This window comes from Papilio machaon, chromosome 13 (genome assembly GCF_912999745.1).
Source record: "Papilio machaon chromosome 13, ilPapMach1.1, whole genome shotgun sequence".
NCBI classification, from domain to species: Eukaryota; Metazoa; Arthropoda; class Insecta; order Lepidoptera; family Papilionidae; genus Papilio; species Papilio machaon.
The window spans coordinates 8181769-8320158 of record NC_059998.1 but is presented as its reverse complement, the minus strand read 5'-3'; the positions used below and the strand labels follow the sequence as shown (position 1 = coordinate 8320158).

Genomic DNA, 138390 nt, shown 5'->3' with positions numbered 1-138390 from the left:
CGCCATCCGGGACAGCACCTCTCCGCGGATGGCCCAGTCATACCCGATGTTCCATAGCAGGGGCCCTAGCACGGACCCCTGTGGAACACCGGAGGCCATCCGCCTTTCCTCTCTGCCGGTTCTCCCCATGTAGGACACTACCCGCCCTTGCAGGTAGTGTCCTACGACTCTCCGCAGGTAGAGGGGCACTCCGTGGTACCGGAGCGCCTCCTCTATTACCGCAAAGGGGAGGGAGCCGAAGGCATTGGCGATGTCTAATGACACCGCCATGGCTCCCTGCCCCTTTTGGGCCGCTTCGTCGGTGAACTTCTTCAGGGCGGCCAGGGCGTCCAAGGTGGATCGTCCTGACCGGAACCCGAATTGGTTCACCGAAAGCTGCGGCCCATCCCTCGCTAGATGCTGGATGATCCGGGCAGCTATAACTCGCTCTAGCAGCTTCCCGGCCTCATCCAGCATCACCAGCGGGCGGTATCCCGACGGAGAGTCCGCGGGGCGGCCTTCTTTCCTTATAAGGACCAGCCGCCCCTCCTTCCACACCTCAGGGAAGTGCCCCGCTGCCAGACAATCGTTGAAGAGGCAGCGTAGGCGGTCCCCGAGGTGCCTCAGTGCGATGGGGACGTGGAACCTTTTTTTTTTTTTTTTTTTACGAGGAGAAACCCGTTTATGAGCCGTCCACCCGCTCGGGGGGGAGCGGGCAGGTGTGTCGGACTCAGCCGCTCCCCCGGCCCGTATATGACCGGAGGGGCTACTACCGACCAAAACTCCTCGAAACCGCCATCCCGCCAGTGCCGGGGGTAAGGTGACAGTTACCCTTATCCTTGTCCCCGGCGGGCGTTTGTCCTTTAGCAAGACACATCTCTCGTGACGCATTTTATGGCCACATCAACCATCTCCGAGTGGGCGACGGAGAACTATCGCCCTACTCCTACCGGGTCCCCCAACCCGGCGCCGACCAACACGTCTTTGATGATAAGACTACTAAGACGCCTGGGCAAAAGCCCGGCGTCGGCGCATCGGTCGGCGGCGGCGCACGGGATCCTCCTCCGGATCATCCTCCCGGCGTCGCTCGTCCACTTCCTTCTTTTCCATCACCGCCTCGCAAAAGGCGGCGACGGCGCTCCATCCAGATTCACTACCGACCATCGCAGATACAACGGCCGGCAGCGAGATGTCATCTCCGATGTTGTTCACAAGCACGGCTCGCTCCTCCGCCCATGCTGTGCAGTATGTCAGGGTGTGTGCCGCGTCGTCCTCTGCAGCGCCACAGAATCGGCACTGTGGAGTGCGCTCCCGTCTGGCCACGTTGCACAGGTACCTCCCGAAGCAGCCATGCCCCGAGAGGATCTGCACTAGGCGATATGAGAGTGCACCCCATCGTCTCGTCAACCAATCTTTGAGAACGGGGCGAATCGCCGCTATGGTACGGTGACCCGCTCCCGGCTGGCTCAGCTGTTCGAGCCAGCAGCGCTGGATTGAATCCTTTGCGCTCTTTCGCCATTCTCCAATTTCTTCCCTACTTGGGACCTCTCCCCGACTTTTGGCGTCGGCGGACTTCCAGTAGACCTCCGCCAACGCCGACGCCTCCAGCTCCCATGGGGGAGTCCCGGCCAGCACGCATGCCGCCTCCAGTGATACGGTGCGGTATGCTCGTGCGGCTCGAAGCGCCACTACTCTCTGCGATCTGCGCAATTGGGCTTTGTTGCGGCGCTCGAGGGCATCCGCCCAAATAGGGGCCCCGTACAACGCCATCGATCTAACAATTCCGGCATAGAGACGCCGGCAACTCGCGCTCGGTCCGCCCAGATTAGGCAATAACCTGCTCAGGGCGAACGAAGTGCGCGCGAGCTTTGGTGCCATCTGCCGGAAATGTTCTTGGAAGTTCCACCGGCTGTCGAGTACAACTCCGAGATATTTCATTGTAGACCCGACGCCGATGGAAACTCCGCCCACAATCAGATGAGCGCCTGGCGGTGGCGCTCGGCGAGGCCCGTGGAAACACAGGGCTTCGGACTTCTCCAGGGCCACCGTCAGGCCCAGACTTCTAATCCTGCCCACTACTTGGGCTACTCCGGCAGTAGCTAGCACACTCGCTTCCCGATAGCTACTGCCCCTTGCCAACACCAGTGTATCATCCGCGTAGCAGACGACGCTAACGCCACGGAGAGTTGGGCCACGAAGGACCCAGTCGTAACCGACGTTCCACAGTAGTGGCCCTAAAACGGAACCCTGTGGAACGCCGCACGACACTCTTCTTTGTCCTAATCCGGTGGTTGTGGGATATACCACTGTCCTGTCCGATAGGTAGGCCTTAATCGTCTCACGCAAGTACAACGGGACCCCATGAAAACATAGGGCCTCCATTATACAAGCGTGAGGCAGCGTGTTAAAAGCGTTGGCGATATCTAAAGATACCGCCAAGACGACGCCGCCCTTAAGGACCTCCTCTTCGGCGACGGCCCTCACCCGTGCAATAGCATCGATGGTAGAGCGGCCGCGCCGGAAACCATACTGGCAGTCTGCCAAATTTGGCCCTACTCGGTCGAGGTGTTCTGTGAGGCGGGTCGCAATAACGCGCTCAAAAAGCTTACCCGCCTCCCCGAGCAGGACGATTGGGCGATACGCCGAGGGAGAATCTGCCGGTCTTCCTGCCTTCGCAATAAGTACGAGTTTCCCCGTCTTCCATTCGTCTGGGAAAATATTCTCTCTAAGGCACCGGGTGAGAAGATCTCGGAACCTACTATCTAGACCATTCTTGAGCGCCAGGACCCATATGCGTCCGGGGATCCCATCGGGGCCTGGGGCGGTGTTTTTGGCCTGAAGCCGAGACACAGCCGCCCACAGTTCCCTCTCTTCCACTTCCGGGACTTCCCCGTCCGCATCACGATTTGACGTCGCTGGCGCAAACACCATTTTGGGTGCAACGAAATCCTCCCTCATGGAGGGGAACAAGGTCTCCACCACTCTGTTCAGGACCTCCGGATCCATGCTCGCCGTTAGGGGTGGGGCCCAGGGCCTGAGCTTGCTCATTACGAGCCGATATGGTCGACCCCAGGGGTCGACTTCTAACGACGCCAGCAGCTCCTGCCAGGCCTCCTCCTTCGCAACAGCGATGGCCACCCTGAGGGCCTTTTTCGCGTCCTGGTAGGCGGTGTAGAGGCGCCTCTCCTCTTCCTCGGTGTGCCCGCTTCGTCTACGGCGACGACGATATCTTGAGTATTGCCGCCTTGCTGACACGCAGGACACACGAAGACGACCAAGATCTTCCGACCACCAATACACCGCCGTCCGAGCCGGCGGCCGCACCACGCGGGGCATCGCGACGTCACAAATGTGCGTGACCGCTTCGTGGAGCCACCGCGACTCGGACTCTACTTCCGTCACGTTCGGTGTTGGGTTCCAGCTTGCGACCAGAGACGCCTGGATCGCCGCTTCCCCGTCAAGTTTTTTGAGGGCCCACCTCGGGCCGATCTCCGACGACGACGCAACACGCCCGGGACCGGAACCGCCAGGGAGGGGGGAGACGTCAAACCGAATATACCTGTGGTCAGACAAAGTCTCCACACCCTCCAGGACTGCCCAGTCCCGGACGGTTCGTGCCAGGTCCGTACTGGCGAAGGACACGTCTACAATTGAGCCACCCTGCATCCGCACGCATGTTTCCGTGTTCCCTACGTTCAGGACGACCAGCCCATTCGAGGCAAGCCACTCCTCCACCAATTCTCCCCTCGCATCCGTGGTAGGGCACCCCCAGATCGTAGACTTAGCGTTCAGATCGCCGGCCACGACGATCCGGTTTGGGCGGCACCAGGCCAGGACCGAGTCCATTTCCACGAGAAACGCTTCGAAATCAGAGAGAGGCCGGTTTGGCGAGAAATATGCCGCGACCACCATCACCTCGCCGCACAACGCCGCAACGACTCCTCGACCTTTCCGAGACCTCCTTATAACGACGTCGCTTGACACCGCGATTGCCGCCAGCCCGTCGTCATCGCCCACCCAGTTGTTTCTCGTGGGAATGAAGTAGGGCTCAGTCACCACCGTAACATCTATCGACCACTGCACCATGCTTTGGATCAATAAATCCTGAGCTCTGGCGCAGTGGTTGATGTTGGCTTGCATGTATTTAGTAGCCGTCGTCGTCATTATTTTGTAGTACTTTCGGTCTCCATCTCTACTTCACCGCTCGGTGGTGGTTGTGCCTGTTGCGGGCTGGCTCTGCTCGCAACAAATACCCTGCTGAACATCCTTTTCTTGGGGGCCGAGCATAACTTGCTCCCCAAGCGATGATTTGATGCTTTCCCAGCCTCCGCACACAGTGTGCAGTGGGGGGCAGCATGACACTCTGCGGAGCGGTGTCCCAACTGGCCGCACCGGTAGCACTGAAGCCCCCGGTCGACCTCCGCAGTACACCGCGCCTTGACATGGCCAGAGTGAAGGCACTTGAAGCACCTTAGCTCCCTTCGTTCAAGGAGCTTCACCCTGGCCGAGACCCATCCGACGAGGAGCTTCCCCTCAACCACCCTCTTGGCGGCCTCAACGGGGCAGGAAACCCACACGGCAAATAGACCGGACCTCTCCTGGCGGAGTGTGCCTACTTTAATGCAGTTGGCCGCGCATCCACCTTTGGCCGCAACCGCAGCTGTCACCTCTTCCTTAGTTACGGAATCGTCAAGTCCCGCTACTATCAACTCCGACATTTTCGTTGGACGGGAGACGGTGATGTCGCCTCCGTTCCCGAAGACCTCGCGAAGCCTCTCCGCGAGGAGGTCTGCCTTTGGCGCGCTAGTGGCACCGGGGATTTCGATGATGGACGCCCCGGTTGCCGCCCGCTTGAAGCGGACGCTCTCTATTTCCAAATCCTTGAGGTTAACTTTTTGTTTCGCCTCCGCCAGAGCCTTGGCGTATGTGACCCCTTTCTCCACAGCCGTGGGATGTAAGGTCACCACGACTGCCGAGGTCTTGGGGGCCCGCAGCTTAGGTGAGGACTTGATCTTTTCCTGCCCCTTTTTCTTCGTCGGGGGCGCCGATCTGGTGGTAGTCGGCGCCTTTTCTCTCAGGCCCCTCTTAACCACCGACGCCATGGTCTCCTTCATGGAAGCGGGCGCCGGCGGGAGGGGACGTCCCGTCTCTGGTTTTTTGGCCTTGTTCTTCTTTTTATTGGCCTTCCTTATCGTCTTCGCCTTTTGGCCCGGATGGGCGGGTTGGGCCGCGGCAGAAGAGGAAGCGGCGGCCGGCGCCGATGTAGAGGTCGGCGCCTTCTTCTTTCCTTTTGCGCCAACCTTGATCCAGCCCGATTGGACTGTTTCAGGAAGGCGCACTTCAGGCAATTCCGCCTGGGTCATCTCCGGTGTTTGGCGTGGACGGCTTGCCGGGGGTGGTCTGGCTTCCGCCTCGCGTCTGTCATGAGCCAGTGCCGGTCTTAGGCGAGGCTCCGGATTCAGGCGCGGCTCTAGCCCGTCTATTCGAGCGTTGAGCCGGTCCGAGAGCCTGCTCAGGATTCGGTTCTCCAGTTCCTCCTCTGGTGATTGCGAGCATGTCGCTGTGGCGGGTTTAGGTGTCGTCCCCGCCTGCGACACGCACGCCTTCAATTCCGCCACTTCCTTCTTTAGTGCGGCCATTTCCGCCTGTAGGCGGGAGTTGGCCGCTCGCAACAGTCTCGTCTCCTCATTAACGTTCCGTGACGTCAGACATTTTGCCGCCGCCCGGATCTGCGCTACCGCCTCCTTAAGAGCTTTCTTCGATGTGCCTTTCAGATTGTTTGATTTTTCGCAGACGGCCGCCACGGCCGCTGCGCCAAGCTCTATTTGACCGCCTAATTCTGCGGAGCCCAACTCGCCTTCATCGTCCGGTTCAGATGCGGAGGTCTCTGAAAGTCGGACCCCCGCTCTGGTCGACCGTAGCCCCATCGTGAGCTCGGCGACATCTTTCTCCGCCTCCCACTCTAGTTGGCGACGGGTGGCCTCTGCCAGCTCCTGTTTCGCCTTGGCGAGCCCAACGTATTCACCAGTTGTCGGTGGCCGTCCTCGGCCTTTCCTTGTACCTGCCACTTTGGGCGAGGGTCCCGTCTCTGTGTCGCCTGGTGCGGCGACTGTATCCCGGTGTCGTTTCCGTCCAAGACTCCCCCATTGTCCAGGGTGCCGGTCTGCACGGTTCTCCGGTGCCTCAACCTCCATGTCGGAGTCCGACGTATCACTGAGTGCCGGTAGGCGCTGTCGAGGGGCGTTAGACGCCGCGATCGGAACGCGCTCCAGCCGCACTCTCACCTCCTTTAATTCGGCGCCATCCAGTGATGGGCGCCTCGTTACTTCTGAGTCCAAATCTCTTGCTATCAGTTCCATAATCCTAGCCTGGGTCGTCGTTGTTGTCGTATTTGAAAGGCAGTCCTTGCCCCCCCCAGAGTACGAGGGGCAGCCCGCGGCCGAAGCCACGGGGAGGGATTCTCCCCCGGCGGTGCCGGAGGTACCCTCCTGGGGTAGTTGTGTTTTGGGAGATGCCATCATTTACTTTTACTTTTTCCAGTGTTGTCGGACACCGGAAACCGCCTTTGGTACAGGGTGAGGTCCCGCACGGCCTTGAAGGCCGTCATCCTCCGACCGAAGTCCGCTGCAGTTTATAGTGCTGCCGCACTCCGATGTTTGCACGACCTGGCCTGATTTGGCCTTACGGAAGACTCAAACCGACCCTGCCGCGCCGAGGGCCTTGAAGGCCCTCCATCCTACGACCCCTCAGGGTCCACTGGTGTTTCCCGCGGGCCTGTCCGGTATGGGAGGCCCTGTCCGGCGTAGCCCCGCGGAAGAACACCCCACCACTCCGCACGGCGGCACCTCGGTGCACGTCGCGCCCCGCACCGCCCTGAAGGCGTGCCCTCCTCCGGGTGATTTTTTAGAGAGGTTTTCTTCCTCGCAGCCCCACGCTCAGTGCGTAGGGCCCCCGGTCCGCTAAGTGCGGATTACGGTTTACTTGGCGTCCACCGATCATAAAGACCGGTGGGCGGCCAAGTGTGGTGTTGCCACCGGGTGATTTTTTAGAGAGGTTTTCTTCCTCGCAGCCCCACGCTCAATGCGCAGGGCCCCCGGTCCGCTCAGTGCGGATTACGGTTTACTTGGCGTCCACTGATCATAAAGACCAGTGGGGGCCAAGTGTGGTGTCGCCACCGGGTAATTTTTTATAGAGGTTTTCTTCCTCGCGGCCCCACGCTCAGTGCGCAGAGCCCCCGTTTCCGCTCAGTGCGGACTTACGGTCTACTTGGCGTCCACCGATCATAAAGACCAGTGGGCGGCCAAGTGTGGTGTCACCACCGGGTAATTTTTTATAGAGGTTTTCTTCCTCGCGGCCCCACGCTCAGTGCGCAGAGCCCCCGTTTCCGCTCAGTGCGGACTTACGGTTTACTTGGCGTCCACCGATCATAAAGACCAGTGGGCGACCAAGTGTGGTGTCACCACCGGGTGATTTTTATAGAGGTTTTCTTCCTCGCGGCCCCACGCTCAGTGCGCAGAGCCCCCGTTTCCGCTCAGTGCGGACTTACGGGTTTTGGTGTTTGGTTCGCGGGGCGAAAAAAGCCCTACCCCAGCAATATGCCGGGGCGTTCCCCTATCCACCACCCGGGGACGCGCCACGTCGGAGTTCACCTCTCCGCCCACTCGGACAACCGAGCAGGTCCGTGGGGACGTGGAACCTTTTTTTTTTTTTTTTTTTTTTTTTTTTTTTTTTTTTTTTTTTTTTTTACGAGGAGAAACCCGTTTATGAGCCGTCTACCCGCTCGGGGGAGGGAGCGGGCAGGTGTGTCGGACTCAGCCGCTCCCCCGGCCCGTATATGACCGGAGGGGCTACTACCGACCAAAACTCCTCGAAACCGCCATCCCGCTTGTGCCGGGGCTAAGGTGACAGTTTCCCTTATCCTTGTCCCGGCAGAGCGTTTGTCCTTTTAGGACCCATCTCTCGTGGCGCACATGGCCACATTAATCACCTCCGAGTGGGCGACGGAGAACTGCCGCCCTACTCCTACCGGGTCCCCCAACCCGGCACCGACCAACACGTCTTTGTGAAATAAAACTATTAAGACGCCTGGGCAAAAGCCCGGCGTCGGCGCATCGGTCGGCGGCGGCGCACGGGATCCTCCTCCGGATCATCCTCCCGGCGCCGCTCGTCCTCTTCCTTTTTCTTCATCACCGCCTCGCAAAAGGCGGCGACGGCACTCCATCCGGGTTCACTGCCGACCATCGCAGAAACGACGGCCGGCAGCGAGATGTCAACTCCTATTTGGTGCACAAGCACGGCTCTCTCCTCAGCCCATGCTGTGCAGAACGTCAATGTGTGATCCGCGTCGTCTTCCGCGGCATCACAGAATCGGCACTGCGGAGTGCGCTCCCGTCTGGCCACGTTGCACAGGTACCTCCCGAAGCAGCCATGCCCCGAAAGGACCTGCACTAGGCGATATGAGAGTGCACCCCATCGTCTCGTCAACCATTCTTTTATGACGGGGCGAATCGCCGCTATGGTGCGGTGACCCGCTCCCGGCTGGCTCAGCTGTTCGAGCCAGCAGCGCTGGACTGAATCCTTAGCGCTCTTTCGCCATTCTCCAATTTCTTCTCCACTTGGGATCTCTCCCCGACTTTTGACGTCGGCGGACTTCCAATAGACCTCCGCCAACGCCGACGCCTCCAGCTCCCATGGGGGAGTCCCAGCTAGAACGCATGCTGCCTCCAGCGACACGGTGCGGTATGCTCGAGCCGCTCGGAGCGCCACTACCCTCTGCGATCTGCGCAGTTGGGCTTTATTGCGGCGCTCGAGGGCATCCGCCCAGATAGGGGCTCCGTACAACGCCATCGATCTAACAATTCCGGCATAGAGACGCCGGCAACTCGCGCTCGGTCCGCCCAGATTAGGCAATAACCTGCTCAGGGCGAACGAAGTGCGCGCGAGCTTCGGAGCCATCTGCCGGAAATGTTCTTGGAAGTTCCACCGGCTGTCGAGTACAACTCCCAGATACTTCATTGTGGACCCGACGCCGATGGAAACTCCGCCCACAATTAGATGAGCGCCTGGCGGTGGCGCTCGGCGAGGCCCGTGGAAACACAGGGCTTCGGACTTCTCCAAGGCCACCGTCAGGCCCAGACTTCTAATCCTGCCCACTACTTGGGCTACTCCGGCAGTAGCTAACACACTCGCTTCCCGATAGCTACTGCCCCTTGCCAACACCAGTGTGTCGTCCGCGTAACAGACGACGCTAACGCCACGGAGAGTCGGGCCGCGAAGGACCCAGTCGTAACCGACGTTCCACAGTAATGGCCCTAAAACGGAACCCTGTGGGACGCCGCACGACACTCTTCTCTGTCCCAATCCGGTAGTTGTGGGATATACCACTGTCCTGTCCGATAGGTAGGCCTTAATCGTCTCACGCAAGTACAACGGGACCCCATGAAAACAAAGGGCCTCCATTATACAAGCGTGAGGCAGCGTGTTAAAAGCGTTGGCGATATCTAAAGATACCGCCAAGACGACGCCGCCCTTAAGGACCTCCTCTTCGGCGACGGCCCTCACCCGTGCAATAGCATCGATAGTAGAGCGGCCGCGCCGGAAACCATACTGGCAGTCTGCCAAATTTGGCCCTACTCGGTCGAGGTGTTCTGTGAGGCGGGTCGCAATAACGCGCTCAAAAAGCTTACCCGCCTCCCCGAGCAGGACGATTGGACGATACGCCGAGGGAGAATCTGCCGGTCTTCCTGCCTTCGCAATAAGTACGAGTTTCCCCGTCTTCCATTCGCTTGGGAAAATATTCTCTCTGAGGCACCGAGTGAGAAGATCTCGGAACCTGCTATCTAACCCGTTCTTGAGCGCCAGGACCCATATGCGTCCGGGGATCCCATCGGGGCCTGGGGCGGTGTTTTTGGCCTGAAGCCGAGACACAGCCGCCCACAGTTCCCTCTCTTCCACTTCCGGGACTTCCCCGTCCGCATCATGATTTGACGTTCCTGGCGCAAACACCATTTTAGGTGCAACGAAATCCTCCCTCATGGAGGGGAACAAGGACTCCACTACTCTGTTTAGGACTTCCGGGTCTAAGCTCGCCGTTAGGGGTGGGGCCCAGGGCCTGAGCTTGCTCATTACGAGCCGATATGGCCTACCCCAGGGGTCAACATCCAGCGACGCCAGCAGCTCCTGCCAAGCCCCCTCCTTCGCCTCCGCAATGGCCACCCTGAGGGCCTTTTTCGCGTCCTGGTAGGCGGTGTAGAGGCGTCTCTCCTCATCCTCCGTGTGCCCGCTTCGTCTACGGCGACGACGATACCGAGAGTACTGCCGCCTTGCTGACACGCAGGACACACGAAGACGACCAAGATCTTCCGACCACCAATACACCGCCGTCCGAGCCGGCGGCCGCACCACGCGGGGCATCGCGACGTCGCAAATGTGCGTGACCGCTTCATGGAGCCACCGCGACTCGGACTCTACTTCCGTCACGTTCGGTGTTGGGTTCCAGCTTGCGACCAGAGACGCCTGGATCGCCGCTTCCCCGTCAAGTTTTTTGAGGGCCCACCTCGGGCCGATCTCCGACGACGACGCAACACGCCCGGGACCGGAACCGCCAGGGAGGGGGGAGACGTCAAACCGAATATACCTGTGGTCGGACAAAGTCTCCACACCCTCCAGGACTGCCCAGTCCCGGACGGTTCGTGCCAGGTCCGCGCTGGCGAAGGACACGTCCACAATGGAGCCACCCTGCATCCGCACGCATGTGTCCGTGTTTCCCACATTAAGAACGACCAGACCATTCGAGGCGAGCCACTCCTCCACCAGTTCTCCTCTCGCGTCCGTGGCAGGGCATCCCCAGACCGTGGACTTTGCGTTAAGATCGCCAGCCGCAACGATCCGGTTTGGACGGCACCAGGCCAGGACCGAGTCCATTTCCCCTAGGAATGCCTCGAATTCGGATAGTGGCCGGTTTGGCGAGAAATATACCGCGACCACCATCACATCGCCGCACAACGCCGCAACGACTCCTCGACCTTTCCGAGACCTCCTTATTGCGACGTCGCTTGACACCACTATTGCCGCCAGCCCGTCGTCATCGCCCACCCAGTTATTTCTCGTGGGAATGAAGTAAGGCTCAGTCACCACCGTAACATCTATCGACCACTGCACCATGCTTTGGATCAATAAATCCTGAGCTCTGGCGCAGTGGTTGATGTTGGCTTGCAGGTATTTATTATTAGCCGTCGTCGTCATTTTGTGGTGTTTTCTGTCTCCATCTCTACTTCTTCACCGCTCGGTGGTGATTGTGCCTGTTGCGGGCTGGCTCTGCTCGCAACAAATACCCTCCTAAGCATCCTTTTCTTGGGGGCCGAGCATATCTTGCTCCCCAAGAGATGGTTGGCTGCCTTCCCGGCCTCCGCACATAGTGTGCAGTGGGGGGCAGCATGACACTCTGCGGCGCGGTGTCCCAACTGGCCGCACCGGTAGCATTGAAGCCCCCGGTCGACCTCCGCGGTACACCGCGCCTTGACATGGCCAGAGTGAAGGCACCTGAAGCACCTCAGCTCCCTGCGTTCAAGGAGCTTCACCCTGGCCGAGACCCATCCGACGAGAAGTTTCCCTTCAACCACCCTCTTGGCGGCTTCAACAGGGCATGAAACCCACACGGCGAATAGGCCGGACCTCTCCTGGCGGAGTGTGCCAACTTTGATACAGTTTGCCGCGCATCCACCTTTGGCCGCGACCGCGGCTGTCACTTCTTCTTTTGTGACGGAATCGTCTAGTCCCGCCACTATTAGCTCCGACATTTTAGTTGGACGGGAGACGGTGATGTCGCCTCCGTTCCCGAAGACCTCGCGAAGCCTCTCCGCGAGGAGGTCTGCCTTTGGCGCGCTAGTGGCACCGGGGATTTCAATGATGGACGCCCCGGTTGCCGCCCGCTTGAAGCGGACGCTCTCAATTTCTAAATCCTTCAGGTTCACCTTTTGTTTCGCCTCAGCGAGAGCCTTGGCGTATGTGACCCCCTTCTCCACAGCCGTGGGATGTAAGGTCACCACGACTGCCGAGGTCTTGGGGGCCCGCAACTTAGGCGAGGACTTGGCCTTCTCCTGCCCCTTCTTCTTCGTCGTGGGCGCCGATCTGGTGGTAGTCGGCGCCTTATCTCTCAGGCCCCTCTTAACCACCGACGCCATGGTCTCCTTCATGGAAGCAGGCGCCTGCGGGAGGGGGCGTCCCGTCTCTTGGTTTTTGGCCTTGCCCTTCTTTTTAGCGGCCTTCTTTTTCGTCTTCGCCTTTTGGCCCGGATGGGCGGGTTGGGCCGCAGCAGAAGAAGAAGCGGCGGCGGCCGGCGCTGAAGAAGAGGTCGGCGCCTTCTTTTTTCCTTTGGCGCCGACCTTGATCCAGCCCGATTGGACCGGATCCGGGCGACGCTCGTCAGGCAGTTCTGCCTGGGTCTCAGCCGGTGTGTGGCGTGGACGGTTTGCCGGGGGTGGTGGTCTGGCTTCCGCCTCGCGTCTGTCATGAGCCAGTGCCGGTCTTAGGCGAGGCTCCGGATTCAGGCGCGGCTCTAGCCCGTCTATTCGAGCGTTGAGCCGGTCCGAGAGCCTACTCAGGATTCGGTTCTCCAGTTCCTCCTCTGGTGATTGCGAGCATGTCGCTGTGGCGGGTTTAGGTGTCGCCCCCGCCTGCGACATGCACGCCTTCAATTCCGCCACTTCCTTCTTTAGTGCGGCCATCTCCGCCTGTAGGCGGGTGTTGACCGCTCGCAGGAGTCTAGTCTCTTCGTTAATGTTCCGCGACGTTAGACGTTTTGTCGCCGCCCGGATCTGCGCAACCGCCTCCTTAAGAGCTTTTTTAGAAGTCCCTTTTAGATTATTTGATTTGTCGCAGACGGCCGCCACTGCCGCTGCGCCAAGCTCAATTTGTCCGCCAAGTTCCACCGAGCCCAGCTCATCTTCGTCATCTATTTCAGATGCGGAGGTCTCTGAGAGTCGGACCCCCGCTCTGGTCGACCGTAGCCCCATCGTAAGCTCGGCGACGTCCTTCTCCGCTTCCAGTTCGAGTTGGCGGCGGGTGGCCTCTGCCAGCTCCCGCTTCGCCTGGGCGAGCCCGACGTACTCTCCAGTTGTAGGCGGCCGTCCACGGCCCTTCCTTGTTCCTGCCACTTTGGGCGAGGGTCCCACCTCTGTATCGCCTGATGCGGCGGCTAGATGTCGCTTTCGACCAAGACTCCCCCATTGTCCAGGGTGCCGGTCTGCACGGTTCTCCGGTGCCTCAATCTCCATGTCGGAGTCCGACGTGTCACTGAGTGCCGGTAGGCGCTGTCGAGGGGCGTTAGACGCCGCGATCGGAACGCGCTCCAGCCGCACTCTCACCTCCTTTAGTTCGGCGCCATCCAGTGATGGGCGCCTCGTCACTTCTGAGTCCAAATCTCTTGCTATCAGTTCCATAATCCTAGCCTGGGTCGTCGTTGTGTTTGTATTTGAAAGGCAGTCCTTGCCCCCCCCAGAGTACGAGGGGCAGCCCGCAGCCGAAGCCACGGGGAGGGATTCTCCCCCGGCGGTGCCGGAGGTACCCTCCTGGGGTAGTTGTGTTTTGGGAGATGCCATCATTTACTTTTACTTTTTCCAGTGTTGTCGGACACCGGAAACCGCCTTTGGTACAGGGTGAGGTCCCGCACGGCCTTGAAAGCCGTCATCCTCCGACCGAAGTCCGCTGCAGTTTATAGTGCTGCCGCACTCCGATGTTTGCACGACCTGGCCTGATTTGGCCTTACGGAAGACTCAAACCGACCCTGCCGCGCCGAGGGCCTTGAAGGCCCTCCATCCTACGACCCCTCAGGGTCCACTGGTGTTTCCCGCGGGCCTGTCCGGTATGGGAGGCCCTGTCCGGCGTAGCCCCGCGGAAGAACACCCCACCACTCCGCACGGCGGCACCTCGGTGCACGTCGCGCCCCGCACCGCCCTGAAGGCGTGCCCTCCTCCGGGTGATTTTTTAGAGAGGTTTTCTTCCTCGCAGCCCCACGCTCAGTGCGTAGGGCCCCCGGTCCGCTCAGTGCGGATTACGGTTTACTTGGCGTCCACCGATCATAAAGACCGGTGGGCGGCCAAGTGTGGTGTTGCCACCGGGTGATTTTTTAGAGAGGTTTTCTTCCTCGCAGCCCCACGCTCAGTGCGCAGGGCCCCCGGTCCGCTCAGTGCGGATTACGGTTTGCTTGGCGTCCACCGATCATAAAGACCGGTGGGCGACCAAGTGTGGTGTTGCCACCGGGTAATTTTTTAGAGAGGTTTTCTTCCTCGCAGCCCCACGCTCAGTGCGCAGGGCCCCCGGTCCGCTCAGTGCGGATTACGGTTTACTTGGCGTCCACCGATCATAAAGACCAGTGGGCGGCCAAGTGGTGTCACCACCGGGTAATTTTTTATAGAGGTTTTCTTCCTCGCGGCCCTACGCTCAGTGCGCAGAGCCCCCGTTTCCGCTCAGTGCGGACTTACGGTCTACTTGGCGTCCACCGATCATAAAGACCAGTGGGCGGCCAAGTGTGGTGTCACCACCGGGTAATTTTTTATAGAGGTTTTCTTCCTCGCGGCCCTACGCTCAGTGCGCAGAGCCCCCGTTTCCGCTCAGTGCGGACTTACGGTCTACTTGGCGTCCACCGATCATAAAGACCAGTGGGCGGCCAAGTGTGGTGTCACCACCGGGTAATTTTTTATAGAGGTTTTCTTCCTCGCGGCCCCACGCTCAGTGCGCAGAGCCCCCGTTTCCGCTGAGTGCGGACTTGCGGGTTTGTTGGTGTTTGGTTCGCGGGGCGAAAAAAGCCCTACCCCAGCAATATGCCGGGGCGTTCCCCTATCCACCACCCGGGGACGCGCCACGTCGGAGTACTCCTCTCCGCCCACTCGGACAACCGAGCAGGTCCGTGGGGGACGTGGAACCTAACCTAACCTAACCTAACCTAACCTAACCTAACCTAACCTAACCTAACCTAACCTAACCTAACCTAACCTTTTTTTTTTTTTTTTTTTTTTTTTTTTTTTTTTTTTTTTTACGTTGGGAAAATGCATTTCCGCATCCCCCCCATTTTCGGGAGGGTATGTGGGACTCGCCGGCCAAGAAGTGGCCGGAATACCCACTAAAAACCCAACGACGTTCCGCCACGCGCCTGGTGACCGGGTCACGGGAACACTTGCGCAATCTTCCGCGACCCGGTCAGCGCCGTCCGACAAAGCAGACCCTCCTTTGTGGGGACCTGGGGTCCCTGAACTTCATGTAAGGCGCACCGGGAACATTACAGTGCGCCTTCCACCACGAGATCAATTGTGACGCTCGGCGGGCGATGGCTGACTCAGGTCCACCGCCCGGAGCTCTGCGACTATGGGGGCATGCGACGGTCTTGGGCACGCTGCCTGCGCCCGGCCCTGCGGCGGCGGAGAGGATTACCGACTGCATCGTCCTCCCGCCGCCGCTCAGCCGCCTCCTTTTGCGTCATCACCTCCTCGCAAAAGGAGGCGACGGCTCGCCACGAACTGTCGCTGCTCGCCATGGCATTAGCGACGGCGGGCAGCGAGAGGTCAGTCCCTATTGCCGCCACGAGTGCGGCCCGCTGGGTCGACCAATGAGTGCATGACTCCAGCGTATGTTGCGCTGTGTCTTCCACGTGGCCGCACTCGTGACACTCCTCGGTGGGCTCTCGTCTCGCCACCCTGCACAGATACCTGCCGAAGCAACCGTGCCCCGACAGGATCTGCACCAGGTGGAAAGAGAGAGCTCCGTGCTTCCGGCCCGTCCATAGCTCGAGGACGGGCCGGACCGCCTCAATTGTGCGGTGGCCGGCAGACGGCGTTAACAGCCGCTCCTGCCACTGAACGACAAGTTCGGCCTCTGCCGCCTGCCGCCACGTACGTTCCTGCACCGGGGGAGGGGGTTCTCCCCGGAGACGGGCATCCGCTCGCCGCCAGTAAACACCGGCGAGCACTTCGGCGTCCAAATCCCAGGGCGGCGTCCCCGCCAACACACAGGCCGCCTCACACGATATGGTGCGATATCCTCGGATCACTCTGACCGCCATGATTCTCTGGGGCCCACGTAAAAGGGCCCTAGTACGGGCGGTCAGAGCGTCCGACCAAATAGGCGCTCCGTAGAGCGCCATGGATCGCACCACGCCTGTGTAAAGGCGGCGACACCGCGAGCTCGGTCCGCCCAAGTTCGGCAGGAGCCTACTGAGGGCTCTAGCCGCTCCCACGAGCTTTGGGACGAGACGCCGAAAGTGCTCCTCGAAGTTCCATCGGCTGTCGAGAACAAGACCTAAGTATTTCATTGTGCTCCCGACGCCGATGGAAACTCCGCCAACCACGACTCCGGACTGGGCTGGAGGCGCTCTTCGAGGCCCATGAAAGTATAGGGCCTCAGATTTGTGTAAGGCTACCTCCAATCCCAGTCCTCGGATTCTGGCCACTATTTGGGCCACGCCGGCTGTTGCTCTGCTTCGAGCCTCCCTGTCCGTGCTGCCACAGGCCGTCACGAGGGTGTCGTCGGCGTAGCATACGACGTTAACACCCCTCGGGACGGCCCCGCGCAGGACCCAGTCGTACCCGATGTTCCACAGGAGGGGCCCAAGAACCGACCCCTGTGGAACACCGCACGACATCTCTCTCTCTGACCAGCCACCGCTGGTAGGGTACCCGACCGATCGCTCGGAGAGGTAGGCCGCCACGATCCTCCGAAGGTACCGGGGGACCGTGTGGTACCTCAGCGCCTCCTTGATGCAGCTCCAGGGCAAGGTGTTGAAGGCGTTCGAGATGTCAATAGATATCGCCACCAACACCTCCCCCCGGGATACCGCACTGTCCGCAAGGGCCTTCACCCGCGCTATTGCGTCGATGGTGGATTTGCCCCTGCGGAAGCCATACTGATTGGCGCTGAGGTGCGGCCCCACCGTCTCCAAGTGGTGGACGAGGCGAGCAGCGATCACACGCTCAAAAAGTTTACTCACCTCGTCCAGCAACACGATCGGTCGGTACGCCGACGGCTCGTTTGCCGGGCGTCCATCCTTCCTGAGCAGGACCAGCTTTCCCTTCTTCCATTCTCCCGGAAACTGACCCTGCTCGAGACAGGCGCAGAACAAAGCCCGAACCCATTGTTCGAGCGGCCCTAGTGCCAGCGCCCAGGCGCGACCGGGGATGCCATCAGGGCCTGGGGCGGTATTTTTCGCGCGCATGCGCATCACCGCCGCCCCGAGCTCGGCCTCCGTGACCGGTGGCGCGCCTAGGCTCTCTTCTCCCTCTACAGTTGGAGGCGCCATGCAGGGCGCCTCGTGTTCGGCTCTTTGCGGAAACAGCGCCGCGACCACCGACTCCACGACGAGAGGCTGAAGACTCCGGGTAATGGGAGGACCCCTGGACCGAAGCTTATTCCGAACCATCTTATAGGGCCTCCCGAACGGATCTCTATCTAGAGTCCCCAGCATCTCGTCGTTGGCCCTGTCTTTGGCCACACCGATGGCCGTCCGCAGAGCCTTTACCGCCTCCCTGTAGAGGGAGTAGAGTCCCTCTTCTTCGGCCAGGTTGTGCCTTCTTCGACGACGGCAGCGGGTGTATTGGCGCCGCGCCGCCACACATGAGCGGCGCAGTGAGGCGACCTCCGCACACCACCAATACGCCGCTTGCCTCGAGGGGGCGGAACGCACTCTCGGCATGGCGCCGTCGCAAATGCGCGTCATGGCAGCACCGAGGCGCTCCGCCTCCTGTACGGCGTCGGTGACGTTGTCCTCACGCGGTGCGGAGAACCACGCCTCAACAAGGGCAACCTCAACAAGGAAGTCGCGGTCCATGCGTGGGAGCGACCAGCGGGGACCATCCCCCCGCAAGGGTCGGCTTGGGCCCGTGGGGTTGGCCGGAGTCGTGGAGACAACGAACCTTATGTAAAGATGGTCCGACAGTGTCTCCACGTTCTCCAGCACCTCCCAGCCCCGAATACGTCGTGCCAGAGCGGCACCGGCAAAAGTGACGTCTACTATTGAGCCGCCCTGGCGCCGAACGCACGTATTAACCGACCCCTGGTTCAGGACCGTGAGTCCGGTCGCCGTCGCCCACTCCTCCAGCTCTTGTCCGCGCGGATCCGTCGCCGGGCACCCCCAAGCCGTTGACTTGGCGTTGAGGTCTCCGGCGACGAGCACGCGGGCGGAGTGACTTCTGCCTATGAGAACGCCGACTTCTTCTATAAACTCTTCAAAGTCGGCGAGGCTCCGGTTCGGCGAGAAGTACACCCCGACCACCATGATGTCGCCGACAAGAGCGGAAACGTATCCCCGGCCTCGGACAACGTCAGCGAAGGCCGGAGATCCCACCATGGACCGGGACGTCAAAGCCACGACACCATCTATGTCCCCCACCCAATCATCCCCTGACGGGACGCGGTAGGGCTCGGCTACCACTGCGATGTGGATCCCCCACTCCGCCATACTCTGGAACAATAAGTCTTGAGCTCTGGCGGAGTGGTTGATATTAGCCTGGAGGAGATTCAGGTCCATTCTTAACCCTCGACCATTGGAACCTCCTCAGCCACTGGCGCTACCGCCTGGGGCGAGGAAGAAGACTGTCCGGCCACCTGGCTCGAACTGCCTGTTCCTCCCTTCTTTTTCCCCTTGGGTGGGGAGACGCAGGCTCTGCTGCCCGCGCGGTGGTCTGCCGGCCTGCCAGCGGCAGTGCAAACCGCGCAGCACAGTGCCGCGGAGCACTCGCGGGCCTTGTGGCCCGGTTGACCGCAACGGTAACACAAAGCGCTGCGATCAACCTCTACGCTGCATTGGCCCACCGTGTGCCCACGTTCGTGACACTTAAAGCACATAAGGGGCCGGGCGTCCAGAAGCTGAATCTGCGCGGACACCCAGCCCACGAGCAGCCTTCCGCCCTCTACAATTTTTTTCGCAGCTGCGACGGGACAGGTAACAATGATTGACCCAAGTCCGTCGCGGCCGGCGTTTATTCCTCCAGCCCGCACTTGTTCCGCTGGACATACTCCTGCCGCCGCAACAGCGGCGACCACCTCGGCACTGGTAACGGAGTCGTCCAGACCCGTAACCCGTAGACTAGCCATTTTCATGGGCCTGGAGACCCGGACGACTTCGCTACCTAAGACCTCCCGCAGCTTTTGAGCCAGGGAGTCCGCCTTTTCACCACTGGAGGCCCCTGGGAATTCGAAAAGGCGGCCTCCATTGGCTGCCTTTCGAAGTCGGACCCCCTGGCCACCGAATTCCGCCACGTCAATTTTTTCTTTTGCCGCGGCAATCACCTTCGCATAGGTCGCACCCTTCTCTTCCGCCCCCGGTTGCAACGTCAGGACGACTGCTGACGACTGGGGTGCTTGGAGCTTACGGGCGCGACTCTTTGCGTCGGGCCGCTTTTTAGGCCCCACCTTAATCCACGGGAACTCAATAAGCTGCGGCGGCTGCGGCGGCTGCTGATGCCCCTGTGGAGGACTACTTTTTGTCTTCTTCTTCTTCTTCTTTTTCTTTTTTCTCTTCTCCCCCTCCGAAAGCGGGGTAGAAGAAGTGCCTCCTTTTGTAGCCCGCGCTTGGGCTTGGGACGGACGAATTTGTGCGGACGCCGCAGGGCGCTGCGTGGACGAACCGGGCGCCTGCCGCGGAAGCCCGCTGGCGCCAGGTTTGGCTGGCGGCGCTGGGGGCGCCTTGCCCTGTACTCGTGGAGCTGGCATCGGTGCTGATACCGGTGCTGGCCCCGAAAGCGCCGCCGCGTAAGAGCGTCCGCTGTTTCTCTTATCGGCTGCCAGCGGCGGCCGCAATCTTCTCTCCGGGAGGAGCCTGTCTTCAAACGAGGCCAGGCGGGCATTTAACATCCCGCCCACCTGGACCATCACCGTCCGACAGATCTCCTCTAGTTGGGAGGGCCCTGTAGGGGCGGCCTCCGCGGTCATGTCCGTGGCTGTGGGGGCGGGACCTTGTGTCCGCCCTCTCTGCATTTCCTCCCGTAGCTCTGCCAGCTCCTTGCGGAGGCTGGCCATCTCGGCTCTTAGGCGGGCGTTGTCCGCCTGCAAATGCCGCGTCTCTTCCGTGACTGTGCGGGCCCCGAGGACTTCCACGGCTTCCTTAATAGATGCCGCGGCGTCCTTAAGGGTCCGCACGAATGTACCCTTCAGGTTGGAGGACTTGGTGGCTACCTTGGTGATGACCTCCAAGTCCTCCTTTACTTGTTCCTGCAGCTGGGCTGCCCCCCTCTCTTCCATCCTCTGCTTGGGCTCCGGGAACAACTTAGCCCGGGTCTCCCGCCGAAAGCGGGCGATATTTGCCTCCCTGGCGAGGTCTTCCTCAGCCCGCTGCCTAGCTGCTTTCGCCTGGGCCCTCTTTTCTGTACGAGGCCCTATGCAAACTGATGCCTCCGACCTTTCCTCATCAGACCAGCCTGCCATATCTACTTCACTGGGGCGCTTTTGCCCGCGACCCTCACTCCAGAACCTACCGAGATCGTCCCGGTTCAATACCTCTAGGGACCCAACACGACTAGCAGCGGACGCCATGCTCGCCGCCGCGTCCGAGTCGGACTCCGAAACCCTCCTGTCGGCCTGAGGCCCTACCGGTATCGGGGTGCGCGTAAGCACAACCCTCAACTCCTTCGTCAACTCCTTCATCACGTTCCCCTCCTCATTACTTTTGTTTTCTTTTATATCCATACTTGTTCCCACGATTATGGGACGATATACACTCCACCACCGGGTGACGCCCGTTCCGGATAATGGGGCTTCTTACTACAGAGGTCGCCAGGTATCTGTAGGTTTTAACGACTTTACTGTCGGGTTTTTATAGAGTTTTCCTTTCTCGCGCGCCGGCCGGCTAAGGCAAGCGCTCCGCTCCTAGTGGCCCCGCATACTCATAGCGCCGCTTCTACGAGGTCGTTGCGGTATTCCCCTTAACAAACAAAAAATAACCAAAAAATATAAAAGACCAAAACGAAAAAATGCAAGAAAAAACAAACAAAAAAGAAAAAAGCCCCCCCAAAGCCACTAGGTCTACGGAAATCTAGGGAGGTCGGCGTACCCTCCCTAGTTGCGGACGGATGCCCCCCCCACCCCTCCCCGACGGCAGGTTAGTGCACGCCGGGGCCGCCCTCCCCAATTTTCCGCGGGCCTGCCCGGTATGGGTGGCCCTATCCGGTGTAGCCCCGCGGAAAAAACCCCCCCACCCTACCTAAACCCCACCCCCCCCTGAGGGTAATTTTTTATAGAGGTTTTCTTCCTCGCGGCCCCACGATAAGCGCAGGGCCCCCGTTTCCGCTCAGTGCGGACTTACGGGTTTGTTGGCGTTTGGTTCGCGGGGCCGAAGCCCTACCCCGGCAGAAGGCCGGGGCGTTCCCCTATCCACCACCCGGGGACGCGCCACGTCGGAGTTCACCTCTCCGCCCACTCGGACAACCGAGCAGGTCCGTGGAACCTAACCTAACCTAACCTAACCTAACCTAACCTTTTTTTTTTTTTTTTTTTTTTATAGTCAGGAAATGCGTTTACGCACGCCTACGCCGGGCTGTGCAATGGCGTAGGGAGTGTGGGACTCGCCGGCCACAGAAGGTGACCGGAATACCCACTAAAACCTGACTGCCCTCTAACGCATTATGGCGGGCGCCACGGGAACGCTTTAGCTTTCTTCCGTGGCCCCGCCTGCGTTATCGCCCTGAAGGGGCCTCCCTCTCACGCATGGTTTGTGGGGAGAAGTACGGCGGCGAAACCCCGCCTCCTTCTCCCCACTCTCCTGCGTCTGAGCGGGGGCGCGAGGGGATTATCCTCGCGCTCTCGCTCCCTTTCCTCCTTCTGCGAAATTACAATTTCGCAGAAGGAGGAAACCGCCTCCCATGACCCCTCACTGCCCAGCATGGCGCAAATTACGCCTGGGAGTGAGAGGTCATCACCGATCGCCGCTACCAGAGTGCGGCGCTCTTCGGACCACGCTGTACATACCTGAAGGGTGTGTTGCGCGGTGTCCTCATCAGCGCCGCACTCGTGGCACGACGTCGTCTCCTCTCTTCTTATACGGCACAGGTACCGCCCGAAGCACCCGTGTCCTGTCAGCACCTGTGAAAGTTTGTAATTCAATGCGCCGTGGCGCCTCCCACACCAGTCCGAGAGCCGTGAGCGTATGGCCTCTATGGTGCGGGCGCCGTATTTGGCGTCCGCTAGGCCAGCAGCCCACAGCTCTATGGTCATTCGCTTTCTCTCCGCCCGGGACCGGGCGAGCTCCTCTGGAGCCGGGGCTTCGCCCCGAGCTCTCTGCTCGGCCCGCTCCCGGTACGCTTCGGCCAGCACACCCGCTTCTATCTCCCACGGGGGAGTGCCGGCCAAAGCGCAGGCCGCTGCGTGGCTCACCGTGCGGTAGGCCATGCATGCGCGCACCGCAACGATGCGCTGCGGCCTGCGGAGGAGGGCCCTGTTTGGCGCGTCCAGGGCTTCTGCCCATATCGGCGCGCCGTACAGGGCCATACTGCGAATGACCATGGCGTACAAGCGTCTGACCTGTACGCCCGGACCTCTCAAGTTCGGGAGGAGCCTGGCGAGGGCAGAAGCCGCGCCGACGAGTCGGGGGGTTAGCGTCCGGAAGTGATCTCCGAAACGCCAACCCCCATCGAGGATAAGGCCAAGATATTTGATCCGGGCCTTAACCTCGACCTCGTCCCCGTTGATCCGGAGGGTCGCTCCTGCGGGCACTCTCCACCTCGGCCCTTTGAAGCAGAGGGCCTCGGTTTTGTGGAGTGCCACGCGGAGTCCGAGCGCCTCGATCCTCCGGACCAACAGGGTGGCCCCGGCTTCCGCCCTCCTCTTAACTTTTCTCCAGGTGGTGTCCCGGACGGCTATCATCGTGTCATCTGCGTAGCAAATGACAGCCATCCGGGGCAGCACCTCCCCGCGGATGGCCCAATCAAAGCCGATGTTCCACAGCAGGGGTCCTAGGACGGACCCCTGAGGAACACCGGAGGCCATCCGCCGCTCCTCTCTTCCCTCCCTCCCCATGTAGGACACTACCCGCTCTCGCAGGTAGTGTCCCACAATCCTCCGGAGATAGAGGGGCAGTTCGTGAAACCGAAGTGCCTCCTCTATTACTCCGAAGGGGAGGGAGCCGAAGGCGTTGGCGATGTCAAGTGACACCGCCACCGCCCCCTGTCCCCTCTCGGCCGCATCCTTCGAGAACCTTTTCAGGGCGGTCAGGGCGTCCAGGGTGGATCGCCCGGACCGGAACCCGAACTGGTTCTCGGAGAGCTGCGGCCCTTCCGTCTCCAGATGCTGGATGATTCGGGAAGCCAATACTCTTTCGAGTAACTTCCCAGCCTCATCCAGCATCACGAGCGGCCGGTGACCAGAAGGAGAGTCGACGGGGTGACCCTCCTTCCTCAGCAACACCAGCCGCCCCTCCTTCCACACCCCGGGGAAACGCCCCTCCGCCAGACAGTCGTTAAACAGTCTGCGGAGGCGTTCCCCGAGGTGTTCCAGCGCAATGTGCAGGACCTTTCCAGGCACTCCGTCTGGCCCCGGGGCCTTGCGGGTCCCCCTGAGCCGGCCCGCCGCCCTGGCCATTTCCTCCTTCGTTATCGGGGGTGGGGCGAGGGCGGCGGACCGGTTCAGCGGTTCGTCGTCGTCCGCCGGCATGTCTCTTGTCATGCGCGGTGGTACAAAAGAAGGGCTATCCGGGAACAGCCCTTCGACCACCGCGCTAAGGACCGCCGGCTCCATCGTTTCCGTGGGGGGCGCCACCTTCAGCTTCGCCCGCACCATGCGGTATGGGCGCCCCCACGGGTCTGCGTTTAAGGTCGCCAAGAACTCCGCATAGGCAGAGTCCTTGGCGGCCTTGATCGCGCTGGAGAACGCCTTCTTTGCCGAGCTCAGCTCGGCGTGAAGGCGTTCTAGCTCCTCCTCTGTTCGGTTCCGCCGTCTGCGGCACCGGGTGAATGCACGTCGGGCTGCGTTACTGGCGGAGCGCAGGGCGGCTAGGTCCTGCGTCCACCAGTACACGCCTTCCCGGGGCGCGAAGCCACGTCGCGCCCTGGGCATTCCGGCGTTGCAGACGGCGGTCAGATCTCGACGAAATCTCGCCGCCCTCTCGTCGACCCCCACCGTTTGGGGGGGTTCCTCCGCCCATGCCCGGACGATGGCGGCTTCTTCCGCCAGGTCAGGGTCGAGGCGTGAGAGCTGCCACTTTGGGAAGCCCTCAACGCCTCGTCGTCCTGCCGCTGCCGTCCGGGCCTGTGACCCCTGGGGCGCGGTGGAGACCCTGAACCGGATGTACAAATGATCGGACAGGGTCTCCACCTCCTCGAGGACACGCCAACACGATATGCGTGCACCGATGCCGGGGGTCGCGAACGTGACGTCCACGACTGATCCCCCTTGTCGGCGCACGCACGTGTTGGCGTTGCCTTGGTTCTCCGGAACTAAGCCGATCATGACGGCCCAGTCCCGGAGAAGCGCCCCTTTCAGGTCAGTGATGGAGGACCCCCACGCTGCGCACTTAGCGTTGAGGTCCCCCATCACGATGACCTGGGCCGGTGATGCTCGCTGCACAACCGGCTCCAGGCCATCCAGGAACCTCTCGAATTGTCGGAGGTTCCTGTTTGGGGAGAAGTAGACTCCTATGAGTACTACTTCTCCCCAGTTCACCGCCACGTAGCCCGCTCCTCGCTCCCTGAGGGAGAGGGGTCGCGGGCTCGAAGGCGGCGCCACAATGGCGACTGATCCCTCTGTGTCCCCGAACCAACTGGGTTGGGGGGGGACAAAGTAGGGTTCAGCCACGACCGCAACAGCAATTCTCCACTCTGCCAGGCACTGCATGAGCAAGTCCTGTGCCCTGGCAGAGTGGTTGGTGTTCGTCTGTAGTAGGTCGAAATGCAGGTGTCTTGGCATTAAGATACCTGCATTTCTTCCTCCTCAGCCATACGGCTGCCGTGCGGTTGGGGCTGAGTGCGAGGCACTCTGCTCGACGACGGGGCTTTGCCCTTCACCGACGGGGGTGTGCACTTGGCACCCCCCATCACATGTGAGTGTGGGCGCCCCGTCGTTGCACACACGGTGCATTTGCAGGGGGCCTCGCACTCTGCCGACTTGTGTCCTTCACTGCCGCAGCGGAAGCAGAGACGCCCGTTCTCTGTCTCCGCTGGGCATAGAGCGCGAGTGTGGCCCAGCATCATGCATTTATAGCAACGCAATGGCTGGGCCTCCACTGCTTTGACGGTGGCCATCGTCCATCCGATGGCCACTCGTCCCGCCTTCACGACTGCCTTAGCGGCAGTCGCTGGGCACTTGACCAGGGCGGAGCCTCCGCCCCAGAAACTCGGCCTGATATTGCCTACTTTCATGGAGGTGGGGGGACACCCGCCGACCGATGCCAGTTGGGCCGCCACTTCCTCAGTGGTCACCGTGTCATCCAGACCGGTGATCCTGAGGACGGCCATTTTGGTTGGGCGGGTGATGTCCGCCCAGCTGCCTACTGCCTCCACCAGGGCGGCGGCAAGGCGGTCAGCAGTTTCCTCGGGGGAGGTCCCCCCGACCTCCATCAGTTTGGAGCCGGTCATGCTCGTTCGGATCTTGACCGACTCCAAACCGAATTCCCTCAGGGATATCGAGGACCTGGCCTTTGCCAGGACCTCGGTGTACTTCGCGTCAGTCGTGGCCCCTTCCGCATTGGTCATGGTGGCCCCTTTCTTGAGGGTCACCACTATGGCCGCGGTTTTTGGGGCCACGATTTTAACGGCCTTTGGTGGGGCCGGGGCGATCTGCCGGGTTGTTCCGGCTGAGGGGGGGGAATAAGCAGCGACAGCGGCATTTCCCCTCTTCTTCCGCCGGACAACCTCGGACCAGGAGTTGCCCACAGTCCCCGACTGGGCTTCCCCCTCTCCACTTGTTCCAGCAGTTGGGGGGGGAGGGGTCGCGTCTGCCTGTCCTGCCCCCTGTTTTCCCTTGGAGGGAGGAGGTGGCGGGGGGGCAGTCGGCCGCTTTGCAGCGCCCTTCTTCGGTGCCTTCTTTACCGCCCTAGGTGTGGGCGCCGGGGATGGCTGGGCTTCCCCATCCACCTCCATGGCGCCCTCCACGATCCCCGACCGGGACTTGTGACGGGGCGGCGGCGGCTGCCGTTGGTCGGCACGCAGGGGGGGCCTCATGACGGGCTCCGGAGGAAGGCGCATCTCCAGGTCTTGTAGGCGGGCATTGATCATCCCGCCTACCGACTGCAGGAGTTGCCCCTTCATTTCCTCCATAGCATATCTTAGCACCTCCTCAAAGTTGGGCTGCTGTGGCCCTGTGGCCTCTTTCGGGGCTGCAGCGGACTTCCGCTGCGACTCCACGTACGCCTGCTTGAAGGCACGCAGCTCGTTGCGGACAATATCCAGCTCCCTTGAAAGGCGAGCATTGTCCGCGCGGAGCCTGCGCTGCTCTTCATCTGGCGTTATATCGCGGAGGCCCTCAACCGCTTCAACAACGCATTTAGTGGCCCGGTTAATTTGGCCCCACACGGTACCCTTTAGGTGGCTACTCTTCTTGATTTCTTCCTTTATTTTCTCCACGCTTTTGAGAGCCTCCTCGGCGAGGGCCTCGACCGTGCCCCTGGATAGGGCGTCGGGGGTCCCGTCGTCAGAGGCTTTTGCTGAAGCCACTACGGGGCTCGTCTTCCTCCCGGATGGACGGTAAGTTGGGTCGGGGTCCTCCCCCTCACTATCCCCCCCATCAGCTACGTAGTCTTTAGCTTCCTTGAGGAAGCTGTAAACCCCTACCGGGCGCCTAACGCGGCCCCTAACCTAACCTAACCTAACCTAACCTTTTTTTTTTTTTTTTTTTTTTTTTTTTTTATAGTCTGGAAATGCATTTACGCACCCCCTACGCCGGGCTGTGCAATGGCGTAGGGGAGTGTGGGACTCGCCGGCCGCAGAAGATAAAGACAAGGCGACCGGAATACCCACTAAAACCAGACTGCCCTCTCACGCGTTACGGCGGGGCCACGGGAAACGCGTTAGCTTACTTCCGTGACCCCGCCTGCGTTTGGCCGCTACGGGCCCTCAAAATTTAAGGCGTGGGGAGAAGGGCAGAAGCGGCGAATTGCCGCCTCCTTCTCCCCACTCTTCTCTGCCGGAGCGGGGGCGCTAGGGGGTCCCCTTCGCGCTCCCGCTCTCTCTCCTCCTTCTGCGACATGACCAGTTCGCAGAAGGAGGAGACCGCGTTCCAAGACCTCTCACTTCCCAACATGGCGCGCACGACGCCGGGAAGTGAGAGGTCGCCGCCAATCGCCGCCACCAAGGTGCGGCGCTCTTCTCTCCAGGCGCAGCACACTTCGAGTGTGTGCTGCGCCGTGTCCTCGCTGGCGCCGCACCCGTGGCAGCGCATCGTCACCTCCCGTCTGATCCGACACAGGTACCGTCCAAAGCAACCATGCCCGGACAGCACCTGTGTCAGACGGAAGGTGAGGGAGCCGTGGCTCCTCCCACACCATTCCGGGAGCAGTGGGCGTATGGCCTCTATAGTGCGCACGCCATATTTGGCGTGCGCTAGGCTTCTCGCCCACCGCTCCACGGTCGTCACTCTCCTCGCCTCCCGGGCGCGGGAGACCTCCTCTGGGGCCGGGGCTTCGCCCCGGGCTCTTTGTCTGGCCCGCGCCCAGTAGGCTTCGGCCAGCACTCCCGCCTCGATTTCCCACGGAGGGGTGCCGGCCAAAACGCAGGCCGCCGCGTGGCCTACCGTTCGGTAGGCCCGGCACGCACGCGCCGCAACAATGCGTTGCGGCCTGCGGAGGAGGGCCCTGTTCGGTGCATTTAGGGCGCGAGCCCATATCGGTGCACCGTACAGGGCCATACTTTTGACGACCGTGGTGTACAGCATCCTCGCATGTACACCCGGACCGCTGAGGTTAGGGAGGAGCCTCGCCAGGGCTGAGGCCGCGCCCACAAGCCGGGGGGTCAGCGCTCGGAAGTGGTCACCGAAGCGCCAACCCCCGTCGAGGACAAGACCCAAATATTTTATCCGGGCCTTGACCCCGACTTCCTCTCCGTTGACCCGGAGGGTGGCCCCCGCAGGTACCCTCCACCGAGGCCCTTTAAAACAGAGGGCCTCGGTCTTACTGAGGGCCACTCGGAGGCCTAATGCCTCAATCCTCCGGGTCAACAATGTGGCTCCGGCCTCAGCCCTTCTCACCAATCGGCTCCAGGTGGTGTCCCGGACGGCTACCAGCGTGTCATCTGCGTAGCAGATGACCGCCATCCGGGACAGCACCTCTCCGCGGATGGCCCAGTCATACCCGATGTTCCATAGCAGGGGCCCTAGCACGGACCCCTGTGGAACACCGGAGGCCATCCGCCTCTCCTCTCGACCGGCTCTCCCCATGTAGGACACTACCCGCCCTTGCAGGTAGTGTCCTACGACTCTCCGCAGGTAGAGGGGCACTCCGTGGTACCGGAGCGCCTCCTCTATTACCGCAAAGGGGAGGGAGCCGAAGGCATTGGCGATGTCTAATGACACCGCCATGGCTCCCTGCCCCTTTTGGGCCGCTTCGTCGGTGAACTTCTTCAGGGCGGCCAGGGCGTCCAAGGTGGATCGTCCTGACCGGAACCCGAATTGGTTCACCGAAAGCTGCGGCCCGTCCCTCTCTAGATGCTGGATGATCCGGGCAGCTATAACTCGCTCTAGTAACTTCCCGGCCTCATCCAGCATCACTAGTGGGCGGTATCCCGACGGAGAGTCCGCGGGGCGGCCTTCTTTCCTGATGAGGACCAGCCGCCCCTCCTTCCACACCTCAGGGAAGTGCCCCGCTGCCAGGCAATCCTCGAAGAGGCAGCGTAGGCGGTCCCCGAGGTGCTTCAGCGCGATGGGGAGAACCTTCCCCGGGACCCCATCCGGTCCCGGGGCCTTCCGCGGGCCTTGGAGCCGGCGGGCCGCCCCTATCATTTCCTCCTCGGTTATCGGAGGAGGATTAGGGACGGCGGCGTCGTCCTCGTCATCATCCCTCTGCTGCGACATGCGCGGTGGCTCGAATGGGGGGCTGTCTGGAAATAGCCCCTCTACCACCGCGCTGAGGACGGCCGGCTCCATGGCCTCCGTGGGGGGCGCCGTTTTGAATTTGGCCCGTACCATCCGGTACGGGCGCCCCCAGACCTAACCTAACCTAACCTAACCTAACCTAACCTAACCTAACCTAACCTAACCTAACCTAACCTAACCTAACCTAACCTAACCTAACCTAACCTAACCTAACCTAACCTAACCTAACCTAACCTAACCTAACCTACCTACCTACCTACCTACCTACCTACCTACCTACCTACCTACCTACCTACCTACCTACCTACCTACCTACCTACCTACCTACCTACCTACCTACCTACCTACCTACCTACCTACCTACCTACCTACCTACCTACCTACCTACCTACCTACCTACCTACCTACCTACCTACCTACCTACCTACCTACCTACCTACCTACCTACCTACCTACCTACCTACCTACCTACCTACCTACCTACCTACCTACCTACCTACCTACCTACCTACCTACCTACCTACCTACCTACCTACCTACCTACCTACCTACCTACCTACCTACCTACCTACCTACCTACCTACCTACCTACCTACCTACCTACCTACCTACCTACCTACCTACCTACCTACCTACCTACCTACCTACCTACCTACCTACCTACCTACCTACCTACCTACCTACCTACCTACCTACCTACCTACCTACCTACCTACCTACCTACCTACCTACCTACCTACCTACCTACCTACCTACCTACCTACCTACCTACCTACCTACCTACCTACCTACCTACCTACCTACCTACCTACCTACCTACCTACCTACCTACCTACCTACCTACCTACCTACCTACCTACCTACCTACCTACCTACCTACCTACCTACCTACCTACCTACCTACCTACCTACCTACCTACCTACCTACCTACCTACCTACCTACCTACCTACCTACCTACCTACCTACCTACCTACCTACCTACCTACCTACCTACCTACCTACCTACCTACCTACCTACCTACCTACCTACCTACCTACCTACCTACCTACCTACCTACCTACCTACCTACCTACCTACCTACCTACCTACCTACCTACCTACCTACCTACCTACCTACCTACCTACCTACCTACCTACCTACCTACCTACCTACCTACCTACCTACCTACCTACCTACCTACCTACCTACCTACCTACCTACCTACCTACCTACCTACCTACCTACCTACCTACCTACCTACCTACCTACCTACCTACCTACCTACCTACCTACCTACCTACCTACCTACCTACCTACCTACCTACCTACCTACCTACCTACCTACCTACCTACCTACCTACCTACCTACCTACCTACCTACCTACCTACCTACCTACCTACCTACCTACCTACCTACCTACCTACCTACCTACCTACCTACCTACCTACCTACCTACCTACCTACCTACCTACCTACCTACCTACCTACCTACCTACCTACCTACCTACCTACCTACCTACCTACCTACCTACCTACCTACCTACCTACCTACCTACCTACCTACCTACCTACCTACCTACCTACCTACCTACCTACCTACCTACCTACCTACCTACCTACCTACCTACCTACCTACCTACCTACCTTTGAATTCAACAAGATTTCGTCGACCCCAATCCGAAACTTCACCCAGTAGGGTCTCCAGTTCAGATACAAGTTTGGTCCGGTTCTCATCGGCAGTAGCCCGAGAAACATTGGCACGGGCCGTGTACAGTGCGTCACACGTGCTATCGTCTGCACAACAATGAATGTTGAATTGCAGCATGTCATTGATATGCAGCAGAAACAATGTGGGTGACAGTACACAGCCCTGTGGGACACCAGCGTTGATTGGTTTCGGGTCAGAGCACGCACCGTCAACAACGACCTTGATGCTCCGACCCTCCAAGAAGCTAGAAATCCAGGCGCATAGTTTCTCGGGCAGCCCGTAGGAAGGCAACTTCGCAAGAAGTGCTTTGTGCCACACCCGATCAAAGGCTTTGGCCACGTCCAAACTAACCGCCAGGGCCTCCCCCTTGCCCTCGATAGCCTCCGACCATCGATGCGTGAGGTACACGAGAAGATCACCAGCTGAGCGACGCTGACGGAACCCATACTGCCGATCGCTAATCAGCTGATGCTCCTCAAGGTACCTCATAAGCTGGCAATTGACGGTCGTTTCCATGACTTTTGAGAACAAAGGGGTAATGGCAATCGGCCTGTAGTTGGACGGATCCGAGCTATCGCCTTTCTTTGGGATCGGGTGGATTATGGCAGTCTTCCATGAATTCGGGACGATGCCTAAGGAGTAGAGGAACCGGAACAGGCGCGTTGAAACCGGTGCCAACTCAGGAGCGCAAGTCTTAAGCACGATGGGAGGAATTCCGTCAGGCCCACTCGACTTGTGGACGTCCAGAGCATGCAGCACTTTACGTACTGATCTCTGGCGAAACTGGATTTCGGACATGAAGGTGTCACCGCACGGGATATTCGGCGGTGAGCTACCTTTATCCTCCAGAGTCGAGTTCGACGCAAAAAGAGAGCCTAGAAGATCGGCCTTCTCTTTTGCGGTGTGGGCCAACGAGTCATCCCCCCTGCGCAAAGATGGTAAAGATGGCTTACAAAAATTCCCCTGGACAGCCTTGGCGAGAGACCAGAACGCACGAGTTCCCGAAGGAAGTTTCACCAGTCTCTCGCCAATGCTAGCCACGTGTTCCGACTTTGCCTTGGCAATAACTCTTTTGATGTTTAGCACATTTAAAGAGCTATAGCCTACGTAAGCGCTGAAGGCTAATATGTCCCTAATTTTCATGTCCCGCATTTTGAAGCTAGACTCAAAATCTACTAGTCTTCTAGATACTTAAAAAAAAAAAAAAAACAGTTGAATTGATAACCTCCTTCTTTTTGAAGTCGGCTAATAAAACATCATGCACCAGTTATGTTATTTAATATTAAGTACTTATCTAGTATCACAAACTCCGAATCAACATTTTTTTTTCCTACACCAGTGTTTCAGTTGCATTATTATTGACACAAGCACTGGCTTAGGGCACGGCCGCATTCTCTACAGCGGTGCAGCATCTCGCACGCCGCGTCTGCGCAGCGCTCCGGGCGCGAGAGTGAAGGCGGGCAGCCCGGCTGCCAGTCCGGCCAGTCGGCGCGGGTCCAGCGGCAGCCCGCCGCCCGCCCGCTCCCACCTCGGTTCCTCCGTTTGTACGTGTCGTTCGGTCGATGTCGATTTCCCTGCGTATATGTAAGAGAGTGTTTATATAAAGGTAGTATGCTAACTACATTCGTTAACGCAATGAAGACTTCACAATAATGAAGAAAGGATCTTAACCTAACGACAAACCAAAGAAGATACACTCACTGTTTACTTCAGTAGAAAAATCAGTGGAAGGGTGTCGGGGCGGTGGTGGCGAGGCGGAACCGGGCAGAGGCGCCGCGCCCACCAGCGCCGCGCACACTGCGCCTCCCGCCGCGCCGCCAGCCGCGCCCCGCGCCCTCCAGCGCGTCGGCATTAGGCTGGCGCGCACGTTGCGCTCCGGCCGCACCAATATAATGTATACCTGTGAAACTTTACATGGAACACTTACCCTAGACTTAGGAGCTCGTCTCGGAGTCACACGGCTCGGATGTTAATGCGTACGCCTGTTTTAGTACCATGGAAGATGGGACGGTTGATTCTCAAGCGAAGTAAATTTCAGCCGGCGCGATGGCTCTAATTATAGAGCATGCCGTGCACGTGTTGGATATAATCCGACCTGCCACTCATCATTCATCATCATCATTAACCGTAGGTTAGGTTATGTGGGTCCCGGCGGTGGACAGAAGTACCTTCGGCGCAAAGAGGCAGGCGAGCGTGACGCTGGCGCTGAGCGAGATGGTGAGGGCCAGGCTGGTGACGCGCATCGGTACGCGGTTCGCCGTGCCCAAGTGCAGCGGTACGAACGCGAACCAGATCACGCACGTCGTGTACATCGCGAAACCTGCACACCAGCGATGCGATCCGAGCTTTTGAAGATGTTTCGATTGAATCGATCTTTTGATTGAGTTGGAATTATAAAAAAAAAAAATAGACCTAACACTAGTGTTATGTGTATATATGTTACAGAAGAGGTAAACAGTGGGTCATTCATGGAAATACGTGGAGCAGTATCGGCTCACCGATGTGTTTGCTCTCGTTGAAGGCCTCGGGGATGTTGCGCGTGAGCACGGCGTGCACGGTGCACACGGCGATGAGCAGCACGGGGTAGAGGAAGGCGAGCGCGTAGGACGCGTCCACGTAGGAGTCGCACACGAGCAGGTTGTGCGCGCGCGTGGGGTAGTGGTGCACCGCGCGCGCCGGCGCCGCCGCCTGCCACACCGACACCAACGCCACCTGCCAGCGACGCCGCGAACGGCCGATGCCTCAAAGGAGAAGTCGCGGTGTTGCGGGAGAGCGGAAGGTGCGGGCGAGTACCTGCACGGAGACGAGGAGGGCGCAGATGAGGAGCTGCGAGCGCGGCGAGATGAGCGGCGGGCGGCGCGCGGAGCGGCGCGGGGCGGAGAAGATGCGAGCGATGCGGTTGGTGTTGGTGAGCAGCGCCGCGTACACCACAGTGAAGCACAGCGCGCTGCCGAACCTGCCGCCGACGACACCACCTTTTATTCCTTTGCTTTTTTTTACACAATTAATAGGCCAGTTGATTAAAACATTTTCGTGAAACTTACTGAAGTACGTACTTTTAGTTTCAGTACTTACTTAAATTATTTTATGTATGCTGGTTTGCATATATGTATAATAAATTCAATTATGGTGGCCTTGTGCCTAAAGGTTAGTGTTAGTGATTATTACGAAATGTTAGTTGCGGAAGTTGGTTCGGTTCAAATGACTATACCTCTATAAAGGGAAAATGTGCGCGAACGTGGAAAAGAACTCTGAATCTTTATTTATCAATTTTAATACTTTCGATGGCACACACGGCAGCGCGTAGAGTATATGATATGACAAACAATAGAGACCGCTGCAGCGCGCACACGCCGTCGGTGGGGCGCAGCGCGAACGCGAACGGGAGCAGGTAGCACATGAGGATGCCGGCCAGCAGCACCAGGCTCAGCTCGCGGCCGCTGGCGCGCACCACCGGCGTGTCGCCTCGTAGCGCCCACAGCGCACCCACCGCCCTGCGCACACAACCTCACAGGCTTACTCCACGCCACACCGTTGAAAACTAAATATGTACATTCAAAGGCAACGTTATAATCGTGATATGCGACGACACCTTTGTCTGTATAAGTTTCTTCATTGACATGTGGGAATTGGGCAACTTGTTGCTTACTATTGTTTTCCTTTTCGGAACGTCTAATAGGAGAATGAAAAAAAAAAAAATTGTAAGATAGTCCGGGTACGACGGGGTGCGTCGGAATGGTGCGGGGTGGACACGTACGCGGTGAGTAGCGCGCCCAGCGCGGAGCAGACCAGCGCTGTGGCGAGCGCGGGGTGCGCGGGGCGCAGGGCGCGCGCGGGCACGGGCGAGCAGTGTGTGCGCGCCGCGTCCGGCAACGTGCCCAGCGGGCACTGCGCGCACGCCGTCTCCGACACCGGCGACCGGATCTGACGATGACAAATCATAAATTCTAATGAACCGCATATTGCGTACGGGTCCTTAGTTATTTATAGTTGTACAAATGAGTGCGTCGGGAGACTCGCCTCGTACTGCGAGCAGTTGTAGCAGTGCCAGCAGCAGGAGTCGCCGGCCGCGTACCGCCTGGCCTGGCCCTGCGCGCACTCCGCGCTGCACACCGATGCCGCCCTCGACTGGATCTCTGCTCGGAAGGGATATCTTATGCATTAAGTTGTGCTAATCTAATAATAAAAAAAATCCAAGAGTGACTTAAGTATTCGGCATCGTCACACCGCTAAGTCGAGCGATGACAACTATTTACCGTCCAAATCGAGATGCAGATCGCCGTCGAGGTACTGCCCAACCTTGAGCCATCGATAGCCGCCGCGCGCCGTCCACCGGTAGTGCAGGATGTCGTAGCGCGCGGGGCCGTCGCCGTTCACATCGAAGTGGAACTCATCACCGCTTAACCCTTACATTTGTAGAAGAAACTGACTTATTGACGATCAACACGCAGCCCGGAGATTTTTTTAAAAGTTCAACCAAATGCATACAAATAAAAAAGTAGGAAAAATAAGGAATCATCACTAGCATCAACGATTATAATTTTTTTAAGAAATAACTATGACTAAGTTTACCCGTGAAGCGCACCCGGCGCAGGTAGCGCAGCAGCAGCGGGCCGCTGAGGGGGCGCATGCGCGCGCACAGCCCGGGCCGGCCTCCGCACAGCGCGCGGTGCATGTCGCGCACGGCGTGCACGAAAGCGAACACCGCGTCCGCCACAAACTGCAGCCGGCCCTCTAGCGGCGTGTCGGCTGGCAGTCGCTCGGCGCCCGAGCAGCGCCGCTCGGCCCGCGAAGCGAACGACGTGCGCGGCGCCCCGGGGTAGCGGCACCCAAACTGCTCTTCCCAGAATTCTATAACCAAGATTTTTTTTTGTAGCGGAGTATTCTAGAACTATAAAGGAAAATCACACGTGGAGAAATGATGTTGAGACAGAAACCGAAACACATGTGAGCCCAGGTCGCTCTCGTATAAGTTTGTATAAGTCGTAAAAATTTTACGTCGAGGTATCGTCTCAACTGTGGCATTACCTACAAACCAGGGATTCCTTGGATTGTTTTCTACGGTGAGATTGAGGAAGTATTCACGAAAACCGCGCACGGGCTTGGCCTGCAGCTGCACGCCGATGGCACCCTCGACGGCGCGCTCGTTGCCAGCGGCGAGCAGTTCGCCCCCGGCCCAGCAGTCGGAACCTAGCCATCTGAAGGAGTCGCCCGCGCCGTTCCGCCGCACGGCTGCCATCAGGCCCGCCACCTCGCGCTCGCACGCGAACACGATCACACCTGCTCAGAGGCCAGACATCACAAGTGCCACACTGGCGGGTACATCAGCGTGCGCGTGCCGAGCTGGTACGCACCGCGCGCGCGTGGCCGCGCCAGCAGCCGCTGAACAAGGGCGTCGTAGGTGCTGTCGTGCGGCGCGCCCGACTCCCTCATGAGCCGCTCCTTCACAGCTATGCAGATGCTGTTTCTTGCCAACATTGTCTCTAAATCCTCGAAGGCCTAAGACGACGACGAATCTTAAACTTTATTCAAATATAATATTGTTAGGACTGTTGAGGGTAGCCACACAAAAAAAAGGTTTTATAAGGAAGCGTGCGCTGCTGCTCGAGGCAGTCTCTTTCCATCCGTCATTGCGGAACGTCTGAAATTTTGTTTATTTACGTTCGGTTTAAGTTTATACTACAGCGAGGTTTATTATGAAGTAGAGTTAAATTCATTATTTCGCTGTTAGTTTAATTCTTTTAAAATACTTTTGCATCAAATATCTTATTATATACTTATTTCCTTGGATGGACTTTGTTATTTTAATCGTAAAATAATTATACGTACATGTAATACACGAATGCTCAGACATGCAGGACATTAGATGACCGGCATGTACATTTACCTTGGTTCCGTAATTGGATTCTTCGTAGATGATGGAGACGTAGCGCCACTCGAGTTTCTTGGCGATCTCGACCATCGCACGCACCTGATGCGAGTCCGAGGGGATGGTGCGCATAAAATATTCAAAACGAGCCTTGTTCGACAGCTCGGGGGACGTCGAGAAGAACGACACCTAGGAAAATTTTACAAAGGAACATTTACACTGTCGAAATTATTTCAGGTGGAAAAGATGCGACCTCCTCACCTGAGGGATTTTGAAAAGCCGAAGAAGATTGGCGACTTGTACGGAGGTAACGCTGGAAGCTGCGCCCACAACGCCCGCGATGACCTGGCGCCCGCCCGCACCCGTGTCGCCCGCTGCACCCGCCGACGTATTACAGGCGCGCTGCTCGGCGTTGATGTTTCCGATGGAACCTGCGCCGGCATCTCTTAAACGTTGATTATTGCAGATTCATATTTAAAGTTTATGAGGGCTGTTCGACGCTCCATTACAATTATAATAATAAATTCGAAAAACCTTAAAACGCGTTGTTCGCACCAATGCGCCTGTTATTGAGGAGTAGCAATTTTCTAAGTAATTATTGGGTATGCGCTGGCTACTTTGTGAGGAGCAACGGTTTAACTTAAAGTCACCTTCATAATGCAATTTTTGCAATTTTAATTTTCTATGGATTTAGTAGTCGAAATATTCGAGGGTATCACAAGAAGTAACAGTGGCCGTTACCTTTGATAAAGTCCAGCGCCATCTCGAGGCCGCGCGTATCGGTGTCACAGTCGTCGAGCACGAGCGCACCAAGGCGCACGCCGGGCGCTGGCGGACCGGCCGCTGCCAGCGCGAACATCATGGCCTCCAGCACCTGCACGCCGCGTAACCGCAAAGCTCCGCAACCCGCTCCTCCAGCGCCGATCGCGTCGCGATCGTGCACCTGCCGATGCCGCCACTACTGCTATCTATGTATGTACATGTACTCATAACGATGCTGTCGCCTCCTGCCTATCTTTAGCCGTTAAGTTCGTTGATGATATAAAAGTTTTTATGTTTAGCAACAGAATGGAATGACGCTTTCATGGACGAAAACGAAAAAGGGGTATGGAGCCTTTGTTTATGAAGATTTCAATAAAATGTTTGCTCTTTCGGTGGATTACGGCGACCGTAATAGCCGCTACCGTAATGTGTTATTTGCTCTTCTAAGCGAGAAAATACAGTTCTTCTTTGACGATTACTTTTGTACCTTACTTATAGATTTCTCTAAGAGGGAGGCTCAGAAATCACACGTGATTTTGTTACTTAGTACTAAAGCCGCGACACCGCGACAACAAGAGCGGGAGACGTTTTGAGGCTATGAGATCTGATTCATACGACTTACGACTTTTTTACAATAGGCAAAGAAGAGAGACAGCTCACCGTAACGAGGCCGCCGAGCACGAGGTCGCCGGGCAGCACGGTGGCGCGCTGACCAGCCCACACCGGCCCTTGCTCTGCTCTCGCACCACCTAGCCTTGTCTTCCTCTTCTTTGGGGTTTTTCTAGACTTAATCTTCATGTTACCTTTAGATGCAATAGTAGAAGAGTCCATTTTGAAATCATCTTCGCGAGATAATCTAGTTTTTTCGACTGATTTCCTAGAGGCAGGTGCGGCAGATGTATAAAAAACTTTGGAGTCGAAGAGAATAGGAGATGAACTATTACGAATGTTTTTTAATTTCTTTTGCCCCAAAATACTGGCAGCTTGCGGTGCTGCACTTGGTTGTCGACCAACAGGTTGTTTCGTCTTTTTCAGCTTCTTAGATAAGTCAAATGGTCCAATGAGTGGCCTGCTCTCCCTGATCGCCCTCGCGTGGCACTCTAACGAGTACTCGCTGACCGTTGTGTTCAGTGACCCCGTGCCGCCACCAGTCGTAAGAGAGCAAAAAGGAAAAACGATTACGACCAGGAGTCTGGACATCGAGCCTGTTCGCGACATGGTCTACAGCTACACCAAAGGGTGGTTTCGTGTGATACTACTCCTCGCTAAATTTCTTGTTATTTTATGTGTTATGTTTATTTATTTAGTTGAGTAAAAGTTTTTTTTAAACCATCGTAATATCAACCCATCGCAAAAGATGTTTAGTATGAATTGAATAAATGTTTTCATATCGCTAAAACGAAATAAGTTTATCTGTTATCGCGCGTCGTGGCACCTCATTAAAAACGTGCCGCTTGACGCCGCCGGCGGCCCACACTGACGACTGCCGGCTGGCTGCCACCGCGTCTGCCGCGCGCCCCCGCCCTAGTTCCGATGCCGTCGGCCGGCGCGAAACGGCATGAAGCGGATACACCGCGCAGTGTGACTTCAGAATCATGTTTTTGTTTGCTTTTAGTAGGATCTAACCTTTTGGGGAAAATTGGCCAAGACCTATTTTGCCTAGACCTAGTCCATCGTTCCAGTTTTCATGGCGCGGCTACGACTGTTGTGGGTACAATAATGGTACCGTACGGCTAGCAGCTTATTGAAAAAAAGGCTCAAAGATCTAGAAAACATGGCATGGCTTTTCAATCTGCAAGTGATCAATTAACCTGTTTTTTTTTATATTTGCAGATTTTCTTGTTAATATTTGACAGCGAGTTTGGTAATCTGTACTCCATTAGTCCATTAGCGATTTGCAACTTGCGCAGTACTTTCATGTAATAAATCGTTAATTTGTTTCAAACTTCGTTTATTACATAAGAGTAAATAAGTAAATAAGAGATTGAGACTCAGCAAAATGTCCAAAAAATTCACAGTAACAAAGTTATCGCAGTTAGCAGTTCGCTCGAATCTTTTTCCGTAGAAAACTTTCACCGAAAAATTCAAAGGCCTTTTTGTAAAAGTTATTTGTAAGAGTTAACTGAACCGGCTCCCTCGAGTTATGTACAAAGAGGCAGCCATTGCCTCATTACGAGTTTTATTGTTTTCCAATGAAGCGCAACAGAGGTAGTGTGAGTGTGTCAGTGTCAGTGTCAGGGCGGCACTCCAAGGATAATATTGTTATTTCTTTATAATTTCTTTATAACAAAAGTATACCACATTCGTGACATTAATGGATGATATGCATAGAATATCTTATTCCCGTCCATAGCGGAAAGATTTCAAACACAAACCGCACATTTTACGCTCACTTACTCATAATTTACAAAATATTTTCTGTAGCGTATAACCACCACGTATTGAATTACACATTCCTCTTTCTGCTTAATTTAGGCGTTCAATCAAAACACAAGACAAGAGATGCGAGTCGTATGTATCTATACATATACACACATACATAGAATTTATACAGTTTATCAAACACGTAGGTAACGAAACATCTATAAAAGATTCGGTAAACATGTCATCTCACAGATTTAAGTTTATCTCACACTAACACCTATTAGGGTATTTCAATATTATGTTTGAGAATGAGGAAATGGAGGAAATTTCATCAATTTTCAAAGCGCACGTGCTGTGTGTGTTTTCTACTTATCTCAAACTTTCACATACAAATACAAATACAAATATACTTTATTGTGCACTATCATGGAGTTACAAAAAAAGAAAGTACAACAGGATTTTCACAAAAGGCGGTCTTATCGCTAAGCAGCGATCTCTGCCAGACAACCTTTGGGTACATATTGGGCACATTGTAAAAAATTCATAAGTAACATTCAAATTAATTGCACATAAACATTAACACAAACACGAAGTACTGAGACTAGACAAACTAACATTTGATAAGCGAAGTCGCTGATGGAAAAGTCAAAAATGTATGAAGTGACACTAACTTTCAAAATGTCACGTACTCGTGCATGTCATGTAATTTTCATATACTCGTACATTTTGATACATTCGATTAGTCGATTCTACTAGCGATAGCGAATCGAATATTGTCTATATCCGCTTGTCAATTAAATGTGACAGGCGCGAGATTTCTGTTATATTCTTCGAATAAATAATCGTCAGCATTTGTTCTCCCCTGAGATAGTTCAGATGTAGCACCTAAAAACATGCAGACAGGAAAGATGCAGAAATAGTATTAATTTGTTACAGTTTTAAGAAATTATATGTAACAACGCCTGAAAAAGGCAAAAATGTACAAATAAATAAATACATTGTTTAAAATTATTCTTCAGTGTAATTAATTATTTATAAGAGAGTTACGCTCAACGCTACACGCAAATTGCTTCGTGTAAGTGGGCGTCGTTTCTCGTGTAATGTAAGTAATCCAATAAGGGTCTTTCACACGCCGAAGAGATTTAGGTCGCATCAGATTACGAAGAGCTTTTCTGGGTGCCCCAATATTTTTTATACGCTTCTATTAAAGTTTCACGTCCCGGAGTGAAACTTTCATAACCGTAACTATGTCTAAGAAATCTCAGATATAAAATGTCACTTATTTACCTTGGCCGACACCGACAGTGAAATAACAATAATTATACAATATAGTCATGTTACAAGAAAGAAGAGAACTTTCTTTATAGTTTAGAGGGTTTTCATGACTTTTTTTGTTACTTTTTAGTGCATTTTATTAGAGATTGTTTTTTCTAAATGTATAAAGTTTACAAATTCAATAAAAAGTTTCACGAGGACTCAAATAGTTTTAGGTTTGAGTGGATACAAATCAGAGCAGTAGTCGCTCGAGTGAATACAAAAAGAGGTGCGCCGGTGACGCGTCTCGCTCTTTGTCACGAGAAAGGTGACAATTTCCATTGTTTGACATCAATTGCTCAGTGATTACAAGGGGAGAGGGCGCCGTCGCGTCGTCGAGTGGAGCTGCTTCCGGGCGAAATGTTGGAGTTATGACGTTTGAACTTAATGAAGAATTTTGCTCGAGCATTATGTATATAAATGATGTTTAAAATCGTACTTGATTAAGATTATTTTATTCAAATTCAAATTCAAATTCATTTATTACATATTTTTACAAAAATCATACAATTTTCACAAAAATATATACCATGCAGAAACACATAGATTTATCATAAGTCAACCACACAAAAATTCCTCTACGCTATAGATACCACTTCCAAGCAATAGATTATACAATCCCCGTTTAAATTGTCTGGCATTTAACATCTTTAGGTCATTTGGTACCTTGTTATAAATTTGTATACACATAAACAAACAGCTATTAGTATATTTATTTATTATTGTTTTATTTATTATTGTTTAGAAAACGTTAACACCTGGAACAACAACGAGGCCATTGGACTTATTGAAATTATATGTTTTCATTGCGTTCACAAACGTCACTTTGATTTAATTTATTTACATATTTTTGTGTAATAATAATTTGTGTTTAATAATAATTTGCTTATATATACGCCAACCGACTGCGGTTCCTTTGATGTTTAATTTATTATATTTATCCGAGTTATTGCAAGGAATGTTATATGATGTACCGCTCTTCAAATCACTAAATAGCGAGGAATAAAATGTTGTTAGAGCTCAGTTCGTTGCTTGAGCTTTCAATAATGCAAGTACTTAATATTATATAATTAAATGTAAACTAGGAGCATCAGTGGCTCAGGGGTTAACTGCAGGTACTGTGTTCGAATACCGCCATGTGTTTTTCGAATCTCGACTTACCGTGAATGAAAAAACATCTGCAAATATCTGCGAAAAAATTCAAAGTTATGTGTGAAGTCAACCAACCCGCACTAGGCCAGCATGGTTGACTATGGCCTATACATTCCTATATTAGGGTAGTCTCCGAACTTGTTGGAGGTTGGAGGACCTTTCTAAATGCGATCGAATCGAAACGGTAAAAAATGAAGTCGAGTGAGGCGAGCACAAAGCGCTCAAAAAAATGATAATTCCTTTCTTCTTCTTCAAAAAAGGTGGTAAATGGCAGTGCTTTGGCCGTGAGAAAAACAAAATGGTGCGCACTCAGGCGATTGTTTCAGTCACTATTGTGCAGAAGTCCTTTGTATCCGTCGCTTATTGTTATGAGTTAGAGCCTTTAAGAAGGCGTACAATATAAACTCCCTTCGAAACAATACAACGCTCCCCGATTACCTCACAATACATAATACAATATAATATAGTAATAATGAAATGTTTTATAATATTCAAATCCACTCGAAGTGGAAATCCAGCATCCGTGTGTAAATACGTCGCAACGATTAAGACAGGATTTTAGGATCGAAGTGTACTGCTTCAATTATCTCTTAGTAAAATGCCGTAACACAATTTTATTATTATTAATGCTCAGTGAAGAGTTTCTGTATTAATTTGAAATGTAAAAGTTTTTAGTTTTCTCGGCAATCTTGTGAAAAGGTCGCGGCGGCTACGTGACTCATAAAGTAAAGCCGGCCGAAGTCTAGCTGAGAGTTTTGAACAGGGGGCAGGGTCAGCGCTGGAGCCGTGACAACTATAGCTACATTCTGTATGTTTGTATGCAACGACTGCGGTTGCGGTTGGTTTAGGAGTTCCTGTCTATCCGGTGTACTGATCAGTCTAATCAGGTCAGGCCTTGCGGTAGCCATTTATGTAGACGTCAAAAATAATAGAATCACTTTTGGCCCTGCTCCGACTACTGTCCATTAAGTGATAGAACAAAACAAAAGTAAAATTAACATATAAATTGATCAAATTAAAATCCTTCTTAACAATACTGCCATTTGCGTTCAAACAATGGATTTATTTTTCTTGCAAAAACACAACCTTTCTTAATTTCTACCAATGAGGAAGCAAGAGTAAGCCTATTATAACAATAACAACGTATAAGGAAAATACTTAATATTTGATGCATAAAAAGTAATTGTCTTCAATAAAAGATATCGATAACAACAACAGTATGTGAAGCGAGAGAGACGGGCGGCGGCAGCTTGTTACACACACGAGTACACAACTAGGAATAGGTACAAATTTTGTAGGGCAAAGACTTATATGTATGCAGAATAAATAAAAAAAATAAATGATGTATTATCATTATTGTTCCCGAGCATCTAACATTTTTGCCTAAAGTTGGCAAATTAATATATTATGTACAAGTGTATACCCATGATTCCTTTCCCTGCTCCTTCTCGCATGAGGTCTCAGCAGTGACAGCTGACAGCACGTCGCAGCTATCACACAAACTTAATTATGGTCTATTAATCTTTCGTCAGAACTAGGTTTGTCACTTCGGTCACCTAACATAAGTTGAGTCGGCAAGTCATTCACTACCGTCTCTAGAAATATAAAATTGTGTATTTTGCTATAGCTTCGTTTGCCAGAGTAACAGATCTGGCGCGGCGCCAGGCTCGTCTCCCCGGCTGGTGTCCGCTGCGCCGTGCGCGTATCGCTATTCGAATATTGGATTTCTTCATGGAAATTAACAAGATCTTCGAAGTAAATGATAATTACGATTACAGAAACTAACGTTTAAAAAATTGCAGTAAAAATTTAGATTGTTTCGTTGATTTCTGGAGATAGGAAATGTAAGTACGAGTAGAATATAATATCAGGAATACATCCAACGCTACTCCTAGTAGAATAATTGTATTCAGTTACTGCAGTCGTGTGAGCCGAGTTGTAGTTTTTTACGAATCAATCTCGCGGAATTGTTTTCAACGTAATTATTTTCGACGTGTAGAAATAATAAAAAAAATTAACATTCTATTGCCAATACAAGCGCTCATTCGCCGCAATATTTATGGTCGATCTTTTATTACCATATAAATTTAAAAACACAACCTTTATGTTATGTACCTTGTATTTAATAAAGAAAAACGCAAAGCCTGTTTTACTTAAACATGTTGAGGGAAGGATTATAGTTATAGTATATATAGGTATTATGTTCTGTATATATTTCTGTACAACGGTATCTCAGAACGCTATACGTTTATATAACAGATGAACCAATTTGTGAAGATACCGAGTGGCGCGGTTCCTCCACTTGAAGTTCAATTTACATATAAAATAACACGAAGACAAGATTGGACATTAGCGATACATCTTTAGGGATTTAGTAAGAGAAGTCTGAGTGAGAGTGAGTGGGTCGCACAACACTCGGAGTGGTTCGGTGGGGGGCGAAACTCCGCCATCCCGTGCCCCGCGCTCTCAACTTGCGACGCCCTAAAATTGCTCCCGACCTAGATATTTAAATAAATTCCCTAATTTCATAAGACCGTTCCATAGCGATTAAAATATTACCTTCGCTTCGTAAACAATTATACTTCAATTTAATTTAGAGTAATTACAAGTTTCTTTCTGTTTTTGTCATGTCGTAATAGAAATGTCGCTATGATTTTGCCGTGGAAATAAAACATCTCTCGTCTGTCACTGGCAGCGCACGAGACCTCTTATTTATTTGATTTTATGTAGTAAGTAGAAACTGTGCCTGCGAATTTGTCATGCTTCAATATAAAAATATTTTTTCAATATGCAAAATCTATAAAAAATTTATAAGCGTGTCATGGAACTACTCCTGTTTTCTCGCTTCATGCATATAACATATATACTTAGCGTAGCTCGACGTAGCTTGGCGTAACAAGGTGTAGCTTAGCTTTCATTTATTACATCTCACTGCCTACATTTATCCTACTTAAAGAAAATTCATAATACTTCTATCTTCTATTTAAATAATAATTTGGATAACGATAAAATATTATGTATTACATATTATAAAGAAAAGATGTTTAATTTTTTCACTTGCGTTTAAGACATTTTGCTAAGTATGATTGTAAAGGTGGAATGTATGAGTGACGTCTATATTTAAGGCAGGAATACACGTGACTGTTGCTGGAACAGTTGCATAATAGTTGCTTACACACGCCTCCTAGTTTCAGATGTATACGCATACTGGCATACCTGTAGCTACTATGCAAGTAGATAGCACAACATTTGATCTTGTACATGTTACTGGCATGCAACATGAGGAAGGGACTACCGGTATCGCGAGTTAGCTTTTGTATACACCATGCAAATAACTGGCATGCAAAAAAACAACTTGCATGCCAGTTTAACTTGAATATCTATCAATATTGCGCCAGTAGCTTGGATATGTCGTTAACAAGCATCAAATGTTCTATTTTACAGGCACGTGTATTCCCGCCTTTATTTCTTTTCGTTTATCTTGAATGCTTAGTAAGCATTTCCATTCAACTTGAAAGATAAAAGCTTTTGTATATAACTGTATTGTATATTGTATTGTATATTGTATTGTATTTTATATTGTATACAAATGTATCTCGAGAGCGAGAGCTGATAGTAGGTACATGAATTGTGTTCGCTCGCGGCTCGCGGCTTGTTATTTCTACTTCAGCTAATCATTTCTCTGTATTCTCTTACTAAATTTTTCTCATTATATTTTCTTTGTGTATTTTGTTTGACAAAAAGTAATTGTTAAAGGTTTCTTTTCGTTGAAAATTTATGAAATTTAACGAATTAGAAATAATTTACTTTTATTTTAGAACTAATTTTCTCTCTTCGTTTTTCTTTATTCTAATTGCTTTTATTTTGTTGAAGTCATTTTAATTTTACGTAATAATAAACTTGAAAAAGTGTAAATGATTTTGTTTAAATTTATACGTCTTCTAAACCGTACGCAATAATAATTTCAGTTTTTTTTTAATTTAAGGTATTCCTTTGATCCTAATGTTGGTACAAATCAAATGTGAATGGCAGAAGCGAAGTCATCATTTTTTAATAAAATTCTGAGAAGACAGTTATCAAATTTGTATATATGCATGTGAAGTTATTGTTCTGAGTGCTAATGTTGTAAGTGAGCTTTAAGTGCCACAACACTTGCACAACATAATATTGACGTCCCATTCATTCTCTTAGGGCGACACGGATAGCAACATGATGGTCCATAGTTTACCACAGGTGTTACGTTAATGTTAACATCTACACGTCAACAATCGCTAACGTGTATGCCCTCCTTTAGTCTTCTTGAGACGGTAGACATGGATCAACGCTACGAAACATAATTTCAGTAAGGGTATAAGCTTACATTCCATCCTTTTTAAAATTGCAAATTACAAAAGGTTTTCTTTATCCGCTTGTTTCAAAGTAACTTGTAACATGAAGTTACAGAGTAATCCAACTCGGGTCGTTCCCAACACACTAATTACTGAGTACGAGTTAATTAAAATAATTTAACGCGCCGCCGCCGCCGCCATCAGAGAGCAGTGGAGTTAGAAACGGCAGTTTATTAATTGAAATTGATACGTGAAATAATTGAGTGTCATAAAGTAAATATAAGTAAGGGTATAACGTAAATGTAATCTTAGTTTTTAGATCACTATTTGACTCGCTAGATCTGATGTCCGTAACCTTAACCATCGGTGCATCAGATAAATATATTGCCATCTCTTTCATTTCCCTTGGAAAAAGTGAAACAAGTCGTGGCGGCGGCGCGCGGTTAATCGATATGTTATGGCGCGGAAGAAATCATGCGGCAGATCACTTTGGCGTCGCAGACGGGTTCAAGGGAATTTTCCGCCTTTGTTTTTTTTATGTTTAGATGATCAGATAGCCATAGACTGCTGCTATTACAGACTTACGGCTTTTGATGAATTTTTCTTTTCTCGCTGTATAGAAATGTGGGTTTTCACACGGAGCGCGCGGCGCGGACGGCTCTCGAGTGTGCCCACATGTTGCGACACAAGGGGAATTTTTAAGGATTACTTTTTAGCTTAAAGTGATGAAGTACTTAAAGTGAAAAAAACAAGTAAATAACGATAAAAAACGGTTTTGTTTGTCGAGGTAGGTACTGCTTTTTTTCTCCGAAACCTATTTCATTTACAACGACCTTACGAAGTCAGCGATCTCTTTATTTCCGAGCTGAAAATATAAAATCATTAAAGTACTCAGCTGGGCTTATTGCTGCGTTTCAAAATTAAATGAGACGTTAGACAAAGGCACGGGAAATTAGAAGGAAAGGTAATAATGTAGGCCTCGCAGCTAGCTACAGCGGACACAAAATCATATCTTATTTTGTTGCCAAAGCTTGATGATGATGAGTCGACAAATGATATTAATTCCATGGATATAAGAATAAAAAATACCAAATTTTACATCAGACCGTTTTGTGTCGTGTTTATGGTTTTGAGTCAAACATGACACTTGTCACATCTGGTCTGGACAGTTAATGACAGCTAGTTTTATTGGTCACATGTTACCTACATTAAAAATGTCTCATAAGCCGCCCTTATTTCCCAAAAAAACGTAAGTTATTTGTCGACACATACATGACATGTTTAACTCGTTACGTCCTAATAGCTTTTTACTTAGTATGTGACTAAAGGTTAGCCGTCCGCTTAAAGTAGGTGGTCAGTCTATTCCTTAACAGATAGAACATTATCAATCTACTACCGATACAAGGTAAGATGTAGTGTAGGTATTGTAGGAGAGCGCTTAAAGAGAACTTGACACATGAAGTTGTGTGTGTGAGCAGAGAGGCGTGCGGCGACGTCCGGCCGCTGCTGGCGGAAGTGTTCCGCGCCGCGCCACCGCCGCCGCCCGACGACGCACGAGACCGGAGCGCACACGAGAATGACGCCGAATTGAAAATCGTCCAACAAGTCTGCATAGATGTTTTGTTATAGTTATTAACGCGTGTGATCTCACACATTGTTTGCTCTTACGTAACTTTTTATTTTTCTTAAATTTGGGTGACTTGATCAATGAACTAATGATCAAAGTAACGATGAAAACTACTACAAAACGCAGGGACAACAATCACAACCAAGAATAACACAGACAACACCGAACCGAAATCCTCAAAGCCCGCTACCTGCGGGGAGCTAAATGTAGCGAGACAAGGTACTCAGCATCGTGTTCATACAAACAAGGTCTCGCCACAGCGCCATCTGTTAGGGCGCAGCAGAAACGGCGCCAACACAGAAATTGTTATCTTTTGAAACGATTTGAATTATAATTGGTCAGGGGCGAATTTATAGACTCAGCAGCTCTGCTCTATATCAGCCCCATATCATACACCTATTTCTCAATTCTCAACATCTACAAATCACAGCTTTAAAATGAATGTATCTGAGTAGACAAGGAATTTAACAAACATGTTTTACTTTCAGTTACCAGAAAAATCATTAGACATAGCAGAAATAAGAATTCGTGAGGATAAATTGAAAAATGAGTACGGCAAACAGATGGCACACAGGCCGCGCGGCGCAGGCTACGAGCTCTCGTACTGCGGCGAGCCGTCGCCGATGCTCTGCGCACAGACACAAGAGGATGCCGAGTTTGGGATCATACGGAGACAAGATTTGATGCCGACAATTTTAGAAAATGCTGATCGTAAGTTTTCTTATATTTTAAACATTTGTTTTTACTAATTAATTCTTATTCTCCCTTTCTTCTCTTTTAACTTCTCTGAAACACTTGCTATATTCGTATATACTCACTTGCTCTGTTGCAATTTCCAAGTTTACCTGGCGAGCAGCTACATATTTTAGAACTTAATTTTAGAACTGCAATGTCGTTGGCTATTGAGGAACACTTCGAGCGATACAAGCGCCACTGCTAACCAGTCCGAAGATTTAAATTTACCACAAGACGATGTCGTCTTGTCTCCCAAAGATTTTTCAGTCCAATCCATAAGGTATCATCTCTTAATATTTTATTAACATTGGTCAATTTTTTTGCACTATTTGTAACAATTGATAAGTTATTATTTATGTGTATATATTTAGATGGCTGTTTAAATAAAGCATAGATATTATTATGAACTGGCTTAAAAAAATTAATCTCATGCTGGTTAAGCGTGTCGCGTGTTTGACGAGAGCCGACCCTGTGCAGGTGCGAGGAGACGGCGGGCCCCCAGCAGGCGGCGCCGCGCCCACCGCACCTCCCGCGGCCGTTGCGCCCCCCGCACTCGCCACCCTGCTGCGTCGTCTGCGAGCCCGCAACACTCTACTTTGTGAACTTTACCGTGGGACACGATTATGTGGTAATCATTTGGTGATGACTCCTGTCCTGTGCCTGCTATACGGCATGTGTCTGTATATGTTCATGTACGACAACAAAGAATTTTGACAAGTTCATTCAAAGTTACAAATTTTACATCCATTACCATAGTAGGCATAAATCAGGGACGGATTTACAGACTCGACTTTCTCAGGCCATTTAGAGACTGCCGTCATTTCCTAATTCGCCTTGTTATATTCCGATGTAATTCTATTATAAGCAATTATTTGCTTACCTATTTTTATGAGAAATATAGTTGTTTAGTGATTAAAATAAAAACTATCAAACAATATTATTTTTATTGCTATATTGTATAGAGTGTAGTTTCATGACACTGGTGAATTTTAGTAGAGATGTAAGCGCGTGTGTAGCGCGTGTACGGCGTGTATACAGCATATATTGTGTGTGAGTAGAAAAGCGTGCGCGTGGTGAACACGTCGCGGCATGCGATACGGCTAGCGCTGCGGCCGCCCACGCGCCCCGTCCTGCGTCTTGAGCTGCCAGTGGGGCTCGCCCGCGGCCTCGCGCTTTCCTCGGGCGCCGCGCTAGACCTGAGAGTGCATTTCAAGCCCAGGTTAACTCACTCTATTATCTAAACATTAGTCACAATTTACATATTTATTATTACCTTACCATCAGTTAATACCGTATTCCTACATTTAAATATCGCATGTTCAACTTTACAAAATATATTTTACTAGTGGAAAGTGTCCTTTGCCCAAAATGTTTACTTCTGTTTACGTTATAGTGATTAATAAAACTGTTTTATATGTTTTGGAACAATTTTTCGGACGTGGAAAATTAATCCTTTCAAAAGTAATGCACTCTCGCTGAGTTGTAGCAGTGAGAAGTGAGCTAGGAGCGTACTGTACACCGACAGAGACGTGCGCGCGTTCCGCGATGAGGTGTTGGTACGGGTATCCCGCGGCGCGCCCGCGGCCGTGCTCGTGCTCTGCTACCTGGAGCCGCCCCTGCTCGACGGTTGGACCTCACTGCATAACAATCATTACTTTACTTAATGATACAAATTACACTAGAAGAATTGTGAAGTATATGTGGTTCAATACTTTTTCGGACCATTAAACCTAAAAGTCCAAGAAAAACACGAATATAAACTAAGAATAACTTTACGATGTTACTATAACATAGTTAATGCACATGGTCGATGTACAGTGATCGTTCCGCGGGCAAACGGGGGCGGTGTGTGGGGCGGCTTGGGCGCACACGTTGCGCCGCCGGCGCGCAGCCCTGTGCTGGACCTGGGCGCGCGGCTGGCGGGCGTGCCGCACCGCGTGCCGTTGCGTCTGGCCTGCGCCGTGCACCATGCAGCCTTTTACGTCATGACAGAGGACGCCTGGTGCTCCTTCACCCTCGACGTTAGTTCAACATTCATTTGCGGCAGTCCTTCCGGTTAAAAAAATTATATAACTGTAAAAGTAACATTGTTTCCAGGAGGAAGCGATACGTACGGGCTACGTGGTGGCGGGCGCGTTCAGTGTGGGCCCGGTGTACTGGGAGGGCGGCGTGCGGTGTGGTCTGGTGGCTCACCGTGCGCCCACGCCGGGTCTGCGCTCGGCTGCGCTGCGCCTGCTCAGCTCCACGGCTGTCGTGCGCCCGCTCACCATTGTTGCCGACTCCATCATGTTTAGAACCGACCACATCACGCTTCGAGTATAAAATACCAACATTTATTATATCGTACCTAAACAGGGTGTTTATAAAAGTCTTAATTAGATGTGTGATTAAACTCTTAGAAATTAATTAATAAAATAAACGATAACACTCTGAACCTTTGTAGAATCTCGTATAAAAGCTGAAGCAATGACCGCAGGCTCCGGAGAAGGAGTACGACATCTTGCTAGAGGGGGACCCGGCGTGCCCCTACCACGTGCATCTCGGCAGGGCCTTCCCCGAGCGCCCGCTCGCTGCCACCGTGCACCTGCTCAACCACAGGTTGCTGCTTGCGCCCGATTCTTAATATATTTTTGCTTTGATTTAGTGTTTTGCTACGTTTCGTTTACCAATATTATTCAGCTAGAATTTCTAAATAGTCTATAAGACAGATAGAAGGAGAATCATTAATCATTGGTTTTTGCTAATACTTATGCTGAATAACTTTCTGCAGCGCAGTACCGTACTCGTACTACTGGAGTGTCCGGCCCTGGGACAAGACATTACTCTTGGCAGAGAAACGACATTCTGAAGTTTTCTCTGAAGTCTCTGAGGTAACTCTGTCCCCTCTGATGTATTAATGCGATGCTCCGTGTTCCTATACTCTTTAGTACTGATTGCTTAGGCTTAAAAGGCTTGAAGCGTTACCAACCGCTTGCCGCGGCTTGCCGGTGGCACCCGCCACGCCACGCCGGTGTAAATTAGAGGTAGAAATAGATTTAACAACTATTGAGGTGACTCTCTAAGACTCCCTCTGGGGTGTTTTCCATTGGGCCAATCGGTTGACCGAGCAATAGATCAAACATAATAATAAGTAAATCGGGCAAAAATTTTATTGAAAATTTAAAAGCCTTCTTAAAATCCAACTCCAAAATTTTGCAAGAAAAGGAACGTAAAATTCCAGACATGGCAGCCGTTTCGAAATTGCATTCAGTTATTTTATCAAAATTGTAAGATAAAATGAATTGATATAGTAAAATAAGGGTAGGTAATGATATGCAGTTAATTGAAAATCAGCATTTTGTCAAAAATATTTTAAAATTTACGAGTTTGAACGTTAAGAAAGAAGGTTTATCTAATAACCTAAAATCAAAACATAAAATTTCGGATTAACAAAAAATTTTATTTCATTAAATAAATCGTTATATTTAATTTATTGATTATAATTAGAATGTACAATTATTCAATATGACTGTTCATAAAACAAAAGGATGAATTCGGTCAAATGGAAATAAAAATGTCCAAGGGTCGATTGGTCGAGATATCGACTGGCCCGATGGCATACATCTCTCTAACTCTAAGACATGCAAGGAGAAGTGTTTGTGTGCAGAGAGATTTGACGTCCCTGCACTCCGAGTCCGTGAGCGCGATCCGCGTGGAGCCGGTGCGAGGTGTGGTGGGCGCGCGCTGTTCGGGTGCCGTGCACGTGTGTGCGCCGCGCGCCGGCGCCGACTGCGGCTTGCACCGCCTCGTGCTCATGTCGGTACCGCACACATACACATACACACCCACATTTACTAGTCATCATCATCATCAGCTCACTATACGTCCCCACCGAGGGGCTCGGCGTCTACCCTTATTTAGCGGTGAGGAGGCCAAAGTCAACCACGCTCGCCCAGTTAGGGTTGGTTGACTTCACACACATCTTTGAGAACGTCGGATAAATGTACATATGTAAATCAAAAACCGAAAAAACACACTGGAAGAATTTCGAACCCAGTACCTGCAGATTACAAATCAAGTGCTTGAGCCCTGAGCCACCGACGCTCTATAACGCTTTACGCTCACTTACTAGTACGATTTTTTTAATACATGGTTGCTATAATATATTATTATGTTGTAGGCTCATTTTGACAGACATCCCTCGGGAGAGCTTGGGTCCTGAATATGACAACATCATACTCAGCACCAAAACAGTCGAGGAAGAAGAAATTCCTGGTCTTTGCGAGGTAAAATTTGTTTTAAATTGTCTAAAAGAATACAGCGGTGGATGCGTATATACTATATACATATTCGTTTGATCCTTTCCCTGGATCGAGGCAGGACTAAATATGACTATGATAGAGGATAATAGCTCCTAAGACTGAATTGAATTGTCTACCTGTCACACACTAATCTCAAAAATTAATGATGTTGAATGATAAACTAATTAGTTAAATTAGTGAATGACAACAATGCCTATCATTGCCTGTCAAATATCATTGCCGTAGAAAGACTGCTGTTTGCAGTTAGCAGACAGTTGCTTTCATCTGACGGAAGCCACGGCGATCCGTTGCAATATTTGTAACGTCGGTGCGTATTGCCGGCATGGCATGTTCAGTAATAAATACGTCAAACATTTGCGAGGCGGCAGGCGTGGTCGCGGGAGGTGTGCGAGGTGCTGGTGACGCAGCTGGAGGTGTGGTGGGAGGTGGTGCCACTGCGCTACGTGCTGCACCCGCCCGTGCTGCACCTCACTCACACCAGAAGGTTGATCGGATTCTACATGCCGCAAGCTAAATAATCTTTTAATTATACCTACGGTCTCTTACCTACCTCTTTATCTTAAGAAAAAGAGCTTGTACATGTTTTACAAAATCATTATAAGATCCGTCAACGTATGGGGAGGCGTGGAGCCAATGTACGAGTGGATGAATGGATGAAAAGGAGTGCATATGGCAGATAGGCAAAACGTGAACACGGATTTTTAGGGTGAGCTCGGTGGAGCTGCAGGTGGAGGTGACACAGTTGCACGCGGGCGGCGAGGCGCGTGTGGAGTGGCGCGGCGACGTTCAGCCGCTGTCGCCGCTTGCGCCGCTGCAGGCCGGCCGCTCCGTGCGCCATCGCCTGCGCGTGCCGCTGGCCGCCGCGCACGACGAGGCCAACCCTAATGTCTTTCAGTTGGTTAATTTTAATTTTAAAAATAGAATAAAAAGAATGCGCGTGCACGTGTGAGTCTGCGTTTGACGTGGTCAGGCTGGAGTCGCCGGAGGGCGAGTGGCGCACGTGGTGCGTGGTGACGTCCCGCTGCGCCTTGCCTCGCCCCGCGCTGCTGCCCGCCTGCCGCCGGCTGACCACCGCGCCACCGGCCGCGCCGCTCGCCGCCGCGCTCACCGTCTGCAATAACACTCAAAGCACGGTATCGATTAACCGCATAACAGCATTAGTTTATTTCTAGTAAAATAAGGTTTGAAAAAATCGTATTATAGTTAACACGGACTTCAACAGTAGAGGGAATAGGCACTTTGTATACTAGCGCCCGCAATATTTGGCCACATCAAATCATAGGGTGGAATCGTGGTTCAGAGTTTATCCATTAAAAATGTGTTAAATTTTTTAGATAACTTGGCGTGTGAACATTTACCCGTGGTGGTGCCCCGGGGGCGCGCGATGCAATGCGGGGAAGGAAGGGGGCGCGGGGGGCGCGGGCGAGCAGTGCGCTGCGTGCACCAGCAGCTGCTGCGTATGCGGCACGCTGGCCCCCGCGGCCGGCGAGCTGCAGAACGCGCTCAGCGAGACGGTCACCTACCGCTGCCACGGACCTGCTGTTAGTTATCTTTAGTTCATTTAATTGTCAAATGTTAATATTAATATTGATGTTAATATTTATGTACTTATGTTTAGAATTTTTGGACCCCCCGGGCTATTCTACATTTGGAAGCGTAATGTTCTAAAACAAATTACATTCAGAAGGCGACTATTGAGATTTGTTTGTCCCACATAAATTCACTTTTGTCAGCTGGAAGGCAACGTAATGAACATCGCGCAGCTGCGGGCGGGACAGGGGGGCGATGGGCGCGGAGGGCCGGTGCGCTCCGCCCTGCTGGCGCATCGCGCGCTGCGACCACGGCTACTGCTGCGCGCGCTGCGCTGCGGTTGCCCGCATCCCTGCCAGTGTCAGTACAACTGTCGCCTCTATGTGTACGATCGAGTATCGAGGAAGTATGACGTTGATCTCTGCAGGCGAGGTGTGCCCGGCGGCCGGCGACGCTGGGCACTGTGCGGTGCTGCGGCCGCGCCGCGCGCTTCTAGCAGACCGGAGCGAGAGCCACCTACTGCGCTGCGTCAACCTGACGCCGGTGCCCACCGCGCTGTGCTGGGAGACGGACAAACGTACGATACCAACATTTTATGCATAGGTTGTATAAGAGTTGTTTTGAAGTTCTACTTTCATTGCATCGACTAATGAATGAAAGCTATTAAACTGCGAGAGGTGTTATTTTTACAAATAAAAAAAATTTTTTTTTTGGGAATTTTGTCTAAAGTTTTTCCACAGGTAAGACCATATTTATAGCGCCTGAGCGTCAGACATTCATTTTCAGAATGTAACGACGTACTGAAGGTAACGTTTTCTCCGGCGGAGAGCGAGATAGATGCCTTTGCCACGGTCGTGATACAGGTTTGCATTCAACATTGTTTGTTACTGAAGTTGGCGATTTGTCAGAGTAAAGTTTTAATGTGTAGCTCTTGGTGTCGGTCAATGTGCAGGACAGAACCGACGTGATGATGTTCTATGACACTAGATGTGTGTATGAAGCGAGGAGTGTGTCAGATGTATGTCTCGTTGTGTCCGGAGCGTGCGAGCTGACAGTGTGCCGGGGCGGGTGCAGGTGACGCTGTGCGCGGCGGCGGCGAGCGCGCGGCGTGTGCGGGTGTACCGCGCGGTGGTGCGTCACGCAGCCGCGCCTCTCTACCTGCTGCTCGACACCGCCGTTGACGTAAGTTCTTCTTGATCGAACATCAATTATTGACAAAGTCAATGTATTTAAGTAACATATGTATATTAGATAGATAGATGGATCGATTGATGTTAGTTGTAAGATACCTGAACTTCTTAATGCCTAAACGGATCTGGATGAAATTTGACACATAGTGTAATAACTTTTTCAGGGACGAAAAGTTGGCCTCGACATCCCTATGGGTGATGATATTGGATCTATGGCTACCGTCCCTAGGAGTGAAGTAAGCAAACCTAATTCATAACAACGCCGTATACTATTTACCTGTCTGTGATAACAGTGATGGTATGTACATACATACATACATACGATATCGGGTCGCAAGTGAGGAACCGGTTTCGGCGACACTGAGACTCAGCTATAAACACCAATCTCTCGCTAATGGTGATGTTCTATTTCATTTTCAGTGCGGCGTCACACCGTGGGGCTGCGACTTTAAAACCCCGCCCTCACCGGAGGAGATATTTACTGATTTTGAACAAAGTCGTACAAAAGTGAACGGTAAACATTATATTTTTTCCATTTTTACACGATCGATATGCTCCGTCTCCGAGAGCGGACCTCGCTCGATCGCCGGTTTCAATCGCTGGACTGGAATAATGTAAGCTGGCCCTAATGCCCGCCTTACTGTGGGTTTCTGAGAGACTTAAAACATGTTATTTTTGTTATTTCTGCTTTGGATGACGATTTGTCTCACAGAGATTATGGTCTCAGAAACCAGCGGTTAGTAATCAAAACAAACATCTTAGTAATATTAACAAGTTCCAGCAAAAGTTGGTTCACTTTTGTTCGCATACAAACGTCTAAGCGATGTCGTGTGGTGTGGCAGCGGCAGGTGGCGGCGGCGAGCTGTGTGTCTGCAGCGCGCTGCCCGCGGCACCGCGCCTCGCCCCGCCCTGTCTGCAGTTCAAAGGCGTGGCGGTCGGCACTGGTCCGTTCTTAATACTGATGTTATTAAATGAACAAATCTGCCACACGACAAACGAAAAACATAATAAAATCAAGACATAGTGATCGACTAGCATTTTCGCTTCATGTTCATTTTCACGTGGACTTATGTTATATTGCCCGTTGGTCTTCTTCAAATTTTACTAATATTATTAATGTGAAAGTCTAGATGGATGGATGAATGTTTGTCAGAAGTTATTTTCAGAAAGGCGAAACGGATCTTGATGAAATTTCGCATAGATGTTGAATATAGTCTGGAAGAACACATAGGGTACTAATTTAGTAAAAATCAGCGCAAAATAACCTCCCCGTCCAAATTCCGTCAAAATCAGTCCAGCCGTTCCAGATATCACCTGGAACAAATGCAGACAGACGAAATTTTTAAAAATCGTTTTATCGTTATCAGTTACGCAAATACATCATGTGTCCGAAATATAATTTTATATTTTCCGACATCAGATCCTTGACGTAATATATTGTGGTGTGTGTGTCTGTGTGCAGTACAGTGGCGGCAGGTGGCGCTGCACAACTCGGGAGGACTGCCATTACGCTGGAGCGCGCACGTCCGCCGCTGGCCGCACACGCGTACTCCCGCGCTGCTGCTCGGTACACCGCTGCTCTATTCCCATTCTATGTGAATGTTAGACTGTAATAATACTAGGTGTCTAGATAGACGTGAAGTTTGGCAATTGCAGGGCAGTGTGCGGAGGAAACGGAAGCGACGGGCGTGCGTGTGCAGTGCGTGCCAGCGGGCGGGGTGCTGCAGCCGGGCGGCGCGGTGCGGTTGGCCCTGGGCGTGCGCGCGCACATCTGGGGCCTGTACCGCGACCAGCTGTTCCTGCAGGTATCTACCTAGCCACTCAAGCATAGCGCCATCAAACTGCCGACTACAGCAATTGTATCCGGCGTACAGAAGGTACGCTACGGCGGATAAAATTGATCTAGGCGGCGGGTCCGTAGGCAGCATAGAAGCCATTCCCACTGCACTTTTCTTGTATTGCAACAGATGGAGCGGATGGAACCGGTGGTGGTAGACGTGTGGGCGCAGGCGGTGGGCGCGCCGCTGGAATTCGCATTGCGACCGCCCGGGCGAGCTGTCGGACAGCGTGCCGAGCCGCCCGTCATGTGGTTATGTTCTAATCGTGATGTTTAAATTTTGGGCCGGTTTATTAACCAACTTGATTAGGTTCTTTTTGTCATTCAGAGACGACGATTGTCATCATTCTTTAAATAACTTATCAAAGAGTTTGTGTATGAATTTTACTTATTCGACTGCATGTTCTAAAGAAAACAAAATAAAAATTTATTACCAAAAAAACAATGTTAAGGTGCAGTAATGTGTGTGTCAGGATGTCGCGTTCGGACCCGGCGCGTCGGCTGCTGCTGGCTAACACCGCGCGCTGCGGCCTGCGCGTGCGCACGCTGCTGCTCAAAGACCACGGTACTGCAATGTTATTGCTCGAGCGTCTTGCTATTAATTATATTTAAATATACCTAACAAAAGTATAATGTCGCAGAATGCGCTCGGGACGCACTTCCTCTGCGCGTGTATTTGCGCTTCTACGACGTGCAGCGGCAGGAGATCCCGCTGCAGGACCGCGAGGGATACATCTGTAATTGTCACTGACAATGTGTCATGTTTATTCAAAGCAGAAATAAATAACGATCAGTTCGCGGACGAGGAGGTGTTATTAGATAGTAACCACATTTAAACCCCACCTTCTCTTTTATGATCTTGTCTAAGCAATATAGAATATAATTGAAAGAAATGAAAGAGGAAACAAGTTAATGTGTTGTATTGTTTTGAATTTTACCTCCTAATCTAATCGTCTCGCTTTTTAGTGACATTTAAAAAAGACTCTACGTGTCAAGATCTATCCGAAGACAATATAGGTACCGGAATTGAATTAATTATATCTGAAGATTACGGACTGCAAGTTCAAACAATTTTTGAGGTAATTTGCGTCGTCTATATACACGTATGATACAACAAATCATTCCTTAGCCCGTGGAATTCTAATTTGAATTATTAAATGTGTAATTGATAGACAATTTTTGTTCAAATTTAATGTAAAAAATTAAACGCATCACCTTTTAGCTAGACTGTCATAACATGCAGGTGGAGCCGCGAGAGTTCGACATCCCGGCCGGGGGGCGCGCGTCGCCAGCCGTGCGCGTGCGAGCGCCCCCCGCACCCGCCGACACCCGCGCCGCCGCCAGCGTGCTGCTGCTCAGCTCGCCGCTGCAGCGCTGCGGGTACCCGTAACATAACACTCATGTTGACTTCACATACTCCGACATTCGTATACATACTAAGTTCTAATATATAAGCTAAATATAATAGTATTATAAGTAAAAGTAATTGGGTTTATTTGCTGTCGTCAGTGAGGGCTGGTACAGGCCCGACCCCCCGCCGCAGGTGGCGCGGCTACATCTGGACGGACACGCGCGCCTGCAGCTGTCGCGTGATTGCCTACGGGCGCAGCTGAGCGCGCTGCGCCTGCCCCCCGGCGGCGTCACCAGGTCACAAGCACCCCCGCACCCGCCGCAGCTATCGACGAGCTTGTTTTAAATCACATATTTGACGTTGTAGAGTTCACAAGTACTTGCAAGCCCTGAACGTGGGCGAGGCGGCGCTGGCGCTGAGGGCCGTCACCGAAGCCCCCTGGAGCGTGACCGTGAGGCAGGAGGTGGAGGATGCGTGCACGGCGGGCTGCGGGGAGGGATCGCAGTGCTTGCTGTTGGACCTGCCTCCACGGACATCAGTCCAAGTGAAGTTTTAATTATTTGTGTAGAACTTTGGAAAACACTACGGGTGTACGAATAATTAGAACTTACGAGTTATTCGCTTCGAATCGAATAATAATAATTTATATTATTAATTTTTTTCGAATTCACGAATTCTTATGTTGAGCAAATCGAGTAATTTGAATTCAGAGTTTGTTGTTATCGAAATTGAAATGTAAATTAAACATATTATTACAATTAACATATATTTATTTTATTTATACAAAGAGATAGAAATATAATAATATGTAGTTATACATAGAGGAGACATAGACACTTTACTTGCGACAATTTCTACTTATACCGTAGCTTGTATCGTATGTACCTTATATATGTATATGTTACAAAATTATCAAAACCACATATCACCTTAATTTTAATCGTTTTTTAATCAAAATTAATTATTCGTACACCGCCGCGCCGTTAGAAAACACATTAATATTTTGCGAGTTTTTTGTTAGTTACCGAAGTTTCCGGCGGACATCTGCAATAAACAACGAGATTTACGTGAGGTGATATATAGGTAATTCGGGGACCCGTTGGCTTCCTTATTTCACTAACAAAGTACTTTTGTTTGCTTCCCTAACGCGTCTCAGTTGTGCTGTGAGTTGGCGCTGCAAACGGCGGCGGTGTGGCCGGGGGAGAGGGAGGTGGACGGAAAGGGGGAGGGCGTGGAGGAAGGTGCGAAAGATGGCGGAGGGCCGGAGCAATACGCCGGCAGCCTGAGAGCCGACACCGAAGTTAAGTTCTACGATGCAGATGAAGTGTTGCTGGCGGTACGGGTCCTTACTGTTATAAGTTTTGAAGACGTGTGTCATCGCTATGCGTGTGTCGAGTGTCGATATGTGGTGTGTGTATCAGCGGGTGTCGCTGTGCGCCGCCGTGGAGGTGCCGGCGCTGCGCGCGCTCCCCCGGCACTGTGACTTCGGCTTCGTAGCGCTCGACGAGTGCAGGAAGACATACTTCACCGTATCTCACACCAGCAGTAAGACTAAGCTACGCATAGCATATTGTTACCATATGTCGCCATGATTTTTATTTAACAATGTGACCTGTAATACGGCAGCGGTGTGCGCGCTGGAGGCGGCGGTGCAGTGCGAGGGCGCACAGTTCGCGGCGTGGCCGGCGCGTCTCTCGCTGGTCCCGCACGCATCCGCGCGCGTCTACGTGCAGTACGCGGCCGGGTAATATCCCCACCCCCCCACACACGGACAATTGCCACCATCAACTTAGAAAAGTCAATTTTACAGTAAAGATGATAAAAGAGAAATTGTAACTTTTACAACACCAGAGCTCTCTTGCATGCGTGTGCGCAGGCAGGGCGCGGCGGGGCCGGGGCCGGGGCCGGGGCCGGGGGCGGGGGCGGAGGCGCTGGGCGCGGTGTGGGTGCGCGCGGCGGGCGCGGCGGGGCGCTGGTGCTGCGCGCGCGTCACTCTGCGCGCGGCGTGCACGCGAGATCGCGCGCGCGCTCTGCCCGTTCACGACCACACCGACGATGACCACCTGCGGCTTGCATAAATATCTATCTTTATGTACTTGTATAATAATAGGCACATTACAATATAATAAATAATACGTTTTATATTCAACATTAATATTATTTATATTTTATTTTAAAATATCACCTTATTTAGATTTGCAGTCATTACAGGAAGTCAGATAATGTAACAACAAATAGCGGACGGCGAGACATCTATTGAGTAATTCCTCGCTTTTCAGAACTTGTGAAAATTACAACAACATGCTTTAAAATTTTCAGCATGTTGTAATCAACAAATCATAGGTGGCGTGGATTTCATATGGCCAACCTATGATTTAAAATACACTGTTCAAATTTGGTTTACGAGCTCATTTAGTTTACTGCATGTGTGATTATTTTATAACAATATGGAATGGAAAAACATCCCCTTTCTGTGCATCTCCTCTTCTCTCAATTGTAGGTAGGCAACTCATCTGCCATCGCGGTCTATGGGCAGTTGTCGCTTCTCTGTTTTGGCGAACTCAGACAACTGCTTGCTAGTTTGTCCCACTTAATATGATAAAAAATAATGCTTTACTGCAACTTTATTTATTTCATCAACAGCCGACTGTACGTCCCCACTGAGAGGCTCAGAGCCTACTCTACGTCTTTTTTATAAGAGAAGGGGGCAAACGAGCAGCCAAGTTAGGGGTAACGAGGCCGTAGGCAAACCAACACTGGCCCAGTGCGGGTTGGTTTGGTCAATTTCTTTGCAGATATGTGTATGTTGCATCACGATGTTTTCCTTCATCGTAAGAACGTCGGATAAATGTACATATGTAAATCGAAAAACGAACACACTGTTACATGGTGGCATTTGAACCCGGAACCTGCAGATTACAAGTCGAGTGTTTAACTCCTGAGTCACCGACGAAAATTGATCAAACAAATGAAATAAGTAAAATAATATATGTGTATGTCAAGATAAGACATAATAGACCATAGTGAATGTAGGTGTAGGTAATAGAGAAGTGACAAAGAAGTGTTGGTTGGAACGAGTTTCAGGTTCCATCAAATGGAAATTTTTAACGAACATCTTACTGTGTATATGTGCAAAGTGCGAGGACGCGGGCAATCTTGAAAGATAACATACACATAGCAATATTCTTGTGAATACAGAAGTTTTCTCTTTATATGTTGTTACATAAGAAAGAGTTAAAATATAATACACGTACACAAAGCGACGTAAATCTTTCAATTTGATTGTAGTTGACTTCACGTTTTGTCAATTATCCAATAAATATTTCTAACTCTCCTTCGATACAACTTTTATTATTTTTGTCGCAGCGAAGCGCTTGAGCGGGATTTCGACATTTAAATGGACTCGACAGAGAAGTATTGATGATGATGTGGGTCTTATTACAATAGTTTCGTTGTGCCAATATGTTAAACAATAGCAAATACACAAGGCCACTTTCCCTTTAAAATTAATCTTCAATCTTTACATAAAATAATGTAAAAAAAAATTTTCTTTTTAAATTGGGCTTCTACAAATATTACAAAGAAGTCGTGTAGATGAATGTTTTAATGATATATCAGAACAGCTGCAAAGAAGCAGCCACCTCCCACAACTCGTGATATGTAGCTAAGTCCCACCTTTGCGAGGACATTTTAGTTAAGAAATGTTTAAATATTCTCGTTCGGAAGAAAAACCACTATTCATTGTGGTAATGTTACTGTTAGAGTTGGCAAAAAAGTAATATGCGTGACAATAACGAGACGACAGTGTGGGGCGAATGGCCATACATTGGCAGTCTCCTGCGGTCCTCGCGGAGGCGCTGTGTGCAGCCAAATCACTGAACAATTATCTCCATCTAACAGAAATTTGAACAATTCGTTGAATTGTTGTCGAGGAATTCTTGAATATATTTTCTCTGGTATAGATTGTAACGAAATGGCTATATTTTATACCGGAAATTTCTGTTTAGACATGCAAACAGTAAGCGAGCTTTGTAAATTTAAAGTTCTCCGCTGTAAAAATGTCGGAAATGGTGTTTGTGTGGCATAAAGTTACGGAGGTGGGACGCTGTCGAGCTCATACGGACTTGCTGCACTCAACGGGACGAGCGCTGTTTAGTTGGATTGAAACAAAGTGAGATTGGCAGCTGATTTCTTGATAACGAAAGCGTTTGTTGGCGAAGTGCGATGTATCTTTATGTTGTACTGAACTGAACTCTGAACTGGTCTATGGGCACACAATACAAACCTGTCATTGGTATCCATAATGCATTAAACAGAAATGTTAAATTTAGAGATATGTTTGCTGTTAGTGTACTGCAAGTTCAATAACTTGGAAGATTTACGACGACCGATTGTGTCTACCTCGGCGCCATATTCTAGCTTTATCCTGTTGATTTATAGGAAACATTGTTTATGTCACAATAATATGTTAAACATTATTTGTTATCTGGGCGTATTTCCTACGTACTTCCTATTTCGTTTTAAAATTTTATCCTTAAATGTAATTTTTTCCACATTACACAATCGATTATTATTAAAACGGGGACTACTATATTGTTAACGCTAACGTCATGGTACAATGTAACGCTGACGTGACAGCGCTGTATCCGGTGTTCAGTAGCCGCGCCATGTGCAGTTGCCATCACTGACTGGCACCACTGCGGTAGTGGTGCCAGTCTTTCAGTCTGTGCAGCGCACGCATACATTCACAACTTGTTCGTTGTCTCAGATAAAAATTAATGTAATGTAAATGGATTCTGTAATCTCTACACCAAATGGAAAATTCCGTCAAAGACAGCCTCTTTGGAAAATTTACTTGTCTCAGTAAATACAATTAATTTCTGGCTTATCATTTAAAAGTTTAAGATGAAAAAAATATTTAACAGACTGGTAATTGTAAAGTTACCACATTATTTCACTACCATGACACCTGTCACATGTTTTTTACCCGCTTTGACAAAACAAGGAAAACAAAATTGTCACAGTAGACGCATAGTTTAACGTATAATACACGCAAAGTTTTATTAAAGCTTCAGAACTAAGTCGTCCTGAATTTCAGAAGCCAATATCTTCTCTTTATCATTACAAACATGTGGAAGATGCCAGTGTTTTTAAGGTGTATTTTTATAAACGACACAACCTCACGTCTGTAACTCAGTCGGTAGACAGAGATCAGATGAGACTTTATTTGGTGTGGCCCTGGCACACCGTTTTCTCTCAACCACATTATGTATTACCACAAATTATAAAATTTTACAACAAAACATTAAATTTACAAAACGTTCACATAAACCTTACATACTCCCATACAAACTTTCATCTTATTGCAGTTTTGTCACCCTTCTATTTTTACCCCGATTGATAGGTTCCACCTTACATAAATTTTTAGATTTCATTATCCATTTGTCTCTTTGCTTATGAACTTATGTACTGTCGTGAATAACTTTTGTTCTTTGTCATTTCTTTTCGTCCTGGTTTCTGTTCCTCTGCTGAACAGGAACATAATTGTTGGATACAATAATTGTAGCTCAGCACAGTACTTGATACAGAGAAACATGTCCGGGTTCATCTGCACTGGAATGAAGTCTGTTAGTATTAGCAGCTCGGCAGACTCTACGAGTCAGTCGTAGCTCAAATATCACAAAAAGCACACTCGCAAAAATGTCACTCTCCTGCCAGTCAGCCAAAAATTAACTGTTGATTTTTATTTTGGCTTTGCAAGAATTAGGTTCGATCATCGATATTCTTAATTCTGCGTATGTGAGTTTGTACGCGTATTTACGCCAATACCATTGTGACCTCGTGCAGCCTTGAACAATTGATCAAGAATGCGTTGCGCTGTAACTTGATGCGCTTTTCTTCGTTTTTTTCATGAAGTATGTTTTATAATTTGTATAAATCTGTCCTAAGTATATAAAGTATGTAAAGAAAAAAGATTCTTCGATCGAAGACAAATGATAATATATTTTTAATTGTTAGTACTTCAACTATGAAAAATCTTAGAATAAATATGCAAACATTAGCAAAGACAAACGTAGACTCGAATCTAAAATTAGTTTCTAAGTAAACGTTATTAAACACAAATTTATCTTTATATACAATCACTTGTTTACTTCTGGATCACTCGGCATTATTGCTTGACATATTGTTACGTCAATGAAATGTAAAAAATGTTTTCAGCATTGTCAACTTTAGTCTCTTTAAAATAACGCTGATTTTAGTTTGATTTTTTTACTGTCGTACTTATTTATTTACATATGTAATGCTACTTTTGCAGTGAAATACAATAGTTATATTATTCCCTAAGGCGTTTCTGTAGTGTGAGGTCGAACTATATGTATACCAAAAATGGTTACCGAAAATAATTGCAAAGGAAAGTTTGGGACGATCTCCGAACGCCTCGGCAACAAATGTAAAGTATAATGTTACTGTGTTGTTATACTGTGTCATCACACTGTTGTACTTAGCGTAAGACCTTCCAATCGAACTCACCGTAACTATGAATGTATTGTCTATTGCGATAGTATAAGTACTTTGTCAATCAACTTCACCTCTCATAATTATTGTTGTACTCACTTACATAGTTCAGAATGTGCGGAGTCGCGGTGGCAGGTAACATTTCTGTTCATACAAACCTGTACATGCAGTGACGGCTCTAATGCATTATTTTTCCAACAAACATGTACATATATGCTCTTAAATAATATCATTATGACAATTCTGGTTTTCCTCTTTGTTTCAAGCATGGAATAATGAGATGTTGCGCCCAACTATAAATTACTGATTGGTCAAGTTTCTGTGCATCGTCATTTGTCTAGTTAATATGTTTTTTTTACTTGTCCTTTCATATTTTTCTATAAGTTTGTTTTTTCTTATTTAAAGTGAAATGTACGTCACAAAATCCATCGTCATTCATTTCAACCTGCACATTTGTATCATTTGAAAGAGCTTAATTTAAAATCAGTTTCCATTGTCCGACCATATAACGACATACATAGACGACGGATCAGTTGGCAGTTTTGTTAGCTTCTTTAAAGACAAGTCGCTGACAAAATTGGTATAACGCGCAGTGGCTCATTACGGCGGCACGTGACCAACTTGAGTAGTGGTTGCTCGGAATAAGACCTTCGATAGCGCACCTTTTGAAGATAACGTAAACTCGACGGAGACGCAGCGTCTGCGACACTCGTTCAGTACCGCGCTAACACACACATATACAAAAATGACTGTACTGCTCACATCAGTAGTCCCATTAGAACCTTGTCCTGGGAAAAAAATTAAGAAAAATAGAACCATTGATTTTCTAGTTTTCTATTTGGCTTAAGTCCTGTTTACAAATGTTGTCTCAATTTGAGAGCTTTTTAGTTTGAACGCTAATGTAAAACGAAGAATCATGCAAACTCTGTATTTTAATCAGCTTTAGCGGTGTAAGTAAATTACCAAGTGGAACAACTAACGCCTATTAATAATAATGGAGGTATTGAAGGATGTAACATAAAATTGTTTGTTTGCAGGCTACGGGTTCGGCGTGCGGCACCTGCAGAGCGTGTGCATGTGCCTGTGCATGATCTCGTTGTTCATAGCGCGCGGCAGCATGGCCGTCGCCGTGCTCGCCATGACCGATCACTCGCGCATCAACAGCACCGACATCACGGTAACTCGGTGCAATCTTTACATGCAATCCCTCATTACATTTCATAGTACATGCATGTCATTAGTTAGATTTATTGTTCATAAAGCTATTTTCACACGATGTGCATTTCGATTTCAATAACTGCTTAAATCTTTACTTCTAGTATATTGATTTGATATTATGTAACTGAGAGATTGGCTCACAAACCAATCATAAAACGAAGCGGAAGTATAAAGCAGTGACTCATCACATTATTTCCTGTAAACAGACATCTCGAATTAAAAACTGTTAAGTCACATTCGGACTCATGACTGTCTCCAGAAATCATGTGACATCTCACTATGTAAATAAAAGATAACAACAATTATGTTCTATTCCTAAAATAGATTGTGATGGTTGATTGTGATGGACAATAGTTTAAGTCTACTGACTTATTGCGTGGTTTGTGAATTGTGGAGTCGTGGCTTCCAAGTAATTATTTCGTAGAGAATGATATGCCTTTGCAACAATTTCCAACTACCCGATCACAAATATCAGCAAGAGTTTTAGTTAATATGTTAAAATATTACAATATGTTTTGTTGCGACACTACTACAAGGCTGGCAACGCATTTACGATTCCACTGGTATTGCAGATGCGTCGATGAACACCTTATGTTCCCGGTGCTCGTTTGCCCCCTTCACTTATAAAAAAAATACTAAATGATCGATTTATTTTCGCGATAAAATTTACGAAAGCAAATTAATAATTTGATAATTTATAGATATACGAATGGGACAAGAACATACAGGGGCTGATCCTGTCGTCATTCTTCTGGGGCTACACGCTGATGCAGATCCCGGCAGGGCTGTTGGCAAAGCGCTACGGGGGCAAGCCCGTGTTGCTGGTGGCGCTGCTCGCCAACGGCGTCATTTGCGGCCTGCTGCCCGTGCTCTCCTATGTCGTAAGTCTACTGTATTGAAATAAATTTGCCTACGACATAAGAAGTGGACAAAATCTTTAATCACGCAAATCAAGAATAGCATTGCTTTACTCCTCTTCAACCCTGCGTTTACTCGCCATTAATTCGTCCGCCGCACAGTGCAAGCTAAAATCAACGTTGTGCTAACAAATTGATATCTTTTGATCGATGATGTGAAGGCGACGAGGAATGGTTGCCGCGGCGATTGCGAGGCGAGGTGGTGCGGGGTCGACGCTTAGCTGACGAGTTGGCGTTAATCCTTATTGCTGAAATCTTGTTGTTGCTTAATCTTGTTGTTGAAAAAAATGCCAAATTTGAAGTAAATATTGAACTACTGGCTGGAGAAAATCGTAATAATCCATGTGTGCATGCGTCGGCGCTGTGCAGGGCGGGTGGCCGGTGGTATGCGCGTGCCGTGTGTTGATGGGCCTTACGCAGGCGTGCCTGTTCCCCGCTTCTCACACGCTGCTCGGCCGCTGGCTGCCCGCGCAGGAGCGCACCACGCTAACCGGCATTATCTACGGCGGTAGGTAACACTTACTTTATTGTCATTCCATCATTATCATCATCATCGATATCAGCCATAGTTCGTTCATTGCTGGTCGTAGGCCTACTCCGTCACACACTTTTGCTCCATTCCTTCGGCGTAAGTACTTCCCTCGGGAAAGATGGAATTAAAGAGTTTCTGGAGAACCTTGAGTGTCGGTTCTACGGCTTCCCTCAATAGCTCTACTGTAACCCTTATTGTCTTATTGTCATTATAATATTGAAATCACCAAAGTGCTGATTTTTTTGCTAGTTGCTAGCCATCACTTTGGCCGTGTGATTAGGCACATAGTCCGGCTCCGACTCCGGCTCATAAGGACTATAATTATCCCCATAGAGTGCGCAGCAGTTAACAAACTCATAAAGACTTCAGTAGACGACACTTATTTAGCATATTCTAAGGATATGATATCGCAGTATTTCGTTTTTCAGGCACACAACTGGGAACAATCATAGCGATGCCGCTCTCGGGTCTGCTCGCGGAGACAGCTATCGGGTGGAAGCTGATATTTTACTCGATATCAGGGCTCATGTTCACGTCGGCCGTCGTGTGGTACTTCTTCTCGGCAAGTACGCCTGGCGAGCACCGCTTCATGACGGAGCTGGAGCGTCAATACATCGAACGGGGGCTGAACACTTGCGGGGGAAAGGTTATTCGTAAAAAGTCAACTTGTCATTACTATACGATTGTCACTACTAAAGGCAAATAGCAAGTACATACAACGTACAAAATACAAGACTTACATTGTATGCGATGCAATATTGGCAAAGTTATAAGCCACATCTACAATTTCAATTTCAATTGCATCGAACATAAATTATTAGGAAGGCGGGCGGCGGCGACGGCGAGCTGCAAACCGCTCTTAATTGAAAACGGAATGCAGTCCGGTCGGGGGCGGCTGCGGGCTGCGCTCTGTGCGGCTTCGAGCGGCCTCCGCACGCCGGCGCCATGTCTCTATTTTCCAATTAGCTAGGCGGAAAGTTACGGATCACTGCTCCTCTTGCTTTGTGATCTTTGTTAGTGGCTATATAGGATTGGCAAAAAAAAAATATTTGCCTTCTTTACAGCGCAGAAGAAATTTATTTAGCACATCTTTATTATCTCATAAAATTTAAAAGTTTATACAGAAATGGTCCAAAGTTTATTGTATGGAAACAACGTCTATTAAAGTCCTAGGAATTTATTAGTTTATCTAAAAGTTGTTCTAAATCTAGTTGTGTATCTCAAGTCACTTTTTTCAACTAATACGTTTTTTTTCCATCAACACATTGATTTACACTTGTCGGTTATTAAATATATGATAGCTTGGTAATTATTCATGAAAATAACCGTTTGCGTGTGTGTGCAGGTTCTGCGCACGCCGTGGCGTCACATCCTGCGCTCGCGCGGCCTCTGGGCGATCGCCATCACACATATCGGCTTCTCCTGCAGCTACGTGCTGTTCTTCGTCGACATGCCCACTTACTTGGAGAAAGGATTACACATATCTCTAAAGAATGTAAGTATATGTCAGTAATTTGATGAAACCAGGAGATGTAAGAGAGGTGTGATATTGTTATCTTGATCGCAATCTACGAGCTTCGCTTTTGTGACCAAACCTAAATTATATATTACCATTGCCAAGAATGTAAAAAAAATTACTTCCAATTAAATTAAGTTAAGTTAAACCTTCATGTCAATGGGAGTAATTTCTTAATTTATTTATTTGTTATTAGAGCGCGTCGCTATCGGCACTGCCGTACGCGGGCATGTGGCTAGGTAACATCGTGTCCGCCTCTGTATCGGAGAAGATATTCAACCGCGGCCTGCTCTCCGTCGGCACCTGCAGGAAGCTCTTCAATTCTGTCGGTGAGTCCTCAATTGCTAACGCTGATACAGTAATTGGTGAAAACTAAAGGATCTCATGTGCAGAGTAAAAAAAAGACGGAAGAGTTGAACAGCAGTCAGGGTGCACATTCAAGTGACAAAACTAAAGTACGACTACTAAATATACTTAATATAATTTTTATAAATTACTTATGTACTATATTATTAATATTATGTTTTCACAATATTCCCAGCCTGCTTCGGCATGGCCGTGGGTCTCGCGGGACTGTCCTTCATCGGCAAGGAGCACGAGAACATGGCTATCGCAGTGCTGGTTGCCACTCTCACGCTCTACGGTTTCTCCTCTGCTGGGTTCATGGTAATCTATTGGATTATACTACGACAAGTAATGTACTTGTTAAATGTTGTTTGATTTAAAATAAGTTTATGCACATTGTATGATCAGATGAGCCACCTGGACATGTCGCCGAACTTCGCGGGCGTGATGCTCTCTCTGACCAACTTTATCGCAAACTTTGGCAGCGTGGGGACTCCGCTACTTACCAGCTTTATTTTAAATAACGATCCCGTAAGTATTTTTTGCACATTTTCCGATGTATTATTTAAGTATCACCTACGTAGATTAATATTTAACATATCTCTTTTTGCGGTGCCTAGATAAAGTGTTCATCCGCGTCCATCTACATACGAGTATAGTGCTCCGAGTGAATATTTTAGATTTGTAAATAAATTTTCCATAAGAAACTAGTTTACATTAGTAGCTTTTTTTTTCTTTCAGATGGATTTAAGCCGATGGCGCATATGTTTCCTAATAATATCATCTTTGCTAATCGTCACCAACATTATGTACATGATATTCGCGTCGGCAAAGTGCCAGCCGTGGGACGACCCCGACTTTGAAGATAAGAAGTCTGCTGACCCAGGTATTTTCACATAATTTACAAAAAATACTGCATTAATAAAACTGTTGCTTGGTAAAAGTTCAATTACAATATTAATTTATATTTTTCACAGAGGAGGTAACGCCAGCTTTAACAAGCTCTGCCATACTAAAAGCAGAAGAGGCAAAGAACCACTAACGACACTGCTTTACCAAAAGCGTGCAAAAGACATTGGAAACTCACAAAGGAACGACGGACCTACTACAGAAAGATACTTCAATAGCAAATACAGCGGAAAAGATGAACCACGATCTCGCACTACAAGAATTTGTATATCATATAATATGTATGTGACCTACCTACCTAGGGAATCATATGATTATATCAAATGATTTGAACTTAATATAAGGTATACTAGGCTTGTATTTTTACGCATGTTCAAATAAATTTTTAAAATCAATTGTAGTTGTCATTTGCAAAAGATAATTTTTTATCAGAACGTCCTTCCTGCGTCTATGTACTGGATCCAAAAACATTCCATGAGGAAAGTCAGACAAAGTTCTGGTTTAGATAATCTCGAACCGAGGTTTGGTGAAGTAGAAATTAAAGAGTAAACATACGAAAATATTAAAATAAGAACAAGAGACGCCGTAATTGGCAACTTCATAGGGTTAGTAGTTTAGCGTAGGGGACCATTAAAAGATTAATCATCCTATTAATCTTGTGTTGAAGAAGTTGAAAACATTCCAAAACGCACGAACGCAAAGCATAAAAAATTAACGACCAAAAAGCATGTTCAGCTATTTGAAATTCTTACCTTTTCCATAACATTTTCTGTAACAATAAGGTTTTGTCATTGTGAAACTCGACAAGGTCTAATGTTGTTGACAACAACAGCGATGCCTTAAATAGTGTCTTAACAAACGCCACGTATTTAGATGAGAAGATTGACATTGCAAATACAACAAATGTACATTAGGATAACATAATTGTAAAACGACTGTCTCGACGATAACTGATGATAACGCTCAGACAAATGACGGCGACAGTCATTTGCTTTTCATTATAAAAATACCGATATAGCGCCTGAGAAGCAGACTGTGATACGTTGATTGTTGCGTTGTGTTGTGTTGCAATGTAAACAAAAAATGGACGTGGAGTTTTTGAAATACAAATTCCGAGATGGCTACAACGGAGTTATCACTCAAACGAGTAAGTTAGAAGAACACAATTTAATTTCAAAGAAGTATTTCAATAAAAAAATAAACTGGTACCTAGTACTTGCAATCTATCATATTAGACACATGAGTAGGCGTTGCAATCAAATGTAATTAATGGTTGCCATTGCAGAGCAATTCTTATTTTTCCATTGATTCCGAACATGTACTCTATACCGTTAATAGATCATGGAGAAATTAAAAATAATACTAGTTTGGAATGAATTGCTTGCTTTGGTATACGTAGCAGTCTTACTTTTGCCGCGGCAAAAGCAACTCCTTTGTTTACACAAAGGCGTTATCGCAGCCGGACATCGGACGAGGCCGTAGCTACCAGTAAACTACAAACCTCTCTACATAATGCTACTCGTCTTATTTATTGCAAATCGTTAACCCAAACCTTTGTTCTGTGTTCCTATATCGTAAAACATAAGATATATATTTAATGTTTGTTCATGAACTAGGTAATAGTTTTTGACTCCATATTTCAATGGCCGTCCGAGACAAATGTTCAGAAATTTTAGTCATATATGTCACCGATTTGGTCCAGGATGCCAAAATGTATTCTCGTACTCGCACATTCTTCAATTAGTTTAGTAGACATATTCTGTGAAGGCTTAGGCTTTGTCCTTAGAGGAGGCCAGTTAATGATGATGATGAAGAATCAAACTGTATTATGTTTCAAATCTTCGTCGATTGCAATCGGTATTCCATTCACAAACAAATCGTTTCCATGCAGAGTGGCAGGTGGGCGTACGGCACGTGCAAATTACCTACATGGTTTTGTGCGCGGCGGCACTGGGCGCCCTGCGGGCTAGCGCCGGCGTCGCGCTGCTCGCCCTAACTGACGCCTCGAGACAGAACAACTCCTACGTTCAAGTATATTGTTATATTAAGACCAAGTTGATATTATTAAACGTAATATAACGTATCAAGTGTGTGTATGTTCGTGTGTGTGTTGGTGCAGGCGTGGGATGTGGGCGATCGCGGCGCAGCGCTGTGGGCGTTCTTCAGCGGGCACGCGCTGGCGCTGCTGCCCGCCGAGCTGTACCTGCCGCGCCTCGGAGACAAGTTCGTTGTCACCGCTGTGCTTCTCATCAACGGGAGCCTAAACGCTGCTATGCCTACCATTGTTAACAGGGTAAACTAACAACAAGTTTTGGAACTTGGTCACGTAGGATCCAATAACCCTAGTTATTGATTTCCTGCTTCAACTGTAAAAAATATGTTTTGTGCCTAGTAAAAATGTATTATTATAATTTTTGTAAATTAAACTGCTTATATTACATTATCTACCGAAGACTGTGTGCTGTAGACTGGAAATAAAAATATTTCCTTTTCCCGTCTTATGACTTTTTCTTATTTCTGACAGCTAATAAGGATAGTTTCTTGTTACGTCAATTGAAGAATTTACTCGCATAGAAGTTACACGTTTAACAGAGATTTAATTTTGATGATTATTATTATTAGCTAATTAAGCGGAGTATTAGTTTCATGATAATAATTTAAGAGTTGTCAAGAAAGTGTTCCTCTTGTTATCAGAATATGAATTTTTACCATTTTATTATGTAGTGCTTTGTATTTTGCATGCTTGCAGGGCGGCTGGACAGCGCTTTGCAACGCTTACTTCCTGATGGGCATGACGCAGCCCTGCCTGGCCCCCGTCAACCGCGCCTTGCTCGACAACTGGTTACCGCCCATAGAGTGGCAGACGGCTGCTTGTATTATAGATACAGGTAATCAACTTTGAATTTATAATATCAGATAAATATTTTGTATACAATAATATACCAAAATGTGAACAGCGACTACTATAAATAATGTGCAATTTCGTAATAGCCGGGGAGCAGTTAAATAACATCTGGATAGTTCTTCGGAATCAATTCTTAGCAGTTACTACAGCAACAATAATAATATGACATACGCTCGTGACCCACCGGAGTAGACAGACATCACGTATATCCATTTGGTGCGGTCCTGACACACTTCTCTCGCTTCTTCTACATTCATACATCAGCGCATACATGCTCGTCGCCGCCTTCTTGAGTATTTCATTTACAATTATTACGAAAACTAATACTGCAAAAGTCCAGGTCCCAAAATTCCACGAATTTCGAAAAAATCATGAACTGTAGCTTACGTTACCCAAACGAGTAGGATACAGATCTGACGTCACCAATAGTAATGTGACGTAAATAATCCCAAGACAAAGTTGTTCATGTTGAAAAAATATTGGGCAGCTTTTCAATAATTATGCTAATGTTTAATGAAAAGCTCATATTTTAGGTAGTTATGTAGGCATGATACTGGCCCTGCCGGCATCGAGCTGGCTGAGCGGATCACGGCTGGGCTGGGAGCTGGTCGCCTATGCGCAGGCAACGCTGGCGCTCTCGCTGGCCGTGTTGTGGTCGCTGCTTACGGCCGCCTCTCCCGAGCAGCACCACGCCTGCCCCGATGCCGAGAGGGAGTACATAAAGGATGCCTCAGCGGAATGCCGAAAGGTCAGTTTCGTGCGATGCAGCACTAGATTTGATATACCAGATAATTTCGTATTAGTTAATTGATGTCGTTCAATGGACACATCAAAAAATCCTTGATTTGATGAGCTCAAATCTTAATAACAATATACCATTTAGGTATTAATAGTAGTTAATACCCGTCTGGGTAAACGAGCGTTCGTTTTGTTGTTGTTATTAGTTATTAGTAGCTATAATTACAAGTAGTATGTTTGCAGAAGAGGCAGTGTGTTCCGTGGCGCAGCATGCTGCGTTGCCGGCGCGTGGTGGGGCTGACGCTAGCGCACGCCGCCAACAACGCTCTCTTCATCTTCTACTTAGTGGACGTACCACTGTACCTTAAGTCCACAGGACTCTCGCTGCTACAGGTACAATTATCTGCAGTGTATGTACTTTGTTAAATAATAAGTAATTTTTGACTGTTTTTATTTCCAGTGTGGAGTGCAAGCAATGATTCCCTTCGTAGCTTTACTAATGCTGGTCACGACCACTGCCCCAACAATCGGTTGCTTGTTGAAGTCCAATATGATGGCTCACGTATTCAATATTACATACATCAAGAAAGTGATCAACGCTATTGGTTAGTAAAAGTTATTACTCTTAATATTCATTTTAGATGTCCGCTTAAATAAACCTTTCCAAATTCACTTTTAGTGAGTAAAAACTTCACTGAAGAGGTGAATTAATTCTGTTATGGGACATTTTGACTTTTTGACATCCTCTTACTGAAGAAGAGACAACAGGCCACATTTTTGTGTCAGAGAATTTATTTATTAAAGCAATATCGACGGAGGAAATAGCTTTGCCACGTGCAAGCAGCTTGCCAGCGCTGGCGTTTGCGGCCGCAGCGTTAGAGCCCCGGAGTTCCAGAGTGTTAATTATAAAATTCCTCAAATATCGATGTCAATGAAATTGCTTTATAATAACCCACGTCAACATACTGATTTTATAATATGGTTCGCCGACCGGATTCGGAACTTGGTGACGTAATATTTTTCCCATATACGAGTATAACAGCTTGCAGGATTCGTGAAAATATTTTGGGAGTAGGATGTTATTGTCCTAATTGAAGCATAAGATTTATCGCTTAAAATAAGACAACATTTATAGTTTTGAAAGCTACCTAAGTTTTTACTGTGATATAAATGCCGCTAAAAGAGAAGTTAAAATGACAAGTGAATAATTAATACAGCCGCATTTCAGGAACTGTATCTATCGTGGCTGGATTAGCAATGGCAACCAACATGCCGGAGCAATGGAGCTATTTAAGGCTTTGCGTGTTAACTGTTACGCTGGGATTACTTACCTTCCAGTATGCCGGCTTCATTGTAAGTAAGAATATTAACCTTGTTGATTTTTGTTGTTAGATCTCTAATAAAACCTACTTCGTATTATATCTGTTGGCTTACAATAATTGACTTTTTCACTGTTTGCATATATTTCAGTGTGTGGATGTTTGAAATGTGTGAAAAATTCAAAAAGAAAATCTGGACGAGCCAAAAAAGTGATATCAATAATCTCCCCAAATGTGGACAGATGTTTCCTCAATGAACCGTTCTCAATATTTCCAGGAAAATGTTCGTGATTTAAGTGAGAATTATCGCGGTACACTGATCGTAATAACCAGCGCCTTTTCCAGTGTCGTAGGCGCAGTAGTGCCTCTGGGTACTGGGATGATTCTCAGAAATGACGAGGTAAGTGTGAAAAGTTGAACCGTTTGTCCGATCTATCGCAGGCAGAACCAACCGAACCATTATAAAACATAATCAGTCTAGCTCAAACAACAAGACCGATGCAAGGAAGTAATTTAAAGGAAATTTCATTCCAGTTACAGCTGAATTTAAAGCGACGATATAAGGTCATTGGTTCTAACAACTAATCAACGTAACTAATCTTTTTGTTATTTGACATATTGTATTGGTGATTTCAGAATAAACCCGATGCATGGCGTGTCGTGTTCTGTTCTATAGCGAGTGTGTACGGCGTGTGCAGCATGGGGGGGAGCGCGTTGGGCGACGCGGGGCTTGCGCTGTGGGACCGCATGACGGGGGGCGCCAGGGGTCACGACTTCGCCTACCACAACACCGGCCTCAGTCCCGAAGGTCGGTTTACCGGTCTCAGGAAATTCACAATTAGCACAATTCGCATAGGAAGTGCGTCTTCTCTTTAATTTAAAGATAGGCAACGCATCTAAAGTTGCGGATGTCTATGAGCAGCGGTCGCTACGCTATTTCGGCCAATTCAGGAGGCCGCTTGTTCGTTTGGTACCTTATAATACAAAAGAAATATTTCATTTTGTAAATGTGCCATTTTCTTTTTTACAGAAGCAAGTCAATTGGAATTACTAGATATGTACCCGAAGAAGCCGATAGCTGGGATAGCTGGAACACCGAGCGAAACTATTGCCTGACCTAAATACATACGAACTCGTTATTACCGAAGTTGTAAAATTTTTTGATGTTGTTATATTTTTTATTATGACTATTTAAGACAACAAACTATTATAATAATAAACAATAAGAACAAATTATAAGTCTATCACATATTATTAACAAACTAAAAACCTGAATCTAATAACTAATAGTGTAATGCTTTGTCCTGTTATACGGCACTAATAGCTTGAGTACAAAACATCTTATTTTAGTCCTAACTGGAACTGGAATGTGAGCAGCATTGCATGATGCTCCAATATTTACCTCTATTTATTAAGCGCCGAAATACACAATACTACACGTACTCAGTGAACCAAGCCAACTGTGTATTGGTACCCGGTTGTTCGTGTGCCACGAACCAAGGGATGACTTTTTTATCGTTAATAAATAAAATTGAGCTTTATACGATTGAACATATCGTCACGTAGCCACGCATCTGCGCATCTACGCATCTGCGCATCTACGCATCTGCGCATCTACGCATCTGCGCATCTACGCATCTGCGCATCTACGCATCTGCGCATCTACGCATCTACGCATCTACGCATCTGCGCATCTACGCATCTGCGCATCTACGCATCTGCGCATCTACGCATCTGCGCATCTACGCATCTGCGCATCTACGCATCTACGCATCTACGCATCTGCGCATCTACGCATCTGCGCATCTACGCATCTGCGCATCTACGCATCTGCGCATCTACGCATCTGCGCATCTACGCATCTACGCATCTACGCATCTGTGCATCTACGCATCTGCGCATCTACGCATCTACGCATCTACGCATCTGCGCATCTACGCATCTGCGCATCTACGCATCTGCGCATCTACGCATCTGCGCATCTACGCATCTGCGCATCTACGCATCTACGCAGCCGAACCGTTGTGCTCTGCGGTAATTTCCATTGACGCAACAGTGACAAAATGTAGATAAGACGATTTGTTGGATGTCATCAAATACAATCAAATAAATGTATCTAATTCATTAGGGATTAGTTTGTGATACGCCACTTTATTTTTATCCTTTGTAAAAATTGTTCTTTTGAAATAGATGTTACATTTTAAATGAAACACGTAAAATTAAGATATACATATTATAGAAATAATTTACATATTGGTCGGTTACGAAGCCATAAATTTAAAAAAAAAGAAAAAACAAAGTAATTTTGAGAAAAGCTCAACCAATTGAACTACAAATTATTTTCCATTTGCTATTGTAATTCTAAAACTTAAATTGTAGATTTCATCAACTACGTTTTTGGAAACAATCAAAATAGTCACTAGAATTGAGGTAAAACAAGATATGTTTAAAATAATTTCAATTTACATATCTTGTTTCACTCGTTTAATAATTAAAGTTAATAAGAGTTTTATATCTGGTCTGTACGTTTGTTTATATTTGTTCAAACTATTATCAACTAACATGTAAATTGAGATATTTACATAATTGATAATGTTGGTTCGGATGGGTATTTGGTTATGACGACTTTCGAAATCTATGCGGCACCTGATGCCTTAGCACTACTTACTACAGTAAATACTGCTCAACAAGAGTCTTAAAGCTTCCATAAAATATGACTTGAATTCGCCAAAATAGCGAAGTGACCGTTGCCCATAGACATCTGCGTTTGCAGATGTGTTGCCTAGCTTAAATCGATAGACGAGGGGACATACAGAAAGAGAATATTTCTTCTTCCTACGCTTCCTCTCCTATGCCAAATCCACATCCCTGTCCCATCCCTTCCTCATAAGAAATTGGTGGGAAAAGGAAAAGAACTAAAACTACGCCTTTGACACGCACACTCTTCAAACGAAACAAGGAAATATTCTACTAGAAGTCTATCTTCTGTGAGTTCGTGGCACTGCACCGGTCAGCCCATTCGAGCAAAATATGTTATTGCGGGACCTACCACTCTAAATCCTAGGAATGTCGTCAATAAAAATATCTTTCATTCACAATCATTCAATGAATGTTCGTGAACTATATCATTAAGACGAGCAAATCTACTAGACACTTAATTAAATGTACTAAATCATCCTGCAAATATTTATACTCGTTATCAACCCTTGCTGCAGTATCATAGAATCATGTGAATCGTTCAAAAATTATATCACAATAGTGCGGCATGTCGGCGGAGAAGGCTGATTACACGAGCGTGCCCCTCGCTGAGAAACATGAAGGTCGGTCAACTTCTCCTTGGAGATCTAAGCGCTACTAATTGCTTATTATCCTAGAGCTTTCATTGTTGAGATAATGTAACAAAACTTAATCTTTTCTAGAGCCGCAGGAAAGCAAACCGCCGTCCGGTTTCGGCGTGCGGCACCTACAGGCGCTGCTGCTCTTCATCAGCCTGTCCATTGGGTTCTCGATGCGCGCACATCTCAGTGTTACCCTGGTTGCCATGACGGCTCCCGGCGCTTGCAACACCACCTGTGCCCATCTCGGACATAAACCTAACCTTACTAACTTAAGCTTAGTCGATATAAGTTCTACTTTGAACACGGAGTTTGTAGAGGAGAGTCACGCAGAGAACTGTGTAGAGGAGGGACAGTCTAGATGGAATATTTATCGCGTAAGTGATCAATGACCTGATGGTCACCTTTTACATAAAAATTATAAGATATTTACATAGTTTTCATTTTGTTTTAAAATTATTTTGTCGTGAACAAATCTCTCAAGTGAACGCAATACTCGTAAAGAAAACAAGATGAAAACGATGATCGCGTCATGATGCATAAGTACACTCGTAGTATATCTACCTGTTTACTTGAGTGTACTGGATAGATTTATAAAGATCTGGCTAACAGTAAGTGAGCTTGGCGTATCGTTGCAGACGTACAGATGGTCGAAACCGAAGCAGGAGATGATCCTGTTCGCGTTCTTCGTGGGCTACACGAGCATGATGCTGCCGATGGGCCTGATCGCGCAGAAATTCGGCGGCAAGCTGCCCATCTGCGCTGCGCTGCTCGTCAACGGCCTGCTCTCTGTGCTCACGCCTTGGATGCCTCTTCTTGTTAGTATATTTCAGAACTTCGCAAGCTTAAAAGTCATATTGCCGTAATCATTTTCATTAGCTTGATAACACTTTCACTTTCTCAAGTAAAATTATCCTTTTTCTAAATTGTATAATTCATCTTATTTACAAAGCTTAAGACACTTAGCTCTCCAGTAGAAGTTTCGTTGGAAACAGAGATGAGTATTAGTTGCGTGCTATTGCAGGGAGGTTGGGTTTTGGTGTGCGCGGGTCGGCTGCTGCAGGGAATGGCACAGGCCGCCTTCTTCCCCAGCGTGCACACGCTGCTCGGCAAGTGGGCGCCGCTATCCGAGAGGGGGCGCCTCAGCACTTACATATATACAGGTCGGTTATGTTTTCTAACAACTGAGCTTCGTGGTAAATGCAGAAATGTTATTTGAAGACGTAAAATGTTAAATTGAAAATGTTCAATGTGTCGGCAGTGAGAACGCGCGTACTTTCTTGTCTCTAATTCCTTATCAGTACTAGAACTATAATTAATCCCTCCTTCACAAATAAATCAGACTAATGAAAACACATAGCAAGTGTCACGTGACCTCAATACCAAACATACAATTGTAATTTGCGAGCTCCCTTTACACCCTCTAAAGCGAGTTACGAGTTCGTGTTGTAAAGGCTCGAGGATTGTTACCGAGGCGACGCAAAGTGCTCACTGTTTGTCTTTTAGTAGGGCCTTGAGAAAATTACCATTAAACTGGAAGGAAGTTTGAAGCCGGTGTTTGTTGAGGTGACTACGTATTTTCAGTTCGTACGAAACACAGAACTTTAGAACCTATTTAGATGAATATGTACGTGAATACATTGGTTATGGCTATCATGTACACGTAACGTGACAATAGTAACAAGTGTGTGTTATGTTCTTGCTGTTGTATATTATTTAAACTGATAAAACATTACAACAAAACATGTAAAACTTCACAAAAATTCACAAAAATCTTTCATATTCCTATACAAACATTCATACCCTATTCCCTATTGTAATTTTGCACCTTTTGAATGTCATATTTATTTATTTCAAATTAATCACCTAAAATAAGTTTCAAGCTAAAAATGACGATACTTTCATACATATTTCCACCCCCACTCTCTAGCTCTCTACCTATTACAACCCTTTTTTTCTCAGGCTCTAGACTATTCGTGTACTAAATTTAATTTATGTCGGTTCAGTAGCTTTGGCGTAAAAGCGAGACAGACAGACAGAATTACTTTCGCATTTATAATATTAGTAAGTATTAGTAAAGATTTACTAACCTCTCGAGTATACGCAGAATCTAATAATGTCAAAACTTTATTGTAAGTAAGGTTCAACTGATCGAAAACTTTTGCAGACCCTTGAAACCCCAAAACGTATATAAATGAGAAAGCTTTTGACGGTCGACGGGGATTCAATTCAAAGTATAATATAATCGTGTAAATTAGTTTCCGACCATTCATTGTTTCGTTTTAACTTTATATGTAAACTAGTTGTCGAGCGCAATTCCGTTCGCGTGGGATTAAAAAAAAAACTTAATAAGTAGCCTATGTTTTCTTCCAGACTATGTTCTACATCTGTGCCAAATTTCATCAAGATCCGTTCAGTCGTTCCGGAGATACCTTCAAACAAACATCCATCCATTTAACTTTCGCATTTATAATATTAGTAAGATAATATTGTGGAATCTGGTGGTGATAGCTATATAATTCCCTCGCTCCTCAACATTATGGCTCTGATTTAAATTCGGATGAATCGTTCCTTAGAATTGATTCACTTGCAATTTGTTTACATAATATTAAATTCAATTTCATCGATAACCTAACGCTACATCTAATGTAATTAGTCCTATTAACAATTCATTGCATATGTTTGATTTGATCGTCAGATTTCTTAACTACAATGCTAAAGCATTTTGTTGGCTGTAGGCTCGCAGTTCGGCACGGTGCTGGCGTTCCAGGTGGCGGGCGCATTCGCGGGCAGCGCGACGCTGGGCTGGCCGTGGTCGTTCTGGAGCTGCGGCGTGGCCAGCCTGGTGTGCTGCGCGCTCATGTACCGTCTCGGTGCCGCCTCGCCCGCAGACCACCCCTCCATCTCCACCCACGAGCTTGCATACATCACTAAAGATTGCAACGCAGACTCCGGGGTTAAGGTACATTAAATATTATTATGTCTAAATAACAGATCACATCTCATTAATGTCAGCTCTGTAAAGTTAGAAAGTAATTTATTTTTTCAAAGTATGACCTCCGTTAGTTCTTAAATGTTGGAAGTTATTCTATTTATGAATACGGTGATATTACATTTGACTTTGAGTATATTTTTTTGCAAGATAAGGAAATGACGATATAAAAGTAATGGAAAAGAAGGAATTTAGAAAATCAAACACAAAACTTTACACTAAAGACAAAGGTAACACGTCTCGTACAGAAGCGGCGCACACCATGGAAGCACATCCTGACGTCAAAAGCGGTGTGGGGACTGGTGGCGACGCACACGGGCAGTGCCCTCGGGTACCTACTCGTCCTCACCCAGATTCCCATGTACATGAACAAGGTTCTCGGCGTCGACATCAAGAGGGTGAGATACTAACACTTCTTAATCTATCACTATTTAGTATATCAAAGACTAATTAAGAGAGGATTCTAGCTAATTGATTTTTGTATCATTGTTCAGAACGGCGTGTATTCCTCGCTGCCTTATATCTCTATGTACCTCATAACGCTGTTGTTCGGTTACGTGTCGGACCTCGTCGCCAACAAGAAACTCATGTCAATAGTTAACATCAGGAGAACGGCTAATTCGATCGGTATGTAAACTTACAGCCTTAAAATTATTGGTACTTTTATAAGTAATGAACTCGACAACTACAATACTTCTGCTACTTTTTTAACAGTGGTAGATCCCGCAACAATATTTGTTGGGTGGTGAGTATGGGCAGCGGTCGCTTCGCTATTTAGGCGGACTCAGGTGACCGCTTATTCGTTTTGATATAAAAAAAACTTTCCTCTACTATATTGTAGCTTACTCCGTGTGTTGATATGTGTGAGCAGGCATGGCGCTCTCGGGCCTGTTTCTGGTGGGCTTCAGCTTCGTGGAGGATACGTTGCTGGCCGTCGTCGCTATGGTGATCTGCCTCGGACTGCACTCCGGCGTTCATGTCGGCTTCCACGTCAGTCACATCCCTATTTTAATGCTATGAAAATCAACACAAAAACAAATTTTCCAAAACATGATTTTACTATTCATTTTAATTTTAGCAAAGGGTTCATGTTCTTGTACATATTTCAGATAAACCACATAGACTTGGCGCCGAACTTTGCCGGTCCGATGATGGCGATGAGCAACATGATCGCCAATCTGTCCGGCCTCGCCGTGCCCGTTCTCGTCTCCCACATTGTTGGCGACGATGTGGTTAGTTCGACTTTAATAGTCTCCTTTTATCCTTAGTAATGCAGAGGTTCGCCACAATTCTGTTGATCATATCAATATCATTCTGATCATTTCTGATAATTTGATTTGCGTCCACTTGTTGATACAGCGTCATCTAATGGTCGTTAATAACACGAAGACTCGTATATTTATAGCAATACATTTCTATTTCAGACAAATCAAAAGAAATGGCAAATTCTGTTCATCCTGTTTGCGGCGCTACAGATCGTCTCTAATCTAATATTCGTAATTTTCGCAAAGGGCACAGTTCAGGAATGGAACTTTTACGGCGAAGAAGATGAAGGTAACTTTATTTTATATCTACAACTAAAAAGATGTAGGCAACCAATAAAGTAAAAAAAGAAATAAAAAAACCATCGTTAACGCCCCAGCAATCTATCGTTATCTATTTATAAATGAAAATTCATCCCATCATTGAAGGATGACCACACTACGCCCTCGGGTGTAAAACAAAATCATTACCTTTTACATAATATTGTCATAAAGTTACAAACGAGAGAAAAATACTTAAACAAGTACTACAAATCAATTTGATTGTAATGTTAATAATAAACTTTGAGTACAAATATGTTTTACAGACGTGATGAAAAGGGAACGTGATGCAATGGTCGAACTCAAAAGTATGTTAGCGAAGAGAAAGGAATCACAGAAATCTGATAAAGAACAGTAAACCGACGCCGCCGCCGCCGCCGCCGCCGCCACCGCCACCGATACCTACAGCGAGCCATAACAAGATAAACGAGTGCCGGCGACTGCTCCGCCATGCGATATGATACGATGCTGTCTAAAGTTCATTAAATAGAATCTCAGTGTGTTACGCTCGCAGGCATAACGACCACAAAAGGAAACTCTCGCAAAATACGTGTTTCCAAAACATTATGTTTTTAAGAATTTTAAATAAAGTTAGAAAGAATACCGTTGTTTGCGTAGTTCATTTACTTAATTTTTATGTATTTCTTCATTTTTTTCTCCAGGAGTCCCTAAATTTGGTTTGTTATAAGATAAAACTATCAAATCTAATAAGTTGGACATAGCTTATCAATTCCTCCAGTGCGTTATTTGATGTAGCCATTATAAAGAAATACAATCGAATTAATAATCTCCTTCTTTTTGAATTCGGCTAAAAATTCTTGAATCGTCTGTTGGTAACATTATTTTGTTGGTATATTTGAAAAAAAAAATCATTGCAGTGACTCAAAAGCAACAGCATACATATCTTTTTTACCTTGATAACTAGTAATTGATTCGAAAAACCAATCCCCTCGCATGACCGTGTATACGATAATCGACGGTGTATACGATGGTGGAGAAGAACACCTTACTATTAAAAATTAATTAGACAGTAGGCTGCAATAGATACATTTGTGAAAATGTCAGGCTAAACAGAAAAGAAGATCCAATCAGAAATACCTATGGAGGTAACGTCACACAGCAGCAAAATGTAAATTATATTACTATATTCTCTAGAACTGTATAAGTTGAATTTACGTAATACGACGCAAGGGTTTTTGTAAAACCTCATTTCATTTATAGATCATAAGTGTTTTACTTCTGCCAACCAAATATCACTCGAGGTTAATCTGCTCCTTTATGTATTTCGAATGTAACTAATTCAGAGAGATTTCAGAAAATATGTGTGATGTAAGACGAAATATCAACTATCTGCAGTAAATTCTGTTAAAATAAAACATCGACCACTTATATCATATGAAAACGTTGTATTTTGAAAAAAAGGTAGAAAAATCTTTTATTTTACTACCTTTTCTTCATATTTACTACGAATGTAACTATGACAAATTGAAAAATGTATGTACATACTCGTACACATATTATGTAACTTTATTATATTCTTAGAAATGTTGTAATATTTTATATAACTAATGCTATTAAAACAAAGAAGGAATTATTCTTATAAGTAGCAGTGTTTGTGAATGTGATAATGTTGTTTGTTGAGACGACACAGCTCTGGCCGAGATACACTCATCTACAAAATTACTTTAAAAATTCAAATAATGTGGGCGAGCCAAGAGAGCTCTCTGCTATCCAGTTATCCAGCAATGTTCACACTTTTGTGGTACTTTTAAGTATGACACTATTACTCTTGCAGATTTGGGCTTTGGCACAGCAATTTAATTAAATTTATTTTTAAGTGTTTTATCTATAGTAAGAACTTTATTTTATATTCAAGAAAATAAAAATTAAGTTTTCATTTTATTTTATTTCCCACGCTATTTGTTAGAAAATTAAAAAAACAACAACAAGATATGTATAATATCTATGCGATGATATCCCATGTAATAATCTATGCGATAAAAGATATATTTTTTTTAAATTGTATTTTAAAAATTATGTCAAAGTAGAAATCTTCGCGAGCATTCCTAAAGCACTGCTTATGATAATAGCTAGACTCGGAAACTTTACTTCTATATAATTCTGTACATCTAAAGTTTACAGCAATCTTCATCTCCTGGTCCTGAATTATTCCTTAGTATTACCTTCCTCACTTCACTTTCGTTTTAATAGAATCTTCTTTGTATAAAAATTATTAAATACTATTTTCCGGGATTGTACATTTTAGGCGTTTACCTATTACGTAAATATTACGCATGTAATTTATATTTACTAGAGCTAATATCATTTTAGTAATGGCTCCGTTGAGCGTGTGAAAAATTATAATTGTATTATTTTATAGTGTGTTAGAAATCATGACAGAGAAAGATTATAAGAAAGTTCCAGTCGACGAAAATGCTGGTAAGTGGATACAAATGTGCAGCAAATAATTTCTACCAACATCCAAAAGATTGTGACTTGACAGCTTTCTGTAGTAGAAGTCAGTTCCAAGTAGTGTAATGCTGTAGCTTGTATTGTGCATTGGCCACGATTCCTATTCAAAATCTAAGTGTCAGTTGGTTCCCTACAACTCTATTCCAGTACATCAAGAGGCGGTGTTGCAGTACGGCTATGGGTACCGACACGTGCAGGCGCTGCTCATGGTGCTCAGCCTGGGCGTGGGCTACATGGCGCGCGCGCATCTCGGGGTCACCATCGTCGCCATGACCAGCACCAGAGCTCGCCACACTGAATCAGTAGAAACAATTGCTAATAGTTCATTACGTTTTGACAATACTACAACACTTGTAAAAAATGCATCGTTCAATTTGACACAAGATGAAGGGACTACGGTTAAAGTAAGTATTAGTTTTAAATAACACGAGGTAGAATTGAAAATGTCGTAGTTCACTATGTCAACTGAAGTAGAGAAAGTCGCAAGAAAAATTTCAAAATTAAATTATTTAGTTTTATTGCCTGCCGTAATCGATAATTTGGATTAGAATATCCTGGATCACACTGGAGTTGTCAAAAGTTTACATTAAGTGTATTGAATGTATTATCAGGTATATGATTGGCCCAAGTCGACCCAAGAGATGGTGCTAGGTGCGTTCTTCTTGGGCTACGGCACCATGATGTTCCCCACGGGGCTGGTCTGCCAGCGCTGGGGGGGCAAGTTGCCCCTGCAGGTGGCGCTGCTTGTCAACGGAATCGTGTCGATACTTACACCTTGGCTGACATTGTGGGTGAGTCCAAAATTATTTAAATTTTCTTCATTAATGAGACAACTTTTAGTTATTTTATGAACCCTCACATATTAGTTGATCCTGAACAAGAACATTTTATAAAAAAATTGTGACAATGTATAATCGAATATACATATGCATATCCAGTAGCACCAGTAGTTGTCATAATCGAAAAGCGCTCGCAGAAAATAAAAATTATTATAAACAACAGACAAACAAGAATATTATTTATTTTGTATTATATTTTTGGAGAAGAGAAGCTAAACTTCAACAACTTCAACGTTGGCAGAAAAAGTTCGACAAAGGGATGTTGTTTTAAAAATGTTATTATTAAATTAGTTTGAGAGCGCTTTTATTGTGTAAATTGTAAGTTAGCCGCGCAGAAAACCTCAAAGCTCACAGGTAAGCGAAAAAAAGTTATTTTTTTTGTAGGGAAATAGAATGTCGAACAGTCAGGCAGTAACTAGAAATCGTTTACTATTTAAATTACTTATCCAAATAAATGAATTTAGGAGGAGGTATTTGAGGAGTTCCCGCAGCAGACAAATGAATAAGCACATGTGTGTGTGCGTGTGTGCAGGGGGATTGGCGGGCGCTGGCGGGATGCCGCGTGGCGCAGGGGCTCGCGCAGGCGGGCTACTACCCCGCGCTGCACTCGCTGCTGGCGCGCTGGGTTCCGCTCAGCGAGCGCGGTAGCCTCAGCAGCTACGTCTACACCGGTACTATACAAACACTAGTTAATCTCTAGTTCTCTAGTTTAACTAGTTAAACGTAGTTTTAACTGCCAAGTGCGGTCACAAATGTTGTCACGGTCACAAGTCTGGTCTGAAGTATTAGTGAAAAACTCTGAAATTTAATTATTAATGTGTCAATTAATAAAACAATATTAGTATAAATGTGCGTGCAGGCAGCGTGCTGGGCACCGTGGTGGCATTCCAGGTGGGCGGTGTGCTGGGCGCCAGTAGCTGGGGCTGGCCCGCTACCTTCTGGCTGGCCGGCGCCCTCTGCCTCCTCGTATTTGTGCTCCTCACTATATTCGGAGCCGCCTCGCCCGCGGACCACAAGAACATCTCCGAGGACGAGAAGAACTTCATTCTTGGACGAATCGATGATGGTGTTAAGAGGGCTGTTAGTACATCTGTTTATCATTTTGGTAGTGTACAAAATCTTATCTTCATAACATCTCATAACTGTAATATAAGAATTAAATCGTTCGCGTTTATTTATATTGTCGTTAATCGTTTCTTTCTACAATTTTCAGAAGGCCCGGATGCCATGGCGGGCGGTGCTGACGTCACGCCACGCCTGGGCGGCGTTCGCTGCGCACGTGGGAAGCGGCGTCGCGTTTGTTTTTTTCTTCACGCAAGTGCCCACCTACATGCACGCCGTGCTCAGGGTCGACATCAAAAGCGTTAGTTAAACAGCGGATCTTTATATTAGATGGAAAGTGTTATTAAATATCTGGCGATACATAAAGCTTTTCGGACCAGATGGATATTGTATTCCCTTCGCTAAATCATTGAGCTGATTAGTATTATACATCGAGTCCTAAGTGTGTGACTGCAAAGATTTTACTTTTGAATAAAAGAATATTTGTATGAATATCATCTCCTTGACCTTGTCCCACTTACGTAGGGTCGGTGCACCAGGTTTCCGTCCTTCAAATCAATCTGTCTGCCGTCACCTCCATTGTTCCTCCCTTCCCTCCTCATAATATGGTCAAACCACGTTAACCATTTACTTCTCAATATTTCTAATATTTGTAGGATAAGATAAGTATAAATGTTATTTTGTTTGCTTAGATTAGATTTTTGTTTAACTTTCTTCTTTTAATTTACACAATAGCATGTGATCTGAAAATCTGCAAAGTAATTAGTTAAGTATATTTGTCGAATGTGAGGAAACGTTTAACATTTATCGCGATGTTATCTCGCTAAATAAAGGAAGTAATTAAAATTCGCCCCAACATGGAATTATTTGTCAAAACTATGACAATGTCACATTCCTGCTTAAGACGATACATTTTTCAAGTGTGAGTTATTACTCGAGGCCAATAATTTTTAGTCTATCCCTACAGAGCGGGCTGCTGTCCTCGTTGCCGTACATCGCCTCCTTCTTCTCGACGGTGCTGGGCGGATACTTCTCGGACTTCCTCACTAACAGGAACATCCTTTCCATTAGGAATGCCAGGATTATTTGTAATTCAATAGGTCAGTCTATTAAGATTCCATACACCAACAATTTTTCAATAGAAATAAATTGAGCTTTACACTTTTGGACTCCGACAAGTTAGTATATTAGGTACATAAGTCAATGTGACAATAAGTGGCGGTGCAGGGTCGGTGGTGCCAGCGGCAGCGACCGCGGCGGTGCCTTTCACGGGTAGCGTGCCGCTGGCCGTCGGCTGCTTCGTGCTGTCGCTTGCCACGCAGGGCCTCGTGCACACCGGCTGGATGGTTAGTGCCTAGCATTTATAACAATCTCTTTGAGTGTTTCTTTTTCCGTTATACGTCTAGATTCGATACATGTTTCAGGTGAACTACATGGACTTGGCGCCGAACTTCAGCGGCGGCCTGATGGCCATCGGCAACACCTTCACCAACGTGTTCACCATCCTCATGCCGCTCCTCGTCTCCGCGCTCGTCACTGACGTCGTAAGTTGTTTTTTAACTATACACTATGCTACTGCAGTTAATGTAAACTCTAATAAAATATGATCTAACATTATGGCAAAATCTATAAGAAGTGAAATGTGAATTTATATATACTTTCTTTTACAGACGAATGTATATCAATGGAGGATATTGATGTTTATTATCGTTGGATTGATCTTCTTTACAAATTTGTTCTTTGTAATGTTCATGAGCGCTGATACTCAACAATGGAACGATAACGTCGAAAAAAAACAAGATGGTAAATTTATAGAAGTAATATTCAATTTATTTATTCTAAGCCACGTAAATTAATGTTACCATAATTGATGTTTTCTGTTTTTTTTTTTCTTCTGTTTTCTTTACGTTTTCTGTTTTTTTTCAGACCCTCAAAACAATTCGAATGAGACAGAAGTAACCAAATGTTGAAGAAATTTCATTATTTGAATAAACATATTTATACTGAATACATTAATCTAGTAATTCAATTTAATTGACCCTCTACTTCATCTTCGACTCCCCCTCTGTCTCCTTGTGTTATAACAAGTACTCGTAATAAAATGATACTACAGTAAGAAAGCTAGGGTAAGCGGAACATCAGAAGTATTATAAATATTTCGGTTTCTTTATTTGTGTATATTTTTACTATTGTGCAGTAATCATGCCAAAAGAGTCGGCTTATGTTACCGATTACCACTACAATTTTGGCCATAGCATTAAAAAAAAAGAATAGGGGGGAAATTATAGGTCACTGACGAGAACACTTATCAATACCAGAAAGACCGCAGGTACGCTCGCTTCTTGAAATACCCTAAATCGTAGCGGTGTAAAAATGCCACCGAGAATAGATCATGGTGCACTTCTCTTACTTTGCCTACATCGTTACAGTTTCGTCGCTCATTTCGAGGACTTAGCATTTGAAAACGTTCTAGTTATTTACATCTGTACATTATGTATGTATGTATGTATTAATGTAAATTTATTTTTTTCAACTTTATTAAGTCTACCGATCGTACACATTTATTGGCCAGATGCATTTCTGCCGTTAGAATTATTTTAATAAAAGAATTAACATTTATTACGAGAACTACTCTCATATTACATAGAGGTGTAAGTAAAGTCTTTTACTGTAATAGCGTTGCTAGATTAGATAACGACATAAACGTTTATTGTAAAGTGTTGTGTTAATTATTGTATGTACTATTTAATGTTTAACTGAATGTTTCTGACCTTTTTTAGAATCAAATTAATGCTAAAAAAGTAATCTTGCTACAGCTAGTGTTAAAACAAATATTATACTCACAGGCGGTGAATAAAATATTTGTTTATGATAAGAGTAGAATGATTTAAATAAATACAGAGAGTTCTCATTCAAATCAATGTAACGTCAAAATTAACAGACGAAGTCGTGCCGAGCCGAAGGCGGACGTTTGAACTATGAAGTTTTGTAATAAAGATGCCGAGAAAGTTGTAAATAACCAAGATTGCGATTTAAAAGGTAAAGTAATTTTGTTTATAAATGACAGTATTATTGTATCTAACTTTACTATGATATAAGAAAATACTTTTTAGGCCCATACCACACGGCGTATTTTATACGCGCAGGCGAATCGCGTATTAGGAACGCGCATTATGGGCGCCGTAGACGCCGATTGTTGCGTTTGCATTGATGATACAAGCGCGCGCATGAAGTGCGTATACGCGCTTCTACTGCGCGTATACGCACAAATAAGCGGAATAGAGATAAATCAATCAATTTTTTTTCACTCGTAAATGGGTCTATCCAATAGATTCGTTTATTTTTGTGTTTTTTTTTCTTTTTAAAAGAAGTCCTAAAGCCAGCGTAAGCAGTGTTGTATCAACGGACGCCATTGCACAACTGGAGAGAGGAGTATCTGATCAAAACACAAAGGCTACGAGCGACTATAGCTCGTATACGCGCAGTATAAATGCGTATACGCGCAGTAGAAGCGCGTTTCACGACCGCATTGTGTGCTTAAGTTACAAGGTTGCGTTCAAATTTCGTATGAAGCGCGTATACGCGCGTCATCTGCGCGTCGCCTGCGCGTATAAAATACACCGTGTGCTATGGCCCTTAGAGAACTAATAATTATTAAGCCCCTTGTACACAAGGCGAGTTCAGTCGCTTAGTCCATATAGAGGTTCGTACACATCGCGTGTTTCCGAAGTTTCTATCTGTCATCGCCATAGACAGTCGCTCGCAACCTTTTTAATGTTTATATGTAGTCGCTATACCTGTATCAACCGAATAGACAACTAGCGTCGACGATTCAACGTCGCGTCGTGTGTACGGAGAGGGCGCAATGCAATTCTAGCGACGCAACCATATAATATTAGCTTCCACGATTTCGGTTGCGTTATGTACGAAAAGCCTTACATAACCATGTAACCTTTTCGCAACTTCGTTTTCCTGAATCAGTTTCTTGTGTTCAACTTCTGGTGTTTGATTTCTAAACAAATCTCAAAACATAGTTTTAGCTCAGACAATAGACCTGAGATGACGTACATTTATTTTTCATAAACCGAATATCAAAATACATGCTAGGCAAATCAATTTCTAGGCTGGGGCTACAGACACCAGCAATGTCTCATCCTGTTTTTCTGCCTGACGACGGGGTACAGCATGCGCGCCTGCATGGGCGTCTCCCTCGTCGCCATGACAACGAGCGACGCAACACATGTAAATCTCTACAACCATACAAACCTCACCAGCGACAATACAAGTGACGACGATGACTACAAAGTTGATGGAGTCTTGAGTGCGCTTCTGCTTACTAGTCCGGTAAAGCGTCAATAATAACCTTTTTCGAATTGTTAAAGTACTCGTATATACATTACCTGTTTCGTTGCGAATCTGATATTCTAATATATAAATAATTTCATAAATTCATGTTACCTAAGTTTTTTTTTGATACAATAAACAGCTATTGCTTTTGGGTCTTACTGGATTACGATTTCAACGGTTTCCTGTAGAACGAAAAAGCTCACGTCAATTGTATATTCTTTTTTTACAAAATTTTAAAAAATTGTTTGTAAAACATATTTTCCTTGTGTTTTTTTTGTTTAAACAGCATTAATCTACGGAAGCAGAAAGACGCTCAAACAATTTTATCAAATGCTCGCTATCACCTTGTCTAAATAAAGTTTTATATTGAGAGTTTATAAATAATATAAAAAAGTCCACTTCATAGATACTTGGAGATGGACAATTCATAAGTAAACTTTATTCATCAGACAAAATTTTTATTTATAAAATTCTACAAAAAAGTTAAGATCAATTAATACAGCTGATCTTTTAGCTCATCTCCAAAATCACTTTTCCATTAAAATTGTCTATCCTTTATTAACTTCCTCTGTCACAATCATCAGCCAGCTCTTTTTCGCACACTATATAAATATGTTATCGATCCCAGGTTCTATTGACGTTGACCTACAATAGTATTTAGAAAAATTGTTCATTAGTAGTTTCTTATGTTTCAGTATCCGAAATTCAAATGGAACAAGAAGACGCAGGACGCGATCCTATCGTCATTCTTCTGGGGCTACATGGTGTTGCAGGTGCCGGCCGGGCAGCTTGCGCACCGCCTGGGTGCACGCCGCCTGCTCGCCGCCGCGCTCTTCGCCAACGCGCTCATTTCTTTCTGCCTACCATGGGCCGCTTATTATGTACGTTGAAACATTTTCACAGTTAGAGGCCCAATGTTCCAATTCTTATCGCGAACTCCTTTCCTCATGCCTCATATTCTTTCCCCACTTTAACCAATACGTCTTTTCTTTGCCTTTCATAAGAATCAGCTTGAAAATCGACTCATCTGATTCTTTACGATTGTCATATACAGGGAGGATGGATATGGGTGTTAGTCTTTAGAATAACTCAAGGCTTGAGTCAAGCCTGTATTGTACCAGGCATGCATACGTTCCTTGGCAAATGGACACCGCTGAGAGAAAGAAGTCGCCTAAGTGCATGGGCATATGGAGGTTAGTAAGTCAAGTAATTGTACCTCTAATTTATTGAATTGATTTTGTGATCTTAACCATTGGCCCGCTGTCGCTTCGTGATTATTTGATCAATTAAGGTCTTTTGATTAATTAGGTCAAGCCTTGGGTCCTGTGCTGGGTCTTCCAGTGACCGGTTTCATCGCGTCCTCTCCGCTGGGCTGGCCGGGCGTGTTTCGCTTCTACGGTGTGCTAGCGGCGCTCGTGGGCACGCTTATCTGGTACATGACAGCCGACACGCCGGCCAAACATCCCAGAATAACTCTTGCCGAGAAATTGTATATCGAAAGCGATATCGGCCCTACTGATGATTCCAGAGTAAGTTAATTTACTTCATTGACTATAAGCTTTAAAAGAGTTCGCCTACGCACTACGCACTAATTTATTAGCTGTTGTCATTTAGCTTTTGTTTCCGAAACCCTGATAGTGGGCTTGTTATATGAGACATTTGACTGCCTATTAAGCGCATACGTATGCATTATTGTCCTATCGTTACAGAAACCAAAGACAGTCCCGTGGCGACGTATCTTGACTCACCGCGGCATGTGGGCTATTGTTATCGGTCACATCGGTCAGACCTGGGGCCAGTTGACACTGTATTCAGAAGTACCCGCATTCATGGATAAAGTCATGGGAGTCAATATAAAAGCGGTAAAATTTTGACAACTGTATTTGGATAAGGTTATAGCAAAGTATAAACTGTCCACATCCACAAACATTTTAAAGTAAAATGCGTATCTAATTGTTGAATTGACGATATCTCTAAAAACATAAATGTTTATACGTAACTTTTTGTTTATTACTCAAAATATGCGACAAAATTTTTGTATTCTCTTTGCATTTTCATAGAACGGTTTGCTCTCCGCCCTACCGTTTCTAGTCATGTGGTTCACCAACTTCTTCTTCAGCTGGGCCGCTGACAAACTGATCGTCAAGAAGATCTTCAGTGTGACACAAACCAGAAAACTTGCTAATTCTTTAGGTAGGTTACGTTCACGCCAACCCCGTATTTACATACACCAGAAATTATTAACCTAATAAATTTTCCGCACGGACCTAAAAAAAGCTTGAAAAAGCTTGAAAATTTAAATTTTTACTCAGTGATTATGTAGTTTTCCAGTCCAGTAGTTTATGAGTTTTTTCATTACATAAAAAATAGATATTTTTATTTTATTTAAAAACAACTGCATAGCATCCTTGTATAGATTTATTAATATATCTGACAGAAAGTAAGTAACACAAGAGCTTGATTATTTTGTATATTTACCAGTTTAATTTTTTAACTTTTAGGTAGCATTCCGGCCGCAGTAGGTCTAGTGGTGCTCGCATTTGTACCCAAAGAATTGGTGATTGTAGAATGTGTTCTGGTGATACTTTGCGGGTTTAAGGTCGCTTCTCATGTCGGAGTTTTTGTTAGTATTGTATCTTGGTATTAATAAGACAAATGCAAGCAGATGACGTCATCTATTGATCTGGCTTATCAATTTGCAGGTGAACCACATCGACATATCTCCCAACTTCTCGGGGACCATGATGAGTCTCAGCAACTTCATGTCCAATTTGTGTGGCTCTCTGGCGCCCATAGTGGCCGGCTTCATACTCACTGATGTTGTAAGTGTCAAAATGGCCAGACTATTGATAGTAATATATTGCGTGGATAATGTTATGATGTTATTAGTGAATCTATTATTATTATTAACGGATATAAAACTTTTACATTTCCCATATCGAGATTTTTTAAAGTCATTAAGAGTATTTCTTATTATGACGCCACAATCTCGCCGAATATTCGGTAGGATTCTGATTCATAGTGATATTTCAGAATTATCTCTTTTCTTTTTTTTTGGTCTTTTCACGATTTCTTACTACTTTACTACATAAGGTACGTAGAATATTATGTAGATCTGCTGTGAAACACGTTGTGTACTGTTGCAGACAAGCGAGTACCTTTGGCGTCAAGTATTCTTCGTGGCCGCCGGTATGTACTTTTTCACCAACCTCCTATATATCATCTTGGGCACGGGAGAGCGAGCGGACTGGAACGACCCGACACAAGAGCAAGACGCTGAAAATGTTAAAGAGTATAGTCCTATGCTAAAAATGGAGAAAACGTGACGAATTTGTTTTTATTAGATTTATAATGTCATAATTTATTATGAAAATACTAGGTAGAAATTTAATGTTCTTGACAAATTGGAAAACAAATAAAAATCTAAGTGATATATGACTGTTTTATTTTTTCATTATTTTATATGGCTGGACAAACAAAAACACATCAGAATGAGGGTGAGAGATCACAGCAGCTCACCCAATACGCTGAGATGACCGCCATTATGGACAATGTCATGGGGTTCAACTTTAAAGCGTTATTTCACTATTATCTGACACAAGGAAATACTGATTTTACATAAATTGATAACGACTCCACTCCAGATATTTATGGAAATAAATATTTTATACAAGTTGTATGCAATTTTTTATAAGGGAAGGACGCAAACGAGCGGCGGGAACACCGAGGTGATCAACGACATCCATGGACATCCGAAACATCAGAGGAACTGCGATGTGTTGCCGGCCTTTAAGGAAATGGTATGATCGCTTCTTGAAGGTCCCTAAGTCGTATTAGTTTGATAAGACCGTTCCACAACGAGGCAGGAAATTGAGCGAGAATCGCACCGTCGTGGAATGATAACCATCCAGGTGGTGTGGATGATACCTGGCAGTCTGTCTAGTAATATTCATATTTCTTCTTGTACAGAGCCTTGTTTTGTGATTAATATTCTTAATAATTTATTATTACTTAAGAGATTTTGAATTTGTACAGAGTTGTAAAGGACTATATGACCTTTGGTGGGCGGGATGTTTAGGTGCTGTTCAGTGTGTAACAGATGGCGCCACCATCGTATTAAATGGCACTGGCACATATTGGCGGCTAGAAATGTTTATGATTAAATCGAGTCAAGTTTTCTTTTGTTATTTCACCACTACTTCGAGTTTGTGTTTGTTGTTTTTTCATGTTTTATCAAGTTTGTGTTGTTCTAAAGTTTTACGTTTCGTAGCGTCTTGTTATAGTTGTGTATCAAAAATAAACAGTTTTTTTTTTTAAGTTAAGTGTTGTATTTTACTAAACAAAGTTTCTAATTTTAAAATAGTACAATTTGTATGCAATATTTATCTGACTACCGGATGAAAGATTCATCGACTGTTATGGGGGATTACTTTTAACACTTTGCAAGAGAAACGTTGAAGTGAAAAATACAACATTTTTAACGGTACTCAAGCCCCGTCCCTGACTCCCACCCCGTCTCCCGCTCTGGCTCCAACAAAGATTATTCGTGAATATCAATGAATGTTCGAACACCACCGGACAACTAACTGGATTTTATAACGCAACTGTAGCTCTGGGAACTAAGTAAGTGGAAATCGATTTCAGGTCTAAATTAGATTGCTTCTCAGACACAAATACTGCTTTTTCATAAGTGATTTTAGAGTAAATGTTACGTATGATTCAGACATACATACGAGTTATGATCTAACTTCATGTTATTATTTAAAACAGATGTTAAATAAATAAGATTTTATCTGATTAATTTTAAAGTTGTTTTATTTTAAGTTTTTAGTTGTTGTATATTATGGTCACATAAGAAGGTGCTAGAAAATGAAAAGTTAAAAAGCACAAAAAAACATTTCACGAGAAAATGTAATAAGTTAAAAGTTACGGCTCACCTTCAATTTGGTTGATGTTATGTCCCAAATTTTAAGAAACTTTCATGTTTAACAATTTGCTACCTAGATTCTCCAGGCGTGTCGATTCTTATGATTTCAAAGAGATTCTAGTGTTATATGTAGTTACAAAGAGGACATACATAAGGTTTACTTTCCCTTGGACAGTTTCATCGTACCGGCAGTGGTGCTATCTGATCAGTCAAAACAACATAATATACTCGCTTGTCGGATCCTTTGTAACCACCATGCTTAAGTTAGAACAAGGACAAAAAACTGTGAGCAGAACCATTCACGATACAAGCACTTTACTCGGAGGTTATTGTCCTGACTATGAGGCATATTTATACACAGTACTTCTGGAGCACAAAGACGTCATGTATACCAGTATTCAATAGAACTTTTAAGGTAGGAGACATTTTAAAATTCCACTTCAAACAGTAAGTTCCACATTTGTCCAAAGATTCATATATTTTTTAGGACTGGATATAAAATACATATGTAATATTATTTCAACTATTTACAGAGATTCACTTTATAATGCAAACATTTTTAAATTAAAATTAAATCATGGCTATCAAATGGACACTGAGAAAGTCATTAAAATAGTAAATTGATAAGAATAGGTAATTGATTATTTATTTATTAAGCTGTAACTAGCATGTTCTTTTTTCTTTTCTTAGTTTACTTTACATCCTCATCATCCTATATAAAGCTTGATACGTATATATGTTGCTATCTGACGAGGTATCTAGTTAAGTCGCTAAGCTCTGTCCACGCGATAAAGGCTGTGCCTCCTCACAATGCCTGTCCCCCCAGGCCTCCCCAAGGCTGTCCTCACACTAGTGAGGATCCGTTATGAAATTATTTTTCATTTTCTTTTAATTTTTCGTGAGAATAATCTGTATTACTCCAAATATACACTAAGTCACTGTTTAGTTAAACACATGTTTTGACCCTTTGACTACGGGTGATTGATATTATGGACGTCAACGTGTTTATAAAAGACTAGCTGTCGCCATCGACTCTGGGCGCGCGGAATTAAAAAAAACTTAATTAGTAGTCTATGACTTCTTCCAAACTATGTTCCATCTACATCTATGCCTAATTTCAGCGAGATCCATGCAGTCGTTCTGAAGATACTTTCAAACAAACATCCATGCATCCATTCAAATATTCGCATTTATAATATTAGTAAGATTATGTTTTGTTATTAAATATGTATTAAATATGCACAAAAACTGTTTCCGGTACTTACACCGGATTACAAATGTGATCTCAAATGCGTCAATGTAATGCATCTTTGATTATATTGATATTATAAATGCGAATGTTTACATGGATGGATGTATGGATGTTTGTTTGAAAGTATGTCAAGAACGGCTCAACGGATGTCGATGAAATTTACAATACAAGTAGAATAGTCTGGAAGAAAACATAGGATCTGGTAGTATGACGCCGGGTCACCCCGCTAATGCGAACTGTCCGCAGGTCGGTATCGGACGCATCGCATAGTACGGATTATTTTTTCATACTGCGTCCACTGTATGCCAGCGAATAGTTTGCCAATTCCGAATGTACCGCGCGGGAGACTGGACTCCGTATGACGTTATGGGCACGCCTCACAAAAAGTGCTTGGCGAAGCAACTGTGTCGACATTGTCGAAGTGTGGTCCGTGCGCTGCGAATAAGTGGACGCACTTGCATGACTTTCTGTACTTAGTATGTTAAAATTCGTACGATTCAATGCGTACGATATCAACCTGTCGATGCTTGGGATGACTATGTTCGTGATAAGCTTGTCACTCAGGTGTCATTTTTTTTCGTCCGTGCTATCGTGACAGATTAGAGATGTGATAATCAGTCAGCTTCATGTAGATCAATGTGGCTAACTAAATGACTAGATAATGTTTTATATGATAAAATGTCCTATTCATTTCTTATCTGATTTTCCGACCTTTAAAATAAAGAGAGTTTATAATCAAATCATTGTAGAATTTTAAGGATATTTGTTAACAAGTAAAATATTTTTCCCCTTCAATTTGAAATGTAATGTTCAGTCGAATTGATAACCTCCTTCTTTTTGAAGTCGGCTAAAAATAAGAATGCTTCATATTTTATTTTCTTACATAAAACATTTGAGTATAATTTATAATTTATAATTATTTTCGACCATATCTATCGAATATTATTATGGTATGCTATAAGACTAAATAATAAATAAAACATTATCAAATATCCAAGCAAAATGTTAATTATTAAATTAAATGTTAAACATTTTTACTGTATCCATTTTCTGGCGACAGGAGACTAGAGAAAAAGGCAGGAGTGGAAATTTGCAACCTTGAAATGTCAAAGAATGATAGGTTACTTATTACTCAAACCCTCGAATCTCTGAAATTATGCAATTCGATGCTTGTGATCAGATAAACTACTTGTGGAATATTTCTTATCGTAGTTTTTACTTTTGTTTACAAGTCACACGAGATTTTTACAACTCAAGCAATTGTATTTATTTACAATATCATTAATAATCATTATCTTTAAAATGCCTCAATTAATGTTGATGTTATGTTATATACTCGCAACACGTTTTTGATTGACTTAACCGAGGCGGTGTAATGTCTTTAGCGGGTATGTAAGTATTTTTGTATGTTTATTTATTGTGATCTTCTGCAAACTGTACGACCTTTAGTTTTAATATATAATTATGACATCAATATTTTACGAAATGCATATAATTTTGTTTAAAAGGTATCTTTACAGTACAATACAGGTCGAGGGTATATTTGTTACCCTTGATATAGTTTTCTGATGATGCATACATACAAAAGTTTGTATGTATGTATGTATACATTTAAGTGCATCGGAACATGTCATTATTTGCACAATGAAAGTCACATACAGAATATTTTATGAATATTTAATAATTAATTTTTAGTCACTACAAAGTCACAATTTGTCAAATAAACTTAAATAAATAAAAAGGAAATTCGTGAAAATTGACATTGGCATTGACAAAAGACATAAAATAGATTTATGTTTAAAACTTTATTAAAGGTAAAGGTTGAGCAGCTTCCGGATGTCATTCTCTCGACCGACCCCAACTCTTGGTGTGTCTCTCGGGAGCCTCCGCCATAAATATCCTCAATGGGTGAACTTCCTTCATTAAAATTAATTCCACTTTGTAAAAGCCAAAAATGTTATTCTTTTAAAACAATAATTTGAGCTTACATGCCTCTTTTATATTCCAAACTTTTTGTGTCAATGCATAATTTTACTTCAAGTCTTTTTTATGCTATAAAAGTTCTCCGAAATATTACGGTATATTTTGTCCAGTTTTCGCAATCGAAGACCTTGGATAAAAAATACAAAACTGTAAAAGAAGTCGCGTATCTTTATGAATCATTTCACAATAAATACAATAACATATCTCATTGATATAAAAAGATAGTGTTTATCTAAGAGAACGCTTTCACGTCGAGATCTCAGAACAGCTAAGAGATGTTATGATTGTTATGTAGTCTTATTTAAAGGTTATTTTTATTTGTCCAACTTTTTCACCTCCTGTCAAAGTGACAAGCTTTCACATGAGGTTTTAATTCTTATTATTATTTCTTACTAATATTATAAATGCAAATGTTGAGATGGATGGATGGATGTTTGTTTGAAGATATCTCCGGAACGGTTCAACGGATCTCGATGATATTTGGCATAGCTGTAGGTCATAGTCTGGAACAATACATAGTCTGCTTATTAAGTTTTTTTTAACTCGGCGCGGTCGGAGTCCCGGGCGACAGCTAGTATGTTTATGTATTTGTTATGAATCTTATGATTGGATACAATTGGAGGATTGGAAGCGCTTTTTAGAAAAACAATATTTTCTGGTTTTAGACAGCAAAAGTGAAACCAAACGGAGGTTTTACAATTGCTGCCACTTAAATGTAACTGTATGTAGTTCCTCGTTCCAGCTTTGCCGAAAAATACAAAAACATGATGAAAACTAATTATTTATCTGCTACAGTTGTTACACAATGTCATTGAGTGTGCGGTGAACGCCACGCGTAACATTTGTTGTCGCGCTCGACCGGCTGAGTACGCGCAACTGATGGTACAAAATACAAATACTTAAACTGTGTGTTTCCACTGCAGTGACACTTGTATTGATACATATTGTCATCTCTTTTGTGCTCTTTGAAATAAAACAGAGACAACAATATGTGTCGAAACCTACTGTAATTATGTTTAGAATTTATATCCTATCTTACTAATATTGTAATTATAAATGCTAATGTTTAGATGGATATTTGTTATAAGGTGTTTCCAGAACAGCTCAACGAATCTCGATGAAATTTGGCATAGATTTAGATCGTAGTCTGCAAGAACACATAGGCTACTTATTAATTGTTTCAATTCCGTGCGGACGGAGTCGCGGGCGACAGCTAGTATATTATAAATTACGTCATGTAATTAATTATTCGGCTTCTTTAATTAATTGTTCCTCGTATTATAGGTTTACTAACGCGGCAAATGCCTTCTTCAATTATATAATTGTACATGCTTTACCAAAGGTTTTCTTTTACATTTTATTGTACTACAGCGTACGGTACTCCTCGCATGGATTTGACATGGATCATAATAGAGATTTATTTCTTGTTAAACTAAATCAAACCAAAATGCTAGAATGCTAGAATTCGTTAGGCTCTATTCTTGTCTCAGGATAATTGTTGCGACTTTCCCTTGAGGATGTACGTAGTCTAAAATGTTTCTAATTTCTGTGTATCAACCTGTACAGTTAGCAGTACTACAGATAGTAGATATCTTTCTTATTTAAGTTAATGTTAGAGTTACTGGTAACGTACTTAGGTTTGTGGGATCCTGATGGAATCCTAAGAGGTTATGTTTTACAACATCAAATAATAAGCTCGTGATCATATTGGATTAAAATTAATTTTAAATACTTACTTTAGTGTGTTTATTAAAACGATATAAAACAGAATTGGAAAATATCGAGTGCTAGTTGACATTGATAAGAAGGCGAGGCCGGCGCTCGCCTTCGCCTTCGCCTTACAAATACAAAAGAAAAGAAAAAAAGCATCGCAGTCAATCGCAGTGCGCACGAACGCCGCGGCGAACGCGCGCGCACACACTATATTAAAATTAAACCAAACCAAAATAATTACCAAAGAAACTAAAATTTAAACAAGTTAAACACCCAACGAGCATTCAGGGACACAACTAGCAGTATTAAATGCTTAATTACAATATTAATTCGAATTAAAATGTACTCAAGGTTATAGTTTAAGATCAACGTTAAATTATAATTGTTGTTGAAACATTTTCCTGTTCTTCGAGTGATTCCTAAGAAGTATTAAAACAAAGTGAAGATGTCAGAAGAAGGTGCCACCACACAGGATGTTAAGAAACCCAGTGAGTAATGTATTAAATTGATTGTTTACCTCATGTCACACGTCTAGCTAGTAATCTAGTTCTATTGAACTAAGCAATACTTAATTCCTTAGACAGCTTTAATTTTTAATTAAACATAAATAAAATAGTTCACGTATTGTTAGACGAAGGTTGGCAGGAGGAGGTAATGATGAATACCAGCTTGACGCTGCTATTTATCTCTCCTGACTATAATTATGCCAATCTGCAATAACATCAAATGGGAATTTAGAAGATATCTCTTGAAACATATGTCTTTCGGAGTATCCTAACGACCACTAAGAATGTTTCATTCATGTCAGTTATTTTATTTAGTAAGCCTAGCGGCTGATAATGGCGTAGTTTAATTAAAACACGTAACAACTTATGATCGTTATGCATGACAGGTAATTGCTTCTCGGTGTTGATGCAAACGCGAAGGCAATTTCAATCTTAGGTATTTGGTAAATTGACAAACGACTGATCTGTTGCCTGTTTAACGTCATATTCAAATACCAGCTCAGGTAGTTTTACGCAAACAGTCAAATGCAATAAAATTTTTCACATTTGCAGTTTTTTTGACTAAAACTGGCATTCAATAAGTAAAAGTCTTAAGAATTAATCTCGGGTTTAATAAACAACTGCCGCTTAAGTACAGATAATACAATACTTTACAGTAAAAACGAACCCGAAAATGAAACGAAATTTGTACTGAGTGCTGAGGTTGTTGAAAAAAGATGTCATGTCCTGCACCACGCTGATACCTCCTAGATGTCCTAGCTCTCCTAACTTCTAGGTCATATGGAATTACCTATACATCGATCAAATCAATTGTAGAACCATTAAGGTACTATTTTTTTGAAAAATGACCGATTGGTAGAGAATACTACTTCACGCACAAACGTTTTCTTTGAACTTTAATACATATTTAACAGCTACAGAATCCAGATATCAATTCAAGTCATAATAATGTTAAGATTCTAAGTAATATGAGTATAAATAACATAGCGCAATAAAAAGTTTCTTTAAATGAAGAAAAAAACGTTATTGTTTTTTTTAAATTGCAAATCTATTCTGAATTTTCGTAGAAATGTATAACCAGTTTATGGAAACTATTTTAGCTAATATAATAAAACCATAAGTAAACTATAGTGTTATATATTTGCAATGCAAAATAATGTTTTGTAATTCTTATCAAAATAGAACTGTTCGTGTGGACAACTTTTATATCGAGTAATTTGAATAAATATCTGTACATAAGCTATATTTGTAATTAGATATACAATTGGGAACACATATTTAAAAAAATAAGGCATATAAAACAAGTTACTAACTAGAAAAGTTTTCTTTCTTCGCGTCTATTCGTAGTAAAGTGCCACTTGTCGGGCTTCCTGAGATAAAGTTACGACGAATAAAAAACGCTTCCTTCCACAATTACGTTAATTACCGTAGACATCAAATGTCGACCACGTATTTTTGTTCAGATGTTTCGGTGATGGAAACCCGCAGCAAAACAAATGCTATACGTTACATTATTACAGTAATTTAATATACTATCGCGAATCATTGCATTAAATCAATTAAAACTAATTGAAAACAGTGTAACGGCGTTTTAATGTCCATTGTTTTATGAAACTTACATACGTAGGCATGTCAATTTTGTAATAAATATTGTTGAACAGGGAAATTTATAAGAAAGACATTTATTGTTACTGAGCTTCTGTAGCGCAGTTGTTGAACGCTTGAACGTCATGAACCAATGTGTTTTCGATTTTCGAATTTCATGTGTACATTTAACCGACGTATTGTACGATGAATGTTGATATGTGCTAAGTCAACTATGAACTAGTCACTTCTAAATCAGGTAGGCTCTGAGCTCCTCGGTGAGGACGTAGAATGAGCTAACGACGACGCATTATTATAACTACAGTAATTTATCAAAATAAAATCGTCTAACATTAAGATGTGAATTACGTAAACTTGACTTCAAGTCATTATTTCGTCGAGTTAGGAAAACTTCACACTTTGAGATTTGTAATGTTAACAACAAAAGACAAATATTAAAACTGGTAGTTGGAATTCATATTCAAAATTCTTGATTAAGACGATATTATCACTCTGTTAGAAATAGTACAATTACACATGTTACTTCAACGAATTACTGTGAACTATAATGTTTAAAATCACACTCAGGTATTATAAAGTGTTAATTGAATGATTATTGTGCATTCGTTATTACTTTAAAGTTTAATAATAATAACTAAAGATAATTACATGTTTCGAGTATAATTAATATATTTTATAAAATTACCGTTGTCTACGTCATATTTAAAAATATAAGAATAAGAATATTGGAAAAAATTGTTTATCAATTTAATTTAGGCTCGCAGTGTAAAATATGATAAGCTAAAATGTCGACAATTTTCTTAAAATTTGTAATGCTTGTTTCGAGTAACATCTGTAGAGAATTTGTTAATAAGCATATCTTATGTACGTTAAATAACAGGACAATTACCATAACTACCTACATATCTTAATGTTCAGCTCGGCTCAGCTAACTGAACAGACACTTGTATTTAGTAGACAGTAAATGTGCAAATAAACTCAAACTGCTGGTTTTTACCATGAGAACTCCTTAGTAGTAAATAAGGACTGGTATTACTGGACTATATACATGTACATGTACACAAATATTTGTATAAACGTATAATACACGAATCTGGAGATTTCTTAAAATTAATTACAATATAATCTTTGACAATGACCTACAAAGTTCGGCAGATGTTTTGAGCATTTACGGTCAATCGAATAAATTGTAGTCGTTTATTACTTTTTCATTTTGTATCGGTGTAAAGGCAAGCCTTATCTTAATGTTTCTGTGCGAGTGTGATCTGTCACTGTGTGTTCCAGTCCCAGGTACCGAAAGGCTTTTGAAACATTTTCCTCATCGACTCATAAGGCAAGGAGCACGTACAATTTAAATATTTTGATATATTACATATGCCACGTTATTTATTAACTTGTGCTGAAACAACACCAGACAGAACAATTTCAATTAAGCAAACAAAAATATTCTGGACAAACAAGTAAAGCTCATTACATAATTATACGGAATAAAAACATACTCAAACAATGTAAAATGCAGGAAATAAAACTATTTACAAAAAAAAATTACCATTGTCTAAAATTATAATTTTTTTAAACAACACAAAATAACATCTGTAAAAAATAGTTAAATTACGATGTTTCGAAAATTAATATATCGCGTCGTTTTCCTCTCCTAGGAATCGAATCCAGATCACGCTATTCACCAAGCAGATACACTAAATACACGGCTACGGGGACTTTTGTCTACACATTCGTTAAACATGTATAACATATCAATATTAGCTTAGTGTGAAGCGACGAGGGATGGGGAGAAGCGGGGAGCAGCGGGGAGAAGCAGAGAGAAGTGGGGAGGAGCGGATAATCTATAAATCAGATGTAACCTTTACGGAATGTTGGTAATATTACGTTCCTTGCGGAAATCCATTGAAAGACTAACATCAGCGGCGGCGGTGGATTGCGTTGTGTATAAACATAACGGCCATTTGTTACATGTTTCATAACTCGAAGACAAAACTAACTGCAACTGCTATGTGTTATATAAACTTTAGTATTTATAAAACAAAAGCAAGCGATATAATATGTATCTATGATTTAGAAAAGTGTGGGAACATTGCATTGAAAACTATTTAATTGTAGGATATGTATGTAATTATTTTTTCATATTGCAGTGACCACCATTATTTATATGTAATTTCATATGTCACTTAGATTTTGAGTTGATCTTAGCCACAAACGTTTCAAACAACTTTCTCATTTGGCTTTGGAACTTAGATATATTAGAAAACGATCAGTGCTAACTATGATACTGTTTGCAACACATGACAATATAATTTTCATTGAACTAAATTAGACCTGAGTAAAATAAATTTGTTTTATTTGAAGCAAAAATTATTGTTTGTAATAATCTTTACTTTAGATGTGAAATAAACTAAATATATCTACGTTGAAGTAAAAACTTGAAGGAAAAATAAATTAAAACAACATTAGACATTAGAATCAACGCGCTCATAAGTGTTTGTGTGTACATGAATGTTTGTGTTTGTGCCTGTTTGTTGCATGTGTCACTGACTGGTATAAATCTATATATATAAAAGAAAGTCGTGTTAGTTACACTATTTATAACTCAAGAACGGCTGAATCGATTTGACTGAAAATTGGTGGGCAGGTAGCTTAGAACCAGGAAACGGACATACGATAATTTTTACCCCGTTTCCTATTTCTTTATTCCGCGCGGACGGAGTCGCGGGTAAAAGCTAGTATGAAATAAAATTGTTTTTATTCTTGTTTTTGCATAAAAAAATGAAACAGAAAAAACGAGATTTAGTAAGTGGCACTTGACACGAAACCACAAAACATTCCTATCTGCAAAAAACTTAAAATAAAGAGAATAAGTTTAAATTTAAAAGGAGATTGCATTTTTTCTCTCTCTCTCTGTTTAATTGCGTCGTTTCCTCGTGTTGGATAGCAATCTCTCTTCGTGTCCTCCTTTGTTACACCGTGCCACTGAGGTCAGTAATTACAGTTGTATTGTGGTGCAGGATCTGCACTGGGCGTGCGACACGCACAATGTGTGATGCTGTTCTTTGCGCTTGTGCTGGCGTTTGCGATGCGCGTCAACATGAGCATGGCCATCGTCGCTATGACTGACAAGACGAAGGAGGACGTGAGTACCTACTTTTTTAGTTAAGACAATAAACTGTGAATGGTTGAAAAGTTACTATAATGAGTACCGTATCTAACTTATCTCTCTAATGTTAACTAAAGTTTTACTTGTTTAGGTCGTCATCTTCTTCAGTTTATTTTACTTGAAACGATATCTTCATCGAGCTACCGCAAACAGACCTGTTTATACTAAAGCTAATATTTCGTCGCTCTACCAATATGACCTATACCTCAGATGTCTTGCTCAATATTTGTAGTCAGTGAATGTTTATAAGGTATTTTATCCTCTACAATTATTATTTTTTATTTACAATTTTCGAAACTTGGATGTATTTACATGTCAAAGAGAGGTTTAGGTAAATGTTAAACATAATAAACAATATAAAAAAGAATATTGGAGTTGATTTGATATTTTGAATAGAAAACAGCGTCAGTTGTTGTTTTGCATCTTATCTTAGATGAGTTGTTATTACCACTAGAGGCTGCTATCTCGATAGGTCACGTTGATGACGCGCATCTTGGTGGCTCTCGACTCTGGGATGAAGTCGCTCGCCGCTCACGTGCCACTGGGCTTAGCTAGCTTGTGGACTATCTTATGTTATGTCACATATATCTTGACGGGAGAGTCAAATCTGATCAGAACCGATCAAAAAAATTGAGCACTAGAATCTGATAAGGTTGTATAATTTCCAAACAATATAATCTCAGCTGTAATAGATTGCTCATGACAGCTTTATCACTAATGTACTATCGAAATGAAGTCTAGTTAAGTATAAATCGTGATCTTTTGCTAATTCTATTTCTGTAGGCGCGGAAGTAAACAATAAGGAAATGGTTTTAAATTTGTTCATTTCTTTAGTTAAGATTAATTATTCATAAGAAAGATCTCACACGCATTTAGTTCTAAGACAAAATAACATTGTTATTTCTTTTTCACCACAGCCGGTAGCTCAAGTATTAGGATTTGCAAGGCGATATTTGAAGTCTGTGACTCGCCAACTTAATTACTTGTGGGTAAATAAGTAATTATTCAGTATCCAGTGGCAAGTAATTAGTAGGATTGCGAGTCGCAGCAGGCAGGACCCGACTCGCAATGGCGGTGTCGCGACGGTGATGCGGTGCGGCGGTAGTGTTGCGTGCGAGTTATCGTACGATCTAATAGACCACCGATATCAACCGATAGCGCGCCAATTATCACGATATCGTTTCATTTATTTACATTTCAATTGAATTATTGTTAAAAGTAATAGTATTCAGTAATAATTAAGAACAAGTATTCAACGTGATGAATTTTGAAACAAACGAAGGTTTTACATTATACTTTTATTAAAATTATTATTTGATATTGAATTGCAAGGTATAAAATCCAATTATGTAGTTTGGAAAAGTGAAAAGTGAGGAAGTGACTCGATACTAAATTGTAATTCCGGCTTCTGGCGCGGACGTTGGTTACAATATCAGATAAATGTTGGCCCGGCGGCAGCTCTCGGAGATTTATGAGGGTTGCCGCTAAGAGGTATTTGGACTTCACTTAGGGGAGTATCGTTTGTAATAACCCAACCTTTCTTAATGCACAAGCGGATAAGGTTTTTTCTAGTTATAATTTCGCCTTCGTTTCTTATTTAAATTTGTGTTAAATTTATTCCAAGCAATTTCAATTATGATTCATGTGTTATTCTGAAACTCTTAAAAATAGGATTGGAGGATTGCCTCCTCCAAAAGTTAGTGCAAATATTTTAATTTAACCTTAAAGTACCGCCAGCGCCATGCAAGAACAAGTTGCTCATTTTATTTTCTTACTTGAGGCGACGTGATGTTGGCAGTCGTTCGAGTGGAGCATGCAGACACAGTCGGTGATTCTGTCGTCGTTCTTCTGGGGCTACGTGGTGCTGCAGATCCCGGCGGGTGAGCTGGCGGCACGCTACGGCGGCATGGTGCTCATCACCGCATGCATCGCCATCAATTCCGCCGTCTCTCTGCTGATCCCTATCGGATCCCACTATGTAAGTTCACCATATCTCTTGTTGTTATATGATACTTATGTACTTTAGATATTCAATTCCGTTTGAAGTCAATACAGTTTTTATAAGTTCAAAAATAGATCCATTATAAGTCAGTAAAGAGAGAACTTGACGCGAGGTAAGAGATCTGGAGATATTAAAGTGATCATGTTCGTGTATCCAGGGCGGGTGGCAGCTGGTGTGCGTGTGTCGCGTGGTGCAGGGTCTCTTGCAGGGCTTCCTTTTCCCCTCCATGCACAACCTCATTGGCAAGTGGGTGCCGCTCGAGGAAAAGAGCCGCCTCGGAACATTGATTTATGCCGGTATGTCGCTTACAATGATCGCCCACAATGTAAAACATTAAATAACATTGAATCCATGTGTGATGTATGGCTTCCAGGTGCTCAGTTCGGCACAGCACTGCAGTTGATGGCGTCGGGCTTCGTCGCAGAGTATTGGGGCTGGCCGGCCATCTTTTACATGAATGGTACCCTGGGCGCCGTGTGGACCGTTGTCTACGTTTTCCTCGGCGCTGATTCCCCGCAGACCTCGAGGATGATTAGTGCCGAGGAGCGACTCTACATACAGACATCTTTAGGACATGTCGGTGGTCAGAAGGTAAATAGTAATCCCAAAATATACTTTACGTTACGATGAATGATTTTAACGTGATTTAAATCGATGCTTGGGATATTGGATTTTTTTCCTTTTCTTCCAGAAACTGCAAACTCCATGGAAGAAAATCTGGACGTCGCTATCTTTTATCTCCCTGATCGTGGTCCACTGCGGCCAGAACTGGGGCTTCTGGACCCTGATGACGGAGATGCCCTCTTACATGAGCCAGGTGCTGGGAGTGGACATCAAGGCGGTACGTATCTAGTCTGCAATCATTATTACTGACATAACATATTGTATTCTGCACTAGACTCAAAGTAAGACATGCCTATATGACTAGTCGTGGACATCCATTGACCGCAAGTGATAAAATTCTTTATTCACCATTTACTCGAACAAGTTTAAGAACAGTTTTTAGTGTCTGGATTTTTCATCTTTTAAGCTAGCTTATTTATGTTGTCGCATTTTACAGAACGGTTTGATGTCGGCACTGCCCTACCTGGCTATGTATCTGTGCAGCTTCCCGCTGGGCTTCATGTCCGACTACATCCTAAAGAAGAAGTGGCTCAGCATCACTGCTTGTAGAAAACTTTCCAACTCTATTGGTAAATTTACACTCTCATACGGTTTCTTTTTCTTTAGCAGAATTCCCGATATAATGTTATTTTTTCCTGACTGGAATGATAAATGGAGTGCAATAAAATTTTATGAAGTGTAAGGTTGCGTGTGTTGTGTGCGTCAGGTCTGTTCGGTCCCGCGGTGGCGCTGGTGGGTTTGTCGTACGTACCGGCGGGCAAAATCACGCTCGCAGTGGCGCTGCTCACCATCGTCGTGGGTCTCAACGCCGGACACTACACCGGATTCCTGGTCAGTCTACCTTATACAAAGATATTTATACGCATATCAGTTTTTGTTGGAATGGCACAGGCTGGTCATGTCGATGATATCATTCAATAATGATATGATTATTTCAATAATGTACTTAATCAATCTAATTTTTAAACTAAAATTATTGCTTAGAGATGTTTAAAGATGTTTGGTGCATAAGCAATATTAATTTAGGACCAGTTTACTCATGAGTCTTGTGTTATATTGAAATTAGTCATCATCAACCTGCTCTTGTCCCTACGGGGGATCGGCACAGTATGTTCTACTATTCCATGCGTTTCTATCAGCTACCAAGTCGAAATGGAAGTCTTTTCATAATCACAAACACTGTCAGTGTTTTTCATTTAACAAACGCAGATTGTACACATCGACATGGCGCCGAACTTTGCGGGCACTCTGATGGGCATCACCAACTGTCTAGCCAACATCATCTCCATCATCGCGCCGCTCGCCGCCGGCGCTATACTCAAGGATGAGGTCAGTTCTTCAATATTGTTTTTTTTTAATTTTTAGTGCTTGTGTCATGTAGATGTTTTACATAATTTACAATTTGCATTTCCTAAGACGGATCCCAATGAATGGCGAAAAGTGTTCTACGTGTCGTCTGTCATCTACATCGTAGCCAACGTCTTCTTCATCATGTTCGGCACCAGTGAACGGCAGGAATGGAACGAGCCCCTCGAAGACTCAAAAGTCGATTCCAATGGTATCTTTTAAAATTTTTTTAGTCACAAACACTAGTAAAGTTATAGAATAATTGTAAAAATGATTATAAGAATAAAGTTCCTAACTCACATTCATATTCTATCAAAAGAGCGGCAACATTCTGATTTAATTTTGGTTTTATGTGTTTTTACGAATTATCATAGCAATAATTTTTAAATGAAATGTTGCATTCCATCATGTATTATCTATACACTAAACAGAAATTTCTGTTAGTTTCAGATACGAGTTCGGAAAATAAAACAGAGAAGGTTGTTTGAAGGAATCAAAAGTGTTACATTACATTTTTGTACCTGATTGTAAATAGTAGACACTTTAGTGAGAGCAAAATGACTATGTTGTAAAATAAAATGACTTAATAAAACTTATATTCTATATATGTTTGATGGTTTCATTTTAATTTTATACCTAAATATTATTTCAAAGTATATTGAATTCTAAAGGTTGTTTTAAGAGTCTAATATATATTTCATACGTATATGAGAACAATGCTATTTTAAAATTTCTGTAAAAAGATATTTGTTCAATTGGTTTCAAGTAAATACACACCCGAAATCTTATTCGTCGCGGGCATTACATCGTATTGTCTGTTAAATTATATTCACGTTAATATTATACTTATCCCCAACATCTTAAATCAGAATTGTCAAGATTTTAAAATAATTCAACAAAAATAAGCGCGCAATTTAAACACAGAGTACTCGCTGTGATTTGCTACTCACAGGAATATGAAGTTAAAATAACTAAGTAAACTTTTATCGTAGAAAAGAAAATTGACAGACGATGAAGTGTAACATCAGTGATGACGCTGAGAATGTCGCGGTGTTTGAGTCAGAGGAGCGCATGCAGAAAGGTAAGGTTTTACTCAAATATGTATTTGTATTTAAGCATTAAATCTTTAACTCATTTTAAATTGCTAAGATTAAATTAATTACAATCGTTAACTGGTGTTACAAGGCTGGGGGTACCGACATCAGCAATGTCTCATTCTTTTCTTCTGCCTGACGACGTGCTACAGCATGCGCGCCTGCATGGGCGTCTCCCTCGTTGCCATGACAACGAGCGATACAACACATACAACTCTCTACAACCATACAAATATCACCAGCGACAATGCCAATAAGTATAAAGTGGATGGAGTCCTGAGTGCGCTGTTGCTCTCTTATCCAGTAAGTAAATTTTGTTTAATCAATTATTTCTATTTTCATCCAAGTTATTTCTTAAGGTTTTTTAAATATATGTTCAAATGAGAGAGACAACAATAAATATCTGGGACAATCATCTATTCAATCTGTTCAGTATCCAATATTCAAATGGAACAAGAAGACGCAAGACGCGATCCTGTCGTCGTTCTTCTGGGGCTACGTGGTGCTACAGGTCCCGGCTGGGCAGCTTGCGCACCGTTTGGGCGCGCGCCGCCTGCTCGCCGGCGCGCTGTTTGTCAACGCGCTCGTTTCCTTCTGCCTGCCCTGGGCCGCTTATTATGTAAGTTGATAGTAAAGTATCCGCAATATTCAAGTAAGTATAGTCAGGTAATGAACCTGGTGTCGTTTGTGTTTTATGCAAGACTCTAAACGTCAGGTCTAAAACAGGGAGGATGGGCCTGGGTCGCAGTCTTTAGGATAAAGCAGGGCTTGAGTCAAGCCTGCATCATGCCTGGTATACACACATTGCTCGGTAAGTGGACGCCGCTGAGAGAGAGGAGCCGTCTAACTGCCTGGGTGCATGGGGGTGAGTTAATAAAGTATGTAGTTTATCGAATTTCCCCGCTGTTCTACAATCTTTGTTGTTGATTGAAGTTTGAGAAATTTGATTCATACTTTTTGCAAGAACTTTGGCGATTTTTTTTAATTAAAACATATTTTTTATCAGGTCATGCGTTAGGGCCAGTGTTGGGTCTTCCAGTGACAGGTTTCATCGCCTCCTCTCCGCTGGGCTGGCCGGGCGTGTTCCGCTTTTACGGCGTGCTGGCGGCGCTCGTGGGCGCGCTAATCTGGTATCTGACGGCCGACACGCCCGCCAAACACCCTTATATAACATATGGAGAGAAGCTATATATTGAAAATGATATAGGGGATGACTCGCAGGTATATTCTTGATGGCATATGAAGTAACTAAACTCGTATGAAAGGTTTCCCCAAACAGAAATAAGCATTTTTATTACAGAAACCAAAGACAGTTCCGTGGCGTAAGATACTGAGTCACCGCGGCATGTACGCCATTATAGCGGCCCATATCGCGCAGGTCTGGGGCCAAATCATTTTGTATGGGGAATTGCCGTATTTTATGGATAAAGTCATGGAGGTCAACATTAAAGCGGTAAAATGTTAAATATACGAGTAAATAAATGAAAATTAATAGCAACATTGATGATTATTGAAAAATGCAATTGTGCACCATTTTTACAGAACGGCATGCTCACTGCCCTGCCGTTTCTTGTCATGTGGTTCACCAACTTCTTCTTCAGCTGGGTCGCTGACAAACTCATTGTTAAGAAGATCCTCAGTGTAACACACACCAGGAAACTTGCTACTTCTGTTGGTAAGTTATTTTATTTTATAAACAATCACTGCTTAGATTTGAATAAAATCCGTGTACTTCATAGAATAATGTGTAATTCATTGTCTTTTCTTCCTATTTTACTAATATTTTGTCTGTAGGTAGCCTTTCAGCTGCAATTGGTCTAATCGTGCTAGCATTTGTGCCAAAGAAATTAGTGATCGTAGAAACTGTTCTGGTTGTACTTGTCGGATTCAAAGTGACGACGCACGCGGGTGTCTATGTGAGTAATGGATTATACTATTACTATATTAAGCTGTATCACAAGGACTTTATAAAAAATCGTGACAGTTTAATCACATACCAGAAAAAATTGAGAAGTGTGAAAATTGAAAATACTGAGGTCATGAATGTGGATATTGCTAGATAATAGCTTTAAGAAGTGCATCTAATTTAAGTGCATTATAAACAAAATTCACTATTACAACCTAATGCTTCTTCAAATTATAATATTTCTTCAAAACTTTCAGGTGAATAACATCGACATATCGCCAAACTTCTCTGGCGCTATGATGAGCATCAGTAACTTCATATCCAATTTGTGCGCCTCTCTGGCACCCATCGTCACCGCCTTCATACTGACTGACGTTGTGAGTATTGCAGAGGTGGTGGCCATCTCTACGTCTCCGAACTTCTCAAAGACTACTCACATTTACCACACTGTACACTATCACGTGACTTGGAGACCCATTTATGGGACGATTATGCACAGATATCCTCATCGCGGTAGAACACATAATCATTGGAATATTGCTTTGTATCAAAGCGCCTGACTTTGGTTTAGTTGCAATATCTTTTACATATTGAGTAAGACTTGGGTTCCAGTCTACGCCGCAAATGTGAGGCAGTGCGTTTATTTCTCTATTTTATTATAACTTTATATCACACTATTTTATGTTACAGACAAGCGAATATCTTTGGAGGCAGGTATTCTTCGTCGCTGCCGGTATATATTTTGTTTCTAATCTTGTATACTTGATTCTTGGGACAGCTGAGCGAGCTGAATGGAACGACCTACCGAAAAAACAGATTACCATAAATGTTGAAGAATGTAATCCTATGCTGGATACGGAAGGGAAATGACGATATCTTTTCTGTTTAACTATGTTTTTTTTCATACATTGAATTATATAAAATTAGACCTATACATTTCTTTATCAGATTCTTTTAAATTTTGTTCACACCTTTAGTCCTAATGAAAATGCAATTATTTCTATTTAGTGTCATTGTTAATACAGTACGGCCGCCGACCCAAAATGGCGTGCGTTTTTGTACAATCCCCCTAACATGTCATCAAATTTAGGGGCATCACTAACGGAATATGGTAAAATGTGAAAAATTTAAAATGGCGGCTGTCATAATACGCAGGATGACATATTTCTGCTTAACCATCCAAACATTGGTATCAAATGAAAGGATAAAATCTAATTCAAAACATTAACTAAAACCTGAAAACTAAAGTGATTTGTGGCATTATTCACTTGACGGCGTTAACTGTATTTGCCGCTACTGCTATCAATTGAATATTATTTAAATTGTCAGATTTTTAGAGCCTATATGCATAGCAATGTAGTCATTTAGGTGGGATATCGTAAAAAAAGTAACTGTAGGAGTTAAAGCTAACCTCAGCAATTAACGCGGTGGGTCGACTGCAATCGCTTCATTAAGCCGCGCCTATCGTCGCTAACTATCGATGATATCGAAGTATCTCTTGATCGCATCTCCTCAAGGACGAAGCTTTCTCACGTAATTGGATCGGGTGGCGGAGACATGACCGTAAAAATGATGGACATACTAACTATATTGATTTAAATAATTTAATATATTTCCTTGATGTTCTGTATGTGTTTATTTTTTTTGTTATTTCTTTCGTCGCTGCTAATAAAACTTTATCTAATGATTGTTGTTTTTTATCCTAAAGGTAGTGAGTAAAAGAGGGGTTCCATTTTTTTACTTTTTAACTGATTTGTTAAATTTTTTGCTCATTTGTAGAGTTTTTTTTTTATAAACATTATAAGCGGCAAATTACAAACAGTATTGTGTTAACATTTTGAAATAGAAATAACGAAGAGAAAATCCTAGACACAAAGAGCGGCGGACATTTAAAATCAAAATAACGCAACAAAACGAAAATTACTTTGGCCATAAACGTTGAATTGCGAACAGGAATATTAAAACATATCGGAGAAGAATGCAGACATTAATCAACGCCATGTTTTCACATAAAAATAATATTTTAAAAACGCAAGAGACTCGTTGATGTCGACATGAAATATATAAAAAATTAATTCGTAATACATAATAGCTGCTAAATAACAACATCTGATTACAGTCACATATGTTGTATTCATGTACCTATATATAAACTACGTTTGATTGATTAGAATGTTGTATGTTGTATAGTATTGTATTCATTTTTATTATATAATATTATACGTCTGGTTAAGCGTTCTTAGAATATTTATTTAAATGCTACAATTGTTGTAACGAACTAAATTGCACTATCAATTAACACTGAACCAAAAAGGAGCTATAAAACCCACAAGCAGCTACATAAGGAGTTAATTTTTTACTTTTTAAAATATATAAACAAGAAAAATGCGAGGTATATTTGATTGTTGCTAATCTTTTTCAATATCTATTCGTCACGTACATATGCAAGTCCTAGGGCCTGCGGAACATTTGTAGAAACTGAGTCGAGAAGGTGAAAAAATATGCATTGTCCTATCGTCACTCAAAAATATTGTACAAAAAGTGAGAGATACAGAAATTTCAAATTTTCTACGTGACTCGACTTGCAAAATATACGCTAGAGAGACGACGTGTATTAAAAATGTTTGAAAGATATAAAAAAGATGTTATTCAACGACATGTTTCCATATAAAAAAGCATGGGTCATAAGAAAGGGGAGCGTTTGTTGTGGAATTAAAGTACAAATTGTTTGCGGTTTGTGATGTTTAGTAAGACAGATTGTTATTGCAAATTCGCTCGGCCGTGAAAAGTAAAAATGGGACACATTTGTTATTCCAGTATTAATGACATATAATTTGTAAACGCTTTCTTTCATAAAGTTTTTTGTAACGGAGTCCTTTAACACGGTTTACAGTACAGCGACCAGAAATTGCTACACAAGCAAAAGGCTGAACAGATTAGAGTTTGTACCACGTATTACTTTGGTTCTCAACATATTTAAATTACTTACATTTACATTTCTATAACATCTAATAAAATATTTAAAAATATGTTTAATTTTATAAATTGTAAGTATGTCGAGAAATAGTATTTAGGTAATGTTGTTCAAAGCAAACACTCCTTTATTTCTGGCAATATAGAAGAGAGCGCGTAGATCTTCGCTGTTTATTCATTGTGCGAATTAAAACAATTAGGTGCCAAAGTAAATGCATGGTAACGAATTTGTAAAATTAACAAGCATTAATTTAAGAAAAACGTTACATCCGTCTGTCAGTAGAGCAAAAATAAATAAGTGAACACTAAATATTAACGTAGATATAAGAAATGATTAATTTAGTATAATGAAGCGAGGTCGAGCCGGTAACGGCCGGCCATTAGGCGGCGCGACCCTGATCGGTAGGGCTGATTGGGCAAGCGCCGGGACTCTGAAGATCATACCTCACTTGCCACGCTCCACGATCACCCCTCGCTTTTAATTGAATTGCCCGACTTTGACAAAATACGCATCATAATGAAGAGAAGATGTCGAACGAAATAATATTATACCTATATTATTAATTAAACTCGTATCTCTCCAATGTTTTTGTGTATTTAGTCTTACTTGACAGATGTCCTTTAGAGTCAAATTCAAAATCTTTCACATTATCAATGTATCATTACGTCTATCTTGCAATATTTGAAATATACACATGTCGGTACTCATGTAAATACATAGTATGAAAAAATTTAAACTTTTTATTTCACGATAACATTTTTCCCTAATAAGTATAGTTTATAAGAAAGTAACAAGGTTTCTAAACCAAAGTTATTTATAGAAATCAGTACAGATTAATGTCTCCATAAAAGTAGGATTCTTACTTCTTATTTATCGAGCAGTTCAGTGGGCGTCATTTGGCAGCAGAAGCCAGCATCGGCGAGCCTGCAGGACACATTCGTCTTCGCCAAAGAACAAATTATGTGTATTATCTGTCGCCCGCAACTCTGTCTTCGTATGTATCCTTCCCGGTTATGTTCTACATCTAAGCCAAATTTCAGAGAGATGCAGCCATTCCGGATTTACCTTCTAACATCCATTCATCCATCTAAACATTCATATTTATAATATTAGTAAGATTGAGTAGTCATTACGGAAACTTTAATTTCACTTTATATTCCTTTTTCTATCTTTATTTACAATAAATTCCAGTCATTGATCTATATTGTTAGGATTTACCGCTCAGTTTCAAGTTAATTAATGATTTCATGAAGATAATTTCAAGTTACTTCTACGTATTATTTGCGCATCTCTATGATGTTAATATGAATATGGAAATTGGTATTAATAGCAAAAACAAGTCTGGTGACAACACATAACAACAACTTAACTTACGCCTTTAACCGAGAGGGATAAACAGAGTTTACGGATTGTGGTTAAAACTTGGAATATTTTCTTCTTTAGCAACTACTGCATATAAAATAAAAATTCCCTGACATTACCTTTACTTGTTTATGAAATGTAAGCACCCATTGAAATTTTACTTCAACGTATATGAAGCATTGCAATCATTCCTTCAACAGAGCGTTGCCATTCGTTGCCCCAACTCGCCCTTTTTTTCTTGCCTTACCCTTTTAGTTTTATGTCGGCTGCAAAAATAAACAGAGAGTGGTTCACAATAACTGCGTCATCGAAATCTTTGTTAATCCAAAAAAAAAAAATAGTAAAGTGGCTGAGAAACTAAAGGTGTTTTGGTTCAAATTCCCTATACTACTCTTGGTATATTTAAAATCAAAAATTTATCTAATTAAATCTTTAACTTAAATTTAAAAAAAAAACCTGAGGTCAAGTACATAGTGGAAATTTGTTAGGATAAATGACATTTGAAATATTTTATTCTAGGACAATAATACTTATTGTAGAGCATTAAGGTCTATTATACTGTGATAACATTAACACATGGTTTGACCGCGTTGTGTTAACAGCGGCTTTTGACATTAGATAACCTTAAATTAACAAGAGAACATTATCGTACGCAATACACTATATAATATAGCTATATATAATATATCGTCATTTTCATTCAACTTATAAAGTAGAAATCGCCTTTCTCAATGATAAAATTTTCCTTTTATTTCAGTTAACCATACAACTTCATTCATAAAGCTGAAACCATCCAGAAAAGTAGCTCTTCATTTTATTTTGCTTTTAATTTGAAACCGGACTGCTGCAAAACTTACCGAAACTAGTGATAATTTTTTACGACCTTCTAAAAAAAATCTAAGAATCGTAGAATACATTATTTGTCGAGTTGGTGATGTTAAATTTCGTTTTATATAAAGTACAATGTATCAAAATGCAATGTTAGTTTTGTGAGCTATTATAAATATCGACAGATAGTGATCACGTTTTTCTTTATCTTTGAAACTTAGTAATTTATTGAATTCATTTCCTTGCCTGCGTTCGCTTTATCTATCAAAACTAGTCGAATCCTCCGCAAAGGCCCGTTCGGTTTAAACGACAACAGAAAACGTAAAAACACATCGCGGGAGATATTTCTAACTGACACATCCATTGTACAATGTAACAGTATATTTCAATTTAGTTCGGAAAATGCATAGAAATTGTCACAGGAATATTCGTTTTTATGCTTGTTGTTGAGTACAGAATTAAACATTCTGCCAACGAGGTGGCATAGTGATCACAAAGACCTTTGCCTTTTTAGTTAAGTAAAATATATATAAAGATGGACGAGAATAAAGAGAATAGCGCGCGAAATTTTAACAACGAGATGTAGGAGTGAATAGAAATGGAATTGTGATTGTACATAGTATATAGTTTTAGTATAACAAAGTGATTGAAACATTTTGGCTGCCGTACTGATGTTTTCAATTTATACACTTGGTTATGATTTCTATTAACTAATATTTAAAATAGATGAAAATATACAAGTTAGTTGTAGGTATTACTGGTACGTGTAAGTTTTAACTTAAAAGTTTGTCTTATTTGCGTGTTAAATAATGAAAATATTTAAAATTACTTAGTGTCAAATGAATGCAATTTTCTTTATAGGTATACCTTTATATTGAGATCAAGCAATAAACTTTCAGAAAGGGAATTAGTGGATTTATGTTTTAAACCTCAATTAATTACAATGCAATAGTTTTGTACCTATAGATTGTTTAAAATAATTTTAAATATTCACTAAACATAAAGAAATAATAAAATCCGTCGTTATACACAAAGTAAACAGTTGTAAATAATATTGTAAAATGTAAGTTAACTGCGCTTTGTTACTAAGTGTTATGTAATGAGACTATTAAGTCAGATGGCGGCTGAGCGTTATTAAATTGTTGTTATATTATATACTTTATTTAATAATTTAATAAATTACGACTCAGTGTATTCAGTTGTTTCCATTAGAAGTGCACAGATCAACTGAGTGCGTCGTCGCTGATCACATTGGTCTGTGCGCTGCGCTGTGCTGTGCTGTGCTGTGCGCTGTGCTGTGCGGACAGCTGTGCGCGGTGCGACATGTGGATTTAAAATATAAAAAACTTTAAATTTAAATTGATTTTAAAATCTCCACAATGGGAGAGGAAAAAATTGAAAATATTCGACCAAGTAAGTCGAGATTAATATTGAAATAAGTGTTACTCGTATAGTGAATTTATTTGATTTATCCTTTGTAATACATATTTTAAATTCTTGAAATATTCAATTAATTGGTTGAATTTTTATATTTGTCGGGGATTAATAGAGTTGCACTTTTTAAATTTTCCTCAACTCTTCTCCAGCTTAATTATTTTGAAATATAAATAGTTTTCTATTAGTAATCATTAGTTAGTGTAAGCGTCGTAAAATTTAGATGTTTCTTTTAATTTGTAAATCTTTTGAATCAATAAAATTGAATAAGAAGCAAAAATATATCAACTACCTACTGTAGTATACAATATAACGTAGCTTTTATTTTGACAATATGTACATATAGGTATATAAATGACACGCAGTGGAATTATATTGGAGTTATTACGGTTATAGAAACATTCCTAAAATTGATATGACCAATGTTGATGCAAATATTTTGTGAACATTCAAGATGGTCTGGGTGTGCGACACGCGCAGACGTTCCTGCTCTTCCTGGCCATGCTGTTCGCATTCTGCATGCGCGTTAACATGAGCATGGCCATCGTTGACATGACCAACGACCAGCACCCGGAGGTATGTATGGACATACACAACTCTTATGATCTTACTAATAAGGATGGATGGGATATTGATGACCTCGCAACCCAGAATACGACCTCAAACATTCTGGCTCACTTATGAAGATGGTGCATTTCACCTCCCCTTTCCGCCATTTTCTTATAACAAAATGCTAGGAAGAGAAAGAGGACTACAATTAGGTGTTCGTACCGCACACTCATCAAACGAAACGCGGAATTATTTATACTTCACGCCTCTCTTCTGTGTGGTCGTGGTATTGTACAGGTCGAGTGACTTATTCTGGCAACAGATGTAAATTTTCGTTGTCTAATCGTACCTTAACTCACTGTAGTTTTGATGTCACTTTTTTTTAACAAATAGAGTCAATGCAATTGCTGTAAATCAACAATCGTCTTCACACGATGTCAGATAAAATGTGTTTAATTACAACTGCAGGTCAAACTGTCAAAGATGTTATTTAAATCATTGATAACACAATGACATGACAATGAGTACAAACAAGTTTTTTATGAACTGAAGATTGAGTTTAATGCAAAATTTCCATCTCAATAACGAATAAATCGTTCCCAGATTATAAGACAGTAAAAACTTTAATATGGACCACTGAAATCACACAACTAAGTAACGCTTTATGTAGTAACACCATTGCATCGTTTCCTTTTGGAAACTGAGCCGCAGTTTATTTTGGACTGTAAATACTTGCATAGAAAAAGAACCATTATTTTAATGCAATCGAAAATATGATTAATTTTGTTCGCCGCCAATATTTATGTTTGTGTGAAGATAACATTACGTCACGATATGGGTCACTGCCATCTGATAATACTTTACTTATTTTTGGTCTTTTATTTTCCTATATACTGTAAACTTACATTTGTTTTGAATTTTATTAAATTTTTTATCGAAATTATAAAATCATCAACAATGCACACAAAGAATCAAGACTATTGAGTTGTTATTTTTCTTGCAGCCCGGGACCGTTATTGGCCACTTGAGCAAACATTACAAATATTTTGTATGACAATAAACGTAATAAATATAAGGATTAATATACCCTGTACATTGTTACGGATAGCTGTTAATACTGGTCAATGTTAGAAGTTAAAATTTAATACCAGTTGTAAACCAGTTGACCTCAAAGGTTCCAAAAATCGCCCAAAGTTAAAAAATGATAATTTTACCCGTATTAATAATATCAAATCTTTGATGTGAGGCTGTAGTATCTGTTATACATACGTATTCCTGTTTCCTGACCTTGACCTTGACATTTGACGTCTTATTTTAATTCATAATGTTATCAACAAATTATGTAAAAATACAGCTGTTGTAAATGCGTCACAAGAAAGAGATTTGTCTCAAATTTCTTATTAACTTAAAAACTATACTGATGAACATGTGCTACTATTTTTAATGGTATGAACCGTAAAATTATGCTATGTTTTACAACCGCACCTCATAATCGTTTGACGCGAATTTTATCGAAAGTGTGTTATTGACACCATCTGGTAGCTATCGCGTCGCATCAGCGGCGGCCGGTCACTCTTGTAGCTATCGCCTCTATAAACTTTGGGCAACGAGGAATCGCGTCACATAAATTTCTCCAGTTCGTATAAAACGACAATTCAATTTAAACTTTTTAGTATCGTTATATAAATCGGGACATTACGTTCTCAAAGAAGAAAAATTGTTTGTCCTCATTGTGCCCCAAAGAATTGCTTCAAGTTATTCTTGAAGTTGTGACAAAAATATATTTAAGATGAAAGTGTATGCATCTGCATATCATTTATTTATTTCGTTTTATAGAATTCTATAGTTTTGGTACATTGCTATCGAACGCTCTCTGTGTGGTCATTATTTCTGATTTAAATTTGTATAATATCGTTTGTACACAATTGTTTGTTTGTTTGTCACAAATACTTAACGTCATTAATATACGCTTAGTCAATTTTAATTTGTTTCTGGTATAAATAGTAAATGTGTTATTACTATCGTTTATGAACCGACATATCTTTTAATAAAGTTGTGGAATTTCTTTGTAAAATATACTTAACAATATGTTGTTTGCAATTTGTAGCACTTCGAGTGGTCGCACAGCGTGCAGTCCATGATCCTGTCGTCATTCTTCTGGGGCTACATCGTGCTGCAGCTGCCTGCGGGCGAGTTGGCCCGGCGCGTCGGCGGGAAGGTCCTCATGACTATCGCGGTGTCTGTTAACTCTCTTCTATCTCTGCTCATGCCTACAGCTGCTAAAATCGTAAGTATATCAACCGCATCATCTTATTTCTTATTTTTGTATACTATATGCAGTTGGAATAAGAAATTAATAACTTGCAGGGCGGTTGGCAGCTTGTGTGCGCATGCCGCGTGCTGCAGGGCCTCACTCAGGGCTTCATCTACCCCGCAATGCACCACCTCGTCAGTCAGTGGATCCCCCTGGAGGAGAACGGACTTCTCAGCACTATTATCTATGCAGGTATAGTGATGGTACGATCTTGTTGGTTTTAGAATTTTTGCCAACAAATTACGGATATACCAAAGTCTTAAAATATATAAATACAGTATACATATATATCTATTTTAGGTGGTCAGCTCGGAATAGCGTTTCAGTTGATAATATCAGGCTTCATAGCGGCGGCGTGGGGATGGCAGGCGATATTCTACACGAACGCAGTGCTCGGACTCGTATGGACAGTGATTTATATAATATTTGGATCTTCGTCGCCGGAACAATCGAAAATTATTTCGAAAGAAGAATTAAAATACATACAAAGATCATTGGGACGAGTCGACAACCAAAAGGTAAAAAAGGTTGTTGGTTATAGAGTAAACTGAATATAAAAAACAACAGAAATTACATAATTAAAAAATAGAATTACACTGCAACCAATGCATATTTAACTTAAGCGTACAAAACTGACATGACTCATAATGTGCTTTTTGAATTTAGGATATTCAAAAGAGCTGCGCCAGCACGTCACTGACTGAAAATCAGTAATCTCTCTGATCACGTTAAAGCTACAGGTCTGAGGAAATATTGATTTTTAATTTGCACAATTCAATATTCCCAGCGTCAACCGGCGCCATGGTCACAGATAGTGAGGTGCGTGCCGCTGTGGGCGGCCGTGGTGGCGCACTGCGGACAGAACTGGGGCTTCTTCACGCTCATGACGGAGATGCCCACATACATGGCCAAAGTGTTGGGAGTGCAGTTGAAGAGCGTGGGTATCTCCAATTTATCATCCATTTTATCTCGAAAGAACTGCTTCAATGAATGTGACGATTTTAATTAAACGTATGCAGAACGGCGTGCTGTCGTCGCTGCCGTACCTGGCGATGTACTTGCTGAGCTTCCCCATGGGCGCCATGACCGACCTCATCATCCGGCGCGGCTGGCTCAGCATCAGCAACACCAGGAGACTATTCAATACTATCGGTTTGTCTTCAATACTATCTTTTTTCTTTGTACATCACATTATTATTACCTTTAGGGTCCAAACTATATTATTTACTATTTGTAGGTCTGTGGGGTCCGGCCATAGCGCTCATCGGCCTGAGTTACGTACCCGAGGGTGACACATTGATCGCTGTCACAATGTTAACTGTCAGTGTCGGGATAAACGCAGGACAATATGCCGGGTATTTGGTTAGTTACTATCTATATAATATGTTAACGAGTACTACGAGTGAGACGTTACGCCATTACGAGCCGAAACTATGTATTTATCTCTAAAATAAGCAGTGGTCAGGAAAAAATAACGGTGTAAAAAAATTGTTATGAAAATAATTTTTTTTCTGGGCCGTAAATATGTATTTAGTTTTTATCTGCGACATTTTATTAGTGCTATGGACCACATTTGTAGACGATAAAATGTGTTTGTTTTATTGCAGCTCGTGATAATAGACTTGGCGCCGAACTTCAGCGGCTCCATGATGGGAATATCCAACTTCTTCGCCAACGTCATCTCCATCATCGCGCCCCTCGTCTGCGGATTTATCATCGATGATGAGGTAAATGCCGTATTTATTAGCAAATTAAAAATAAAACTATTGATGAATTTTTTTTTAATGTCCACATAAAATTATTATTGTTAACTTTTAGCGGTCAATTATTTATGCAGTAAAATAAAATGGACTCTACAATTTCGGCCTAGGATTATAAAATGTAATATGTCTCTAAAGCGAAGATCATCTACGTTATGTTGCAGACGGCGGCTGCGGAATGGCGGAAGGTGTTCTTCCTCGCCTCGGGAGTGTATTTCTTCACCAATCTTTTCTTTTTAATATTTATGACTTCGAGAAGGCAGACTTGGAACGAACATAAGAAAGAAACCGATATCGGTGCGTTATTGAATCTTTATGTAAACCGAAGAAATACGGACTTACTTATTAATATTTTATCTTTTGTTACAGAAATAAAACCGACGACTCGCTGAAGAAACATCGCTCTCTATTTCGCTTCGTTTTTATTTATTTCTGTACCTGAAATAAGAAAGGCTTGTATATACTTAGATATAATAAAAATAAATCTGGACTTTTGTTTTTTTTTAATTTCGATATATCTTGTAAACGTGTCAACACCAACAGAGAGCCTATTTAATACACGAATGATAATTAAACATAAATAATCCAAACATGTAGAGTTGGCGACAGGCAGGCGGCCGTAAAAACTTGAGCTAAAACTTTAAGGTTTATAAACCTTGTGTGCCGACCCCACGTGAGTGGGAAAAGGCCAGGGAAGTGAGAAATAATCTTAACATGACAGGCGTTTAGCATATCTGTGACGACGTGAAACTATCTTCATGGCTGAAATAGCAGACTCATGTATCGGAAGGCTCAATATAATTTGGTTTTACAAAGAAATGACACAGACATTTGTCGCTTAAAGTTCGACAACGCATCAATCTCATGACACTACTTTTTTCTGGGGTGCATTGTTTAGATCTATACAAACAATCTATCTATATCACCACTTATCATCGGGTGGGTTTGTGGTCAAGCACTAGTTTATTTGTTATAAAAAAACAAGTTATGGCATTATAATAAACAGTAACTGAAATGACTGATGAAGTTTACGTGAGATTACGACTTTTTGTAGTTAACTGCGTAAGGCTGAAGGAATACAAATTTATAGCATAAAATATTCAGGATAAGGCCCTGAGTTACAAGTATCTGGTCTGTAAATCTCTGTACACGTGAATACAAGTGGGTATTATATACGATTAAGATCTAACAAAAGTTGCAATGACGTCAGAGAAGAGAAGGAGAGAAGATTACAAAATATCATACATCGAATTAATATCTCACATAAATATCGCTTACAAAACAATTCAAGATAAACATTGACAGATGATGATATATTGTAGTGTATTTGCAATTCGATTGAATGTCTAGTTGTTGTCGTACATTTAAGAGGTCAATACATCGCCTCTACTCGTCCTACTCTGTGCGGACAAGTGAAGAGATACCGCTGATGAAATAAAAGGCATTCACACACACATCGACATGGGAAAATTAACTGAAGCTGAAAATGTTCCTCCAAGTAAGTCTATCAAAAAGGTTTAATACTTTCAAAACAGTGTGCATCTTTTTTTATATCATAAGGTGGCAAACAAGCGAGCGATCACCTGAATTCGCCGAAATAGTAGATACGTTGCCTGCCTCTAACCAACGGAGGAAGGGACGCACAAAATGAGAATATTTTCCATTAATATGCATCGCCTACTCCGAAAAATCCGCTTTCCTTTCTCATCCTTTCCTTATAAGAAGAGGGCGTGAAGGGAAAGAGTATTAAAATTAAACCTCCGGCACCACATCATACGGAACGCATAATTTCTTCCACTTGACGCCAGTCTTCTGTGTGGTCGTGGTATTTAACTGGGCGAGCCAGCCAATTCGTGCAACAGATGTTGTTGTTGGCGTCTACCACTGTTACTGTTGTCTTTAATTGATAAGCGACGAGTAAAAGAATTTTAAACGTTATTAGATATGATATGAAATAATTACAAAATGTTAGAGTTAAGAGTTTCAATTTAATAAGTCAATGTGAATTAGTATTTTTCAGTCAGTATTACAGATGTGGAATAATTTTAAACTATCAAAGACATACCCATCATGCACAACTCTATCTATCTGACTGTGTTTTTTTGATTCACGGGTTTCCGTTCTTCTATTACATTTTAGCAGGGTTCTATCGTGTTTCCGCCCAAATTTTGTGGACCCATGTTTGCATTTCTGTTTCTCAACGTAGATTTCATTTATCTTTGAATGGTATTACACTCTCACAATCGATGTGATGTCGATAAAAATATATTTTGTAGATAACAGTATTGGTATCAATGGAGAACTAAATTCGGATGTCATGTCTGCGTCGTAATGTTTTGTATTATATCAACTTAGGTACACCTTCTGTTTGTACCACCACTGTGGAGCTGCATGTTTTAAAGCAGATGCAAACGTATGACTACACATATCTACACTATATAAGAACTGTGGATGCATTTTATAACGAAAAGCATGATTTTTAGCAATTTAATTACAATAGTAGACATGATTTTCTAGGTTGCAAAAAGCGTAACTCTTCACACCCAGTGACTAAACAGAGTAATTCCAATGCAAATCTACAAGCATGCCTCTTACGTGTAAAATTCATTCATACGAACGTGAGAAAACAAAAGGGATGCTTAACAATACCCCGGTCTACTGTGATCATACATATACTTAGTCCAGCCATAAGTTCTGTTACAAATGAAAATGCATTTTTTTTAAAATGAAGTAATGTAATATTAATAAAATTTATACCTACATATTTATTAAGGTCTCAGCAAAAAATAAAAAAATATTCTATTCGAAATCGCCATCTTTAGTTTTTATACAGGCCTTTAATCTGTTTGGCCACGAATCTATGGGTTTACGCACTGTATCCAAGGGAAATTTCGCCACTGCTTGCTCCAAAGATTTTTTAAGAGACTCAATGCTGCCGTGTCGTTTAGAGTAGGCTATGTCCTCTAAAACTGAACATAATTTGAAGTCTAAAGTGTTGAGGTCTGGGCTAGATGAGGGCCAGTCTTCAACTCTTATAAAGTCCGGAACGTTGGTTTCAAGCCAGCCTTGGGTAGTTCGTGCCTTGTGACCAGGTGCAGAGTCCTGCTGGAAAGTCCACGGTATATTTTTAATAATTGCTTAACGGCTGAGAGGTTTCACTGCATGATCCAAGACTGTATCTTGATATACTTTGGTTGAAGTTTTCACTCCTTTTCCACAAAAATGTAGTTTTGTGACTCCTTGATAAGACACGCCCCACCAAACCATCACTTATGCAGGCTGATGACCACGTTTTACCTTTCCGACAACTTGAGCAGCTTTTTAAGAAGTGTGAGCGTACAGATTATCATTTTACTTAATGTAGTGTTCTTCAATCATGAATTTTTTTTCATCGGTAAAGAGGATATTTCTGTGCCTTTCTCCTGCGTATCGCGACAGAAGGCGTTTTGATCGATCCACTCTCTTTAATTGTAAAGATTGATTTAGGGCATGTCCTATATATCGTCGATAAGCACCGAGCTTCAGGTCTTGTTTTATAATACGCGACATAGTTCTAGTGGGAATCTTCATTTCTCGCGATAAGATTTTTTGCTTCGTAATGGGGTTTCGACGAATTTTGGGCTTAACAGCATTAACAGCCTTTGTAGTTCTAACAACACGCGGGCGCCCCGATCTTTTCTGGTCTTCGACAGACGAAGTGATGCTGTATCTGTTAATAGTACGATATACGAACATACGGCTGATACCAAGCTTTTGAAATGTCTGGAATATGATCGACGGCTCGATACCCACTTTGTGCAAGGCGATCACTGCAATCCTATTTTCTTTAATACCCCATTCCATATTGTAATTTAATAATGAACACAAAAAAATATGTGAAATGGCGCAAAAACGAATTAAGTTTTTAAAATAATATACGTGTTCAAATTTAAAAATAATTAAAAAGTGGAAAAAAAGAAATGTTTTTATGTAACAGTATTTATGGCCAGACTAGTTACAATATCTATTTCGTTGAGGGGAGAAAGATAAATTTAGTTGATTTAACAACCACAGTAGTAAATGTTTAAATACGTAGAGTTTTCGTAACAAGATACATTATCGTCTAATACATAATTATGTTGACTTATGTTGATTAAGTCATTGCTGGGAATTGACTGATCGTTAACTTATCTAATTCACAAACACAAACAAAACTAAACAAATTGCGGTTACATTTTGGATCAGTTATATTAAACAAGTGCGTCTGACGAGTCTGTAGGACATTGCAAGATGTGTGATGATGAAGTTAATGAAATAACGCCCTTATTACCGATACGAAAAAATCGTTCGCACGTCGATAGCTACGGTAAAGGTACGTACAGTGCAGTAAACATTGTTAGTAGATATGTTAGTATCATTCTACGAGTATTCATTCATATTATAAATTCAAAGAGATTCAAATAAGATACTAGATATAGAGCAGATAATATGAACATTTTCCCTTAAATATTTTAAGAACAACCCTCAGTACTACTATCTATTATCCGCAAGACTCGAAGCTCTACCAGTATTAGTTTTTTGAGCGTATGGTTTCACTCGTTATATCTCCTCTATTCATATATATGTTAAATGTCTTTGACTAAATGATTGGTTAAATGAGAAATAAATGAAGTGAGATGGGTATTTCGTATACTATTACGAGTAGATGGATATATCACTGTATTTTCTTCTTATGTATTATGTGTAATAGAGAAATTAAGACCTAGTTTTAATAATTCGCAGGAGGTCTGGGCATGCGTCACTTGCAGACGTTCCTGCTGTTCTTGGCGCTGTGTTTGGTGTACAGCATGCGCGTGAACATCAGTATGGCCATCGTTGACATGACCGACACTACTAAGGAAGACGTAAGTTGTGATGTCATCGTCCTACAAACCGATTGACAAAGTTGAACACTTTTTTGTTTGTCCACAACCCACGTGCTTTCGTTTTCTGATCAAGTTTCTTTCACGTGATTTGTAGATTAATCTGGTCGCTATCAAAAATGCAGTTAAGATCTATTTTGCATGGACAGATTAGTTATCTGTTAAATCTTTGATGTAACTGTCTCTAACATTTAATCTTACTAATAATCTTACGAAGATAGATTTGTCAGAAATTATCGTATAATCTGAGTACTTTTGTTACGTCAAGAGTTGTAACGTCTAATATTATAGAGGAATGATGGCCCGTATTGATTGTGTTTCCTCATACGAACACACCAAAATATCTACGCAAATTCGAGAGCAGGCAGTTGTTGGGTATTAAATTAAAAGAACTGATGTTTGTCGACTTGTCTTATCGGGCCAATTATGTCACACAAACAATTATGTTTATGTAATTTTATTTAATACTATTAAATAATTTAAGATATTGTGCTGAATATCTTTGACATTAACGTATCAGAAGCAATGACCGCAGCGTGAGTGTCGGCTTGTTCAGGTCACACGTTGATTTATCACTGCACACTCAACATTTATCACATTCACCTTATTTATTGTATTCATAAAATTTCCTACAGTGGAATTATTCAAGTTCGACACAATTCTGCTCTATTTTACTTACAAATATACAAGTTATCAAATCCTAAATTTCCGATAGACTTTAGATTATAATTGCTTAGTTATTACTTACAATACAGCAAAAAGAAAAATTCTTTCAAACTCCATTTTTTTAGTAATAGTGGTTTATATATAGGTAGTAGTCATTTTTAAGTTTGTATTTATTAGACTGAATTAGTAATATAAAACTTATATACTACAAGTAAAGCTTCACAACTACAGATATTATTTAATTTTTATGTAATCAAAGCTCTCATTGAAATTACAAACATGATGTGACATTCACTAAAATTATAGAAATTCTTGCCCAAGATGATAAAAAGCATGTGTTTCAAATGTTCTGTGGTTTACGTATATTTGTGGGTGTGCTTCAAATGAAATAAAAATCCGCAAAAGTTCTCCCAAATGTTACAATTGTGTGAGACATGAGATATTGCGTCTTTCAGCACTTCGAGTGGAGCTACAGCATACAGTCGATGATCCTGTCGTCGTTCTTCTGGGGCTACGTGCTGCTCATGCTGCCCTCTGGCGAACTGGCCAAACGCTTTGGCGGCAAGGCGCTCATCACTATCTCCGTTGGTGTGAATGCGCTCGTCTCTCTGATCCTGCCAACTGCCGCTTATTATGTTAGTTTGCTGTGTATCGATTAAAGTTACTTTATTATATTCTATTTTAATTAAAGTGAGCCTTCATCTTAAAGTGTTATTTTCGTAAGCTTTGAAAAATTGTGTTATTGACCCTTCGTAAAGATCAAAATTTATGTGTGTCGCAGGGCGGCTGGAAGTTCGTGGTGGTGTGTCGCATACTGCAGGGCATGTCTCAGTCGTTTGTGTTCCCCTCCATGCACCACCTCGTAAGCCAGTGGATACCACTAGAAGAGAAAGGCACGCTCAGCACTATCATATATGCCGGTATGTTTTAAATCCCACTTGTAATTAACTAGCACTAAGTTCATAGTGACCGTATAACCGCAATGACGCTCGTTTAACAGGCAGTCAGCTAGGTGTGGCCATCCAGCTCATCTCGTCCGGGTTCATTGCGTCTGCATGGGGATGGAAGGCGATCTTCTACTCCAACGCGCTGCTGGGCGGTCTGTGGACCGTCGCATATATCTTCCTCGGCGCCGCCTCGCCTGAGCAGTCCAAGATGATCTCACAACATGAACTCACATACATTCAAACGTCTTTAGGACGAACTGAAGAACAAAAGGTAATGAAATATCAAGAGTTATAATTGGTACATTTATATCTGCTTAAAGTATGATCATTTTTGTCTAAAACTGCGAAACAGCATTATCCTACGTCGTCGTTTTTACAATGCTCTGGGATATCTTGTAACTATCATTTGTGCCAAACTTTACTCTTAAATAAATACTTCCCGGTCCTAATGCTCGAATTAGCTAACACAATTTGAGTTAATTCCGCGACTCTGCCGGCCGGCGCAATGCTTGACAACAAGTGCGTGCTCTCATTAGCAAGTGTAATGTATAGCACCTGAATTATTCATGGAGGGGAATAGCAAAATAGCTCATTACCGCTCCCTTAAGCTGGAGAGATTTCTTATTACACTTATCTCGACGCCGGGAAAAAGGATTTTTTGATGAAGCGAAATAAATTTGTAAAATTTAACATTTGCATAAAAAATTATTGTGACGATAACACCCGCCCCTCCCGTCCCAAGTCGAGCTGTGCGGAAGGATCGCATAAAAATACAGTTAATGGAATAAGGATTTGAATTCTTTAAATTATTGTTATTTACTTAAATAAGGTCAAACGATACTTTAGAAGTAAAATAAGATGGAATTTAATAATATGTTTTTAAGGTAATAATTTACCCACAAATAAAAATTGCACAAATTGTTTGAGTTTTCTTGTGTTATTAGCACCCAGGGATCAAAAATTATTTGATTTGCCAGAAACACCGCACTCCGTGGCTGAAGATCGTGACTTGCTTCCCGTTCTGGGCGGCCGTGGTGGCGCACTGCGGACAGAACTGGGGCTTCTTCACGCTCATGACGGAGATGCCCACATACATGGCTAAAGTGCTAGATGTCAACTTGAAAAAGGTTTGTATTATAAGGTCTTATGAAGTTAAGATCATTACTGTCTCACGGGCTTTAACTTAATTTAGTTAAGTTTGTCATAGTTAGTATAGAGTTGTGATTTTAACAAAATTTGCTTTAGTCAAAAACAAAAAGATTGTAATAACCTACTGATTTTGATACTTTTTGAGTTAGGGTATCGAATCTAAGATGATTCACCTAAAATACATTATTATAGACGGTAGTCTAAATATTTCTTATTCTCGTTTAATTGGTATTATTGAAATGCTAGAACGGCATGCTGTCCTCTCTGCCGTACCTGGCCATGTACCTGCTGAGCTTCCCCGTGGGCTTCCTCACCGACTTACTCATCAGGCGCCGCTGGCTCAGCATAACCAACACCAGGAAGTTGGCGAACTCTATAGGTTACTTTGTCATTACTTTTGCTTATAGAAAATAATACCATATTGAAATACAGATAACGTTTTTAATATAATTTCATCCTTTTCAATCAATCAATCAATTAAATTTTCAAATATTCTAATAGTTTTGCATATTTTCGTAGGTCTTTGGGGTCCGGCTCTCGCATTAATCGGTCTCTCTTACGCGCCTGAAGGCAACATGGTGGTGTCCGTGCTCATGTTGACAGTAACGCTGGGCATCAACGCTGGTCACTTCACAGGCTACATGGTGAGTTTTCGCGTATTGCGGTTACCCTGGTTAAACTTAATTTTAAGTCCGCAACACCAGAAGAACCACAGCTGTGTTGCCGACCTTTAAGGGACAAGTACATTTTTTTATTTGTCCATTGACTTTGGAAAAAGAGGAATGAACGGCTTACTACATTCTACTACTTCAAACAAGTTTATCAAATGTGACAATAAACACATTATTTAATCTCTTTTCCAGTTAATTTTGGTAGACTTGGCGCCAAACTTCAGTTCGTCTCTGATGGCCATCTCCAACTTCTTCGCTAACATAACATCTATCATAGCGCCCTTGATTTGCGGTGTCATTATACAGGATGAGGTAATTTCATTAAACTATATATAAACCCTGTTGAATATTAAAGAGCAATCTATGTTCTTTTACCAGATATTTCGATTTAATTAAGTATTTCCCTTTCGACTGTAAGAAGTCGGAAATTTGATTGTTTTTATTTATTTGAAATTTACTAACATTTGTTTTAGCCATTACAACAAAGCTTAGGCTGTTGGTGCTCAATGATTACTTTCGTAAAATGGAAATAATATTTCAGTAAACATTTTCTCAGCTAAATTTACTCTGAGGAGATTTTCTTTTTCGTTTCTCATCGCCCTTTTGATTTGTTAGTTCTTAAAACTAAATTCTAAATTGATATTGCAGACAGATCCAGCAGAGTGGCGGAAGGTGTTCTTCTTGGCGTCGGGCATCTACTTCTGTACCAATCTGTGTTTCGTTCTGTTCACGACGTCCAACAAACAGCCCTGGAACGACCCCGAGGAAAATGATTCCGGTTCGTTTTATTAAAACTTTTCATATACAATTTTTAAACAATGATATAAATCCCTGAAATTTAAAATTTCTAATTCTTTCATTTTTGTTTCAGAAGAGAACGCAGCAAAACCTGTCGAAAAATAATTCTTAGGAGCATACGACTGACGTGTGTTTTGTACCTGAACTGTTGTTGATACAAATACACTTACTCGTATATTATGTACGAATTACTTAAATAATAAGACAAAAACAATAAAATATTAAATACTTATAACGTTCTTTTCATTGTTTTATTTTATAGATTTATCACGTTGTAAGAATATTATAAATAAAAGAGACACAGATAGTGTAACTACTTTAGATTTTCGAATTAGTTATGATTACTTGAAACCAAATTTTATAATGTATCGTTTACGGCCGTGTGTCAAGTCTACAACTGCCATAAACCTTTAATGAAGTTTTATGTTTACATCTGCTAAGAATTGAAAGCCTACTTGACGGAGTATAGGTTGTACAGAGAGATAGTCTTCTTTTCTTTACATCCCCTCTCTCTCGCTAAATCCATTTCCCCTTCCCATCCTTTTCTTATTAAGGAAGGGGACTTAAACTTGGATTTCGGTAAAAGTGCGATGGCAGTGGAAAAGGTAACGTTGATATACTCGAGTAGGGGTAGGTAGTTATATGGATGTGAATTTAGGACGCGGCCACACAGTGCCACGTCGGTAGTGATGTTATAAGATTCAAACTTAGCTAATGATCGCAGTCAGCTATCTTCTGTCATCCAGTAAGTGGCACATCTCTACAGGGGTCAGGAGTCACACGTACATCTCTTTACAGATTAATTCCAATTTATCTTAAAAAATAATATTTTACTCATGCTTTTTTAGTTGGAAAAAGCACTTATTTTTGATATGCGAAGACTTAGAAGTGAACACTTATTTTGAATATGGTTGACAAAAAGATTTCACAGAACTTTCCCGCCAAACCACTTATTTGGTTTGTCACGTGTCTAAGTGACTATTATATATGATTTCAGTTACGCAGAAGGAAAAAAACGCAAAAGTGTTATGGATAAAGACATGGTGAAGGACCATTTCATTCTTGCAGCTATTCCAACTCATTCATTATTTTATTTGTGTTCAATCTTTTTAAACTTGTACGGATTAGTCAGTACTCGGTGTTTATGTTAATATTTATACTTAAGTTACGAGTATTTTAATGTATTCTAACAAAACTTATACTTATAGAATTACATAATTGATGGAGGATATCTCGACAGTTGTGCACGCGCTAAATCGTATGATAAGGTTACTAACGCAATTCTATTTCCTAACCTACGTCAAAATAAAATCAAATGATTCCAGTTTATAGATGACAAGAGATAATCTACATCGTCAACATTATCAGTCACGCGAGAGATGTCCAATTTGAATATTTATTACTGATTTAAGATTAAGCTTTATCTGTGACAGCTTTTGTGTTTTGTTTAACATTACTTCTATTACATATTAATACATTTTGTTTTCTGTTTACATTTCACCTTGTAATCTATAAAGTACAACATTGAAAATAGTATCAAAAGCGATGCGACTATTTCTTGTAAAAAACGAAGAGAAGATAATAATAGTAGGCTCCACCTACATCGAATATATCTTAATATGTGATATAATGACACTCGATTGAAGCGGTCTTACTATTCCGGTAATTACTGCTTTTGTTGACTGTGCAACTATAAAATATGTAAAGATTGTAGAGAAATAATATGACAATAGACATCATCAACTATCTGTAATCCATGCAGCTGTACAAATGTCTGAAAAGTCCAGACAGTGATTTATTGAATTGTACAGAGATACCCAACTCCGTGGCGCACCGTGGTCACCAGCCTGCCCTTCTTGGCGGCGATCGTGGCCGCTACAGAACTGGGGGTTCTTCACGCTTCTCACTGGGATACCGACATATATGTATAACGTTTAACGCTAAATTAAGTATTGGGACATGTCTAACTACTATTCGAAATTACATTGAACATTAATATCATATTTAAATAATCAAATGTTTAATTAAGTAAATATTGTTTTTCAAAGTAATGTGTGTGATTGGAGATAATCTCACGAGATGTTAAGTTATCCTGTTATTGAAAGACTATCACAAGTCTGTCGCAAGCAAATTCACTTTTTTTCTGACTGTTTCATAATCTATACCGACATACACTGTTGCCGCCGGAAATACATTGCAATACTTTGAAATTTACGTAACCGAGAAAATTTAAAACACTGCATCTTTAGATGTTCGTATTATATACAGAGAAGGAATGAATAAGGAAAGAAGAAGCAGTACCTCCAATAAAAATTATAACTGGAAAGCTTAGTACATTGAACCATATATTAAATGGAACCTATCAGAATGGTATGCTTTCTTCTTTGCCGTACCTGGTTGTGTACCTGTTGAACTTCCCACTGGGAGGATGACCAACTTAATGATAAAGAACTGGTCGAGTGTTACTAATATAAGGAAACTTTTCAACTCTATTGGTAAATAAACTTGATGAAAAATATCATTGTTTTTTGTAGTTTAATTAGATTCAAGTTGATTGTGAATTAATTTTGAGATGCAAATTTTTTTGAAAGAAAAGTAAATACAGTTAGGGAAATCATATAAGCGTGCTAAACGTATTGTAACGAGCCTGTCACTTGTTCTTAGCTAGTTTATCTTCTTAGTATTTTTTCTTATTTACTTCACTAATTCTAGTGCTATTGCAAATCTCTATTTTTGTCTCTTAGTTTAACCAAGTTATTTTTTTACTTATAAGTGACCTTGATATGTGACCTTGATCTTCATGTCTGTGGGGTCTGGCGGTGGCGTTGATCGGTCTATGATATACGCCGGCGGGCAACCTGACCCTGGCAGTCGTCATGCTGACTGTCACAGTACACCAGATATCTGGTAAATCGTCTTCTAACTCCTGAGTTGTATAAAGAAAATCGATGAAATAAGTCGTATGATTTTAATCTGAAATATTTAAACTTCTTGCTATAGAACTAATTCTATAACTTAAAAGTTATACACATTATAGATATAGACATTAGTAGAACCTTTTTGTAAGTTTTTTTAGGAACAGGGAAAATGTTGTTAATATTTTATAACGTAATAACCTTATCTGAACCAAATTTTCGTTTACTGTAGGGTTTTGTAACAAATCATTTAAAAAGCTGTAAACAGACTTATACGAGAAAATTCTGCTCTCATATTCATTGGACGTGAACCCTTCCATTAAAATTTACGGCCGACTTTACGACACACGCTCCTAACGTTATCACTGAGCTTATTTACGTTTTTTACGTAGAGTATTCAAAAATCAATTTCATATTTAAATG

The 138390-nt window shown here is 44.0% G+C and overlaps 15 protein-coding genes across 18 annotated transcripts; 11 read left to right on the top strand and 4 right to left on the bottom strand.

The window, feature by feature from the left end:
* Positions 1–4142: 4142 nt before the first annotated feature.
* Positions 4143–6497, bottom strand: LOC123721599. The gene has a single exon (XM_045680734.1). The coding sequence runs from the start codon at positions 6495–6497 to the stop codon at positions 4143–4145; it is 2355 nt and encodes a 784-aa protein (XP_045536690.1).
* A 4722-nt stretch (positions 6498–11219) lies between these two features.
* On the bottom strand, positions 11220–13577 carry LOC123721598 (axoneme-associated protein mst101(2)-like). The gene has a single exon (XM_045680733.1). It carries the CDS (start codon positions 13575–13577, stop codon positions 11220–11222), a length of 2358 nt encoding a protein of 785 aa, XP_045536689.1.
* Positions 13578–18495: 4918 nt separating this feature from the next.
* Positions 18496–20649, bottom strand: LOC123721597 (protein MLP1 homolog). Its single transcript, XM_045680732.1, has one exon. The coding sequence runs from the start codon at positions 20647–20649 to the stop codon at positions 18496–18498; it is 2154 nt and encodes a 717-aa protein (XP_045536688.1).
* An 11412-nt stretch (positions 20650–32061) lies between these two features.
* Positions 32062–38128, bottom strand: LOC106711319 (metabotropic glutamate receptor 6). Its single transcript, XM_014503620.2, has 16 exons — positions 37958–38128; positions 37277–37478; positions 36797–36966; positions 36554–36724; positions 36021–36165; positions 35695–35946; positions 35239–35517; positions 34923–35072; positions 34687–34802; positions 34424–34590; positions 34002–34160; positions 33460–33622; positions 33165–33378; positions 32835–32986; positions 32368–32566; positions 32062–32240 (listed from the first exon to the last, which is right to left on the bottom strand). Exons 1-16 carry the CDS (start codon positions 38126–38128, stop codon positions 32062–32064), a joined length of 2889 nt encoding a protein of 962 aa, XP_014359106.2.
* A 229-nt stretch (positions 38129–38357) lies between these two features.
* On the top strand, positions 38358–61104 carry LOC106711318. Its single transcript, XM_045680730.1, has 36 exons — positions 38358–38536; positions 47934–48060; positions 48571–48793; positions 48965–49097; positions 49295–49445; positions 49876–50042; positions 50322–50456; positions 50583–50838; positions 50915–51133; positions 51294–51415; positions 51588–51707; positions 51759–51867; positions 52464–52612; positions 52977–53082; positions 53487–53635; positions 53830–54012; positions 54089–54251; positions 54453–54659; positions 54852–55225; positions 55689–55830; positions 56003–56074; positions 56259–56352; positions 56681–56782; positions 57301–57405; positions 57495–57643; positions 57806–57932; positions 58103–58240; positions 58317–58412; positions 58642–58754; positions 58919–59061; positions 59185–59322; positions 59393–59570; positions 60183–60362; positions 60448–60571; positions 60653–60770; positions 60903–61104. Exons 1-36 carry the CDS (start codon positions 38358–38360, stop codon positions 61102–61104), a joined length of 5493 nt encoding a protein of 1830 aa, XP_045536686.1.
* LOC123721574 lies at positions 55943–57485 on the top strand. Of its 2 annotated transcripts, XM_045680600.1 has the most exons (4): positions 55943–56074; positions 56259–56352; positions 56681–56782; positions 57301–57485. In XM_045680600.1, the coding sequence occupies exons 1-4, from the start codon at positions 56030–56032 to the stop codon at positions 57435–57437; spliced, it is 378 nt and encodes a 125-aa protein (XP_045536556.1). In that variant the 5' UTR covers positions 55943–56029; the 3' UTR covers positions 57438–57485. The 2 variants fall into 2 exon arrangements, with proteins under 2 accessions (XP_045536556.1, XP_045536555.1); XM_045680599.1 differs by having other exon boundaries at positions 55943–56352.
* A 4273-nt stretch (positions 61105–65377) lies between the features above and the next one.
* On the top strand, positions 65378–71347 carry LOC106711322 (putative inorganic phosphate cotransporter). 2 transcript variants are annotated; one of them, XM_014503623.2, is made up of 11 exons: positions 65378–65477; positions 66580–66719; positions 67462–67641; positions 68047–68185; positions 68638–68855; positions 69555–69704; positions 69922–70054; positions 70267–70391; positions 70479–70601; positions 70812–70956; positions 71048–71344. In XM_014503623.2, exons 1-11 carry the CDS (start codon positions 65414–65416, stop codon positions 71110–71112), a joined length of 1482 nt encoding a protein of 493 aa, XP_014359109.2. In that variant the 5' UTR covers positions 65378–65413; the 3' UTR covers positions 71113–71344. The 2 variants fall into 2 exon arrangements, with proteins under 2 accessions (XP_014359109.2, XP_014359110.2); XM_014503624.2 differs by lacking the exon at positions 65378–65477 and adding an exon at positions 65601–65677 and having other exon boundaries at positions 71048–71347.
* A 557-nt stretch (positions 71348–71904) lies between these two features.
* Positions 71905–77140, top strand: LOC106711324 (putative inorganic phosphate cotransporter). Its single transcript, XM_014503625.2, has 11 exons — positions 71905–72126; positions 72871–73010; positions 73099–73272; positions 73729–73867; positions 74418–74632; positions 74866–75015; positions 75083–75227; positions 75851–75975; positions 76219–76341; positions 76578–76749; positions 76972–77140. Exons 1-11 carry the CDS (start codon positions 72063–72065, stop codon positions 77055–77057), a joined length of 1533 nt encoding a protein of 510 aa, XP_014359111.2. The 5' UTR covers positions 71905–72062; the 3' UTR covers positions 77058–77140.
* A 2052-nt stretch (positions 77141–79192) lies between these two features.
* LOC106711328 (putative inorganic phosphate cotransporter) lies at positions 79193–84452 on the top strand. Its single transcript, XM_014503631.2, has 11 exons — positions 79193–79261; positions 79361–79653; positions 79915–80094; positions 80301–80439; positions 82015–82238; positions 82517–82666; positions 82763–82895; positions 83140–83258; positions 83378–83500; positions 83693–83822; positions 84118–84452. Exons 1-11 carry the CDS (start codon positions 79207–79209, stop codon positions 84207–84209), a joined length of 1638 nt encoding a protein of 545 aa, XP_014359117.2. The 5' UTR covers positions 79193–79206; the 3' UTR covers positions 84210–84452.
* Positions 84453–86167: 1715 nt separating this feature from the next.
* Positions 86168–90228, top strand: LOC106711329 (putative inorganic phosphate cotransporter). The gene is made up of 11 exons (XM_014503633.2): positions 86168–86290; positions 86471–86727; positions 86935–87114; positions 87695–87833; positions 88022–88242; positions 88376–88525; positions 89192–89324; positions 89452–89570; positions 89649–89768; positions 89895–90027; positions 90151–90228. The coding sequence occupies exons 1-11, from the start codon at positions 86245–86247 to the stop codon at positions 90192–90194; spliced, it is 1542 nt and encodes a 513-aa protein (XP_014359119.2). The 5' UTR covers positions 86168–86244; the 3' UTR covers positions 90195–90228.
* Positions 90229–91162: 934 nt separating this feature from the next.
* LOC106709164 (putative inorganic phosphate cotransporter) lies at positions 91163–95977 on the top strand. The gene is made up of 10 exons (XM_045680635.1): positions 91163–91263; positions 92348–92568; positions 93267–93452; positions 93626–93764; positions 93880–94100; positions 94281–94433; positions 94632–94764; positions 95073–95194; positions 95274–95393; positions 95718–95977. The coding sequence occupies exons 1-10, from the start codon at positions 91203–91205 to the stop codon at positions 95895–95897; spliced, it is 1536 nt and encodes a 511-aa protein (XP_045536591.1). The 5' UTR covers positions 91163–91202; the 3' UTR covers positions 95898–95977.
* Positions 95978–102665: 6688 nt separating this feature from the next.
* LOC106709188 (putative inorganic phosphate cotransporter) lies at positions 102666–112275 on the top strand. The gene is made up of 11 exons (XM_045680814.1): positions 102666–102934; positions 107578–107702; positions 109525–109704; positions 109886–110024; positions 110102–110319; positions 110420–110569; positions 110789–110921; positions 111059–111183; positions 111562–111681; positions 111769–111910; positions 112144–112275. Exons 1-11 carry the CDS (start codon positions 102892–102894, stop codon positions 112185–112187), a joined length of 1419 nt encoding a protein of 472 aa, XP_045536770.1. The 5' UTR covers positions 102666–102891; the 3' UTR covers positions 112188–112275.
* Positions 112276–112596: 321 nt separating this feature from the next.
* LOC106709165 (putative inorganic phosphate cotransporter) lies at positions 112597–115569 on the top strand. The gene is made up of 10 exons (XM_045680729.1): positions 112597–112780; positions 112946–113096; positions 113227–113412; positions 113520–113658; positions 113800–114014; positions 114094–114246; positions 114336–114468; positions 114588–114709; positions 114957–115076; positions 115390–115569. Exons 2-10 carry the CDS (start codon positions 112947–112949, stop codon positions 115567–115569), a joined length of 1398 nt encoding a protein of 465 aa, XP_045536685.1. The 5' UTR covers positions 112597–112780; position 112946.
* A 5498-nt stretch (positions 115570–121067) lies between these two features.
* Positions 121068–126410, top strand: LOC106709229 (putative inorganic phosphate cotransporter). The gene is made up of 11 exons (XM_014500985.2): positions 121068–121276; positions 121752–121873; positions 123954–124133; positions 124214–124352; positions 124461–124678; positions 124948–125097; positions 125180–125312; positions 125398–125522; positions 125768–125887; positions 126085–126217; positions 126290–126410. The coding sequence occupies exons 1-11, from the start codon at positions 121243–121245 to the stop codon at positions 126310–126312; spliced, it is 1377 nt and encodes a 458-aa protein (XP_014356471.2). The 5' UTR covers positions 121068–121242; the 3' UTR covers positions 126313–126410.
* Positions 126411–127252: 842 nt separating this feature from the next.
* Positions 127253–135258, top strand: LOC106709228 (putative inorganic phosphate cotransporter). 2 transcript variants are annotated; one of them, XM_045680813.1, is made up of 11 exons: positions 127253–127418; positions 130682–130803; positions 131943–132122; positions 132269–132407; positions 132488–132705; positions 133412–133561; positions 133830–133962; positions 134103–134227; positions 134447–134566; positions 134903–135032; positions 135129–135258. In XM_045680813.1, the coding sequence occupies exons 1-11, from the start codon at positions 127382–127384 to the stop codon at positions 135155–135157; spliced, it is 1383 nt and encodes a 460-aa protein (XP_045536769.1). In that variant the 5' UTR covers positions 127253–127381; the 3' UTR covers positions 135158–135258. The 2 variants fall into 2 exon arrangements, with proteins under 2 accessions (XP_045536769.1, XP_014356470.2); XM_014500984.2 differs by having other exon boundaries at positions 127254–127418; positions 135126–135258.
* The last annotated feature ends 3132 nt before the right edge of the window (positions 135259–138390 follow it).

Excerpts from the sequence above, each read along its gene's own strand:
- LOC123721599 (XM_045680734.1), bottom strand. The coding sequence starts at position 6,497 with ATGGCATCTCCCAAAACACAACTACCCCAGGAGGGTACCTCCGGCACC.
- LOC123721598 (XM_045680733.1), bottom strand. The coding sequence starts at position 13,577 with ATGGCATCTCCCAAAACACAACTACCCCAGGAGGGTACCTCCGGCACC.
- LOC123721597 (XM_045680732.1), bottom strand. The coding sequence starts at position 20,649 with ATGGATATAAAAGAAAACAAAAGTAATGAGGAGGGGAACGTGATGAAG.
- LOC106711319 (XM_014503620.2), bottom strand. The coding sequence starts at position 38,128 with ATGGACTCTTCTACTATTGCATCTAAAGGTAACATGAAGATTAAGTCT. Across the intron at positions 34,161-34,423 it reads CTGGGCGCGCTACTCACCGC|GGCGGTGGGTGCGCTGTGGG; the intron begins GTACGTGTCCAC and ends TTGTGTGCGCAG. Across the intron at positions 32,241-32,367 it reads TTTTTCTACTGAAGTAAACA|GGAAATCGACATCGACCGAA; the intron begins GTGAGTGTATCT and ends ACATATACGCAG.
- LOC106711318 (XM_045680730.1), top strand. The coding sequence starts at position 38,358 with ATGAGTGGCCTGCTCTCCCTGATCGCCCTCGCGTGGCACTCTAACGAG. Across the intron at positions 49,446-49,875 it reads CCGTGGGACACGATTATGTG|AAAAGCGTGCGCGTGGTGAA; the intron begins GTAATCATTTGG and ends GTGTGTGAGTAG. Across the intron at positions 56,353-56,680 it reads AAGTCGTACAAAAGTGAACG|CGGCAGGTGGCGGCGGCGAG; the intron begins GTAAACATTATA and ends GTGGTGTGGCAG.
- LOC123721574 (XM_045680599.1), top strand. The coding sequence starts at position 56,139 with ATGTACATACATACATACATACGATATCGGGTCGCAAGTGAGGAACCG. Across the intron at positions 56,353-56,680 it reads AAGTCGTACAAAAGTGAACG|CGGCAGGTGGCGGCGGCGAG; the intron begins GTAAACATTATA and ends GTGGTGTGGCAG. Across the intron at positions 56,783-57,300 it reads AGGCGTGGCGGTCGGCACTG|TACAGTGGCGGCAGGTGGCG; the intron begins GTCCGTTCTTAA and ends GTCTGTGTGCAG.
- LOC106711322 (XM_014503623.2), top strand. The coding sequence starts at position 65,414 with ATGGTTACCGAAAATAATTGCAAAGGAAAGTTTGGGACGATCTCCGAA. Across the intron at positions 70,055-70,266 it reads GAAGCTCTTCAATTCTGTCG|CCTGCTTCGGCATGGCCGTG; the intron begins GTGAGTCCTCAA and ends CAATATTCCCAG. Across the intron at positions 70,957-71,047 it reads TAAGAAGTCTGCTGACCCAG|AGGAGGTAACGCCAGCTTTA; the intron begins GTATTTTCACAT and ends TATTTTTCACAG.
- LOC106711324 (XM_014503625.2), top strand. The coding sequence starts at position 72,063 with ATGGACGTGGAGTTTTTGAAATACAAATTCCGAGATGGCTACAACGGA. Across the intron at positions 74,633-74,865 it reads CCTCAGCGGAATGCCGAAAG|AAGAGGCAGTGTGTTCCGTG; the intron begins GTCAGTTTCGTG and ends GTATGTTTGCAG. Across the intron at positions 75,976-76,218 it reads TCCAGTATGCCGGCTTCATT|GAAAATGTTCGTGATTTAAG; the intron begins GTAAGTAAGAAT and ends CAATATTTCCAG.
- LOC106711328 (XM_014503631.2), top strand. The coding sequence starts at position 79,207 with ATGTCGGCGGAGAAGGCTGATTACACGAGCGTGCCCCTCGCTGAGAAA. Across the intron at positions 82,896-83,139 it reads GAGAACGGCTAATTCGATCG|GCATGGCGCTCTCGGGCCTG; the intron begins GTATGTAAACTT and ends ATGTGTGAGCAG. Across the intron at positions 83,259-83,377 it reads GCGTTCATGTCGGCTTCCAC|ATAAACCACATAGACTTGGC; the intron begins GTCAGTCACATC and ends TACATATTTCAG.
- LOC106711329 (XM_014503633.2), top strand. The coding sequence starts at position 86,245 with ATGACAGAGAAAGATTATAAGAAAGTTCCAGTCGACGAAAATGCTG. Across the intron at positions 86,291-86,470 it reads TCCAGTCGACGAAAATGCTG|TACATCAAGAGGCGGTGTTG; the intron begins GTAAGTGGATAC and ends ACTCTATTCCAG. Across the intron at positions 88,243-88,375 it reads ATGATGGTGTTAAGAGGGCT|AAGGCCCGGATGCCATGGCG; the intron begins GTTAGTACATCT and ends TACAATTTTCAG.
- LOC106709164 (XM_045680635.1), top strand. The coding sequence starts at position 91,203 with ATGAAGTTTTGTAATAAAGATGCCGAGAAAGTTGTAAATAACCAAGAT. Across the intron at positions 91,264-92,347 it reads CCAAGATTGCGATTTAAAAG|GCTGGGGCTACAGACACCAG; the intron begins GTAAAGTAATTT and ends ATCAATTTCTAG. Across the intron at positions 93,765-93,879 it reads AAGTGCATGGGCATATGGAG|GTCAAGCCTTGGGTCCTGTG; the intron begins GTTAGTAAGTCA and ends TTGATTAATTAG.
- LOC106709188 (XM_045680814.1), top strand. The coding sequence starts at position 102,892 with ATGTCAGAAGAAGGTGCCACCACACAGGATGTTAAGAAACCCA. Across the intron at positions 107,703-109,524 it reads CTGACAAGACGAAGGAGGAC|TCGTTCGAGTGGAGCATGCA; the intron begins GTGAGTACCTAC and ends TGATGTTGGCAG. Across the intron at positions 111,911-112,143 it reads CTCAAAAGTCGATTCCAATG|TTTCAGATACGAGTTCGGAA; the intron begins GTATCTTTTAAA and ends AATTTCTGTTAG.
- LOC106709165 (XM_045680729.1), top strand. The coding sequence starts at position 112,947 with ATGCGCGCCTGCATGGGCGTCTCCCTCGTTGCCATGACAACGAGCGAT. Across the intron at positions 114,015-114,093 it reads ATATAGGGGATGACTCGCAG|AAACCAAAGACAGTTCCGTG; the intron begins GTATATTCTTGA and ends TTTTTATTACAG. Across the intron at positions 114,469-114,587 it reads GAAACTTGCTACTTCTGTTG|GTAGCCTTTCAGCTGCAATT; the intron begins GTAAGTTATTTT and ends TTTTGTCTGTAG.
- LOC106709229 (XM_014500985.2), top strand. The coding sequence starts at position 121,243 with ATGGGAGAGGAAAAAATTGAAAATATTCGACCAA. Across the intron at positions 124,679-124,947 it reads GACGAGTCGACAACCAAAAG|CGTCAACCGGCGCCATGGTC; the intron begins GTAAAAAAGGTT and ends CAATATTCCCAG. Across the intron at positions 125,313-125,397 it reads GAGACTATTCAATACTATCG|GTCTGTGGGGTCCGGCCATA; the intron begins GTTTGTCTTCAA and ends TACTATTTGTAG.
- LOC106709228 (XM_014500984.2), top strand. The coding sequence starts at position 127,382 with ATGGGAAAATTAACTGAAGCTGAAAATGTTCCTCCAA. Across the intron at positions 130,804-131,942 it reads CCGACACTACTAAGGAAGAC|CACTTCGAGTGGAGCTACAG; the intron begins GTAAGTTGTGAT and ends TGCGTCTTTCAG. Across the intron at positions 132,123-132,268 it reads TGCCAACTGCCGCTTATTAT|GGCGGCTGGAAGTTCGTGGT; the intron begins GTTAGTTTGCTG and ends TGTGTGTCGCAG.